The sequence below is a fragment of the Chiloscyllium plagiosum genome, unplaced genomic scaffold, assembly GCF_037043375.1.
Source record: "Chiloscyllium plagiosum isolate Xiang-an unplaced genomic scaffold, Cpla_swu_hap1 HiC_scaffold_13, whole genome shotgun sequence".
Lineage (NCBI taxonomy): Eukaryota > Metazoa > Chordata > Chondrichthyes > Orectolobiformes > Hemiscylliidae > Chiloscyllium > Chiloscyllium plagiosum.
This window is the reverse complement of record NW_028270151.1, coordinates 3093494-3226344: the sequence shown is the minus strand read 5'-3', so window position 1 is coordinate 3226344 and position 132851 is coordinate 3093494. Positions and strand designations below refer to the sequence as shown.

At 43.6% G+C, this 132851-nt stretch overlaps 1 protein-coding gene and 1 long non-coding RNA gene across 4 annotated transcripts; one reads left to right on the top strand and one right to left on the bottom strand.

Moving 5' to 3' along the window:
• Positions 1 to 11383: 11383 nt before the first annotated feature.
• Positions 11384 to 104995, bottom strand: rhbdd1 (rhomboid domain containing 1). 2 transcript variants are annotated; one of them, XM_043702861.2, is made up of 7 exons: positions 104889 to 104995; positions 87984 to 88493; positions 83585 to 83717; positions 75195 to 75283; positions 63437 to 63490; positions 48708 to 48839; positions 11384 to 13631 (listed from the first exon to the last, which is right to left on the bottom strand). In XM_043702861.2, the coding sequence occupies exons 2-7, from the start codon at positions 88414 to 88416 to the stop codon at positions 13531 to 13533; spliced, it is 942 nt and encodes a 313-aa protein (XP_043558796.2). In that variant the 5' UTR covers positions 88417 to 88493; positions 104889 to 104995; the 3' UTR covers positions 11384 to 13530. The 2 variants fall into 2 exon arrangements, with proteins under 2 accessions (XP_043558796.2, XP_043558797.2); XM_043702862.2 differs by having other exon boundaries at positions 104885 to 104987.
• A 76-nt stretch (positions 104996 to 105071) lies between these two features.
• Positions 105072 to 112976, top strand: LOC122556245 (uncharacterized). 2 transcript variants are annotated; one of them, XR_015759086.1, is made up of 2 exons: positions 105072 to 105196; positions 110604 to 112976. It is a non-coding gene; the product is annotated as an uncharacterized LOC122556245 (long non-coding RNA). The 2 variants fall into 2 exon arrangements; XR_015759085.1 differs by having other exon boundaries at positions 105084 to 105196; positions 110611 to 112976.
• Positions 112977 to 132851: the final 19875 nt, after the last annotated feature.

Genomic DNA, 132851 nt, shown 5'->3' with positions numbered 1-132851 from the left:
AGCACCTCTTTGCTTCTGTACTCAATTCCTCTTGTTATGAAGGCCAGCATGCTATTAGCCTTCTTCACTACCTGCTGTACCTGCATGCTTACCTTCATTGACTGGTGTACAAGAACACCCAGATCTCCTTGTACTGCCCCTTTACCTAAATTGATTCCATTTAGGTAGTAATCTGTCTTCCTGTTCTTGCCACCAAAGTGGATAACCATATATTTATCCACATTAAACTGCATCTGCCATGCATCTGACCACTCACCTAACCTGTCCAGGTCACCCTGTAATCTCCTAACATCCTCATCACATTTCACCCTGCCACCCAGCTTAGTATCATCAGCAAATTTGCTAATGTTATTACTAATACCATCTGCTATATCATTAACATATATTGTAAAAAGCTGCGGTCCCAGTACTGATCCCTGCGGTACCGCACTGGCCACTGCCTGCCATTCCGAAATGGAGCCGTTTATCACTAATCGTTGTTTCCTATCAGCCAACCAACTTTCAATCCAAGTTAGTACTTTGCCCCCAATACCATGCACCCTAATTTTACTCACTAACTTCCTATGTGGGACTTTATCAAAAGCTTTCTGAAAGTCCAGGTACACTACATCTACTGGATCTCTCTCGTCCATCTTCAGAGTTACATCCTCAAAATATTCCAAAAGATTAGTCAAGCATGATTTCCCCTTCATAAATCTATGCTAACTCTGACCTATCCTGTTACTACTATCCAGATGTGTCATAATTTCAACTTTATATTAGACTCCAGCATCTTTCCCACCACTGAGGTCAGACTAACTGGTCTATAATTTCCTGTTTTCTCTCTCCCACCTTTCTTAAAAAGTGGTCCAATCCACAGGAACTGATTTTGAATCTATCGAACTCTGGAAAATAATCACCAACGCATCCACGATTTCTCGAGCCACCTCCTTCAGTACCCTGGGATGCAGACCATCAGGCCCCGGGGACTTATCAACCTTCAGACCTAACAGTCTCTCCAACACCAATTCCTGGCAAATATAAATTCCCTTAAGTTCAGGTCCTTCAGCCACTGTTACCTCAGGGAGATTGCTTGTGTCTTCCCCAGTGAACACAGATCTGAAGTACCAATTCAATTCTTCTGCCACTTCTTTGTTCCCTGTAATATATTCCCCTGTTTCTGTCTTCAAGGGCCCAATTTTAGTCTTAACCATTTTTTTGCCTTTCACATACCTAAAAAAGCTTTTACTATCCTCCTTTATATTTTTGGCCAGTTTACCTTCGTACCTCATTTTTTCTCTGCGTATTTCCTTCTTAGTAATCCTCTGTTGTTCTTTAAAATCTTCCCAGTCCTCCGTTTTCCCACTTATCTTTGCTATGTTATACTTTTTCTCTTTTAACTTTATATGTTTCTTAACTTCCCTCGTCAGCCACGGCCACCCATGCCTCCTCCTGGGATCTTTCTTCCTTTTTGGAATGAACTGATCCTGCATCTTCTGCATTATACCCAGAAATATCCGCCATTGTTCCTCCACGGTCATCCCTGCTAAGGTATTGCACCATTGGACTTTGGCCAGCTCCTCCCTCATAGCTCCATAGTTCCCTTTATTCAACTGAAATATTGTCACTTCTGATTGTACCCTCTCCCTTTCAAATTGCAGATTGAAGCTTATTGTATTATGGTCACTACTTCCCAATGGCTCCTTCACTTCGAGGTCCCTGATCAATTCTGGCTCATTGCACAATACCAGATCCAGAATTGCCTTCTCCCTGGTCAGCTCCAGCACCAGCTGCTCTAAGAATCTATCTCGGAGACACTCCACAAAGTCTCTTTCTTGAAGTCCAATACCATCCTGATTCTCCCAGTCTACCTGCATGTTGAAATCCCCCATAACAACTGCAGTAACATCTTTGTGACAGGCCAATTTCAGCTCCTGATTCAATTTACATCCGACATCCAGACTACTGTTTGGGGGCCTGAAGATGACTCCCAAGAGGGTCTTTATACCCTTAGAATTTCTCAGCTCTATCCACATTGACTCTATATTCCCTGACTCTAGGTCCTCCCACTCAAGGGACTGAATATCATCCCTTACCAACATTGCCACCCCACCCCCTCTGCCCGTCAGTCTGTCCTTACGATAGCACGTGTAGCCTTGAATATTCATTTCCCAGGCCCTGTCCACTTGAAGCCACGTCTCAGTTATCCCCACAATATCATATCTGCCAATTTCCAAAAGAGCCTCAAGCTCATCCATCTTATGTCTAATGCTTCGTGCATTCATGTATAGTATTTTTAATTTGTTACTGCCCTCACCCTTCCCATAAATTCCTACCTTACAGCATAATCCCTTTCTGAGTTTTCTGCCTCATTGATACTGTTGTCTTTCTTGACTTCCCTTGTTCTAATTTTCCCTTCAATTTCCTTCTTAAATATCCAGTTTGTCCCCTCCCCCCCGCTAGGATGTGTCCAGTCTCCCCAATGTAGAGGAGACCGCATCGGGAGCAACAGATACAATAAATGATATTGGTGGATGTGCAGGTAAAACTTTGATGGATGTGGAAGGCTCCTTTAGGGCCTTGGATGGAGGTGAGGGAAGAGGTGTGGGTGCAGGTTTTGCAATTCCTGCAGTGGCAGGGGAAGGTGCCAGGATGGGAGGGTGGGTTGTAGGGGGGCGTGGACCTGACCAGGTAATCATGGAGGGAACGGTCTTTGCGGAAGGTGGAAAGGGGGTAGGGAGGGAAATATATCCCTGGTGGTGGGGTGGGTTTGGAGGTGGCAGAAATGTCGGTGGATGATTTGGTTTATGCGAAGGTTGGTAGGGTGGAAGGTGAGCACCAGGGGTGTTCTGTCCTTGTTACGGTTGGAGGGGTGGGGTCTGAGGGCGGAGGTGCGGGATGTGGACGAGATGCGTTGGAGGGCATCTTTAACCATGTGGGAAGGGAAAGTGCGGTCTCTAAAGAAGGAGGCCATCTGGTGTGTTATGAGGATAGATGAGTCCCCTGGGCCAGATGGGATAGAACACAGAACATAGAACATTACAGAACAGTACAGGCCCTTCCGCACTTGTTGTTGTGCCGACCTGTGGAATCAATCTGAAGCCCATCTAATCAACACTATTCCATTTTCATTCATGCGTCTATTCAATGACCATTTAAATGCCCTGAAAGTTGGCAAGCCTACTAATGTTGCAGGTAGGCCATTCCACACCCCTACTAGTCTGAGTAAAGAAATTACCTCTGACATCTGTCCTATATATATATATATAGGATATATTGAAGGTTACTACAGGAAGCGAGGGAAGAGATTGCTGTACCTTTGGCGATGATCTTTTCATCCTCCCTGTCCACTGGTGCAGTGCCAGATGATTGGAAGGTGGCAAACTTTATTTCCTTTTTCAAGAAAGGGAATAGAGATAATCCTGGGAATTCTCGACCAGTCAGTCTCATGTCTGTGGTGCGTAAAGTATTAGAGAGGATTCTGAGAGACAAGGATTTATGATTATTTGGAAAACCATAGTTTGATTAGAGATAGTCAGCATGGCTTTGTGAGGGGCAGGTCATGTCTCATAAACCTTATTGAACTCTTTGAGGATGTGACAAAACACATTGATGAAGGGAGAGCAGTGAATGTGGAGTACATGGTTTTAGCAAGGTGTTTGATAAGGTTCCCCATGGTAGGCTCATTCAGAAAGTAAGGAGGTATGGGATATAGGGAAAATTGGCTATCTGGATACAGAATTGGCTGGTCCATAGAAGACAGAGGGAAAGTATTCAGCCTGGAGCTCAGTGACCAGTGGTGTTCCACAGAGATCGGTTCTGGGACCTCTGCTCTTTGTGATTTTTATAAAGGACTTGGATAAGGAAGTGGAAGGGTGGGTTAGTAAGTTTGCCGATGACAGGAAGGTTGGTGGAGTTGTGAATAGTGTGGAGGGCTGTTGTAGGTTGCAACAAAACATTTACAGGACAGAGTTGGGCTGAGAAGTGGCAAGTGGAGTTCAACCTGAAAAAGTGTGAGGTGATTCATTTTGGAAGATCGAATTTGAATGCAGAATACAGGGTTAAAGTAGGAATCTCGGCAATGTGGAGGAACAGAGGGATCTTGGGATCCATGCCCATAAAGCCCTCAAAGTTGCCACCCAAATTGATGGGGTTGTTAAGAAGGCATTTAGTGAGTTGGCTTTCATTAGCAGGGAAATTGAGTTTAAGAGTCGCGAGATTATGCTGTCCCACACCCCCTAACAACCCACCCTCCCGTCCTGGCACCTTCCCCTACCACTGGAGGAATTGCAAAACCTCCCCCCTCACCTCCATCCAAGCCCCAAAGGAACCTTCCACATCCATCAAAGTTTTACCTGCACTTCCACACATCATTTACTGTATTGGTTGCTCCTGATGCAGTCTCCTCTACATTGGAGTGACTGGACAACTACTCGCAGAGCGTTTCAGAGAACATCTCCGGGACACCCGCACCAATCAATCCCACCGTCCCGTGGTTGAACATTTCAACTCCCCCTCCCACTCTGCCGAGGACTTGCAGGTCCTGGGCCTCTTCCATCGCCACTCCCTCACCACCCGACGCCTGGAGGAAGAATGCCTCATCTTCCACCTCAGAATACTTCAACCCCAGGGCATCAATGTGGACTTTACATGAGAGTGATACTGGAAAAACACAGGTCAGGCAGCATCTGAGGAGCAGGAAAATCAACATTTCGGGCAAAAGCCCTTCATCAGGAATGAACTGCTGGTTTCCAGCATCTGTAGTCCTCACTTTTGCCTATCAATGTGGACTTCACCAGTTTCCTCATTTCCCGTCCCCCACCTTACCCCAGTTCCAACCTTCCAGCTCAGCACCATCCTCATGACCTACCCTACCTGTCAACCTTCCTTCCCACCTATCTGCTCCACCTCCCCTCTGACCTATCACCTTTACCCCACCTCTGTCCACCTATTGGACTCTCAGCTACCCTCTCCCCAGCCCACCTCCCCCTCCCTTCCCATTGATCTCTCCATCCCTGAGGCTCCCAGCCTCATTCCTGATGAAAGGCTTTTTTTTAAGATTAGATTAGATTCCTTACAATGTGGAAACAGGCCCTTCGGCCCAACAAGTCCATACTGACCCTCCGAAGAGTAACCCACCCAGACCCATTCCCCATATATACCCCTGATTAATGCACCTAACACTATGGCCAATTTAGTATGGCCAATTCACCTTACCTGCACATCTTTGGACTGTGGGAGGAAACCGGAGCACCCAGAGGAAACCCACGCAGACACGGGGAGAACGTGCAAACTCCACACAGACAGTCGCCTGAGGCTGGAATCGAACCCATGTTCCTGGCGCTGTGAGGCAGCAGTGCTAACCACTGAGCCACTGTGCTGCCCCACATGGAAGATTGAAACTGAAATTCAAATGCAGTCACTTTGAGTTAAGATCTGGTTGGATTTAAACTACGACTTTAGAAATAGTTGTAATACTGTCATCCTGAAGCTGGGCCGAATGATTACCATTGCTGTGCAGAGCTGCTTCGTCTGGACATTTTATACTCATGGCAATTTCACAAAATATTCTACCAACTCAACAATTCATCTAGCACTAGTTAAACATGACATTCCAGCATATTGCTCTCATTTATAGATATAAAAACTGATGTGGCTGATCCTTTGTTTTGTGGTTTTATTTGTACATTGATCTGACTGGGTTCAAGACAGGCTGATTTAAGGAGACACACAGAAATCGCTGAATAACTCAGCAGGTCTGGCAGCATCTGTCCAGAAGATTAACATTTCAAGTCTGGTTTGACTCTTCCTCAAGTCACCAGGTCTCCTTTCCCACTTTTCCTGATCTCCATTCACGAGACACAGGATGATGCTCTATTATGTCTTTGCTCAGACAGTCATCACTCACATAGAGAGAGGGTCTTGTTTTCACTGTTAATAAAATATCAAGAAAGATGTAATACACCATCTATTTAAGACTCAGTGAATACTCAGAAAAATTTACAAGTTTTCTATGAAGTGGAAAGGGAAAACTATTTATTTTTAGTGGTCAGATCACCAGTTGGTATTGTTTGGACACTGGCCTGCTATCTTTTATCAACGGAGTTCATTTCCAAGAGAAAACAGGACCTTGGCAATGAAGACATTTGGAAAAGACCATGTGCACTATCAGAAACAATGGCAACTGTGTGGAGTTTGCACATTCTCTCTCTCTCTCTCTCTCCCCCCCCCCCCCCGTGTCTGTATGGGTTTGCTCTGGGTGCCTCCCACAGTCCAAAGATGTACAGGTTAAGTTGGATTGGCCAGGGGAAATGCAAGGTTACAGGGAGAGGGTTAGGGGATGAGAAGTTGGTGTGGACTCAATGGGCTGAATGGCCTGTTCCACACTGTAGGGATTCTATGGTTCTATGAAATAAGCACTAGGTGCAGAAACCTGGCATTTGGCCTCAGAGCTGGCTTTGCCATTCCACAAGATCCTGGTTGAATTTCTGCCTCATTCAGACATAATAAACCTTCCCCATTTCTGTTTCAAGTGGCAGGGTGCACGCTGTGAATACATTTACGCCAAAGTAAATTTTGAAACTGTAATAGCTTTTGTGACTTGCAACAGATATTTGTGGAGAAGTTTGCTGATTAATTCTAAACACTTTTAATTGGCTGGTGTTAAACATCCCCTAAAATAAACAAAGAGGTCAAGGCAATATGATTCTGTCCAATCTAGATCAAAGATTATGCATTCATATAGACAATCAAAGCTAACCCAATGAGGATATGGTTCATTCAATTTTGTTCATAGGAACCGAGTGAGTTTGCATTTAAGGCGAGAGAGGAAAGTTCAAAGAAAATCTGTGAGGTAAGTTTTTTTGCACAAAGAGTGCTCGGAGTCTGGAACATGCTGCTGAGGTGGTGGTAGAGGCAGATATGTTGGGGGCAGTTAAAGGGTTTTTAAATAAGCACATGGATATAGAAGGAATGGACCAGGGGCAGGCAGAACGGATTAGATTAGATTACTTACAGTGTGGAAACAGGCCCTTCGGCCCAACAAGTCCACACCGACCCGCCGAAGAGCAACCCACCCAGACCCATACCCCTACATTTACCCCTCCACCTAACACTACAGGCAATTTAGCATGGCCAATTCACCTGATCTGCACATCTTTGGGCTGTGGGAGGAAACCGGAGCACTCATTGGAAACCCACGCAGACATGGGGAGAATGTGCAAACTCCACACAGACAGTCGCCTGAGGCGCGAATTGAACCCGGGTCTCTGGCTAACCACTGAGCCCACTAATTAGCTGTCATGTTCAGCACAACGTTGTGGGCCGAAGGGCCCGTTCATGTGCTGTACTGTTCGATGCATGAATCAAGTTTTAACCTATTCACCCCCTTCAAATCAAAGCAGAGGCAGGCATTGGGGAAAACAGCACCACCTACCCCTGCTACCCCCACCCCCACCAACCCCTCACCTTTGGGAAGACTATTTTAGTTAATGGTTGACTTTGACACTAGCTGAAGTTAAAGCTGTCTTAGGTGATTAGACAACTGACAGTGAGGTAAAAACAACTCATTTTGAAGTAGAGACACAGGCCAGGTGGAATGTATTAAAAAAAGGACTGTTTTCAATCAGTAAAAGTGGCTTCAGTGCTGACACAACTACAAACTCCAATAAAGAACAAAAACCAAAGCTGACTGATGATTTCAGAGGAAGACATCTCTATCTCAAGAGTGTCCTGAAATAGAGCAGGCAGCTGTCGGTTTTGCCCAAGATTGTAATAGCGAAAGATGAAAATAAGCATATCAGAATTCTGAGTCACAGACTCATGTTAGAGGGGCTAATCATAGTTTGGTAATTGCTTCCTTAAAGAGAAAAGTTAGCTGGTTTGTAGAATATGCTAGAGAATACAAGAATGAGTCATTGTGGGGAAACAAGTCCATAAAAGGCAGAGTATTATGCTGTTTGAAGTAATAATTTTAGGTTGTTTTACAAGCAGAGACTTGTATACCTAGTTTTGAAGTTACATGGTTAGCATAGTTATTGTGGAATGTAATGACAACATAAGGCAGGCCTTAGTTTCACCAGATTTCTGCGCCCACTGTAACTGCCAACAAAAGACCACACAGCCCTTCAAACTGCAATGGAGAGGACATGAAGGGAGATGCCACTGTCGAAATAGAATCCTTGTTAGTTGTATATGAAATTGCAAGACAAATAGTCAAATACATTTCCAGCTGATTTAATATCTGTCTTTGTCCATTCAACTAATACTATGTTTTTCTGATCATCACAACAGTTCCAATTCTTTCAACGGCAAGACAGATTGGGCAGTGTGTACAATAGCAGCTGACCCACTGTCACCCTGTTTGAGCATCCACTCTGGGTGCCTTTTACCTCCTTTGTGTCCAATGTTGGTGCTTCACTTTATGAAGGTATTAAAATCATGGTCAAGTTGTAAATACCAGCCCAATAGAGGCAGTGCTAACGGCAGGTCGCTTGCACTAATTACTCCTTTCACAGCAACAACTTCCATTAAATTAATGAAATAGGGAAACGTGCTGAGACAGACCAATCAAAACAGAAGACAGTAGCAAGTCAAAATAATGATAGGCCTGAGCTTTGTGGTCAATAGTAAAGAGACTGTGCTGGCCTTTGTGACGATGCCACCCTTTTATGCTGTTCTTGGTTTTTTTCTAAGGGGGGGGGGGGTTGTAAAGGCAGTGGTGCTAATACGGCTAACAGTCCCTGCTGGGGGGTGGGGGGGAGGGGAGTGGGTTGTAAAGACAGTCTGCCTGAGGGGGGTTGCAAAGGCAGTGGTGCTGAAATGGCTAACAGATTGTGCCTGAGGGGGGTTGTAAAGGCAGTGGTGCTGAAATGGCTAACAGACCATGCCTGAGGGGGGTTGTAAAGGCAGTGGTGCTAAATGGCTAACAGACCATGCCTGAGGGGGGTTGCAAAGGCAGTGGTGCTGAAATGGATAACGGACTGTGCCTGAGGGGGGTTGTAAAGGCAGTGGTGCTGAAATGGCTAACAGTCACTGCCTGAGGGGTGTCATAAAGGCAGTGGTGCTAAATGGCTAACAAACCATGCCTGAGGGGGGGTTGTAAAGGCAGTGGTACTAAATGGCTTATGCCCGAAGCATCGATTTTTTTCTAGTTTTCGCCAGCAATCAGAAGCTGCTGGGACCTAGAGAAGCAGCTGCAGTGAAAAGAGGTTCTTGCTTCAACAGAGATCTTGCCTGAACCTTCTCTGTGAAATCTCTCCTGCCTGTAAGAAGCTGTGTTTGAATTTACCATTGGAGTCGGATGGGTTTTCAAACAGTTGTTCTTCTAAATTTGGTTTCCTTTTGTCTGTGTAAATAAATTGTTTTGCTTGAAGCAGAGTGGTGGTTTGACCAGCAGCATCACTGCTGCAATATCCACCTTACACCTGCCGTTTGAAAAAAATAAAAGTTAGGCTCTGGACTACCTTCTTAAAATATTTTGAGGGGGTCTGGCCTGGCCTGGTCTATAACACCTTCACCAATAATCTCTATAACTTGGATTTCCTGATATTAACCAAATCAGACTCCAAATCAAGGAGATCTCCAGGCATCCAGCAACAGTGATGTCATCAAGTAGAGTAAGCATCCAATCACATTTCTAATACCCCGAAAGAAACAAATGTATGGGTTATCTTTGCTTTTTACAAATCTTAGAGACCGAAATTAGGTTATACGTTTGAAACTGAAATATCAAACAAAAAGCATTTGAAATGTATTTTTTTTTAATGCAAGAACAGCAAAATTTGCCAGTTCGCAACTGTAAAATTTGTTTCCCTGAGCTCAAGGGTCACAGTTAGGACTCAACTTGCTATTAAAATTTCAGATGCATCTCAGTGACAGAACAATAGCTTTCTTCCTGAAGAAGGGCCTGTGCCCGAAACGTCGAATCTCCTGTTCCCTGGATGCTGCCTGACCTGCTGTGCTGTTCCAGCAATAAAGTTTCAGCTTTCTTCTTCTCTATTGCAATATTATAGATATAAAGGAGAAGGTCTTCTCAGTTCAATGATTTCTAATTAATTGCAATCTGAAGGATTTCAACAGTGCACCCTACGCCTAAGTAGACATGTGGACTCCAGAGGTTACTGCCGATTTCAGAAGAAAACTATTGGCAAATGCGAAGTTAAGCCATACTAGTGGTTAAACCTTACAACAATAAAATACTGGGTCATTGTATCGGCAGTTACCAAAGGTAGTACAATTTTGTCATTTAAGAAACATTTGGACAGGTACATATACGGGATAGGGATGGTGGATCAAATGCAGGCAAATGGGACTAGATTAATTGTGAAAACTGGGTGACATGGACAAGTTGAGCTGAAGGGTCTGTTTCCATGCTGTAAACCTGTATGACTCTAAGCTCACAGGAAAGATTAACTATCGTGTGCAGAGGAACCTCGATTACCTGAATATCAATTATCTGAAGGAGATCTCAAAGTCCCGATAGAAACATTACATCAAAGACGTGTTTCCAACACTGATCGTGTCTTTTGTTTACAATGATTAAAAATGAACTCGGCTTACTGAAATGCTGCCAAGAACAGCCCTGGACATTGATGGGAGCCCAGGCACCATCTCTAAATGACTGACTGCCCGCGCGCGCTCTCTCCCCCCACACTTTCCCTGGAGTTCTACACAGGGGTATACTTTGAACACCACCCCCCGCCCCCCCCCCCCCCCCCCCCCCCAACCCACCCTTTCCCAGACATTGTCCTATACAGGGCAAAGGTGGAACCTGTCAAAAGGTTGTGTGTGAGTGCGCATGCTATTTTGCAACTCTCCCCCCCCCCACCCCAAAGGCAGCAGCAGTCTTACTGTTGCTGTTCCCCTCCTGCAGTCTGGAGGCAGGGGTGTGGGCGGGTGGGGGCTTGCGTGCGGTGTACTGCTGCCTAGTCTCCTGAACGGGGAGTGGGCACAGCAAGTGCTCGCTGTGTCAATCCCTTTGAACTGATTGAGGGTGGGAGGCTTCAGCAATGCTGCAGGTCCCTTACACACAACTGTGTGTCTGCTCAGATACAAACCCTGAGACAGAGAGAGGGAGCAAGGCAGGCAAAGAACAAAGAAACTTCAGAAAACTCAGAGCACCAGAGGAGAAGCACTGAATCAATTAACCGAATTATCAATTATCCGAACGAAATAGTGTCCACCTATCTTATTCGGATAATCGAGGTTCCTCTGTAGTAGCAAAGAAGTGGTTCTCAAACAAACAATCACTTTGGACTCTATCAAGAATCGCATGAGTTGCAAATTTTTGTTTCATCCAGTGCATCTGGTGCTAGTTTTAAGATAAGAAATATGTTAAAAGCAAAACCTTCTTTATACACAAGTTAAAACAATTTTACCAAGGTGAAGACAGCATAGCTCTACAAAGATGAATAATTATTTATTTTTCTTTGTCCAAATAAAAAAAGAGACATAATTATCCAATGTTGGTTATATTACAAACTCATTTTAAGGCTCTGGGATCCAATTATCACAAATTGAAAAGAAAGACATTTCTAAATCAGGAAACTTGGCAGTGCCTCTGTAATTTTCCTGCTCAGATGCGGTCAGAGGAGGAAACCCTCTGACTGTAGTGTTCCAGCTCCATTGAGTTTGGATGAGTTTCATTTGAACTGTTCTCTTCCCTGACCTACATTAGCAAGTCACATTAATAAGTGCACAGTGTTTATTGAATGCAAGTGTAATAATCAAAAAGCTAGGATTCATAAGGCACACATCATGTAACACTGAAAAGATAATTAGAGAACTTTTCCTGCCCACATAAAAGGCTCTTTGAAAAATTAAAATCAATTGGTTTCTAGTGATTGTAACCAGATCTAAAAACGAATGATTCATATTTTCAAACCCAATTCTGACATGAATGGAGAGTAGCAATAGAGAAAATAAAATAATTTGTAGTGTTTGTACATAATCTATGGAGCGAAATAATCAGCAGCATACAAGTGACGAATATATTCAAAAAATGCCAAATTACTTAAAATAATACAGCAAATCACACATTCCATTTACTCAGCTGGTTACAGAATGATGAACACGAAATTCGTGATTACATTTTGATTTTGGACTTGAGTGTATTGACAAAGTCTCAAAACAGTGGTTGAATAAGATGAAATCCTTTCGTACAAACAATGTAACTAAATAGATTCACTTTTCATGTGCTCAGTTACCAGTAATTGTCAGTCACCCACACCTTAACCACCCATACATTAAACAGATTTAACAGGCAAATTATTCTTGATTAGTTTTCAAGCAACACTACAATGTTCCTCACAACCACTGCATCACCCACTATCGTGATTGTGATTTTACACACTGCAGTCTCCCTCATCATTGATGCAGTAAAGGCAAAGAAAAGGACTTTTGTTGTAATTCATGCTAAATGCCACAATTGCCATGTTAGATGGCTGACTTTAAAGTGGACTAACTACCATAGACAGAATGTTCACAAATAAAACATTCCACTGTACTCTTAGCTGAACCTTTTGGTATTTAATTTTGGGATTTGTCAAATTTACTTTTGTAAAGGGTGTGGGTCTCCACCTGTGCCTCATTCTAGATTAACCAAGAAAATAGAATCACTGCTATTGGAGGAAGTGAAGCCTGCCACTCGAGAGCAGACAGTGTGGCAGCAACACTCAATTCCAAATAAAGACAAACAAAATCATTTCATATAAGAATTAATTATTTATTTTACCATATTGAAGCCTTTATTGGCTTTTTAAATTCCTTTTCTTACCAACTTAAAAAAGTAGTTGAGCAAAATAACCACAGCACTTATATAATACTCTTCATGTGAAAGTCGAGACATTTCTGACAGAAATTGTAAAACTGCCATTAAAAAAACAAGCCTTTCTTTACTCTCCAGGTTGGGACAGCACATCGGAAATTTCATGGAGAACCTGTGTTGTCAGTGAACTGTTATGCATCAGAGAATCAGTACACTAATCAATGTCTCTCAATGCCTTGGCCTGTGCCTTCCCATCTAGCCTGGCGTGTTGGAAATAATACAATGATTCCTTCAAATACAAGTGACGTCAGAGACAAAATAATTCTGGATGAGGAAGACCATTTGGTTCATTTCAGTTCACTCATCCAATGGTTTCAGTGCAGCTAGGATGCTCACCTCCACCAGTTAGCCTAGCAACTAGTTTTAAATGCTGAACCCAGTCATGGCGCAAAGTGTTCAGCTGCTTCTCCCAGAGACAACCACTATGATGTGACTCATGCTTCACTGTAGATAAGATTTGATTTCAACTTTGCACTTCCTGGTCAACATTCTACCAGTGTCAAACCAAACTCAAAATGTTTGAAGAAATTGTAAAGTAAACTTCAGACGAGTCATATGATGATACGTAAAGCAAGTACATGGAATAACCGCGGCAGATACCTGCAATCCTGATTGCAAAATGCAGAATGGATTTTACATGAAAATGTGTAAGAACTGTGCAAACAATGACAATATGCAACCCAATAATGGGATACCAGTGACAGGTGGAAAGATGGAGCCAATAATCATCTTGCAAATCGATAAATTCTTTTCTGCCTCATTTCCTCTTCACTGAGTTGCCCTTGGTTCCCAAAGGGGTATGGTCTTCTGCCATGGCCAGGGGCTTCTGAAAACGCAACAAAGTTGAAAGTAAGCTCGCTGTTTGTCGATCATTAGGATTTCTTCAGGTTTGAAATACAGAATATTTATTCCAAGCTTTCCAGAGTGGAAAGGCCATCTACCACATAAACATTCAGTCAGAGTCATAGAGATGTACAGCATGGAAACAGACCCTTCGGTCCAACCTGTCCATGCCGACCAGATATCCCAACCCAATCTAGTCCCACCTGCCAGCACCTGGCCCATAACCCTTCAAACCCTTCCGATTCATATACCCTTCCAGATGCCTTTTAAATGTTGCAATTGTACCAGCCTCCGCCACATCCTCAGGCAGCTCATTCCCTACACGTACCACCCTCTGCGTGAAAAAGTTGCCCCTTAGGTCTCTTTTATATCTTTCCCCTCTCACCCTAAACCTATGTCCTCTAGTTCTGGACTCCCCAACCCCAGGGAAAAGACTTTGTCTATTTATCCTATCCGTGCCCCTCACAATTTTGTAAACCTCTATAAGGTTACCCCTCAGCCTCTGACACTCCAGGGAAAACAACCCCAGCCTGTTCAGCCTCTCCCTGTAGCTCAAATCCTCCAACCCTGGCAACATCCTTGTAAATCTTTTCTGAACCCTTTCAAGTTTCACAAGATCTTTCCAGATTGCACGCAATATTTTAACAGTGGCCTAACCAATGTCCTGTACAGCCGCAACATGACCTCCCAACTCCTGTACTCAATACTCTGACCAATAAAGGAAAGCATACCAAACACCTTCTTCACTATCCTATCTACCTGCGACTCCACTTTCAAGGAGCTATGAACCTGAACTCCAAGGTCTCTTTGTTCTGCAACACTCCTGAGGAACTTACCATTAAGGATATAAGTCCTGCTAAGATTTGCTTTCCCAAAATGCAGCACCTCACATTTATCTAAATTAGATTCCATCTGCCACTTCTCAGCTCATTGGCCCATCTGGTCAAGATCCTGTTGTAATCTGAGGTAACCCTCTTCGCTGTCCACTACACCTCCAATTTTGATGTCATCTGCAAACTTACTAACCTTTCCTCCTATGTTCACATCCAAATCATTTATATATATATGATGAAAAGCAGTGGACCCAGCACCGATCCTTGTGGCACACCACTGGTCACAGGCCTCCAATCTGAAAAACAACTCTCTATCACCACCTTGTCTTCTACCTTTGAGCCAGTTCTGTATCCAAACGGCTAGTTCTCCCTGTATTCCATGAGATCTAACCTTGCTAAACAGTCTCCCATGGGGAACCTTGTCCAGCACCTTACTGAAGTCCATATAGATCATATATACCGCTCTGCCCTCATCAATCCTCTTTGTTACTTCTTCAAAAGACTCAATCAAGTTTGTGAGACATGATTTCCCACGCACAAAGCCATGTTGACTATCCCGAATCAGTCCTTGCCTTTCCAAATACATGTACATCCTGTCCCTCAGGATTCCCTCCAACAACTTGCCCACCACTGAGGTCAGGCTCACCGGTCTATAGTTCCCTGGCTTGTCCTTACCATCTTTCTTATATAGTGGCACCACGTTAGCCAATCTCCAGTTTTCCGGCACCTCACCTGTGACTATCGATGATACAAATATCTCAGCAAAAGGCCCAACCACTTAGGTGAAAGTGAGGACAGATGCTGGAGATCAGTGTCAAAAGTGTGGTGCTGGATAAGCATAGCAGGTCAGGCAGCACCCAAGGAGCAGGAGAATCGACATTTTGGTCAAAAGCCCTTCATCAAGAATTGATGAAGGGTTTTTGCCCGAAACGTCGATTCTCCTGTTCCTTGGATGCTGCCTGACTTGCTGTGCTTTTCCAGCACCACACTCTCAGCCCAGCAATCACCTCCTCACCTTCCCACAGAGTTCGAGGGTACACCTCATCAGGTCCCGGGGATTTATCCACCTTTGTGCGTTTTAACTCCAGCACCTTCTCCTCTGTAATATGGACATTTTTCAAGATGTTGCTATTTATTTCCCCACATTCTTGAACTTCCATATCCTTCTCCACAATAAACACAGATGCAAAATGCTTGTTTAGTATTTCCCCCATTTCCTGCGGTTCCACACAAAGGCTGCCTTGCTGATTTTGAGGGGCCCTAATCTCTCCCTAGTTACCCTTTTGTCCCTAATGTATTCATAAAAACCCTTTGGATTCCCCTTAACCCTATTTGCCAAAGCTATCTCATGTCCCCTTTTAGCCCTCCTGATTTCTCTCAAGTGCACTCCTACTGACTCCGCTGTCTCTATCTGACAAATGCTTCCTTCTTATTCTTGACCAAACCCTCAATTTCTTTAGTCATCCAGCATTCCCTATACCTACCAGCCTTTCCTTTCACCCTAACAGGAATATACTTTCTCTGGATTCTTGTTATCTCATTTCTGAAAGCTTCCCACTTCCCAGCCATCCCTTTACCTGTGAAGATCTGCCCCCAATCAGCTTTTGAAAGTTCTTGTCTAATACCATCAAAATTAGCCTTGCTCCAATTTAAAACTTTAACTTTTAGATCCGTTCTATCCTTTTCCAACAGTATTTTAAAACTAATAGAATTATGGTCACTGGCCCCAAAGTGCTCCCCCACTGACACCTCAGTCACCTGCCCTGCCTTATTTCCCAAGCGTAGGTCAAGTTTTGCACCTTCTCTAGTAGGTACATCCACATACTGGATCAGAAAATTTTCTTGTACACATTTAAATTTCTCTCCATCCAAGCTCTTAACATATCTTTTTTAAAAGTGACAAAGCTTTGGGAAAAAGTAATATTTAGGTTCCATAAGTTACATAGTCTGTAAATGTAAGGGTGGAGAGAACAGTACATCAGAATTCTGAAATAACAAATAGTTACTAATTAAAGGCTTGAAGTCCAAGATCTATGATTCATTACCCAAAAGTCTCCTCCTGAAATAAAAGAAAATTCCATTCTCCTGAGAAGTGAGTAATCCTCCTTCAACATAGTGTTAAGTGGAATCATAGAATCCCTACAGTGTGGAAACAGGCCATTTGGCCCAAGTCCACATCAACCCTCCAAAGAGTTACCTACCCATTCCCCTACCCTACTACTTTACCTTTATGCATCCAAGGAGCAGGAGAATCGACATGACGTTTCGGGCATAAGCCCTTCTTCCTGTTCCTTGGATGCTGCCTGACTTGCTGTGCTTTACCAGCACCACACTCTCAGCCCAGCAATCACCTCCTCATCTTCCCACAGAATTCTAGGGTACACCTCATCAGGTCCGAAACATCGATTCTCCTGCTCCTTGGATGCTGCCTGACCTGCTGCGCTTTTCCAGCAACACATTTTTCAGCTCTGATCTCCAGCATCTGCAGTCCTCACTTTCTCCTACTTTACCTTTATCCCTGACTAATGCACCTAACCTACACATCCGTGAATACTATGGGCAATTTATCACAGCCAATCCATCTAACCTGCGCATCTTTGGACTGTGGGAGGAAACTGGAGTACCCGGAGGAAACCTACACAGACACAGACACAGGCTACAGGGATGGTGCAGGAGGGAGGGATTCCGGTATTTGGATAACTGGGGTTCTTTCTGGGGAAGGTGGGACCTCTATAAACAGGATGGTCTGCACCTGAACCTGAGGGGCACCAGTATCCTTGATGGGAGGTTTGCTAGTGCTCTTGGGGGGGGGGGTTTAAACTAACTCTGCAGGGGCATGGGAACGCAGACTGTAGCTTTAGGGTGCAGGACCTGGAGTGTAGGGAGGTTAGGAACATGGCATCAATTTCAAAGGAGGGTGCCTGTAAACAGGAAAGTGGCTTGAAGTGTGTATACTTCAATGCAAGAAGTATACGAAATAAGGTAGGTGAACTTGCAGCGTGGGTTGGTACCTGGGACTTCGATGTTGTGGCTATTACGGAGACATGGGTAGAAGAGGGACAGGATTGGCTGTTGCAGGTCCCAGGGTTTAAATGTTTTAGTAGGGTCAGAGGTGGGGGTAAAAGAGGGGGAGGTGTGGCATTGCTTGTCAAAGATAGTATTACAGCTGTGGAAAGGACGATGGATGAAGACTCGCCATCTGAGGTAGTTTGGGCTGAGGTTAGGAATAGGAAAGGTGAGGTCACCCTGTTAGGAGTTTTTTACAGGCCTCCTAATAGTCCGAGAAACGTAGAAGAAAGGATTGCGAGGATGATTCAAGAGAAGAGTGAAAGTAATAGGGTGGTTGTTATGGGGGACTTTAACTTTCCTGATATTGATTGGGAAAGCTATAGCTCAAGTTCGTTAGATGGGTCAGTGTTTGTCCAATGTGTGCAGGAGGGTTTCCTGACACAATATGTAGATAGGCCAACAAGAGGTGAGGCCATACTGGATTTGGTTCTGGGTAATGAACCAGGCCAGGTGTTAGAATTAGAGGTAGGTGAGCACTTTGGGGACAGTGACCACAATTCGGTGACTTTTACTCTAGTGATGGAGAGGGATAAGTGTGCACGACAGGGCAAGAGTTATAGCTGGGGTCAGGGAAATTATGATGCGGTGAGGCATGACTTAGGATGTGTGGCTTGGAAAAGTAAGCTTCAAGGCAAGGGAGTAATTGATATGTGGAGCTTGTTCAAGGAGCAACTATTGAGTGTCCTTGATAAGTATGTACCCGTCAGGCAGGGAGGAAAGGGTCGTGTGAGGGAGCCGTGGTTTAATAAGGAATTGGAATCCCTTGTTAAATGGAAGAGGGCGGCCTATGTAAAGATGAGGCGTGAAGGTTCAATTGGGGCGATTGAGAGTTATAAGGTAGCCAGGAAGGACCTGAAGAGAGAGCTAAGAGCAGCAAGGAGGGGACATGAAAGGTCCTTAGTTGGTAGGATTAGGGAAAACCCTAAGGCTTTCTATAGGTATGTCAGGAATAAAAGAATGACTAGGGTAGGAATAGGTCCAGTCAAGGATAGTAGTGGGAAGTTGCGTGTGGAGGCTGAAGAGATTGGGGAGACACTGAATGAATGAGTACTCAATCAGGAACAGGACATTGTTGTCAACGTGAATACTGAGTCATAATTAAGTAGAATGGATGGCTTTGAGGTATGTAGAGAAGAGGTGTTGGAAATTCTGGAAAGAGTGAAAATAGATAAGTCCCCTGGGCCTGATGGCATTTATCCTAGGATTCTCTGGGAAGCAAGGGAGGAGATTGCAGAGCCATTGGCCTTGATTTTTATGTCCTCGTTGTCTACAGGAGTAGTGCCAGAAGATTGGAGGCTAGCAAATGTGGTTCCCTTGTTCAAGAAGGGGAGTAGGGATAACCCTAGTAACTGTAGGCCAGTGAGTCTCACTTCTGTTGTGGGCAAAGTCTTAGAGAGAATTGTAAGGGATAGGATTTATGAACATCTGGATAGGAATAATGTGATCAAGGATAGTCAGCATGGTTTTGTGAAGGGCAGGTCGTGCCTCACAAACCTTATTGAATTCTTTGAGAAGGTGACTAAGGAGGTGGACGAGGGGAAAGCGGTAGATGTGGTGTATATGGATTTTAGTAAGGCGTTTGATAAGGTTCCCCATGGTAGACTACTGCAAAAAAATACGGAGGTATGGCATTGAGGGCGAGTTGGAGGTTTGGATTAGGAGTTGGCTGGCCGGAAGAAGACAGAAGGTAGTAGTTGATGGCAAAGGTTCATCTTGAAGTGCCGTCACTAGCGGTGTTCCGCAAGGATCTGTTTTGGGACCATTGCTGTTTGTCATTTTTATAAATGACCTGGAGGAGGGGTTAGAAGGTTGGGTGAGCAAGTTTGCGGATGATACGAAAGTCGGAGGAGTTGTAGACAGTGAGGAAGGATGTGGCAGGTTACAGCGGGATATAGATAAGCTGCAGAACTGGGCAGAAAGGTGGCAAATGGAGTTCAATGTAGCTAAGTGTGAGGTGATTCACTTTGGTAAGAGTAACAAAAAGATGGGGTACTGGGCTAATGGTCGGATACTTGGTAGTGTGGATGAGCAGAGGGATCTTGGTGTCCATGTTCACAGATCTTTGAAAGTTGCCACCCAGGTAAATAGTGCGGTGAAGAAGGCATATGGCGTACTGGCTTTTATTGGTAGAGGAATTGAGTTCCGGAGTACTGAGGTCATGTTGCAGTTGTATAAGACTCTGGAGCGGCCGCATCTGGAGTATTGTGTGCAGTTTTGGTCGCCATACTATAGGAAGGATGTGGAGGCACTCTAACGGGTGCAGAGGAGGTTTACCAGGATGTTGCCTGGTATGGTAGAAAAATCGTATGAGGAAAGGCTGAGGCACTTGGGATTGTTTTCATTGGAGAAAAGAAGGTTTAGGGGTGACTTGATAGAGGTGTACAAGATGATTAGGGGTTTAGATAGGGTCGACAGTGAGAATCTTTCTCCACGTATGGAGTCAGCTTTTACAAGGGGGCATAGCTTTAAATTAAGGGGGGTAGGTATAGGACAAATGTTAGGGGTAGGTTCTTTACTCAGCGAGTCGTGAGTTCATGGAATGCCCTGCCAGTAGCAGTGGTGGACTCTCCCTCATTATGGGCATTTAAGCGGGCATTGGATAGGCATATGGAGGATAGTGGGCTAGTGTAGGTTAGGTGGGCTTGGATCGGCGCAACATCGAGGGCCGAAGGGCCTGTACTGCGCTGTTTACTTCTATGTTCTATGTAACATGCCAACTCCACACAGACAGTTGCTTGAGGCTGGAATTGAACCGGAGTCCCTGACACTAATTTGCGATAGTGTTAACACTGAGCCACCATGCTGCCCTAAGGAAGAGGTGATCTCCCCAACACAATCTCCACACTATGAGATGAACAGATGGGCAATTTCCTACAGAAAGCAGGAAGATGAATAACAGTGGGGAGAACTGAAAGAGACAGAAGAAATGTACAAAAAATCCACGGTGACCATTTTAGGTTGCCTAAAGTCTGTTGGGAGATTTGAAACATTCCATGATTTAAAACATGTTCTATTTGGAGAATTCTTCCACCGTCGTAGTTATAGCAAACAAATCGGCATTTAGTACATCCTGTGTAGAATTGAATGCTTATGGTACAAAGCTGGGTCACAGGCTTGAGAGAAGCTCACACCCCGCGGAGGCCAATCCGCTTCCTGACTGATGTTAGTGCCAATGAAGCAGTTACCTGGTTGCATGGAGTCCTTATTGTGTTCTGGGCAGATACCTCTGCCCTGAAGAGAAGCTTGCCAATCAGGCGCTGGCAACACAATTAGGAGCAATGGCCACTGCTGATACGACAGGAAGCCCCGGGTGATGGATCATTGCTGAAGTCTACAGTGAAAGCTAGAAAAGCAAACTCACTGGAATCATTTGGGCTAACCATGGCAAAGCTGGTTTTCTCTTTGAGATGGAGAGATTGAGGGGTGGTTAGTATTGGCTAGTATTGTGTGCAGCTCAATTCAAGCCTGGCGTGACTCTCATCCCCTCAAGGTTGAATACAAAGTAACCAGTTATGGTCCTTCGTTGTCTTCTTGGCTCCCAGTACATCATGTCCTACTGAAATATTTGTATGTGCATCTTCCTACACCATATAAACTTGTCTTCATTCACAAAGATCACAGCAAGAAATCATCTGCTTTCCACACAACAGAATGTAATTCTGATAGTGATCCATGGATAACATTGCCAGAAGCTCAACAGGAAACAAACCATGTTATTTTACTTGTTTTTTACTTCATTCATGGTATGAGGGTGTCACTGGCTAGGCTAGCATTTATCCCAGAGGGCAGGTAAGAGCTAACCACATTGCTGTGGGTCTGGAGTCATGTGTAGGCCAGCAGTTTCTTTTCCAAAAGGACTACATCTATTTTGCTATTTAGCCAGATTTTTGACTACAAGTCAATTGTGCACAAAAAAAGTCCTCATTGCCAACTGAAGCCAATAAATGTCATTGGTGAAGTGAAATGTTGTTATTCTAGTCACAAGCACGAATGTTAATGAAAAGTGTCTTAGCGCACATAAAATATAGATAAAGTGCATGTATACTCTTACTTAACATGTTCAAACATAGGGTAAACATGGAAATGATGCAGATACTAATCAAGAACACATGCACATACTGCTTTTCATCTTGTTATTTTACCAATAAATACATAACTTTAAAACGCACATGCATGCACTGTACAAATCAGTATTGTGATGATATGATTGACCAGCATGCCTTTGATTCATATTTTATTTACAGATCAGAAGTAGAATTACATTTGGATATCGAATTGGCTACGTGTCTATTGATGTGTATTGGATGATACTGGGTCTATTACATGCAGTGATGTTTGTGACAAATTGGACACTTAAGAACTCAAGGCTTTGTGGAAACAACATAAAATAGAGTACATTCATGAACCAATGCATAATTCAGCTTTTCTTCCAAAGTTCTACATTTGGAATATTGTTCTTTCTCAGTTAAATTAACTCCACACACTGTCACCACATCAGGACCATGCACATAATTAGTCAGCTCCTATCAGTATCAATTGAAGTTATAGTTATATCTCAAATTCTTTAATTTGTGGTCATCATTGTCAAATGGAAACTATAGCTGGCTGGAAGCACACTAGTGCAGGTATTCGTGTGTGAACTGGCTCTGCGTGGGCATCTCTCAAACTCTTGTGTAACTTTGTGTCTTAATCTGTATTGCCTTTTGACCCCTTACACCCAATTAGAAAGTGCTAGTAAGTAAAATGCTCATACACGTGGTGAAAATTAAGGCTGATTACTAATATGAATATAGCCTGGCATGGGGAGAGGTTTGATTGTTTTGTGCGTATGTGAACACAACATTGGGGCAGAGAACAGACCATTCCAGCACAGCACAGGCCCTACGGCCCTCAATGCTGCACCGACCTGTGAAACCAAAGGGCAATAAAAATAGAATTGCTTTCTATGCTGTGATCTACGGTAGTCTGGTTTACTTCCATAATAAAGGATCAGTTTTCAGTCTAGGATCTTGCACAGCAAAGCCTTCACAATTGTAGTAAAAAAAGATTTCTAATACCTACATATTCCAATATAGAGAAACCTCGATTATCCGAACACCGATTATCCGAAGGAGATCACGAAGTCCCGATAGAAACATTACATCAGAGACAAGTTTCCAACAGTGATCACGATTTTTGTTTGCAGTGATTAAACAGGCAACATCTCCAAATGACTGACCTCCCGCCCTATATCTCTCCCCCGATATTTTCCGTGGAGTTCCACAGAAGGGTGTACCCTTAAACCCCCCTTCCCCAGATAATCTGACCAACATTGTCCTGTACAAGGCAGAAGTGGAACCTGTCAAAAAAAGCTGTGTGTGTGTGTGTGTGTGTGTGTGTGTGTACGTACACGTGTGTGTGTGCGCGCGTGTGTGTGCGCATGCATACTATTTGGAGACTTACCCTACAAAGGCGGCAGCAGCAGCAGTCTTCTTGGTGTCCAGTCCGGCTGCCACGGAGAGGGGGCGGGGGATGGATAGAAATGGGGGGGGGGGGGGGGGGGGCAAGGGGGCAGTGTTGGACGGGGTTGGGGGCGGGAGGCGGTGTTGGACGGGGTTAGGGATGGGGGGATTGGGGTGATGGGACATGGTGTTGGATGGGGTTGGGGCAGGAGGCGTTGGGGGTGGAAGGCGGTGTTGGATGGGGTTGGGGGCAGGAGGTGGTGTCGGACGGGGTTGGGGGTGCGGTGTCGGACGGGGTTGGGGGTGCGGTGTCGGACGGGGTTGGGGGGGCGATGTCGGACGGGGTTGGGGGGGGCGATGTCGGACGGGGTTGGGGGCGGGCGGGCGGTGTTGGACGGGGTTGTGAGGGGTGGGGGCGGGGGGCAGTGTTAGATGGGGTTGGGGGCGGGTTCGGTGTAGGCTGGAGTTGGCGGCGTTTTTGGATGGGGTTGGTGGGGCGGGTGCGGTGTTGAATAGGGTTGGGGGCGGGGGCATTGTCGGACAGGGTTGGGGTGTGGGCGGGGTTGGGGGCAGGATGGTGATGGACAGGGGCGGAGGGCAGTGTTGGACGGGGTTGGGGGGGCAGTGCAGGATGGGGCTGGGGGCACGGGGGCATTTTTGGATGGGGCTGGGGGGGTGAGTGTGGTGTTGGATGGGGCTGGGGGCAGGAGGCAGTGATGGACGGGGTTCGGGGCGGGGGGCGGGGTTGGGGGCTGTGTTGGACGGGGTTCGGGATGGGCACGGGGTTGGGGGCTGTGTTGGACGGGGTTCGGGATGGGCACGGGGTTGGGGGCTGTGTTGGACGGGGCTGGGGGCTGTGTTGGACGGGGCTGGGGGCTGTGTTGGACGGGGTTCGGGGCTGTGTTGGACGGGGTTCGGGGCTGTGTTGGACGGGGCTGGGGGCTGTGTTGGACGGGGCTGGGGGCTGTGTTGGACGGGGCTGGGGGCTGTGTTGGACGGGGCTGGGGGCTGTGTTGGACGGGGCTGGGGGCTGTTTTGGACGGGGCTGGGGGCTGTGTTGGACGGGGCTGGGGGCTGTGTTGGACGGGGCTGGGGGCTGTGTTGGACGGGGCTGGGGGCTGTGTTGGACGGGGCTCGGGGCTGTGTTGGACGGGGCTCGGGGCTGTGTTGGACGGGGCTCGGGGCTGTGTTGGACGGGGCTCGGGGCTGTGTTGGACGGGGCTCGGGGCTGTGTTGGACGGGGCTCGGGGCTGTGTTGGACGGGGCTCGGGGTGGGTGTAGTGTTGTATGGGGTTGGGGGTGCGGAGGCCGCTGTTGGACCGGGCGAGGGGAGCGGGGGACGGTGTTGGATGGGGTTAGGGGGGTGGGGGACGGGGACGGTGTTGGGGAGGGTGAGGTGTTGGACAGGGTAGGGGGGGCGGGGAGGTGCCGAGGTGGTGGTGTAGGACAGGGGAGGGGGGCAGTATTGGCCGGGGGAGGGGTGCGGTGTTGGGGGCGGGTGGCAGTGTTGGGTGGGGGGTGTGGGCTCTCATGCTGTAAATTGCTGCTCGTCTCCTGAACGGGGAGCAGACTTTAAAACTCTAAGCCCCAGAGGAAAGGCATTGAATCGATTCACCGAATAATCGATTATCCAAACGAAATAGTGCCCGCCCATCTCGTTCGGATAATCGAGGATCCCCTGGGGTATTTGTATCACTCTTTTCGTGCAGGAGAATCCCCAGCAGCACACAGATTTCCTCCACACACTAAAGCTGGAAACTATTACAGTAACTAAAGTCCACTTGATTGGCATCACATCTACGTACACACACACACCCTTTCCCACTGAACAGTCAGTAGTAGCAGTGTGTAATATCTACAAGATGCACTGCAGAAACTCACCAAAACTCCTGAGACAGCACCTTCCAAACCCCTGACCACTTCCATCTAAAGGTCAAGGGCAGCAGATACATGGGAACACCACCCCCTGCAAGTTCCCTTCCAAACCACTCACTATCCTGACTTAGAGAGTCGTAGAGATGTACAAAACGGAAACAAACTCTTCAATCCAACCCGTCCATGTCAACCAGATATCCCAACCCAAACTAGTCCCATTTGCCAACACCGGGCCCATATCCCTCAAAATCCTTCCTATTCATATACCTACCCAGATATCGTTTACATGTTGCAATTATACTAGCCTCCGCCGCTTCCTCTGGCAGTTCATTCCATACACGTACCACCCTCTGTGTGAAAAAGTTGCCTCTTCGGTCTCTTTTATATCTTTGTCCTCCAGTTATGGACTCCCCAACACAAGGGAAAAGACTTTGTCTACTTACCCTATTCATGCCCCTAATGATTTTATAAATCTTTACAAGGTCATCCCTCAGCCTCTGATAGTCCAGAGAAAACAGCCCCAGCCTATTCAACCTCTCCCTATAACTCAAATCCTCCAACCCTGGCAACATCCTTGTAAATCTTTTCTGAACCCTTTCAAGTTTCACAACACCTTTCTGATAGGCAGGAGACCCGAATTGCACGCAGTATTTCAAAAATGGCCTCACCAATGTCCTGTACAACCGCAACATGACCTCCCCATTCCTGTACTCAATACTCTGACCAATAAAGGAAAGCATACCAAACACCTTCTTCACGATCCTATCTACCTGCAACTCCACTTTCAAGGAGCTATGAACCTGCACTCCAAGATCTCTTTGCTCAGCAACACTCCCTAGGACCTTACCATTAAGTGTATAAGTCCTGCTAAGATTTGCTTTCCCAAAATGCAGCACCTCGCATTTATCTAAATTAAACTCCATCTGCCACTTCTCAGCCCATCTGATCAAGATCCCGTTGTAATCTGAGATAACCTTCTTTGCTGTCCACTACACCTCCAATGTTGGTGTCATCTCCAAACTTATTAACTACACCTCTTATGCTCACATCCAAATCATTTATGTAAATGACAAAATGCAGAGGACCCAGCACCAATCCTGTGGCACTCCTCTGGTCACAGGCCTCCAGGCTGAAAAACAACCCTCACCACCACCCTCTGTCTTCTACCTTTGAGCCAGTTCTGTATCCAAATGGCTAGTTTTCCCTGTATTCCATGAGATTTAACCTGGCCAGCCAGTGTCCCATGTTCCACAACACCTTACTGATGTCCATATAGATCACATCTACCGCTCTACCCTCATCAGTCCTCTTTGTTACTTCTTCAAAAAAACTCAATCAAGGTCATGAGACATGATTTCCTACGCACAAAGCCATGTTGACTATCCCTAATCAGTCATTGCCTTTCCAAATACATGTACATCCTGTCCCTCAGGATTCCCTCCAACTACTTGCCCAACACCGATGTTAGACTCAGTGGTCTATAGTTCCCTGGCTTGTCCTTAGCACCTTTCTTGTTGAAAAAAGTGAGATGAGATAGAATTTATAATCATTTGGAAAAGAATAATTTGATTTGGGATAGTCAACCTGGGTAGCAACTTTCAGGGATCTATGTATATGGACTCTAAGATCCCTCTCTGCACATGCACACTGCCAAGAATCTTTCCATTGATCCAGTATTTTGCCTTCCTGTTATTCTTCCCAAAGTGCATCACATCACATTTAGCTGCACTGAACGCCATTTGCCACCTCCCAGCCCAATTCTGCAGTTTATCCAAGTCCCCCTGCAATCTGCAACATTCTTTCACACTGTCCACTACTCCACCGACTTGAGTGTCATCTGCAAATTTACTAATCCATCCACCTATGCATGCGTCTAAGTCATTTGTAAAAATGACAAACAGCAGTGGTCTCAAAACAGATCCTTATGGCACACCACAAGTGACCAGACTCCAGGCTGAATATTTTCCATCAACCATCACTCGCTGCCTTCTTACAGAAGACCAGTTTCTAATCCAAACTGCTAAACCACCCTCAATCCCATGTCTCTGCATTTTCTCCAATAGCCTACCCTGTGGAACCTTATCAAAGGCTTTACTGGAGTCTATGTACACCACGTCAACTGTCCTACCCTCATCTACATGCTTGGTCACCTTCTCAAAAAACTCAATCAGGTTTGTGAGACACGACTTGCCCTTGACGAAACCATGTTGACTATCTGCAATCAAATTGTTGCTTGCTGGATGACTATAAATCCTATCTCTTGAGATCCTTTTCAAAACCTTTCCTACAATATATGTAAGGCTCACTGGTCTATAATTACTTGGATCATCTCTACTGCCCTTCTTGAACAAAAGCACAATATTTGCAATCCCCCAGTCCTCTGGTACTAAACCTGTAGACAATGATGACTCAAAGATCAAGGCCAAAGGCTCTGCCATCTCCTCCCTAGCTTCCCAAAGAATCCTCGGATAAATCCCACCCGGCTCAGGGGACTTATCTACTTTCACTCCTTCTAGAATTGATAACACTTCCTCCTTACTAACCTCGATCCTTTCTCGTCTAATAACCCATATCTCAGTCTTCTCCTCTACAATATTCTCTTTTTCTTGAGTGAAAACAGATGAAAAATATTCATTTAGCATCTCTCCGATCTGCACAAGGTCTACACAAAACTTCCCGCTTCTGCCTTTGACTGGCCCTATTCTTACCCTAGTCATCCTTTTATTTCTCACATACCCATAGAAAGCTTCTAACTGTTAAAGACTGCTCATGTCCCCTCCTTACTCTTCTTAACTCTCTCTTTAAATCCTTCCTAGCTAATCTGCAACTCTCCATCACCTCATCTGAAATATCGCGTTTCATCGTCACATAAGCTTCCTTCTTCCGCTTAACAAGAGATGCAATTTCCTGCAGTAAACCACGGTTCCCTTACCTTATCACTTCTTCCCTGCCTGACAGGGACATACCTATTAAGGACACGCAATATCTGTTCCTTAAACCAGCTCCACATTTCCATTGTCTGCATCCCCTGCATTTTACTACCCCGTTCTATGCCTCCTAAGTCTTGCCTCATCGCATTACAATTGCCCTTCACCCATCGATAACTCTTGCCCTGTGGCATGTACCTATCCCTCTCCATTGCTAAACTAAACGTAACTGAATTATGGTCACTCTCTCCAAAGTGCTCACCTACAACTAAGAAAACACCTGGCCTAGTTCATTACCAAGCACCAGATCCAGTGTGGCCTCCCCTCTTGTCGGCCCTTCGACATACTGTGTCAGGAAACCCTCCTGTAGACATTGGACAAAAACTGATCCATCCGATGTACTAGAGTTATAGCATTTCCAGTCAATGTTGGGGAAGTTAAAGTCCCCCATAATGACCACCCTGTTCCTTTCACTCCTACCCAGAATAATTTTGCTAATCCTCTCTCCCACCTCCCTGGAACTTTGTGGAGGCCTATAAAAAACTCTAAGCAGTGTGACCTCTCCTCTCCTGTTTCTAACCTCAGCCCATACCACCTCAGTAGATGAGTCCCTATGAAAAGTTCTCAGCCACTGTTATACTGTCCTTGACAACAAAACCACACCTCCCCCTCTTTTACTGTCTTTCCTGATCCTAATGAAAGATCTAAACCCTGGAACCTGCAACATCCGTTCCCCACCCTGCTCTATCCATGTCTCCGAAATAGCCACAACATCGAAGTCCCAGGTACCTATCCATGCTGCAAGCTCATCTACCTTATTTCGGATACTTCTGGTGTTGAAGTAAACACACTTCAAACCAGTTTGCTGTCTGCCAGCACACTCCTGTGACCATGAAATTCTGTCCATGCTCTCCCTACTCTCATCCTCCTGTGTACTGGAACTACATCTCAGCTTCCCATCCCCCTGCTGAGCTAGTTTAAACCCACCCGAATAGCACCAGCAAATTTCTCATCCAGAATATTATACCTCTCTGGTTCAAGTAAAGACAATCCTGTTTGTAAAGTCCCACCTTCCCCAGAATGAGCCCCAATTATCCATATACCTGAAACCCTCCCTCCTGCACCATCCCTGCAGCCACATGTTCAGCTGATATCTCACCCTATTCTTTGCCTCGCTATCACGTGACACGGGTAACAAACCAGAGATAACAACTCGGTTTGTTTTAGCTCTCAGTTTCCACCCTGGCTCCCTGAAATCCTGCCTTACATCCCTATCCCTCTTTCGATCTATGTCATTGGTACCTACATGGACCGCGACTTAGGGCTGATCACACTCTCCCTTTAGGGCCCCAAAGACACGATCCGAGACATCACGGATCCTGGCAGCTGGGAGGCAACACACAACTGAGAGTCTGTTTCGTCCCATCAATCTTCTATCTGACCCTCTAATATTGAGTTCCAATGACTAACTCTCTCCTCCTTTCCCCCCCCCTTCCCTTCTGTGCTACAGGAAAGGCTCTGAGCCAGAGACCTTGGACCCACTGCGTGGCCCTGGTAATTTCCCCTCTTTGCAACAGTATCCAAAATGCTGCACTTGTTTTTCAAGGGAACAACCACAGGGGATCCCTACAGATTACTTTCCCCCTTCTAACAGTTACCCAGCTTTCTTTGTGCCTAGGAGTTACTACTTCCCTGTAACTCTTATCTATCACAGCCTCTGCCTCCCGAATGATCCCAAGTTCATCCAGCTCCTGCTCCAGTTCCCTAACACTGTCTTGGAGGAGCGAGAGTTGGGTGCACTTCCTGCAGATGTACTTGGATGGGACACTAATGGCGTCCCTCACCTCAAACATCATACAGGAGGAACATTCCTCTCTCTTCATTGCCATCCCTGCTGGTCCCCTTATCAGAACGTAAATAAAGAGAAGCTTATTTGATGTGTCCCTGGTGTATGAAGTTAGAGGAGGTGGTTGTGTGGGATGCCCTATAAAGATAGGGTCTTGGGTTTAGAAAACACTCACTTACATAGCTGAGGGGAAAAAAAAAAGACCCTTTTCCCAGAAACCTCTGCTTTAGATTTTAGATTCCTTACAGTGTGGAAACAGGCCCTTCGGCCCAACAAGTCCACACCGACCCGCCGAAGCGCAACCCACCCATACCCCTACATTTACCCCTTACCTAACACTACGGGCAATTTAGCATGGCCAATTCACCTGACCTGCACATCTTTGGACTGTGGGAGGAAACCGGAGCACCCGGAGGAAACCCACGCAGACACGGGGAGAACATGCAAACTCCACACAGTCAGTCGCCTGAGGCGGGAATTGAACCCGGGTCTCTGGCGCTGTGAAGCAGCAGTGCTAACCACTGTGCCACCTGCTTTCTGAGGTAAGGTTTCAAATATTTAACTTAGGTGACTCACCTTCCCCGATAGGCCCCTGGTCCAAGCTCCCGCTCTTCCTGCGGCTGAAAACAGAAATGTTGAGGCAGGCCATCGGCAGACTCACTGACATTAAGGGCATTTAAATGGGCATTGGACATACATATGGATAATAATGGAACGGTTAAGTCAGATGGGCACAGATTAATTTCACAGGTCGGTGCAACATTGAGGGCCGAAGGGCCTGTATTGTGCCGTTACGTACTATGTTCTACCTTCTTAAATACTGACACCACGTTAGCCAACCTCCAGTCTTCTAGCACCTCACTTGTGACCAGCGTTGATACAAATACAGAGAAACATCGATTATCCGAGTATCGGATTATCTGATGGAAATCTTGAGGTCCCGATAGAAACATTACAACATTGATCGCGTCTTTTGTTTAGAATGATTAAAAACGAACTCGGCTTACTGAAATGCTGTCGAGAAAACAGTCCTGGACATCGATGGGAGCCCAGGCACATGTCCAAATGACTGATCTCTCTCTCTCTCTCTCTCTTGTGTATCCTGAATCCTCCTTCCCCAGATAATCTCTACATAATTGCCCTGTACAGGGCAAAGGTGGAACTTGTCACAAAGTTGCTGCAAAAATGTGCGCGCGTGATTTGGGACTCACACCCCCAAAGGCAGAAAGTCTGGTGTCCAGTCTGGCTGCCCCGGGGTGTGTGTGGGGGTGTGCTGGGGAGGACCAGGGAGCGGATGAATCGGACTGGAGTTTGCAGCGCAGACGGGTGGGATGGAATGTGGGTGGAGGCAGAGTTGGACAGTGTTGGGGGGCAGAGGTGGGAGGTGGCACGGACGGGACATGGATGGTGGGTGGGGGTGGGGGTAGAGGTGGACGGTGCAGCGTGGTTGGACGGGGTTGGGAGCAGACAGAGTGGGGGTGGGGATGGACTGGGGCAGGGTAGGGTCAGACAGGAGGTGAGATTGGATGGGTTAGGGATGCGCATGGGGGGGGGGGGTGCAGAGGTGGGGGCCGGAGGTGGGTGGGGTTGGGCATGGGCTTGCGCACAGTGTGCTGCTGCCTAGTCTCCTGAATGGGGAGCGGACTTAGCAAGTGTTTGCTGTGTCAACCCCATTGAACTGATGCTTTAGGGGGGCTTCAGCAAAGCTGCAGGTCCCTTCAACACAAGGGTGTGTCTGCTCAGAAACTCAGTAATACATCAAACTATTCTTCAGGACGATTCTGGATTTCTGACTTCATAGCTCTATCTTGCAGTACTTTTCTGATAAAGAGTCATTTGATCCGAAATGTTAACTCCTTTCTCTCCACAGATGTTGCCAGACCTGCTGAGTTTTTCTCGCAACTTCTGCTTTTGTTTCTGTAGCATCTGCAGTTCTTGTGTTTATTTTATTTAGTGTATTTCACGTGTTGGTTATCAAGGCCTTCTTGATACCAACACTAAACATACCTCCTCCTGAACCTATGTCCTAAACATACCTCCTCCTGAACCTATGTCCTATTGCTCTACTCTCTTTCATTTGTTGTAACTTTCTGAATTTTGTTTCCATTTTCTTAACTATGTCAAACATAGCTTTGGTGGATCCAAGATGGTGGTGGAGTAGGGCTCCTGAGCAGGAGCTCATCTGCTCTGACTGCTTTTCTTTTCTCACCTTTTTTTTCTTTCAGTTTTTTCCCTCTACTTACCTCCTGGAGGGAGTTCGGTTGTGAAGATGGCAGCAGCAGCTGGGGACCCAGAGTGGGGTCTTTTCCGGTTAGACACAAGGTGGTGGTTGCTGGTGATCGACAGCATCGTGGAAGTGGCTGCAGGCCCAGAGCAGCACCAGGGCGGTCTGTGGTGAGCCTGGATAGCCGTCAATGGTGAGACAGAGGCATGGGGATGAGAGTTTGAGCCCAGCACAGGAGACAGACTGAGCCCTCGTGAGAAAAGTCCAGCATGGAGCAACTGTAGGCACATAGCTGAAGGAGGACTATAATTTGGAAATTTTTACTTTATTTCATATTTACTACTTTATACAGAGAAGATTTATAATGTTGAACTGAAGATTTTGTCCTTAGGTACCCTTGTACCTGAGTCAGTGCCATGAATGGCAACACTGCAAACCTTTCACTATGCTCCTGTATCCCTGCACTTCAGCACGTGACAATAAAACTTAATTCTAGTTTTAAAAATTCTGTTATATGCCATATACAGGTCATCTTTCAGGCACTTCCTGTCCAGGCTGAAAACAACTTTGAAACCTCACTTCACAACTCAAACACTTTCTATCAAGGGTCACCCTCAGTACAAAGTTTCAAAAATTTGACCTGAAGGTTACAGATACCAACCCCCCCCCAACAAGATATTTTAAACAATAAATTTCCTGCATGTAAATCAATATGTTCTGAGTTTAGACTAAGCAGCATTAAAAGTAACTTCACAGACCATTCACCAAGACACAGAAATGCATATTTACCAATATATAAATATAATTTTCTGCTGTTTATAATAGACCACCCTTGAAATTTGTGATGGCCTCTTGTTTTTCCTCAGTGACACAACTGCATTTGACTGTGGTTCCCATTACTCTCGCACTCCCAGAGAAGACCGGAAACATCCTAAACAGGATGTGGTTGCCCCATTATCCTGAACCAAAGTTTATGCAGATTCACTCTCATCTTCCACCCCAATGGGTTCAATGGCTCCTGCACACTTTCTGACAACTGGATTCCAGATTTACAGCTAAAATCTGCAGACATTTGTGAAAACCAAATGGCAACCAACTGCTTCCAGATTAACCAACAACCAAGCAGAGGAGAGGCTAATCTCAAAGAAGAAACCCAAAATCAACTACTTCCCTCCATCTCCCACCTACTCACTACTTAGACTTGTTCAGTTTCTGCAAATGAATTGCAATGCGACAATAAATTATCCAACCTCCAGCAGACACTAACTGTTAAAGTGATTTAAGATTTGGAGACTGATTTCCACATGACTCAAGCTTATAGACATCTAGCACGTTCCAGCCACCTAGCTAGAGATGTAAACGTTAATCAACATTAAGACTACTCAAATGGTCTGCTCCTCTATTCTGCAATTCAACAGTCTGTGAATGATAGACTACAAATTCAGCTTGCACCATTTTGAATTCCAATGTGAAAACAAGTGTTGGATAGTAATCCATTTCATTTCTTTGTCTCTAATGGCAACGTAATGGCAGTCTATAACCTCAGGCTAATGTTCGAGGGACTTGGATCCAAATCCCCACCATGGCAGATGGTGAGTTTTGAATTCAATAAAAGTCTGGAATTAAAAGGCTATGCTAAGTATTGATCATTGTAAAAACCCATCTCGTTTATTAATGGCCTCTGGAAAAGAAATCTACCACTCGTACCTGGACTGGCCGACATGTGACTCTAGCCTCTCAGAAATGTGGCTGACTCTTACCTGCCCCACATCCAATTATTACTGGGCAATAAATACTGGCCTAGCCAGAGCTGCTTAAATCCCATGAACCAACAAAGCAAATCATTGGGGAAGAATGTATCACACTGATCCGTGTCCAAATGAATCCACATTCTGTTTATTTCAACTGGAATTCACCATCTGCAGAAACTAATCCGCCCATCAGCACAAGGATGCTTCCTCATTAATTAAGTTCCTTCATGCCAATAGACTTCACTACAAATAACTCCATTGTAATCTGGTTTTACAAAACCTAAGAAGTTGAGAAACAGCGTATGTCTTTAGCGCATCCCTGCCACGTCTTGGATCACAGTTAGAAGAGGAGTAGGTGATTTACTCTCAAGCTTCTACTGGAACCTGGAACTGTCACGGACAGAAGAAGATGCTTTTACTCTGCACTGAGATTGTACCTCCACTCCTTACTGCCCAGAACAACACAGCTGGTTGGAACAGGTCACAAAAGGGTCCTGCAAGTTCATTATTTCATAAAACTTTACCTGATTTGACCTACTTTTTAAAATCAGAATCAATTCTATCTTATTCCCCTGAATTAAAATGGATCCTGATTATGAATAACTCCTGGGGCCAGAACATTATAATATCTCTCGGTTAAGTGAACAAGTGTTAGACCCAAATTAATCTGTAATGGAAGAGTTAACATGTCTAACTATTACACACTGCTTGGTTAGAATAATCTGGATTTCATCTGAATGGATATGGAATTCCTAAAGCATTGCGAGTGACTGAAAAGCATGCATTGCTGAGTCTCCAGTGGAGGCCCTGGGTTTGGAGTGCGCAGTGATTAGATCCAGATGTTTTCTAACTTCTTAATTAATGGGGAATATATTCGTATCTGCCAAGACAGAAAAAAAATCCCATGACCAATCACTGGTCACACTAAAATTACATTCCTCTTTACAGTACTGCAGGAGAAGCCATGCAATAAAGAAATAAAGAAAAAATAGCATGCACTCCATGACAAAGTACAAGCATGTTGTGTACATAATAGCGGAGTCCTCCAAAAGGCCATAAACTAAATCATATATTGTTATCATTCAAATGATCTGACACATCTATCCACAATCCTGTCCAGTTTGTTCTGTGAACCTAATCCTGACTCAGGACCCATCTATTTCAATCTTTCTTCTCCATCCACTTCCCCTGCCCCCACCCCCATCATATTCCATTCTTGTATTGCTTTCTGAATCAGAAACTCTCAAAGTTCTGAAGACTTCTAAATAAAGCAGCTGCTATTGGTGCAGTATAAAATCCAGCACCATCCATGTAGTGTCCTCCAAATATGGTTGTGCACCATTTAACTCAGTCACTATACAGCTGGTTATACTGCACTCCAAACTACAGTTACAATATCAATTCCAAAGGTCTAGCCAGAACACTGCATTCATATGTACTGCACCACCATAAAAACTACTGGTCAGAGGAGCACAGCCTATTCAGTGCAACACTATTTAAAAACATTAGAAATAGAGCAGAAGGAATCTAAACAGCCCCGAGGTTGCTATACCATTCAATCAGATCTTGGCTCATTTTCTTCCCAATATCAATATCCACAGCATCTAACATCTAAGATCATCTAATCATCCACAAATCTCTGGAATAGAGCATACCAAAAACTCAGAACCCTTTAGGAACATAGGAGTAGGCCATTCAGTCCTTGAGTTCACTCAGCTACTCTAGACCATGGCTGATCACCTATCGGAACACCATTTTGTTTGCACTATTCCCATCTCCCTTCGAGTGAAGAGATTTCTCCACATCTCCATCGTCTGTGTGTGATTGCCTATATGAGATTACAAACCCCAGTTCTAGGCACTTCCACCAGCCAACTGCGTTGTAGCAGTTCAGGTGCCATAGTCAGTGACTTAGCATTTACTCTTCAAAGTTCCTGAAAAATTCTAAAATGTTTCAATGAGATCACATCTCATTCTTTGAACTGCAGAGTACGTAAGCTGATTATACTCAATTTCTCCTGTAGTACTAGAAAGAGGAATGTAATTTAGTTAGCCCTCTCAATCCAGGAAATAACCTAGTGAATCTTTGTTGCACCAAACATACTCTTTAATTATTTATCCTGCTGCACAGACCTCCAGAGTCTGAACGCAACAGTTGCTTCCAAAACCAGAAGTCAACACTTGGAATGACCTCAGCACAGGGATCTCCTGAGCAGCAAGCTTACAGTAAATTTTGATCACACCTCTTTTAATACAAAGTTCATTCTTACTTAGCAATGGAAACCAAAATTGCAGACCCATACTAAGCGTGGTCTTACCGAAGCCCTATATAATAGCAACAAGGCTTTACTCTTATACTTATATTCCCATGCAATAAAGGAATACACATCATTTGTTTTCACAATTGCTCGGGGCACCCACATGTTAATTGTGGAATTATTACACAAGACATAAAAACCTCTCTGCATGCCAATATTTACTAGTCTCTCACCTTTTAAAAACACATTTTAATTCGTTCTGCCGATTGACAAATGCTGAATGCAAGATAGAACATGATCTCCAATAGCTTGAACCCCAGTCTTGTGCAACAATGTCCCAATGTAACACTTACAGATGCCTTAATGAATCCAAATATACGCATTGCATCACCCTCATTTATCCTGGCAATTACAACTTCAAAATGCAATTTTGTCAAATATAATTTATCTTTCATAAAACAGTATTAACTTATCTAATTGCATGACTTTCTAGGTGTCCTGTTACCATGTCTCCAGCATTTTCCCTTCCATTGACATCTGGCTAACTGGGCAATAGATCTCAATTTTCACTCCCAATCCTTTTGTTGTACTTGTTCTTTTCCAATTGATGGGGAACATTCAATAATTCTGGAAGATCAAAACCAACACATTGTCTGCAACTCTTTTAAAAGCCCAGGATGTAGGCTATTTGGTCCAGGGGATTAGTTGGTTCTTCATGTCATTATTTTGAGAGGCATTTTTCCTTGTTAATGTTATTTACTTTAGTTTGTCACTCTTATTAGAATGTTGGTCCCCGCATTTGCATGGGAACCAACATTTATATATTCTACTATGAAGATACACATAGAATTGTTAGGTCTTTAGTCCCGCTGGTTGGGGAGAAGAGAGCTCAGTGATGAAAATGCTATCACCAGTTAGTCATTGGTTTCCGGACTCTGTTTCCACCGCCAACTAGTTTTGTCAGGCCAGCGGTTAGAGGTGCTGGAAACTTAAAATTCACTTGATCCATTATTAACTGGAGTTAAATTGTTAGAGCACTTTAAGGAATACATTGAGATTTTGGTAGGGGCACTGGGGCTGCACAGTGGGAAGATCAGGTGTATGCAAACAAAATTCAGCACAGAGTCAGCCTTCGCTACCCCGGAGAATTAAGTGGACAAAAGGCAAAAGGCGAAGAGGAAGACTCTGCTTTGGGCATCCAGGTGCCATCAAGTCTGTGCAGATTATGGGAACAGTGTCTGTGCTCACCAGAACAATGTAGTTCCTGACAACACAATTGGACAGCGCAGTGAGCACAAGGAAGGCAGCAGCTGGCAACAGCTTCTCGGCTTAATGTCAGGTCCAGTGGCAAAGAGGAACAGAAACATCCACATGAAAGGCAAAGCCCCAAGAATCAGGAAGGCAGAGGAAGGTTTCAAGGGGCAAGATGAACACAGGTACCACACTCTAGTGGAGACTCTGGTAATGTTCTGAGGACCCAGGTTTGAATCCTGCCATTTCAAATAATAGAATCTGGATTCAATTAAAAGTCTGGAATTATGAGTCTATTGATGACCATGAGACTGGTATCGATTGTAGAAAAAAGAAACCCATTTGGCTCACCAATGCCCTTTAGGGAAGGAAGCTGCCATCCTTACCTGGTCTGGTCTACATGTGTCTCCAGACCCACAGCAATGGGGTTGACTCTTAACTGCCCTCTGAGCAGTTAGGTAAGGATGGGTAATATATGCTTTTCTAGCCAGAAACATCCAAATCCTGTGAATTAATAAAAGAGGACGGACCTGCCAGTGAAGATTGAGCTATTGGGCTACGTCAGAGAAGCAGTGCATTGGAGATGGAGACACTCCAGGCAGGTGGCCCCAGATTTGCCTCCTTGTCAAGGAGGACAGCACATCTTGCAGCAGTATTCACCCTGGCCTGTTCACTACAGTCAAAGTCACTGTGGCTTTGAAATTCTTTACCTCTAGATCTTTCCAAGGAACAACTGTGGATCTTCAGAGTAATTTGCAAATAAGCATTTGATGCTGCATATAAGTCCAAATTTAAATCCCTCCTTCAGTACAGATTCCCTCACACCCAACATGAAATTCCATCATCTTGTGATCCCTTCTTCAAAGGATAATTTACAAGATTTCTAATTAATTCTGTCTCATGATAGCACATTAAATCTAAAGACTGCTGGCACTTTCTAATGCCGTGCCTTCATTAAAAGGACATTTGAGTTCAGAAGTAGGTCTTTTATTGCAGCTTTGCAGGACTTTGGTGGCAGCACACCGAGTGCAGTTTTGATCTCCTTACTAAGAAAGGATATACTTCCCAAAGGGAGTGCAATGAAGGCTCACAAAGCTGATAGATGGTAGGTCTGAGCAGAGATTAGTGAATAAAGTCCCAGCCAAACCACAGTTTAGAAGGGTGAGAGGAATCTGATAGAAATGTTTAGGACAGGGTTGAACAGACTAGACACAGGGGGAAGTTTTCCCTGGCTGGGGAGTCTAGATACGGGGTGCTGAGTCTTAGAATATGGTAGGCCATTTAGGAATGAGATGAACAATGCTTTCACATAAAGGGTAGTGAACCTGAGGAATATATATCAGGGTTACAGGAGAAATCAGGAATATGGCATTATGATAGACAATGATCAAGCCCCGATAATACTGATTGGTGAAGTAGGCTGAAAGAATTGAACCGTCTATTCCTGCTCCTAGTTTCCATGTTAATGCAATTTGCTGTAATGTCGAATAGACCCCTTTTCATCTCTGGATTGATGTCCAAGGCAAAAACACTGGATGTCTGTTTGGAACTGAAATAAATGCGATCAGCTGACCAAAGGGAATGGAAAAGGTAGGGGTGACTACGTAATTTATATCCATTTGTACCATACTTCATAAAATTAGTTTCCAGCCTTTAATTTTCCAATATCACTGACCCTCACCTTGACCAGAAGTATGAGTAGAGAAACTATAAAATCTGCTAATGTGCTCACAACAAGATCATGTGTAAAAATCACAAAAGACTCATCCCTTGTTTGTAATACAGCTATCCATTCCAAGATTAGAGTGATGCTGCAAAAGCACAGCATCCAAGGAGCAGGAAAATTGACGGGCAAAGGCCGGCCCGCAACGTCGATTTTCCTGCTCCTCAGATGCTGCCTGACCTGCTGTGTTTTTCCAGCACCACTCTAATCTAGACACTGATTTCCAGCATCTGCAGTCCTCACTTTCTCCTACCCATTCCAAGACCACAGGTTTGAAACAGGTAAATTCAAATTTGGCCACTGAGGAAGTGTCCATTTGCCATAAGGTGGCAGTACAGACACACTTTAGGAAACTTAGTTAAAATTTCAGACAGTATGAGTCAACAAAGCCTTCTGCATAACAAGCAGATTTTTGTTATTGTTTAAGAAACGTATTTAAAAAAACACTAGACAGCAAATAAGGCAAAGTACAGCAGCAATCATTGCATTGTTGAGCTGGATTACTAAATAGGACAAGGATTGACAGCTTCTTTGGTCATTTGTCCATCACAGTTTTGTGGAATGAATGCCCACGAGAATTTCACACAATCCTGAATGAATTGAGGACTCAAACTTGACGGCACCGAATTGTAAAATATAAAATAAAAAGTAGTACATTGTCATCAATCCCAGAATGTGACAAAGAGTAATCCATATTGAAACACTCTCCAAACAATATGTACTTAGCATAAACACTTTTGGAATTTATTTAGATGCATTTAACAGGAATTTCTTTTCCCTATTACCTTTGAGAAAAAAACCTGCAACACTGCTATATTTTCTGGAGAGGCAAGATGGTAGAGAGACTGATTCTGCCACAGTCAAAAACATAGAAGAGATTACGTGTGCCTTTAAATTATAGCTGTCATAGAGTCATCGAGATGGACAGCACAGAAACAGACTCTTCAGTCCAACTCATCTATGCTGACCAGATATCCCAACCCAATCTAGTAGCACCTGCCAGCACTTGGCCCATATCCCTCCAAACCCTTCCTATTCCTATACCCATCCAAATGCCTCTTAAATGTTGCAATTGTACCAGCCTCCACCACTTCCTCTGGCAGCTCATTCCCTACACGTACCACCCTCTGCGTGAAAAAGTTGCCCCTTAGGTCTCTTTTATATCTTTCCCCTCTCACCCTAAACCTATGCCCTTTAGTTCTGGACTCCCCCACCCCAGGGAAAAGACTTTGTCTATTTATCCTATCCATACCCCTCTTAATTCTATAAACCTCTATAAGGTCACCCTTCAGCCTCCAATGCTCCAGGGAAAACAGCCCCAGCCTATTCAACCTTCCTCTATAGCTCAAATCCGCCAACCCTGTTGCCCTTCAGAAAAGGGTTCAATCTTTTCTGAACCCTTTCAAGTTTCACAACATCTTTCCGACAGGGAGGAGACCAGAATTGCACACAATATTCCAACAGTGGCCTAACCAATGTCCTGTACAGCCGCAACATGACCTCCCAACTCCTGTACTCAATACTCTGACCAATAAAGGAAAGCATACCAAATGCCTTCTTCACTATCCTATCTAGTGAAGAATCCACTTTCAAGGAGCTATGAACCTGCACTCCAAGGTCTCTTTGTTCAGCAACACTCCCTAGGACCTTACCATTAAGTGGAAAAGTCCTGCTAAGATTTGCTTTCCCAAAATGCAGCATCTCACATTTATCTGAATTAAACTCCAACGGCCACTTCTCAGCCCATTGGCCCATTTGATCAAGATCCCATTGTATTCTAAGGTGACCTTCTTCGCTGTCCACTACACCTCCAATTTTGGTGTGATCTGCAAACTTACTAACTATACCTCTTATGCTCACATCCAAATCATATATACAAAATGATGAAAAGTAGTGGACCCATCACCGATCCTTGTGGCACTCCACTGGTCACAGGCCTCCAGGCTGAAAAACAACCCTCCACCACCACCCTCTGTCTTCTACCTTTGAGCCAGTTCTGTATCCAAATGGCTAGTTCTCCCTGTATTCCGTGAGATCTAACCTTGCTCATCAGTCTCCCACAGGGAACCTTGTTGAATGCCTTACTGAAGTCCATATAGATCACATCTACCGCTCTGCCCTCATCAATCCTCTTTGTTTCTTCTTCAAAAAGCTCAGTCAAGTTTGTGAGACATGATTTCCCATGCACAAAGCCATGTTGACTATCCCTAATCAGTCATTGCCTTTCCAAATACATGTACATCCTGTCCCTCAGGATTCCCTCCAACAACTTGTCCAACACTGACGTCAGGCTCACTGATCTACAGTTCCCTGGCTTATCTTTACCACCTTTCTTAAATAGTGGTACCATGTTAGCCAACCTCCAGTCTTCCATCACCTCACCTGTGACTATCGATGATACAAATATCTCAGTAAGAGGTCCAGCAATCACTTCTCTAGCTTCCCACAGATTTCTAGGATACACCTGATCAGGCCCTGGGGATTTATCCACTTTTATGAGTTTCAAGACATCCAGCACTTCCTCCTCTGTAATATGGACATTTTTCAAGATGTCACCATCTATTTCCCTACATTCAATACCTTCCATGTCCTTTTCCACAGTAAATACTGATGCAAAATACTCGTTTAGTATCCCCCCCATCTCCTGCGGCTCCATAGAAAGACCGCCTTGCTGATCTTTGAGGTGCCCTATTTTTTCCCCTAGTTATCCTTTTGTCCTTAATATATTTGTAAAAACCCTTTGGATTCTCCTTAATTCTACTTGCCAAAGCTATCTCATGTTCCTGTTTTGCCCTCCTGATTTCCCTCTTAAGTATACTCCTACTTTCTTTATACTCTTCTAAGGATTCACTCGATCTATCCTGTCTATACCTGACATATGCTTCCTTCTTTTTCTTAACCAAACCCTCAATTTCTTTAGTCATTCAGCATTCCCTACACCTACCAGCCTTCCCTTTCACCCTGACAGGAATATACTTTCTCTGGACTCTCGTTATCTCATTTCTGAAGGCTTCCCATTTTCCACCTGTCCCTTTACCTGCAAACATCTGCCTCCAATCAGCTTTTGAAAGTTCTTGCCTAATACCATCAAAATTAGCCTTTCTCCAATTTCGAACTTAAACTTTTAGATCTGGTCTATCCATTTCCATCACTGTCTTAAAACTAACAGAATTACGGTTGCTGGCCCAAAGTGCTCCCCCACTGACACCTCAGTCACCTGCCCTGCCTTATTTCCCAAGAGTAGGTCAGGTTTTGCACCTTCTCTAGTAGGTACATCCACATACTGAATCAGAAAATGTTCTTGTACACACTTAACAAATTCCTCTCCATCTAAACCTTTAACACTATGGCAGTCCCAGTCTGTGTTTGGAAAGTTAAAATCCCCTACCATAACCACCCTATTATTCTTAAAGATAACTGAGATCTCCTTACATATTTGTTTCTCAATTTCCCACTGACTATTTGGGGGTCTATATTACAATCCCAATAAGGTGATCATCCCTTTCTTATTTCTCAATTCTACCCAAATAACGTCCCTGCATGTATTTCCTGGAATACCCTCCCTAAGTACGGCTGTAATGCTATACCTTATCAAAAACGTCACTCCCCCTCCTCTCTTGCCTCCCTTTCTGCCCTTTCATCTTTTTCATTCCTACTGTCATGTAGGATGAGTAGGCTAGAGAGAAGGATAGGGACACATGTAACAATCAGGTGGAACTCCATCAGTTCCTGTCAATATGGTTTTTGCTCATGTTCTTCTTCCCACCCCACATTATGTAATAAAAGTGGCAGTGACAAGTTTCAGTATGTTACAGCATTCCCTTCACTGGCACAGTTGGAAAACAATAACATAAATACAGAGTGTCCTTGGAGTCATTTGTCACTTCCATTGGACAATCTCATCAGTTTACATATCAGATAATGTATAATTTCCAATTCAAAAACAGAAATTGCTGAAGAAACTCAGCAGGACTGTTCAGAAGTTTCTGAAGGGTGACTCGACCTTATGTTAACTCTGCTTTCTCTCCACAGATGCTGCCAGATCTGCTGAGTTTCTCCAGCAATTTCAGTTTTTGTTTCTGATTTCCAGCATTAGTGATTCATTGTTTTTTTGGTTACAATTTCCAATTGACTGTTCAGTGCCTAGAAAAGACTAGTAGGAAAGATTAATTCAAGACATGATCAGAGAAGTATTCATCCATTACATGCAGAGAATATGTAAATCAGTGTCTGAATTTTTCATTCAGATAAATTGCTTACAATCTTCATGTGGCTATGTTTAAAACTATCTTCCATGACTAAAATGCCTAGGCAAGAGCAAATAAAGGTTACTTGGAACTGGAAGCAGAGCTGAAAATGTGTTGCTGGAAAAGCGCAGCAGGTCAGGCAGCATCCAGGGAACAGGAGAATCGACGTTTCGGGCATTAGCCCTTCTTCAGGAATGAGGAAAGAACTAGAAGCAGCCCATCTTACACCTGAACTAAAATACAAAATTGGGTAACAATGTTATTACTTGCTTGTGTGTCATCACCTTAACAGTGATAGTCTACATGCTTGAAACACCCTTTAATTGGCATCTTTCTTAATGATGTTTAGGAGCTGATTTCACAGAGATCTTGCATCTCTTCCCCCAACATCTCCCAGTCCAATAGTGGGCGCCATGGTGACCAACTGATGACCCACAAACTACATGACTTGAACAGATGCAATGTTACTTTATCATACTGAATGTTGCAACAACTACAATTTTTCATGCTGGTTAAAATAATTACTGTTATACAGGCAGATACCATATGGGTGGCATTGCCATATACAATATTTACTGTTATACAGGCAGATAGCATATGGAAGGGGTATTGTCATATACAATATTTACTTTTATACTGGCAGGTATTATATGGGGGGGGTATTGTCATATACAATGAGAAAATATGCTGAGCTAAATAATTGGATTTTCAAAGAGTGACACATATTCAGAAAGTGCCCACTAAAAGCAATACATTCAACATATTTTACATTCATCGGCTATTTGAGTGAAAAAAAAAATCACTGTTGACTGTTAAGTATGGAATCTGCCATGGCCAACAGCCCAGTGTGATTTTCAGTTGTGGTATTTGGCTTCAAACATAAGCCAGGGGAGTTGGGACTGAGTGGGTGGAAAGGGAAAGGTATAGTGGAAAGGTGAAGGAATACCCTTGTGGGTGCAAGGAAGTAAAGGGTGAGTGTCAGTGTAAAGGACAGGAACAGCATTCAGAAGACTGCATTTTCTTCATGACCAGCTGCAGGAAGTGCATTCTAGTTTCTTGTGAGAATATGCCATTCCACCCATGACCCCCTGCATTCTTGGAAAGAAAGAAGAAAAGTCAGGTGATTGGATTGATACCTTTAAGGTTACGAAAAAGTTTGAAAGCTGGACATAGACATTTCCTCTTGCAGTTAAAACCAGAATTAGGAATTGTTGGTGTAAAATAGCCACGATAAATATAAGACAGATCTAGTTTAGAATACAGATATCGCAAAGTGTGAATGAGGGGAATGGCATTGATGGATTTGAGGGGAATGGCATTGATGGATTTAAGGGGAAGCGAGAGAAGTTGACATAGCCAAGACCAGCTTTGTCAGAATGAAGGCTATCTGAATATCAAGAAAGTGCAAGTTGATGCTTTTTCAGAGGTTTAATAAGGGAAGGACAAACACAATCAATGGTAGATTCCCAGGGAATACTGAGGAACAAAGAAATCTTGGTGTCGAAGTCCATAGATTCCAGAACGTGCCAGCACAGATAGACGGGGTGTTGAAGGAAGCTTACAGGATTCTTGTCTTCATTAGATGGGTGACATATGTAGGAGTAGGGGAGTCTTGTTACAACTTTATAAAACATTACTTCGGCCACAGGTGGAGTACTGTGTACAGTTCCGGTCGCTACACTATCAGAAGAATATGACTGCATTGGAGAGGGTGCAGAGAAATTCACCAGGATGTTGCCCGAGATAGAAAGCCTCAGTTACAAGGAGAGACTGGATAGGCTGGGTTTGTTTTCCGTGGAGCAGAGGAAGCTAATAGAAATATATAAAATGATGAGAAGCATAGACACATTAGATCGTGAGAGTTCTTTTCTCCATGGCGAACATGTCCAAGACCAGAGGGCATAAGGTCAAAGGGAAGAGTGAGTGGTTTAGAGGGGATCTGTACAAAACATGTTTCACCCAGAGGGTGGTGGAGGCAGGTACTCTTAACTTTTCAGAAATACCTGGTTGGGCACTTACCATGCCAGGGCATACTAAGCTATGGACCAGAGCTGGTAAATGGGTTTAGTAAAGGGGAGGTGATGCCCAGTGGTATAATTGTTGGATAGTTGATCCAGAAATCCAAGCAATGATCTGGAAAGCCAAGTTTGAATCTCGCCATGGCAGATGGTGGCATTCGAATTCAATTTTTAAAAATCTGGAATTAAGAGTCTAATGATGACCATGAATCCATTGTCAATGGTTGGAAAGACCCAGCTGTTCACTAATGTCCTTTAGGGATGTAAACTGCCCTCCTTACCTGAACTGGCCTACACGTGACTCCAGACCTACAGCAACATGGTTCATTCTTAAGTGTCCACTTGGCATTTAGGGATGGGCAATAAATGTTGGTCTAATCAGTGATGCCAACATCCTGTGAATGAATAAAAAATAAGTGCAGCTTGATGTTTGTTGTTTTGCTTTAACATGGTGGGTGAAAGGGCCTGTTTCTGTGCCGTATGAACCTGCTAACTGAACTTCAATATTGGGAAAAGAATAGTGACGTGCTTTTCTCATCCTATCGAGACATAGACAAAAACAAAAAGTGTCGATAAACTGAAGTGACATTGCTGCTGGACTCATGATCCAGTGAGTCAGGCAGCATCCAAGGAACAGGAGAATCGACGTTTCGGGCATAAGCCCTTCCTGAAGAAGGGCTTATGCCCGAAACGTCGATTCTCCTGTTCCCTGGATGCTGCCTGACCTGCTGCGCTTTTCCAGCAACACATTTTCAGCTCTGATCTCCAGCATCTGCAGCCCTCACTTTCTCTCATGATCCAGTGACCCGGGTTCAGGTCCCACCACAGGGATATGAAATTGTAAAAATCAGAAATTATAAATCTAATGATAACCATGAAACCATTGTTAATTGTCATAAAAACCATCTTGGTTTGCAAAAGCTCTTAGAGGTAGGGTTAGGTACATCAAGAAATTTGGAAGGCAAATAGTATATTGGCCTTCATTGCAACATAATGGGAGTTGAGAAGTAGAGATATCTTATTGCATTTATACAGAGTCTTCGTGAGATCACATCTGGAGTGATCTCACTGTATTCCATGCAGTGTTAGTCTCCCAGATTGAGAAGGGATATACTTGCCATTAAGTAAGTGCAGTGAATAACAGGGCTGATATCAGGGTTGGCAGTACTGTCTTATGTTGAGAAATGGGCATGCATTCACTTGAGTTTAGGAGGAGGGTGAATCTGATTGAAACGTATAAAATTCTAACAGAGCTGGGCAGACTAGATGCAAGGAAGATGTTTTCCCTGGTTGTGGAGGCCAGAACCAGGGGACAGTATCTCAGGATATGGTGTCGACCATTTAGGACTGAGATGAGGATTGGTTCCTTCACTCAAAGAGTCAGGAACCTGTGGAATTGTTGAACACAGAAAGCTGAGAAGGTTAAATCATTGCACATATCCAAGAAAGATGTAGATAATCTTTTTTTCGATTTTATAGTCATTGGGAGAAAGCAGATATATGCTATTGAGATAGAGGATCAGCCATGGACCTTCTGTGTTGCTGGGTTTAAATCCTGGAATTCCCTCCCTAAGAGCATTGTGGGTCAACCTACAGTGCATGGACTGCAGTGGCTCAAGGGGGCAGTTCACCCCCACCTTCTCACAGGCAACTTGGAATGGCAATGAAATACTGGCCAGCCAGCAATGTCCACATTGCAGGGGTAAATTTAAAATAAAAATTATTGAATAGTGGAACAGGCTTGAAAAGCCGAATACCCTACACTTGCTCCTGGTTTCTATGAGAGTCCAAAAAGAGAGAAAACAAAGAGATAGACAAAATTAATGATATTTTATAAACTTAAGAATAACTACCTGGAAGAGAAAGACTCCCCAGTTTTGATCATGGGTTTGTGAGTTGGACAGGTTGAAGGGCATTCCAACAACAAAAAATTCAATGCCATTAACAAGGGTCTATGAGCTCTTAAGTACGTCTGTGCTGGGCTTAAGTTACATTTACTGTGTAAAAGCCACAATTTCTTGAAACTCATAGGATGGCTAACAGTGATGTTTTCACTAGGTCAACAGTAGATTGCCATAATCAACAACTAATGGGTATCACCTTTGCCACAACCTGCCTGCGCATTAATATCCAGCATTTTTCCAGGAAAGTTTGGCCATATTAAGACATTTCCATTGATGTCATAGTGCTCGTACTTTGTGTACTATTGTGTGTAGATAAAATGTCATGAGACTGCTTGTAGGACACAACAGTAAATATTTAAAAAAAGTTCAAATTGACTTAAAATTCTCCTCACAAATGGTTCTATGAATTGAATTCACAATAACACATGGGAAAGAGCTAATGTAGTCCACATCTAAAGATTTCTTCACACAAATGGACATTCAGACTTCCCCAACTGTCAATGATGGGGTTCTCCAAAACTCCTCTTCACTGTCCTTCACCATCCTTCCAGCGACAGACAGCACAGAGCAAGTAAGAGTTGAAAAATACTTGAGGGAGAAAAAGTAAATTGCTAACATTACCCAATTAAACAGAGCTCCAGGAGGCATTGTATTTTCTTTAAATATTTCAGATATTTTTGTTTCAAGTTTTTTTTTAAGTTCATTTTTCTAGGATTTGGGCAGATTTCCTGAACCACTGCACCTGCTGTGGGTAGACCCACAACGCCCTTAGGGAGGGAATTCCAGGATTTTGACTCAGTGACACTAAAGGAATGGCGATATATCTCCAAGTCAGGATGACGAGTGGTTTGGAGGGGAACTTGGAGGTGGTGGTGTTCCCATGTACCTGCTGCCCTTGTCCTTCTAGATGCATTGCTGCAGGTTTGGAAGTTGCTGTTTAAGGATCCTTGGTAAATTTCTCTGCAACAATCCTGCATATTTTATCCACTGCTACTACTGCGTGTTCAGTGGTGAAGAGAGTGGATGTGGTGCCAATCAAGTGGGCTGCTTTGTTTTGGATATAGTCAAGTTTCTTGAGCTGCACTGATTCAGACAAGTGGGGAGTATTCCATCATGCTCCTGATTTGTATCCAGTTGATGGTGGACAGCCTTTGGGCAGTCAGCAGGTGATTTACTCATTGCAGGATTCCTAGCTTTTTGCAGCCATTTTATTTATGTGCCTAGTCTAGCACAGTTTGTGGTCAATGGTAAACTCTGGGTATGCATAATGTCACCATATTTCATATACTCATTAAAGTTATAGGGCGGTTTCAGTATTCATGTCTTCTCAAACAATAAACTTAACATTAAATCCCATTTAAATATTGTACACTTGAGGTCTAGAACGCATTAAATTATCTTAGCATGCACAGAATACCACTGATCATTATGGAGAAATATATTTTTGAAAGCAGTCTCACCATCAATTACAAAGAGAAGAGAATATTTCTCCCTTTGGCCCAAAGGGAAATTGCTTTATAGTTGGGAATTTAAAAGCCTGTTGTCCATCTTCCAATTGGTTTTCCATGCTGGATATACTGGACCCAAATGAATATATTTTCTCATAAATTACATATACAAATCCAGACAAGTGCAAAATTAGTACTTGGATTTCAGAAAGATAAAGAGTAAAATAGCCAAAGAAACAACATACCACAGTCATTTAGACTTGCCCGAATTGCTGTTTCTAATTGTTCCTCCTCAGTCATTCCTCCTGTATAGTTTGTCCTGTAGTTTGAGGCATCATTGTAACCAAAGTAACTAAAATCGTAGTAACCAGAGTACCCTAGGGTTTACAAAAATAGAAAAGCTCCGATTAGGACAATATATAGTGGGGGGAAATAGGGCAAGCATAATAAGCAAAAAACATTGGCAATGCCAGATAAAGGGCATATTGGAGTACAGTAATTATATAAATTAAAGGGGATAAGAAAGTTACTGAACAATCAACTATTTTGATATTATTTGAGGCCAGGACAGAGTAGAAATTCCCCTTTCCTTCTTGACAGGAATTGATCATGCCCAACTGTGAAGGTAAATGGAGCCTTGGTTTAAGGTCTCTCTAAAAGCCAGGCCCTCTGATGATGCAGCACTCATTTGTGACAATCTCGCGTTTGTCCTCAATTGACTGGGAATGGGGCTTGAATTCACACTGTTCTGACTCGAACAACAGTATTATCACAGAGTTATGGCTGACACCCTTTGTAAGAAATTGGAAACTTGTTGTAAAGATATTCATGAAGGACAGGCTAATTGAGTAGGAATTTCCTTTCAGTAAGTTGTCAGCTACAGGGAAAACACTCCATTAATCCATTTGCTAATTCTACATTCTAGTTATGTCTTTGGGACAATAATGGATCACATTGTTTTGGGTAGGACATAAAAAAGGAACAAAAGGAAGCAAGGAACGCAGTTATATCATGAGGGGATTTTGACTACGTGGTGAGATCTCTGACCGAACTCCATACATATGGCTTTGGGCCCATACACTAATAGCCTTGGAGAACAAATGTAGGATTTTCACCTTTAATTTTGTACCGTTCTCAAAATTTAGTGTAAGTCTTTACTTTAAAAAAAATGTTCATCAGGAAGATTGAACAGAATAAATTCTTATTATTGTTATGAAGTTGAAGGTATGCACTGTACCTTTAAGACAGTGAATGCTGTTCAGCACTGAGAACTTACAAGAGCAGTCTCAGTGTGTATTGGAATAATGAAAATATGTAACATTTGGCTGTGAAATACATACCTGAGTTGGTTGCTGTTTTGACAACAATTTGAATTTAACCAGTTTAAATTACACCCCAGGATACGAAAACACAACTGAGTTTGAATTTATTGTTTTGCCAACATTGAACCAATGAGATGATCCTATGTTGGGATATAAAAAAATGCAGGCACTTTAAAAATCAGATAGAGCAACTGCCATCAAGAGAGACCTAAGACATTGAAACCCTCTCTATCAAAGGGACCTTTTCACATGAAACATCTTCACGGTAAAAGAAAGAGGACAACACATGCAGATCTTCAGCTGGAAGAAGAAAGACACCGAAGATGACCGCTGCTGTCCGGTTTTGAAATTAAGTTGATGTAATTTTAATAAGTGTTTTATTGGAACAGTATATTGTTGTCGGGTTGGAGGCAGGTAATAAGCAATTAAGAGAAAAGGGGGGCTTAGAGTTCTGAAAGGTTATTGTTTAATGTTCACTTTTAGAGTTAAAGAATAAATTGGTATCATTTTCTTTAAATCGCGGAATTTGGGAGTTCTCTGCCACTCACATTTTAACAGATTACAAGGCAAGGTGAGCTTTACTGAGTGTTTGGTTTAATTAATAGAAAGGTTCACCGCTGTGTCATAACAGCTTGGGGGCTCATCCAGGATTTGCAGAGGTTTAGTCTGAGATTTGGACAGATTTGGGGTACGAGAGATCCTAGCAGATTTAAACACTTGCTGATTAGTGTCCTGGATCTTCAAATAAAACATAGATGAGACAATTTGTTTAATTTTGGTTACTTGTGGTTGGTTAATTTAAAAGTGAGGGAAATGGCTCTTAACATAGCTAAAGAGGTTCTGGGGTTTGAAGATGCTTCCCAAATTTGCCAAGAACGTTTAGAAAGAGAGGAAAGACATACTTTTAGAATTAGCAAATACATTAGAGTTGGCTTTAACCAGGAACAAAAGAAAAGCTGAAATGGTAATGGAGTTGGTCAAGAACTTAGGTGTATCAGAGAAACAGACAAGTGCAGTAGTTAGAAAAAAGATAAATCACAATTGAGGAAAATTATGTTAGAAGATAAAAAAAAAGGAATGAAGAGCTATGTTAGAGGAAAAAGATAGAGAGAGAGAGAGAGAGAGAGAGAGAGAGAGAGAGAGAGAGAGAGAGAGAGAGACAGAGAGAGAGAGACAGAGAGAGAGAGACAGAGAGAGAGAGACAGAGAGAGAGAGACAGAGAGAGAGAGACAGAGAGAGAGAGACAGAGAGAGAGAGACAGAGAGAGAGAGACAGAGAGAAGAGGAGAGACGGAGACGGAGACGAAAAAGAGAATTTGAACTTCAGAAGAAGTGAATTTGTCAGGAAAGTCAAGTTAACAGAATGGAGATGAAGAGAGAAGGTAGTGATGCATATAAATATGTTAAAACATTGACGTCTTTATTTCATTTGAAACATTGGCCAGGCAGATGGAGTGGTCAGAGAATTTGTGGGTAATGCTAATTCAGACTAAGCTGCTAGGCAGATCCAGGTGAATGGTCAAGAGATTATGCAGATGTCAAAAAGGCTGTTTTAGTGCTTATGAATTGGTACCACAAATGGATAGACAGTGGTTCAGAAAAATATAGAAGGAACCAGGTCAGAATTAAGTTGAGTTCAAAAGAATTAAACAAAGTAATTTTGATAGATGGGTGCAGGCCTTAAAAGTAGAGGAGACCTACGAGGCTCTGAGAAACGTTATTCTGCTGCAGGAGTTTAGAAACTCACTTCTAAAGATAAGAATTCATGTGGATGAACAGGAAGTTCAAGAAGTGAGAAGAGTAGCAGACATGGCAGATGAATATGTATTGGTGCATAAGGCAAAGTTTAGCTTCCAGCAAAAATTGCATCCTGTAAGGGATAGAAATTGGGAGAAGGGGAGGATCTTACACTGCAAAACAAAGATTAGAGCACACTGGTAATTGTTTACCACAGATTAAAAAAGAAGCCCAAGAGGGTGGAAAGGAGGTGAAAGGCCTCTGGTGTTTTCACTGTAATAGAGTGGGACACAGACAATTCCAGTGCCGGTGGTTTCAGAAGGGCACTGGGAAAAGGTGTTTTCACTGCCAGAAGGTGGGACACGTAAAGACAAAAACATTCCTATTGTCCTGGAATGCACAAGGATGTGGTTAACCTTTCCCATACATGTCATACATGCCAAATGCTAGGTATGCCCTAGGCAGTAATAAAACTAGCACTTTTGTTGCCAATTCCTGCATTTGAAGAACCTTTCATGCAGCTATGATTGTGTAGGTCCCCGTCCCAAAACTAAAAGTGGGAACCACCAGTACTTGCTAACCATAATGGATGTGTCTGCAAGATTTCCGGAGGTAATTCCATTATTGAGTATTAAAGGTGATGGAGGAGTCCGTAGCTTTCTTCCAGCAGTATGGGGTTACCCAGAGAGATTCAGTCAGACCATGGGTCCAGTTTTACTGCTAGTTTGTTTAAGGAAGTCATGGATAGCTTAGGTATACAGTACTTTAAATCAACTGCATATCATCCTGAATCTCGGAGTTTTGGAAAGTTGGCATCAGACTCTGAAGACCATGTTAAGAGCATACTGTCAGGATTACCCCAATGATTGGGATAAAGGTATTCCATTCATATTGTTGGCCATTAAACATGCTCCAAATGAATCTACTCAATTTACTCCCTTTGAGTTAATATTTGGGCATGAAATGAGAGGACCTTTGAAATTAATTAAAGAAAAATTAAAGCAAAGACTTAAGTCGAATCAAAGTCGGAGACCTCATACTTGGGTTATGTATCTGAGGTAAGGGAGAGATTAATTTGATAGGTGAGTTAGCTAAACAGCACCTGAAGAGGGCACAGCATAGAATGAAGCAAGTGGCAGATAAAAACTAGAAATTCGGACACTTTCCCGTGGGGATGACACCAGTGGTAGGAGATTGCTTCAAAGACAGGTTTGGTGGTCCCGATTAAATTGAGAAAAAGTCGAGTCAAATAAACTATCTGGTAAAGATGCTGGACAGAAAAAAAAACTATTGGGTATGTCATATGAATATGTTGAAACTTTATCATAATAGACAGAGAACTGAAGAAACAGGTGTGAGGTTACTGCCCCGCTGTGTGAGGAATCAAATCCAGATGTCATGAAGTTTGATGTACATCAAAATGCATTAAATAAAGAGGAAGTCCTTGAGGAGTGGGATAGGTTAGTGAACTCTGTCTCAGGAGCAAAGGACCCAGTTGAAAGGTTTGTAGCAGGAATTAGATAGGGAGGCCTAATACTAATGTGCATGAGGTGGAAGTAGGGAATGCTGATCCGAATTGTTTTGACAACAATTCAAATTTAATCAGTTTGAATTATGCCCCTGGATACTAAAACCCAATTGAGTTCGAATTTATTGTTTTTGAAACTTTATTGCTGGAACAGCACAGCAGGTCAGGCAGCATCCAGGGAACAGGAGATTCGACGTTTCGGGCACAGGCCCTTCTTCAGGAATCAAGGGCCTGTGCCCGAAACGTCGAATCTCCTGTTCCCTGGATGCTGCCTGACCTGCTGTGCTGTTCCAGCAATAAAGTTTCAACTTTGATCTCCAGCATCTGCAGACCTCACTTTCTCCTCGAATTTATTGTTTTGCCAACATTGAATCAATGAGACAGTCCGAAGTTGGGAGAGAAAAAGGCAGGTACTTTGAAAATCAGATAGAGCAATTGCCATCGAGAGAGACCCAAGACATTGAAACCCTATCTATCAAAGAGACCTTTTCATTTGAAACATCTTCACAGTAAAAAGATGACGACACAGGGAGACCTTCAGTTGGAAGAAGAAAGACACCAAAGATGACAGCTGCTGTCTGGTTTTGAAATTAAGTTAATGTAATTTTAAGAAGTGTTTTAATCGAACAGTATATTGTTGTGGAGTTGGAGGTAGGTAATATGAGGTGAGGTGAGCTTATCTGGGTGTTTGGGTTAATTAACAAAGGTTCAATATCTGGCTTGCAAAAACAATTTGTGCGTATTCTCTGCGGGACTTTTTGCAGGACTGCTTTCAGTGGATTCATTTAAATGACAACAGCCAGTAACGCACTTTAGAAAGTAGGTTCTTGTCATACACTGGTAGTGTCCTTCCTTCTATTCCAGAAGGGTCAAGTTTAAGTTCCACCTGCAATGTGTCAATTTCACACATTTTAATAGGTTGATTAATAATATCTTAAAAATGTGCTGAGAATAAGTTCTACAAAGGGTCACCAGACTTGAAACATTAACTCTGCTTCCTCTCTGCCAGTGGTGCCAGACTTGAATTTCTCCAGCAATTTCTGTTTGTGTTTCAGATTTTTAACATCCACTAATTTTTTTTAAATTATAACTGAAAACAAATTGCTTGGCTGCTGATGAACAGTTTTGCAAACTGAGCGAGTAGTGTCTGGAGAGAGATAGAATACTTACTCTTTGTGGTTGGAATCTGCTAGGAAGAGAGAGCAGGAGTGAGACACCGGAGTTTGGGGAGGAGAGGGATATATTGTGTAATCAGCCTCTGGATTGTTGTCTGTAGTGGGTAAGGTTCACAAAGACGGGAGAACTGGGCACCATGGAATGCTCCTCCTGCAATTTGTGAGAAATCAGGGACACTTCCAGTTACCATGGCGACAGTGTACGCAGGTAGTGTGTTCAGCAATGAAGCCCCTGAAACTGCGGATGGACTCACTATGGAGCATTCCTAAGGCTGAGAATGTCATGAAATGTCAGTGAGGTGGTCACACTGTCATTAGGGGCTACACAGACAGAAGAGAAAGTGTGGGCAGGCAGTGCCCATCCCCCTCTCAAACAGGGATACTGGCTTGGATACTGTGGGGGAATGGCCACTCAGGGAAAAGCAGCAGCAGCCAGATCAGTGGCACGGTGAGTCAGGGTCAAAGTGTAGGCGAGTATTCGTGATAGGGAACTCTACAGTCAGGGCACAGGTGGGCATTTCTGCAGTTGTGAGCAGGACCTCTATGGTTGTAATCTTGGGATTACCCCATGTGCCACATGGCAGTGAGGCTGGGAATAGGACGATAGTACAGTTAAATACATGGCTAAAGAGTTGGTGTAGGAGGGAGGGCTTCAGGAATGGGGACCATTGGGATGTCTCCTGGGCTAGGGTGGGATCTGTACAAGGAGGACAGGCTGGACCTAAACTGGAGGGGCACCAATATCCTGGCAGGGAGGTTTGCTGGTGCCACTTGGGAGGGTTTAAATTAGAGTGGCAGGGATGGGGTTGTGGGGAACCAGAGCAGTAGGTCATCAAGGAAAATGACCGATGAGGAGTCACAGTCTAAGGACAGTAAGGATAAGAGAAAGAACAGACAGGGAGAGGTTACTGAGCACAGCCAGACAGACAGTCTGAGGTGTGTGTTTTAATGTGAGGAGTTTGACAGGAAAGGCAGATGAACATCGAGCTCGGATTAATATGTATAACTATGATGTTGTCGCTATTACAGAGAGTTGGTTGAGAAAGGGACAAGTCTGCAGCTTAACATTCTGGGATTGAGATGTTTCAGGGGAGTTACATAGGGATGTAAATGAGGTGGGGAGTGGTGTTACTGATTGGGGGAATATCACAGCTGTACTGAGGGAGACACCTTGGGGAGCTCATCCAGTGAGGGCATATGAACAAAGAGCCTTACAGCACAGAAACAGGCTCTTCGGCCCTCCAAGCCTCTAGTCTTTCTTTCCTAACTTAATGCAAGCACAAATATGCATTTAGTCAAATATTTTCCCCAAATACTTTGTGAAAAAGTTAAAAACTCCTGAAACACAGTAAACAAAGAACTAAACCCGAATATTAGTGAGAGCTTGTATGATAGGAGGGGAAAGTATTTTCTGTGATTAGAATGCAACAGAACGTGCTAGATTTCTCCAGAATGCAGCTTATTACATTTGAGATTACTTGTTAGGCAAGGCTTAGAAATTCACATATTGAGAAATGAAAAGACAGACACAGGTTGGATCTCTGGAAATTTCTACTAGAGATGGTTGTGTGTTCTCTATCATTGTGTATATTCAAGCCTGAGATAGATAAAATGTTAGTCTCTCAAGGAATCATGTTTGCGTGTCCTGAGGCAGAAGATCAGGCCTAATCATAAAAACGAAGGAGTAGTCTCAAGGGGTAGAGTGTTCTGCTCTTACTTCCTTTCCATGTTCACCTAAAATAAAAGTGGTTTTCTCAAGGAAAACATAAAGCCAATCACAAGAGAAAAATGTTGCGTGTAAAACCCGAAGTATAGATAAATACATTGAGATCACAAGACTAGTTCTGAATTATGAAACAGAATGGAATTGATATCTTTATTTGGAGGGGGATGGGATTGACTTTCCACACTTGCCCTTAGCAGGGATCAAAGAAATAAGCAGAAGAGATACAGTCCTAACGAGATTCTATGAACCAACAGTCTCAAAAGCAAAATATAAGTTTGTGAAGACTGGATTAAATTTCAAAGGGATTGACAGCATTATAAATCTTTACTTTTGTAAAATTAAACTGAAGGATGGTTTAGAAATAAAATCAAGAGATAGCAGGCTGGATTGTGGCTGCTGCTTTATAAGCCTGTTCGGATTCATGTCATATGAAAATACCAGGCACATTAGTATCAGAAAGATTACACTTCTTTTGGAGAAGTATATTTGATTTAGTGAAGCTAATTCAGTTGAATGTGCAGGTAAAAACTTTCGCTTTATCCAAAGTGTATAAAATGATATGGAGATTGCAAATTTTTCTTGAGATGGATGAACTCAAGGTGACCTCCCCATTCACTATTTATCTCATCACTCTGAGCCACCTATGTACAAAAGTAGCTAAAAAAACCTCATAAGTGATGGGACTGTTTTCACCAAGCAATGGGCAGGTTAGCAAATTATCTCAACTGTTTGTAAAATAAAGTGCCTGTAAAGGGATATATTTCCAAAGTAGTAGCTACTAATGTGGATCTATGTGCACAGATGGTGTATATACGCACACATACAAACTAGACCATTGCTGGACAAGTAGGACAGGCATGCTGCCACTGGCCAGAGCTGATTAAATTCAATGCCAAAGTTTGCAGTTGTCACATTCCTTGAAAGGCAGCCTCATTGGGTTCATGATCCTTTGGCATATAAACATGAAACCAGCCTTTGTATGGGAGGGATAAGTGACTGTGCTAGAGATTCGTTTATGGTCAGAATGGTGCCAAAGGGAGACATAGAGGCACAGCACGGAGAGCAAAATCCGATCTCCTTTCAACATTCGACTGGATAATGAGGAAGCAGGAAGATTCTTAACTTTAACACATTAAAAAAAATCATATAACATTGAGAGAAACCAAACAAAAAAGGCGAAAAGAAAAAACTTAATTGAAAATACGGCTGCTGAAAATTTAAAAACCCAAATGTTTGTGCCTGATTTCAAAAAATTCCTGAGACAGCTTCCGGATGATGTTCATTGATCAGGAATAAATTAAATCAGCTGGCAGATGTCAATTATAGCACAATACGTTTACATAGGAAATGATGGAAATTGACAAACTGTGTAATAAAAATGGAACAGTAAGTCATGTGTATATAGTATTAAGATTTTTGGGCTGTTAAAAATCATGCAGTTTCAATAAAGGGCAGTCAATCAGCAACTATTTTGTGTGAACAGTTGGTTGAAAATCTATCCTATAAAGCCTGCTTATTCAACGAGAGGGAAGGCAATGGCATAGTCACTGCACCAGTCACACAGAACCACAGGATAATATCACTGGGGACACTGGTTCAGAGGCTGCCATAGCAGCAGGGGAAATCTGAATTCAACGCCATCTGGAACTAAAAGCTTTAGATTTGGCCATCCATATTCTCTATTTGCGGAAAGATTTTTATTCTGAACCCTTTGAATAATCGTTTAAATGCCTCCCATTTACTTACTTGCAAGCAGCTACTTTTGCTAAATCACTCAACATAGTAAAGTGGCCTTGGCCTAACCGAGGACTCCTGTTCTAAATTTGTCCTTTTTTGTAATTATGGCAAAAATAACAGAATTATAGAACATTACAGCGCAGTAATGGGCCCTTCAGCCCTCGATGTTGCGCCGAGTTATGATCTCTACAAACAAAGTTCTTTACTATCGCAACTTCTTGCGCCTGTCCAGCTTCACGTTCTAAAACAATACCCAGAACTGCACCTTCTACTGTTATACTTGCTACGTGTGGGCCAAAAATGTTCACCTGAATGCACCTCAAAAGGTCTGCTCAACAAAAACTATCTCAACTACCAAACGTTGAAGTCACTCAGACCACAAAAAGCAAATTAAAGATGGGGTGATCATTTGTAAACAGTAGAAAGAGAGAAGTTATAGCAATGAATAGAGAAAGAGATATTCAGTGGTCTTGAAGGGAGTTGTGAAGAAGTTGAGGAAAGTACCTACATAGGAATAGGGGAAGGCCATTCAGCCCCTCAAACCTATTTAATTCAAACATAGTTGATTTGCATGTTAGCTCCATGGATTCTGATGATACCTATTTGACAATAAAACAAAAAGGAATGGCCATGAATACAGGTGATTAAGTTTGATCATGGAAATCAGGGAGGAAATCATATGGGCCGATCTGGAGTGTTAGGGTAGAGACAGTTCAGATAGAAGTACAAAGAACAAAGAATAAAGAACAATGCAGCACAGGAACAGGCATTTGGCCCCTCCAAACCCGCTTCTATGCATTTCACCCTTCCATACTAAAACTGTCTTCACTTACAGGATCCTATCCCTCCATTCCCTTCCAATTCATGTATCTGTCCAGGTGCTTCTTGAATGCTGCTATTGTGTCTGCTTCCACCAACAACTCTGGCAGCACGTTCCAGACACTCACCACCCTTTGTAGGAAAAACCTATCTTGCACATCTCCTTTAAACTCCCCCACCCCACACCATGAACATGTGTCTCCTAGTAACTGACCCATCCACCCTGGAAAAAAGCCTCATACCTTCCATTCTATCCATGCCATTTATAATCTTAAACGTCCATCAGGTTTTCCCTCAACTCCTGCGTTCCAGTGAAAACAAGCCCAGTCTATCCAACCTTTCTTCATCATTAAAATCCCCCAAAACCAGGCAACATCCTGGTAAAACTTTTCTGTACCCTCTCCAAAGCATCTACATCCTTCTAGTAGTGTGGTGATCAGAACTGTACACAATATTCCAATGTGGCCTAACTAAAGTTCTGTAAAGCTGCATCATAACTTGTCTATCCTTACACTCATTGCCCCTTCCAATAAAGGCAAGCATGGCATAGACTGGTTTCATTACCTTACCTACCTGCACTGCCACCTTCAGTGACTTTTATTATTAGATTCCCCACAGTGTGGAAGCAGGCCCTTTGGCCCAACCAGTCCACACCGACCCTCCGAACAGTAACCCACCCAGACCCATTTCTCTCTGACTAATGCACCTAACACTATGGGCAATTTAGAATGGCCAATTCACCTGACCTGCACATCTTTGGACTGTGGGAGGAAACCGGAGCACCCGGAGGAAACTCACGGGAAGAACATGCAAATTCTACACAGACAGTCGCCCAAGGCTGGAATCGAACCTGGGAACCTGGTGCCACTGTGCTGCCCCTGATCTGTGGACCTGCACACCCAGATCCCTCTGCATATCGATACTCCTAAAGGTTCTGCCATTCACCATATAATTTCCACCTGTACTTGATGTTCCAAAATGTATCACATCACGTTTGTCAGGATTAAACTCCATCTGCCATTTTTCTGCCATGACTCCAATTGATCTATATCCTGCTGTATCTTCTAACAATCCTCCTCACAATCCACAGCTCCACCAATCTTTGTATCATCCACAAACTTACTAATTCGACCAGCTCCAATTTCCTCCAAATCATTTATGTAGATCATGAACAGCAGAGGTCCCAGCACTGATCCCTGTGGAACACTGCTAGTCACAGCCCTCCATTCTGAAAACCATCCTTCCACCACTACCCTCTGTCTTCTGTGACTAAGCCAGTTCTGTATCCATCTTGCCAGCTCACTCCTGATACCATGCGACTTCACCTTATGTACCAGTCTGCCATGGGGGAGTCCTTGTCAAAGGCTTTATTAAAGTCCATGTAGACAACATCAACTGCTTTTCCCTCAATCATCTTTGTCTCCTCCTCAAAAAACTCGATCAAGTTAGTGAGGCACAACCTCCCCCGCACAAAACCATGCTGTCTATTGTTAATGAGTCCATTTGCTTCTAAGTGCATATAGATCTTGTCCCCGAGAGTCTTTTCTCATAATTTCCATACCACTTTCATTAGGGTCACAGGCCTGTAATTTCCTGGATTATCTCTATTACCCCTTTTAAACGTTGGGACAACACTGGCTATTCTCCAGTCCTCTGAGACCACACCTTGGGTAAAGAGGATAGAAATTATCTGTCAACGCTCCAGCAATTGGTTCTCTGGCTTCCCTCAATATTCTGACACAAGTCTTTGGGTCATGATGGGATCTATCTATTTGAATACTTTTTAATAAGCACGACACCTCTTCCTTTTTAATGGCAACTTGACTTAGAAATTCGACATTCCCTTCCCTGACATCATACTCCACCAATTCCTTCTCTTTAATGAATATCGATACTGTACAAAGTATTTGTTCAAGACCTCACCTACCTCTTCTGACTCTACACATACATTCCCTCTTTAGTCTCTGAGTGGGTCAACCCTTTCCCTGGCTACCCTCTTGCTTTTTATTTATGTATAAGTAACCTTGGGATTCTCCTTAATCCTGTTTGCTAATGACTTTTCATGATCCCTTTTAGGTCTTCTAATACCTTGAAGTTCTTTCCTATTTTCCTTATTTACTTCCATGGTTTTGTCAGTTCCCATTCTCCTCGACCTTACGCATGTTTCCTTTCTTTTTCTGACCAAGGTCATAACATCCCTGGTCATCCAAGGTTCATGGAACTTGCCACACCTATCTTTCATTCTCACAGGATCACTGCTCCTGAACTCCTATCAACTGCTGTTTGAAATACTCCCACATGTCCAGTGCAGATTGACCCTCCAATAGCTGCCTCCAATCAACACTCTCCAGTTCCTGCCTAATATTGTTGTAGTTTACCTTCCCCCAATTTAACACCATCACCCAAGGACTGGTGTTATCCCTATCCATGAGTATCTTAAAATCAAGATATTGTGGTCACTACTCCCGACTGAAACACCCTCCTACTGAAACTTCACTCACCTGGCCGGGCTCATTTCCCAAAACTAGGTCCAGTATCGCCCTTCCCTGGTTAGACTGATTACATATTGTTTCAAGAACACTTCCTGAATGGTCCTTACAAATTCTGCTCCATCCAAGTCCCTAACATGAAGTGAGTACCAGTCAATATAGAGGAAGTTAACATCAACCACAACAACCCTGCTGTTTTCACATCTTTCCAAAATCTGTCTACGTATTTTCCCCTCTATCCCAGTTGGCTGTTGGGAGGCCTGTAATACACCTCCATCATTGTGATTTCCCCTTTCCTATTCCCAAGGTCTACCCATACTGCCTCACTGCATGAGTCCCCTGATGTATCCTCCCTCAGTACAGCAGTGAGATACTACTTTACCAGGAATGTAACTCCACAACCCCTTTGACATCCCTTTCTATCATACCTAAAACATCTAAATTCTGGGACATTCAGCTGACAGTCCTGTCCCTCTTTCAGCTAATTCTCTAATCTCAATAATGTCACAGTTCCAAGCACTAACCAATGCTCAGAGTTCATCTCCCTTGCCAATTATACTTTGTGCATTGAAACACATCCATTTCAGACCACCTCACGCACAAGCGGAGTTGACAGGGTGACTGTCTCCTTTGTGGGAGTGACTAGAACTTGGTAATATTTTTAAAACCAGAAAAGGTCTCTCATCTGAGTCCGAGATGTGAATGCCTTTTTTTTCCTTGCAGAGGGCGGTGAGTATTTGTAATGCTCCTCCTTAAAGAGCAGAGGAGGCAGGATCATTTATCACTGTTAAGGCAGAGGTAGATAGATTGTTGCTAACAAGGAAGCTAATAGTTATGGAGGGTAGCTAGGATTGTGGCGTTGAGGCAAAAAACAACTCAGTTATCTTACTGACTGGTGGAGCACATTTGAAGGGCCAAATAGCATATTTTGCCTCTAATTCAGAGTTATTCATAAGTTAAAGATATGGAAGAGGAGCCGCTGTACAATGTAAAGACAAAAGACATTTGGCAATAATTTCAGCAAGGAACCGGTGTAGAGAGCCTTCATAGATCTGCTGTTAGTTGGTAATCATAGAGTCAGATGTACAGCATGTAAACAGACCCTTCAGCCAACTTGTCCATGCTGACCAGATATCCTCAACTAATCTCATCCCATTTGCAGCATATGGCCCATACCCCCCTAAACCTTCTGTTATGGACCAGGCCTATTTTGAGACCACCTCAAAACACGTCAAGCAGGAAGCCCGGACTCTAATTTTTCTAGTTGTTTTAAGCAGGTATAAAGTGAATGTTCCGCGAGTGATGCAGCTGGTCAAAACCCCTTGGTTTTATACAAAACTGAATTTATTTACAGAGTACCGAATGAAACACAAGGACAAGAGAATAGAATAACTTAACCTATCTGAAAGCCCAGCAAACTATCCCAATTTAACGATGCCTGCAACAGTCCCCATAAACACCCCCTTGGCAAAAAGGTAAAATCAGGCATAGGTTCTTACAGAAGAGAGAGACATGGCAGAGAGAGTTAACATGCAACCTCCTTCCACTGTAGCTGCTTCTTTGGATTCCCCAGCAGTTCTGAACAGCCAGACTGCTAGAACCAAACCAAACCAGAGAAAAGCTGAGCCAGGAGAGTTGGCCTCTCCCCTTTCAATATACAAATGTTTCGACGTAGGCTTGCTCACTGAGCTGGAAGGTTCATTTTCAGGTGTTTCGTCACCATACATGGCTTGGAGGCTCACTCTAGTATGGTGACGAAATGTCTCAAAATGAACCTTCCAGCTCAGCGAACAAACCTACATCTGGAACCTCAACCTGAGCTACAAATCTTCTCAAAACCCGCTAATTCAAGTGTTTTTTTGAAACTTGATAGCCTTTTTACTGAGGCAGTATCTGTTGGCTATAATCAAACTGGCCCTAACACCCATACAAACCAGAATCTATGCGTTTACAACCCCTCTGGAAAAAAATACCAAGGGCAACCTAACCTTGTTAAAGGAGCAGCATTGACACACTACCTATTCATAAACCCATCCGGATGCCTATAAATGTTGTAACTGTACCAGCTTCCACCACTTCCCTCTGGCAGCTCATTCCATACATGCACCACCCATGTGAGAAAGGAATTGTCCTTAGATCATTTTAAATCTTTCCTCTCTCACCCTAAACCTATGCCCTCTAGTTCTGGACTCTCCCACCCCAGGGAAAAGGCTTTGTGTATTTACCCTATCCATGTCCCTCAGGATTTTATAAACCTCTATAAGGTCACCCCTCAGCCTCTGCACTCCAGGGAAAATAGCCCCAGCCTACTCAGCATCTCCCAACAGCTCAAAAACCTCCAACCTTGGCAACATCCTTGTAAATCACCAAGACATTTTCCCCCTTTACCTCTTGTTAGGGAATGGAACGTGAATTAGATGAGGAAAATAAGTTTGAACTAACCTCGGTTATTGAATCTGACTTGTCGTCTCGAAGAGGCACTCGATGAAACAGCATCTGTCAAATAATAGAAAGATATTACAATAACTCCAAAGGGTTTAGGATATTGGGTCATATCAATAAATTGAGCATCACATGGACAATAAAATCTGTGAACCATGTAGCTGTCTACCATAATTTGGCCAAAGATTACCTTATGTTAGTGTTGTCTGTATCATTGGATTTTTAATTTTTTGCCCTCCAGTAGAGTTTAGGGGTAATTCATAACCAACAAGGACTAAAATTATTCATTCCTAAGTTTTACTAGTGTTATTTTAAAATACTGCAGATGTTGACATACAAGACAACTTGTGAAGCTTCAAACCAAAACTGCCACACCTGTGTTGAGTGAGAGAGTATAAAGTGATAGAGTTCACTTCCCTTGTGAACGTGGTGGTCAAAAACTTTCGTCATTTGCCACGTGGAGATGCCTTAAACATCCACTTTTGTTTTTTGCTCTTGGGATGTGTGTATCACCAACTGGTTGACACAGTGGCGATAATCCATCACCGGCCCTTGTAGCCACTGCAAGTTCAGCTGAGTTTCAGATCAATGCCATCCCCAAGGATATTCATAGTGATGGTGGTTGGGGAGGTGGGGGGGTTGTGGTCAGTGATAGCAACACCATTGAACGCCAAGGGGCAGTGGCTAGATTGGCTCTTATTAGAACATAGAACATAGAAGAATACAGCGCAGAATTAGAATTAGAGTAAGATTTTATTGTTGCAACGCAGTGACTGCCAGTCTTTTCTCCCCACATACAGGATGCTGACATCAGCTCAAAAGGACTTGCCACCAATTGAGCAATGTCATGTACAAATTGAGCCAGAGTGATGCCAAGTGCATAAGCTATATATCCCGATGACTGGCTGATCAAATCAAGCAGCATATTCTTTCAGCTGTTCATACTAGGCAGGATGCAGACCATATTCATAGAACATAGCACATAGAAGAATACAGCGCAGTACAGGCCCTTTGGCCCTCGATGTTGCGCCGATCCAAGCCCACCGAACCTATACTAACCCACTATCCTCCATATACCTATCCAATGCCCGCTTAAATGCCCATAAAGAGGGAGAGTCCACCACTGCTACTGGCAGGGCATTCCATGAACTCACGACTCGCTGAGTCAAGAACCTACCCCTAATATCTGTCCTATACCTACCATCCCTTAATTTAAAGCTATGCCCCCTCGTAATAGCTGACTCCATACGTGGAAAAAGGTTCACGCTGTCAACCCTATCTAAACCCCTAATCATCTTGTACACCTCTATCAAGTCACCCCTAAACCTTCTTTTCTCCAATGAAAACAACCCCAAGTGCCTCAGCCTTTCCTCATACGATCTTCCTACCATACCAGGCAACATCCTGGTAAACCTCCTCTGCACCCGTTCCAGTGCCTCCACATCCTTCCTATAATATGGTGACCAAAACTGCACACAATACTCCAGATGCGGCTGCACCAGAGTCTTATACAACTGCGAGGAGAAAGTGAGGTCTGCAGATGCTGGAGATCAAAGTTGAAACTTTATTGCTGGAACAGCACAGCAGGTCAGGCAGCATCCAGGGAACAGGAGATTCGACGTTTCGGGCACAGGCCCTTCTTCAGGAATGAGCAGAGAGTGTTCAGCAGGAGAAGATAAAAGGTAGGGAGGAGGGACTTGGAGGAGGGGCGTTGGAAATGTGATAGGTCGGAGTAGGATGGAGGCGGAGAGGTCAAGAATAAAGTTTCAACTCTTATACAACTGCAACATGATCTCAGGACTCCGGAACTCAATTCCTCTACCAATAAAAGCCAGTACGCCTTATGCCTTCTTCACCGCACTATTTACCTGGGTGGCAACTTTCAAAGATCTGTGTACATGGACACCAAGATCCCTCTGCTCATCCACACTACCAAGTATCCGACCATTAGCCCAGTACCCCATCTTTTTGTTACTCTTACCAAAGTGAATCACCTCACACTTAGCTACATTGAACTCCATTTGCCATCTTTCTGCCCAGTTCTGCAACTTATCTACATCCCGCTGTAACCTGCCACATCCTTCCTCACTGTCAACAACTCCTCCGACTTTCGTATCATCCGCAAACTTGCTCACCCAACCTTCTAGCCCCTCCTCCAGGTCATTTATAAAAATGACAAACAGCAATGGTCCCAAAACAGATCCCTGCGGAACACCGCTAGTAACGGCACTCCAAGATGAACCTTTACCATCAACTACTACCCTCTGTCTTCTTCCAGCCAGCCAATTCCTAATCCAAACCTCCAACTCACCCTCAATGCCATACCTCCATATTTTTTGAAGTAGCCTACCATGGGGAACCTTATCAAACGCCTTACTAAAATCTATATACACCACATCTACCGCTTTCCCCTCGTCCACCTCCTTAGTCACCTTCTCAAAGAATTCAATAAGGTTTGTGAGGCACGACCTGCCCTTCACAAAACCATGCTGACTATCCTTGATCACATTATTCCTATCCAGATGTTCATAAATCCTATCCCTTACAATTCTCTCTAAGACTTTGCCCACAACAGAAGTGAGACTCACCGGTCTATAGTTACTAGGGTTATCCCTACTCCCCTTCTTGAACAAGGGAACCACATTTGCTAGCCTCCAGTCTTCTGGCACTACTCCTGTAGACAACGAGGACATAAAAATCAAGGCCAATGGCTCTGCAATCTCCTCCCTTGCTTCCCAGAGAATCCTAGGATAAATGCCATCAGGCCCAGGGGACTTATCTATTTTCACCCTTTCCAGAATTTCCAACACCTCTTCCCTACAAACCTCAAAGCCATTCATTCTACTTAATTGTGACTCAGTATTCACATCGGCACCAATGTCCTGTTCCTGAGTGAATACTGACGAAAAGTATTCATTCAGTGTCTCCCCAATCTCTTCAGCCTCCACACGCAACTTCCCACTACTATCCTCGACTGGACCTATTCCTACCCTAGTCATTCTTTTATTCCTGACATACCTATAGAAAGCCTTAGGGTTTTCCCTAATCCTACCAACTAAGGACCTTTCATGTCCCCTCCTTGCTGCTCTTAGCTCTCTCTTCAGATCCTTCCTGGCTACCTTATAACTCTCAATCGCCCCAATTGAACCTTCACGCCTCATCTTTACATAGGCCGCCCTCTTCCATTTAACAAGGGATTCCAATTCCTTATTAAACCACTGCTCCCTCACACAACCCTTTCCTCCCTGCCTGACAGGTGCATACTTATCAAGGACACTCAATAGTTGCTCCTTGAACAAGCTCCACATATCAATTACGCCCTTGCCTTGAAGCCTACTTTTCCAAGCCACGCATCCTAAGTCATGCCTCACCGCATCATAATTTCCCTGACCCCAGCTATAACTCTTGCCCTGCAGTGCACACTTATCCTTCTCCATCACTAGAGTAAAAGTCACCGAATTGTGGTCACTGTCCCCAAAGTGCTCACCTACCTCTAATTCTAACACCTGGCCTGGTTCGTTACCCAGAACCAAATCCAGTATGGCCTCACCTCTTGTTGGCCTATCTACATATTGTGTCAGGAAACCCTCCTGCACACATTGGACAAACACCGACCCATCTAACAAACTAGAGCTATAGCTTTCCCAATCAATATCAGGAAAGTTAAAGTCCCCCATAACAACCACCCTATTACTTTCACTCTTCTCTTGAATCATCCTCGCAATCCTTTCTTCTCCGTTTCTCGGACTCTTTGGAGGCCTGTAAAAAACTCCTAACAGGGTGACCTCACCTTTCCTATTCCTAACCTCAGCCCAAACTACCATGAAGATGGTGAGTCTTCATCCATCGTCTTTTCCACCGCTGTAATACGATCTTTGACAAGCAATGCTACACCTCCCCCTCTTTTACCCCACCTCTGACCCTACTTAAACATTTAAACCCTGGAACCTGCAACAGCCAATCCTGTCCCTGTTCTACCCATGTCTCCGTAATAGCCACAACATTAGATAGGTTATTGTCTGGCATTTGTATGGTGCCAATGTTACTTGGCCTCCACAGCAATAAGTTCCACAGATTCACCACCTTCTGACTGAAGAAATGCTTCCACACCTCAGTTCTAAAGTGTCACCCTTTCACCCCAAGGCTGTACCCTCAAGTCAGTCTCTCCTACTACTGGAAACATCCTCTCCACGGTCACTCTATGCAGGCCTCAGTATTCTGTAAGTTTCAATGAGATCCCCCCTATCCTTCTAAACTCCAACAAGCACAGATCCAGAGACCCCAACCACTCCTCATATGACAAGCCCTTCATTCCTGGGATCATTCCTGTAACCACCTATGGACCCGTCCCCAATGCCACCTTTCTTAGAAACTGCTCACAATATTCCAAATGCGGTCTGACTAGAGCCTCATACAGGCTCAGCTATACGTCCCTATTCTTGTATTCAAGCCCACCTGAAATGAATGCTGACATTGCATTTACCTTCCAAATTACCAAGTGAACCTACATGTTCCCACATTGTATTCCATCTGCCACTTCTTTGCCCAATTTCCCAGTCCGCCCAAGTCATTCTGTAGCCTCTACATCTCCTCAACATGACCTGTCCCTCCACTTAAGTTTGTGCCATCTGCAAACCTAGCAAGAATGCCTTCAGTTCCTTCATCTGATCATTAAAATATAACAGTTATGGCCCCAAGACTGACCATTCTGGAATTCCACTGGTCATCCACAGTCATCCTGAAAAAGACCCCTTTATCCCCATTCTCTGCCTTCTGCCAGTCAGCCAATCCTCTCTCCATGCCAGTACTTTGCCCCTAACACCATGGGAGCTTTTCTTGTTTAGAAGCCTCCTACATGCCACCTTATCAAGCCCTTCTGGAAATGGTCTGGAACCTGCAATTCTGGAGCTACACATGATACAGGAAAATCTTTATATGACCCCAACCATCACCGATTGGACCCTTGTATTCAAATTAAGTGGTTTGGTTTTTAAACTTTATCGATGTGTACTTGCGAGAAATAATGATGGTTCATTTAAAAAACCTTTAAAATGTTATTTAAATTAGTCTTTCCATTATTGTTAGTGCAGACATATACTCAAGAAGATGGCAGCTCTCAAGTGAATATGATTGGACTAAATTTATGGCTTTATTTTTGACTAAATGACTTGTTATCAACATTATTAACTCCTGCCAAAGGTGAAAATCCATGAAACAACAAAGGCATATTTCTCTTGTCTCCATGTTTTGATCCCTCAAACTTCAATTATATAGCATGTTAAATCTGTAATTGAACTCAACACGAAACTTGGAAAATTCAATTCACAACAGATAACTTTTGTCAAAAAAGTTCCTTATTGTAATACTGCAAAATCTAGGGATTTACATGTGGGCATCTGCCTCTGTGGAATTTAGCTAGTTTCAGCATTACCTCCTGTAAAGATGTTCGATTTGTGTTTGTTAGCAGATGATCATTGAACAATCTACAGCCATAAATACCACTGAGAGACCACAACCTTCATTTGGAAAATTCTGTTCAAAGCAACAATCATGTTTGAAGAGTCAAGATGACACTCATGCTCATAAGCCACAGGCCTATGGGATTCAGAGAGCTGTGCTGGAAAAGCACAGGTCAGGCAACATCCGAGAAGCAGGAGAGACGACGTTTCGGCAAAAGTCCTTCATCAGGATGAAGGGGCTAGTGCCTTCCTGATGAAGAGCTTTTTCCCGAAAACTCGACTCTCCTGCTCCGCGGATGCTGCCTGACCTGCTGTGCTTTTCCAGCACCGCACTCTGGACTCTAATCTCCAGTATTTGCATTCCTCACTTTTGCCTATGGGATTCGTACTCTTACACCACTCAGGGCAAATGGTATCTTACCAGACATTTGGGATAAAAACCTAAAAAACTGCCAAGTAACATAGAAGAGTGAAGTGCTTTCTTCCCAGCTAAATTAAAGGTGTGAAGTACCAAGGGCAATTTCAGTAATGCACTTGAAAGTGCTGAAACAATGATATCTTCCCAAAATGTATGAAACTGTCCAGACCAGTCATTCTCAAACATGAAATCATGAAATCATAGAATCACAACATCCTTACAGTGTGGAAGCAGGTCATTGGTCCAGCAAGTCCACACTGAATAGCTGAAGAGAGCCACACCCAGACCCACACCACTAATGTATCCCTGTAACCCCGCAATTCCCATGGCTAATCCATCTAACCTGCACATCCCTGAACACTATGGGCAATTCAGCATGGCTAATCCACCCTAACTTGCACATCCCTGAACACTATGGGCAATTCAGCATGGCTAATCCACCCTAACTTGCACATCCCTGGGCACTATGGGCAATTCAGCATGGGTCTGGATTAGTGGTGCTGGAAGAGCACAGCAGTTCAGGCAGCATCCAAGGAGATTCCTGATTAAGGGCAATTCAGCATGGCCAATCCACTCTAACCTGCACATCTTTGGACTGTGGGATGAAATCAGAGAACCTGAAAGAAAACTTCGCAGACAGGGGGAGAATGTGCAAACTCCACGGTCAGTCAGTCAGTCACCAGAGGGTGGAATCGAACCCGGGTTCCTGACACGGAGAGGCAGTGGCACTAACCACTCAGCACCATGCTGCCATCCCCACTCTCTGCCAGTCAGCCAATCTTGTATCCCTGCTAGTGCCTTGCTCTTAACATCATGGGCTCTTTTCTTGCATAACAGCCTCTTGTATGGCACCTTCTCAAAGCCTTTCTAGAAATGGTCTGTAACCTGCAACCCTAGAGCTACACATGGTTCAACAAAAACGTGCGTGCACTCTAAACCATTGCCAACTGAAATAATCTCTCTAGCAGGTGGGAAACAGAGAAAAAAAAAACAAGGGGATCAAAAAAAAATAAAAAGAGGAAGACAAGAAAAGCAAACTTGCCTCTTTACATAAAGAAATGGTTGCACTCATCTCACTACACAGCTTCTGGATTTCAAAGCTCCTTGGATGCTGCCTGAACTGCTGTGCTCTTCCAGCACCAATAATCTAGAATCTGGTTTCCAGCATCTGCAGTCATTGTTTTTACCTCACTACACAGCTGTCAATTGTCATGACCAGCCATGATTTTTGGGCTAAGTCTTGCATTTATTTGTTTGTTTGAGGGGAGAGCAGTGAAGAAATTAGCTGGTGCAATGAGACTGAGGTGTCTGAATTTGGACTTGCGCAGTGTACAAATGCTATTATAATGTTGCCTGGCTTTCTGTGTACTTCTGTCATTTTCTTCCTGTGTAATGGTGCGTCAGACGGAGGTGAACTACCTCAGATGCGATGGTTTTGAGCTGATTCAGACCTCAAACATGGATAGACTTCTCTTTAAACTATTCCCATTTTTCTCTTGCTTTTAAACTATTAAAATGATGCTGTTTTGTGGCAATGAATGAAAGCTTTACACTGTATTTGTTGTATCTCTCAGTAAAATATACGTGATAACAAAAATCATTTGTTCATTGATTCTTTGAATTGAGGAAAGATAGTCAGTTTGACTTACACAAATGTTTCAATAATCCAAGTTCCCGGCAAGACTAATAACACTGAAAAACTAGGCTGAATTTGCACAGGTCTAAAATATTCCCAAGATTGTCAGTTCATGAGGGAAGGAGAGCTGTGTGTTTTGAGGAAGTTAGTTTACAGAACACCTGGAGGTTAGTGAAACAAACAAAACGTTGGGGTAGCATTTATGGTGAGAGAAACAGAAAAGCTAGTTAAATGTCAAGTTCTGAAGGACAGTCATACCAGTCAAAACGTTCACTCTTCCTCTCTGTCTATTGATCTGCTGAGTTTCTCCAGCATTGCATGTTTGTTTCAGATTCCCAGTATCTGCAAAATTTTGCATGTACCTGGAAGTTACTTTACCCAATAAAACAGCTATAAATACTGATTTAGCCAACAGTGGGTTATATTGGATTTGTGAACTTGATTGCCTCAAAAGGCAAACACATCCAATCTTAAACCACACTAAAAGTCGTTCAGTTGGAATATGCTAGAATCATTGAATCCCTAAAGTGTGGAAACAAGCCCTTGGGCCCAACAAGTCCACACCGACCGCCTGAAGAGTATCCCACCCAAACCCATTCCTGTATTCTATTACGCTACATTTACCCCTGCCTAATGCACCTATCTTACACATTACTGAACACAATGGGCAATTCAGCATGGCCAATTCACCCAATCTGCATATCTTTGAATTGTGGGAGGAAACCGGAGCACCCGAAGAAACCTACACAGACACGGGTAGAATGTGCAAACTCCACACAGACAGTTGTCCAAGGATGGAATCGAACCTGGGTCCCTGGCACCGTGAGGCAGCAGTGCGAACAACTGAGCCACATGGAGTCACATTTAGTCTGCAGCTCTGGTTTGGTCTTAAATTGCTACTGTAAGTAATTACCTGCTTACCTGAAAGCAGTATTAAAACACTCTTTACAGGCACAACTTGTATATAATGAGTCTTTAAAAAATGGATTAAGAACTGTGGACACAGATTTATAAAGTCATATTTCAAATAAAAAAAGTTAGGGAACTAAGGTTCTAGACATTTTCCTCACATGGAGCTGATGTCAAAACCAGTGCTGATAGAGAGCAGAGATGCATTAAGAAATAAACCTGCTCTATAATCAGGATTAGCTTTTGGTAGAATTTTCTATTTGAATGCGCTGGTTTCCCTTCTTGGTAATCAATCTAGATCAGTTCATTATTACTATTTTAAAATACCCACTGACAAATGTTCCTTAAAGTTTCAGACTTTTTCAGCAAAGGTCTTTTGGAAAAATAGAGACCAACTTTATGGCGCTTGAAAGGGAGTGTTTCAAAGAAAAGCAATGATAACATTTTGAAAATGTTTAACAACAGGATATTTAAAGCTCGAAGTTTTGTATCATCGTTTGTACATCACAATTCAAAACGGAGGCACTATGTTTTTTACAAAGACAGATTTAAGTATGAAGTAGGTTGTTGAATCTTCTTCTGTTATAGTTGAGACAAAGGTCTTTACAACTGATGTTAATTCAGAACAGAGCAAAAAGCGCTCTTTATTTCACGGAATGCAGGAACATTAAATAGAGAAAATGATTTAGACCTTACTTAAGAACTAACAGCTATGAAAGCTGGATTGACCATGACAATGATACTCTTCTCTAAGTTTCATTGTGTAAAGTTAAGAGCAAACAATGTGTTAGAAATTAGGGTGTATATGTGGTATTCAGCTTGGAATAGACAGTTGGATTAATGCTGTAAATTGGTTAAGTTTATTTTAGGAGTAAGGGATGAGATAAGAAAAGAAGTCTTATGACAATAGACAATAGGTGCAGGAGTAGGCCATTCGGCCCTTCGAGCCAGCACCACCATTCATTATGATCATGGCTTTTCTCTAATATGTTTAAAGGCATAGCTGTACCTTGAAAGGTGGAAGAGAACGGTGGCAGGAAGAACACAAACGCCCCTTGTACTGGAGATAAACCTTTGCTTTTGACACTTTACCTCCTATAAGAAAACCTAAATCCAACCTTGAAAGCAATAAAGAAAAGATTTGGAATTGCTTCAGAGAAGATGAGAAAAAGAGCTCACATGAATGGATCTATGCCTATCTTAGTTTGTATTATAAAGAAGAATCGGTGGGCAGCACGGTGGCACCACGGTTAGCACTATTGCCTCACAGCGCCAGAGACCCGGGTTCAATTCCCACCTTAGGCGACTGTCTGTGTGGAGTTTGCACATTCTCCCAGTGTCTGCGTGGGTTTCCTCTGGGTGCTCCGGTTTCCTCCCACAGTCCAAAGATGTGCAGGTTAGGTGAATTGGCCATGCTAAATTGCCCAGAGTGTTAGGTGAAGGGGGAAATGTAGGGGAATGGGTCTGGGTGGGTTGTTCTTGGAGGGTCGTTGTGGAGTTGTTGGGCCGAAGGGCCTGTTTCCACACTAAGTAATCTAATAAACACAATGTATGAACTCCAGATTCACCACTGAACAGTTGGCCTATCTTGTCTTCTGCAGTGAGTAAAGAAAATGGAATTAGATTGGAATCATCTTCTGAGAATAAATATAAACAATTTAGAGCATGCCAAGAGTTAGTTTGGCAGCACCTCACACAAGGCAACAACAGTTCTAATGACAGACATGAACAAATGGCACCAATAGTGAGTAACCTGCTTAAATCACTGACCAAGGCGAAGGAAATGTTCCCAGGACAGCACAGAAGTCACATTGGAATATTATTCAAATTCAGCCCTCTTAGTCAATATTAATGCTCTAATATTTCACTCACTGGGTTAAGTCATCAAATATAAGTTGGGGGTGGAAATGGGGGGGGGGGTGGGGGGGCGTCAGTGGAGACCAGAAAGGGGTTGGAAAATATGCAAGGTTGGATAGGTCGTGCAGTTGTTAATAGTATTTCGAACTTCCATTTGATGTCAACAAAAAGAAATTGAGATTTACATAAATTTTCTGATTACTCAAAAGTTTTTAAATAAGAAAATTATAATTTGAATAAGAAATTCAGAAAAGCAGCTATGGTTACTACATTTGACAGAAAAGTAAATTCCTCCTCCTTGTTTTTGTATTGGTCTCCATCACATTCTATGGCAGTCTATAAGACCATTAGACACAGAGGAGTGGAACTAAGGTATATGGCCCATCAAGTCCACTCTGCCATTCAATCATGGCCCCCTCTAATTCTAAGGCTGTGCCCACGAGTCCTAGTATCCCCGCCTGACAGAAACAATTTCCCAACATCCACTCTTTCTAAGCCATGCAATATCTTGTAAGTTTCTATTAGATCTCCCCTCAACCTTCTAAACGCTAATGAGTACATTAGAGAACAAGTCAACATTTAGAGAATCCTGGACTAGCACTCCCAGATCCCTTTGCATGTATTTTCTCACCGTTTAGAAAATAGTCCATGCCTGAATTCTTTTTTCCAATGTGCAAAACCTCACATTTGCCCATGTTGAATTTCATAAAACATTTCCTAATCCACTCTCCTAAACTGTCTCAACCTTTCTGCAGCCTCCCCACTTCGTCAGAACTACCTGCCTGTTCGCTTAACTTCATATCATCGGCGAACATCGCCAGAATGCCCCCAGTCCCTTCATCCAGATCATTAATAAAGTGAACAGCTGCAGCCCAACACTGAACCCTGCGGGACACCACTTGTCACAAGCTGCCATTCTGAAGAACCTTTTCTCCCACCTCTCTGCCTTCTGTCAGACAGCCAATCCCCAATCCATGCTAGTAGTTCACCTCAAACACCATGGGCCCTCACCTTACTCAGCAGCCTCCTGTGAGGCACCTTATCAAAGGCCTTTTGGAAGTCTCAGTAGATAACATCGACTGGGTTTCCCTGGTCTAACCTACTTGTTACCTCTTCAACAAATTCTAACAGGTTTGTCAGGCGTGACCTCCCCTTAGTAGATCCATGCTGACTTGTTCTAATCTGGCCCTGCACTTCCAACAATTTAGAAGTCTCATCCTTAATGATGGCTTATAATTTTCCATCTTTTGCCTTGATCCTTTCTTGAACAAGGGGGTTACAACAGCAATCTTCCAATCGTCTAGGACTTTCCCAGACTCCAGGAATTTTTAAAAGATCAATCGAAGATTACCATAATTTGAATAATTAATTAGATACAGGGCTTTATGACACATAATAAAGTGCAAAGTGTATTCAAATGTCAAAATGAAAAAAGGTTAGAGAGTCAAAAGTAATGTGACTGAGGATTGTTGCACCTACCAGCACACACTTCCATCAAATTCTTCAAGGGCCCTTTGGTGTATAGTAACCCAACAAGAATACCAGAAAGATGGCCAACAAAAGATGACCTAGAAGACAATAAAATTCTTAACAAGTACCTGCTTAAAAGTGATACTGATTGAACACAGAATACACAATTAATATTCTGGCAATTTCAAATAAGAGCTTGGTTTTCTGAAATTGTGTTTTTGGTGAAATTTAGGAAAGTATAGCTAAATCAATAATTGTTTAAAATGAATAGAAAAGTATTCCTAAAAATTCTGATTTAAATCAAAACAAAATATTTACTTTCTCTGACAGCAACTCCTTAAATGAACTGCAACTAGACTGGCCTGTCAGTAATACAGACAGACAGCGGCCACAAAACCGCCTAACACATACCATTTTGAAACTAAAATCCAGGAATCTTTGATATCACAATTTATTCCATTACAGATCATGACTGGATACAAATACAGGGTAAATGTGGGCTAATGTAATTACACCAGGATTGGACAGAAGACTTTGCCTGAAATTGTGTTTTTTTGCTAAATTCAGAACACAATATCAATAATGCTGAGAAAAGACATATTTTCGAAGCTTTACACCTTGCACTCATCAGGACATTTGCAACAATACCAATATAAAGCTGAACAAAATTTTTATATGAAATGGGAAGAGCATACTGATTGCATGTGTATGGATTGGTCGGGGCATTGCCATAGAAAATGCACCATTTGAATAACAACTGACAGTTAACTAAGTGCCAAGTTTTGTTTTAATTAAACCAGACAGGTCGACTCTGATTAGTTGAGGCATTGCCATGAAGTATGAATCAAAGAATGACTGTCACCTATTTTGTTATATTTAAACAGGAGCAATGCAAATAATCTTAAATTGTTAGTTTGCATAATTCTCTGCATACTCAGGAATTTTTAACATCTGCTGTTCAAGCACCAAAATCACATCTCATGCTGTCCATGGCATTGAGTTTTTCAAACAGTTATTGTCCGTTACTGTCAGTTCCTTATTCTGAACAGATGAAGGGATGTTCTATGTCAATCTCCTGTGTTTGCACCATATATGCATTATTTTACCCAACTAATTACCCCATGTCGTCTTGAATGCCTCATTTTTTAAGTGGGTCCCTGAAGGCAATACCTTGACTACAGTCAACTTGGAGAAAGTGAGGACTGCAGATGCTGGAGATCAGAGCTGAAAAGCGCAGCAGGTCAGGCAGCATCCAAGGAGCAGGAGAATCGACATTTCGGGCATAAGCCCTTCTTCAGGAATGAGGGCTAGAGTCAACTTGCCCAATATAGAAACAAATTGAAATGAAATTTGTAAATGGCCAGTTATCACCTAACTGGTGCGTTCTACATGACTGCCTCAGTCAATAAGAGTTCACTTGCCAACAAATCAACACATTTTTCTCATATGTATACACATGTTGTTCGCTTTCATATTGCTATTCTTGAAAATATCCTGAAGAGTAAAAACTGACAAATGTGCCTCTTTTTCAGCAACTCTCATGTTCCATGCTACTGAATGACAACATTAATAGCTTCTTGACTCTCCTGTTACGGATCAGACATTAATCAGATTACTTGAGCAAAGTACCAGAGACAAAAACAACACCTATGCAGCTTTCCCAGCATAAGAATGGCTTGCAAACAACAATAAGCAGAAAGAGATCATAGAGATGTAGGAGCAGAAGTAGGCCATTCAGCACACTGAGTCTGCTCTGCTATTCAATGAGATTATAGCTGATTGAATGATTCTCCCAACATTGCTTTCCTGCCTTTTCCCTAAAGCCCTCGATTGTCTTACTGATCATTGATCTGTCTATGTCAGTCTTGGATATACTTAATGACCCAGTCTCAACAGTCCTCAAAGATGAAAGAATTCCACAGATTCACAAGATGCTGCTCTGTTACTCTGACACCATTTTTTAAGACTGCCTCGTTGTACGTTAATAGATCCAAAATAGTCTGATCCTGGGTTGAAACACAACATAGATTCCCAAAACTGTCTCAAATTCAGTCTGTGAACTCCTCCTTATGGTTGGCTGTGCCAATTTTGCCTAACCCAATTGACATGAAGATTATGAAGTCACCCAGAATTAATGTACAAAAGAAGAACAAACGAACCTTACAGCACAGGAACAGGCCCTTCGGCCCTCCAAACCTGCATCGATCCAGATCCGCTATCTAAACCTGCTACCTATTTTCTAAAGGGTCTGTATCCTTCTGCTTCTTGCCCATTCATATATCTGTCTAGGTACATCTTAAATGACGCTATCGTGTTCACCTCTACCACCTCCGCTGGCAATGCATTTCAGACACCCACCACCCTCTGCATAAAGAGCTTTCCACACATATCTTCCCGAAACCTTCCCCCTCTGACCTTGAACGCACGACCGCGAGGGATGGAGTCCACCACTCTGGGAAAAAGCTTCTTGCTATCCACCCTGTCTATACCTCAATCAGGTCTCCCCTCAACCTCCGTCATTCTAATGAAAATAATCCTAATCTACTCAACCTCTCTTCATAGCTCGTGCCCTTCATACCTGGCAACATCCTGGTGAACCTCCTCTGCACCCTTTCCAAAGCATCCACATCCTTTCGGTAATGTGGCGACGAGAACTGTATGTAGTATTCCAAATGTGGCTGAACCAAAATCCTATACAACTATAACACGACCTGCCAACTCTTGTACTCAATACCCTGTCCAATGAAAGAAAGCATGCCATATGCCTCTTAACCACTGTCCTGACCTGTGTTGCTACCTTCAGGGAACAATGGACCTGAACATCCAGATCTCTCTCTACATCAATTTTCCCCAGGACTTTTCCATTTACTGCTATGTTTGCTCTTGAATTGGATCATCCAAAATGCATCACCTCACATTTGCTCAGATTGAACTCCATCTGCCATTTCTCCACCCAATTCTCCAATCTATCTATATTCTGCTGTGTTCTCTGACAGTCCCCTTCACTATCACAATGTGACACTCTTAGTGTCACCTGCAAACTTGCTAATCCGACCACCTATACCTTCCTCCAGATCATTTATATATATCACAAACAAGGGTGGTCCCAGCACAGTTCACAGGTCACAGAAACTCCCTTCCACTACTATTCTGTCTCCTGTTGCCCAGCCAGTTCTGTATCCATCTAGCGAGCACACCCTGGACCCCATGCAACTTCACCTTCTCTATCAGCCTACCATGGGGAACCTTATCAAACACCTTACTGAAGTCCGTGTATATGACATCTACAGACTTTCTCTCAATCGACTTTGTCACAGCACAGAAACAGACCCTTTGGTCCAACCCGTCCATGCCGACCAGATATCCCAACCCAATATAGTCCCACCTGTGAGCGCCCGGCCCATATCCCTCCAAACCCTTCCTATTCATATACCCATCCAGATGCCTTTCAAATGTTGCAGTCGTACTAGCCTCCACCGCTTCCTCTGATAGCTCATTCCATACACGTACCACCCTCTGAAAAAGTTAGCCCTTAGGTCTCTCTTATATTTTTCCCCTCTCACAGTAAAACTATGCCCTCTAGTTCTGGACTCCCCCACTCCAAGGAAGAGACTTTATCTATTTATCCTATCCATGTCCCTCATGATTTTATAAGCCTCTATAAGATCACCCCTCAGCCTCCGACACTCCAGGGAAAACAGTCCCAACCGATTCAAGCTCTCCCTATATCTCAAACCCTCCAACCCTAGCAACATCCTTGTAAATCTTTTCAGAACCCTTCCAAGTTTCACGATATCAGAATTGCATGCAATATTCCAAAAGTGGCCTTACCAATGTCCTGTACAGCCGCAACATGCCCCCCCCCCACCCCCAACTCCTGTATGCAATGCTCTCACCAATAAAGGAAGGCATACCAAACGTCTTCTTCACTATCCTATGTACCTGCGACTCCACTTTCAAGGAGCTCTTTGTTCAGCAACATTCCCTAGGACCTTACCATTAAGTGTATAAGTCCTGATAAGATATGCTTAACCAAAATGCAGCACCTCACATTTATTGGAATTAAACTCCATCTGCCACTTCTCAGCCCATTGGCCCATCTGATCAAGATCATGCTCAGGATCACTGGGCCGACAGCTCCCTGGCTTGTCCTTACCACCTTTCTGAAACAGTGGCACCACATTAGCCAACCTCCAGTCTTCCGGCACCTCACCTGTGACTATCAATGATACAAATATCTCAGCAAGGGGCCCATCAATCACTTCCCTAGCTTCCCACAGAGTTCTAGGGTCCACTTGATCAGGTCCTGGGGATTTATCCACTTTTATGCGTTTCAAGACATCCAGCACTTCCGCCTCTGTAATCTGGACATTTTTCAAGATGTCACCATCTATTTCCCCACATTCTATACCTCTATTTCCTTTCCCACAGTAAACATGGATGCAAAATATTTATTCAGTATCTCCCCCATCTCCTGCAGTTCCACACAAAGGCCACCTTGCTCATCTTTGAGGGGCCCTACTCTCACCCTAGTTACCCTTTTGCCCTTAATGTATTTGTAAAAACCCTTTAGATTCTCCTTAATCCAATTTGCCAAAGCTATCTCATGTCCCCTTTTTGCCCTCCTGGTTTCCCTCTTTAGTATACTCCTACTGCCTTTATACTGTAAGGATACACTCGATCTATCCTGTCTATACCTGACATATGCTTCCTTCTTTCTCTTAACCAAACCCTCAATTTCTTTAGTCATCCAGCATTCCCAAGACCTACCAGCCTTTCCTTTCACCCTAACAGAAATATACTTTCTCTGGATTCTCATTATCTCATTTCTGAAGGCTTCCCATTTTCCAGCCACCCCTTTATCTGTGAACATCTGCCTCCATCAGCTTTTGAAAGTTCTTGCTTAATACAGTCAAAATTTGCCATCCCAGAACTTCAACTTTTAGATCTGATCTATCCTGTTCCATCACTATTTTAAATCTAATAGAATTATGGTCGCTGGCCCCAAAGTGCTCCCCCACTGACACCTCAGACACCTGCCCTGCCTTTATTTCCCAAGAATGGGTCACGTTTTGCACCTTCTCTCGTGGATACATCGACATACTGAATCAGAAAATTTTCTTGTACATACTTAACAAATTCTTCTCCATCTAAACACCATGGCAGTCCCAGTCAATATTTGGAAAGTTAAAATCCCTGACCATAACCACCCTATTATTCTTACAGATAACTGAGATCTACGTATTCAAAGAATTCTATTAAGTTGGTAAGACAAAACCATGCTGCCGATCACTGATAAGTCCATTTTCTTGCAAATGGGAATAGATTCTATCCTTCAGTATGTTTTCCGTCAGGCTCACCGGTCTATAATTACCTGGATTATCTCTGCTACCTTTCTTAAACAAGGGGACAACATTAGCAATTCTTCAGTGCCCTGGGACCTCACCCGTGTTCAAGGGTGCTGCAAAGATATCTGTTAAAGCTCCAGCTATTTCCTCTCTTGCTTCCCTCAGTAACCTGGGATAGATCCCATCCGGACCTGGGGACTTGTCCACCTCAATGCCTTTTAGACTACCCAACACCTCCTCTCTCCATACACCAACTTGACCGAGAATAATCAAACATCTATCCATAACCTCAACGGCCCATGTCCCTCTCCTCTGTGAATACCGATACAAAGTACTCATTAAGAATCTCGCCCATTTTCTGACGGATAACTTTCCTCCTTTGCCCTCGAAAGTCAAGATGTACAGCACAGAAACAGACCCTTCTGTCCAACCCGTCCATGCCAACCAGATATCCCAACCCAATCTAGTCCCACCTGCCAGCACTTGGCCCATTTCCCTCCAAACCCTTCCTATTCATATACCCATCCAAATGCCTTCTACATGTTGCAATTGTACCAGTTTCCACCACATCCTCTGGCAGCTCATTCCATACACATACCGCCCTCTGTGAAATAGTTGCCCCTTAGGTCTCTTTTATATATTTCCCTTCTCACCCTAAGGCCAACCTTTTCTCTAGTAACCCTCTTTCTCCACATAGATGGAGAAAAGTCTTTGGGATTTTCCTTAATCCTATTCGATAAAGATATTTCATGACCCTTTGAACCCTCTTAACTGCTCATTTCTGATTGGTCCTACTTTCCCAATATTCTTCCAAAGCTTCGTCTGTTTTCAGTTGCCTAGACCTTATGTATGCATCCTTTTTCCTCTTAGTTTGTCTCACAATTTCACCTGTCATACATGGTTCCCTAATTTTGCCATTTCTATCCCTCTTTTCCACAGGGATATGTCTGTCCTGCACTCTAGTGAGCCTCTCTTTAAAAGCTTCCCACATACCGAATGTGAATTACCCTTCAAACAGCTGCTCCCAATCCACATTCCCCAGCTCCTGCTGGATTTTCCTATAGTTGGCCTTCCCCCAACTTAGCGCTCTCCCTTTAGGACCACTCTCATCTTTGTCCACGAGTATTCTAAAACTTATGGAATTGTGATCGCTATTCCCAAAGTAATCCCCCCCACTGAAACTTAAACCACCTGGCAGGGCTCATTTCCCAACACAGGTCCAGTCTGGCCCCTTCCTGAGTTGGACTATTTATATACTTTTCACTAAGACCCTCCTTACAAATTCTGCTCCATCTAAACATCTAGCACTAAGTGAATCCCAATCAATGTTGGGAAAATTAAAATGTCCCATCACCACCACCCTGTTGCTCCTACATGCCTCATCCAGAGGCTCACTGATGATGTTACCTAGTATGGTGATGAAACGTCTGAAAACGAACCTTACAGCTCAGCAAGCAAACCTACATCCAGAACCTCAACCTGAGCTACAAATCTTCTCAAAACATGCTAACATCTTTCCATAATCTGTTTACATATTTGTACCTCTATCTCACACTCGCTGTTGGGCAGCCTGTAGTACAGCCCCAACATTGTTAATGCACCCTTCCTATTTGAGCTCTGCCCATATTGCCTCACTGCTCGAATCCTCCACAGTGCCCTCCTTCAGTCCAGCTGTAATATCCTCTGACCAGCAATGCAACTCCTCCACCCCTTTACCTCCCTCTCTGTCCCTCCTGAAGCATGTATATCTTGGGATATTTAGTTGCCAACCATGCCCTTCCCTCAACCAAGTTTCGGTAATAGCAATACCATCATACTCCCAGCCCTAAGTACATCTGCCTTACCTACTACACTTCTCACATTAAAACAAATGCACTTCAGACCACCAGTTCCCTTTGCATTCATCATCTGCTCCCAGCCTACCCTTCTCCTTAGTCATGCTGACTTCATTATCTATTTCCTTACATGCTTTAGTTACTACCTCCTCACTGTCCACTAACTTCCTCATTTGGTTCCCATCCTCCTGCCACATGCCTTTATTATCTCCTGATTTATTCTGGCCTACCTTATAGCTACTGTTAGGGGCCTATAGACTTTAGCAATAAAAGGTCAAAATTTCATTTGGCCTCATTACCTGTTGCACTTGCATAGTAGCTTTCTGCAATTTGTGTAGAAAACAATGATCTCTCTGCACAAAAACAGTTTGAAGTTTTGCTCCATTTCAATAATAATATCTTTCTGACTAAAATGGATAATCTCACTTATCCACTTTAAAACTCAACCTGCCAAAGTTTGGTCTTTTCACCTAACCTCCCGATATCACCTTGGTAAATTTTTTACTACTTCACTGCAATTTACTTGCCTGCCTATTTTACTAACATCCACAAATTTGGCTTCTGTATATTTTATCCCCCATCCAAGTCATTAATATAGATTCTAAATAGTTGGGATCTCAGCACCAAACCCTGTAGCAGCCCACTAGTCACAGCTTGCCAACCCAAAAAAGACAAATTCAGCCCAACTTTCTGCTTTCTTTTGGTTAGCCAATCCTCTATTCAAGCTAATAGGTTACCCTAACCTCAGTGTCACTGATGGATTGTACTACAACCAGACCAATCCACCTGCCATTGCAGGCTGCGCTTCATTAGAATCCAAAAACATCAAACAGATCAGCATTAATTTCACACAATGTATTTTTCTTCAGCTTCCAGAAAAAAGCAGCATTTGTGTATCCTCTGCTTCCCAAGACCCTCTATTATATTTTTTTTCAAAGCACCATTATTTAAAGTTTTATAAACACTGTTAATGTTTCTTTTCTATTGTACTATTAACAATCGCTGCAAAAATACCATTTATTGCATTATTGCAACAATAGTTACACTAAATTGTTGGTACTTCACTATAATTACAGAAAAATATTTTTAAAATTCTGGTTCCTGACATTTTAAAGTCATTGAACAGCTATCAGTTTTCCGAGAAGAATCGTTTTGGGAGTCAAAACAAGATTTGTTTTAGGTGAATTACTGTGTCGTAGATTGCGTGCTCACTTACCCAGGAGCAATCAAATGAATTGCTATCAACTCAGCCCAGCATGCATACTGTCCCTGCACTGGGAAGCCCAACACGTAACTGATGCTTCCAGGGTTGTAATGGTTGTTCACAACTTTCAGAGCAAATAAAACACCTGAAATACAAAATAAACGAACACATTTCACATAAATCCCCATACTTCCTATCAAGACCATACACACGCAATGCAATTATTCCATGGATGTTGCAAGTACATGGGTCTAACTGCTAGATGCTTTGCCAGAAAGAGTCTTCAGGAAGACAATCTGGATCAGTCTTGCTCTGCTTATATCTTGCCAAAATCATGTGAACAACCCAAGGTAACCCATTCCTTGAATTACCTCCTCTCCATTGACAGGCCCCACGAAGTGCAACTGACCAGACGACTTCAAACGGAGAAGTGATTGCATTATAATGTTGTAGGCAAAGCTCTGAAATCTGAAAGATTCTATTTCCATTAAATTCATTTAACAAAATGTGCAAAACAAAGCAGTTTTCTTGCAGGAATTTTAAAATAGCACATCTGATTAGATTCTCTACAGTATGGAAACAGGCCCTTCATCCCAACAAGTCAACACCGATTCTCCGAAGAATAACCCACCCACCATCCTACACTTACCCCTGACTAATGTATCGAGCACTATGGGCAATTTAGCATGGCGAATTCACTTGACCTGCACATCTTTGGATTGCAGGAGGAAACCGGAGCACCTGAAGGAAACCCACGCAGACACGGGGAGAATGTGCAAACTCCACACAGACAGTTGCCTGAGGCAGGAATCGAACCTGGGTCCCTGGCACTGTGAGGCAGCACTGAGCCACCGTGCTGTCCCCATTCAGTCTCATACGTGATTGAATAACAACTAGTTCACAGAACAGTACCGTATAGGCCCTTCAGTCCTCGATATTGTGCTAACCTTTTATTTGACTCTAAGATCAAGCTAACCTATATACCCTTCATTGTATTATCATCCATGTACCTATCCAAAAGTTGCTTAAACGTCCCTTATGCATCTGACTCTACCACCACCACTGGCAATGCACTCCACACACCCACCTCTCTCTGTGTAAAGAGCCTATCTCCCCTAAACCTTCCTCTAATTACCCTAAAATTATACCCCCTTGTGATAGACATTTCTGTCCTGGAAAAATGTCTCTGGTTATCAACTCTATTTATGGCTCTCATCATCTTGTGCACTTCTATCAAGTCACCTCTCACCCTTCTTCACTCCAATGAGAAAAGCCCTAGCTCCCTTAACCTTCCTTCATAGGAAATACCCTCCAGTCCAGGCAACATCCCGATAAATCTCCTCTGCACCCTCTCCACATCTTTCCTATAATAAGGTGACCAGAATTGAACCAATATATAGAGCTGCAACATAACTTCGCAGCCCTTAAACTCAACCCCCCTGCTAATGAAAGCCAACACACCATACACCTTCTTAACAATCCCATCAACTTGGGTGGCAACTTTGAGGGATCTATGGACGTGGATCCCAAGATCCCTTGGTTCCTCCACACTGCCAAGAATCATACCTTGAACGCTGTATTTTGCATTCAAATTTCACCTTCACACTTTTCCAGGTTGAATTCCATCTGCCACTTTTTCGCCCAGCTCTGCATCCTGTCAATGTCTATTGTAACCTTCAACTGCCCTCTACACTATCCATAACTCCACCAACCTTCATGCCAGCAAATTTACTAACCACCCTTCCATTTCCTTATCCATATCATTTATAAAAATCACAAAGAGCAGAGGCTCAAGAACAGATCCCTGCGGAATACCACTGGTCACCGAGCTCCAGGCTGAATACTTTCCATCAACTACTGCCCTCTGTCTTCTATGGGCCAAACAATTCTGTATCCGGACAGCCAAATTTCCAGTATCCCTTATCTCCTTATTTTCTGAATGAGACGACCATGGGGAACCTTATCAATCACCTTGCCAAAATCCACATACGCCACATCCACTGCCTTTCCCTGTGTACACAAGGTGGGCTGCCATGATCAGACAGGTCTTTCATTGCTCTTCTAGCAGCAATGGAATTATTCTACCGGGGAGTAGGCTTCTCACTAGTGACCTGCCATTTCAGTGCATGAAGAGCACGCTGTTTTGGTTCATCAGTTGTATCACTGCAAATGTAAACTTTTGAAAGAAATCAAATCTTAAAAACTTCAGGGGAGATTGAGACACACAATTATAAACACTCTCCTCTTGGAACTGGGTTTAAATTCAACATAATGTAGTGTGAAAGGATGAAAGCCTTCTGTGTTGGCCAAGGTCCGATCTGGAATTAGTGCCATCAATTCTAATTCCACCGTTGATACAAAAACTGCCAAAAACCGACCCAATTTTCACTAATGGGTTGATATTTTTAAAAACTTCCAACCTACTATCCATTCTTTAATAGAAATGTTTGCAAAGTTACAATGAAGACATTTACAATTTCTTCATATATTTCTTTTATTAACCTGGGGTGGGAATTATCATGTTTAGATATTGTCTGCCAGGAGTCTCATTATTTCCTCCTTGTTTTAAAAACTTTTAACATTAAAACTTAAGTTCATCTATTTGATTTACTTTTTTACTTTCCATTCTATCACTTTAATTTTTAATCATGATGAAGATGGATACAAAGTCACCGCTGACAATCACTTGCTCACAAGTATGAAAGTCCATCTAGGAAATCTTGAGCCACTGGTCACATATTCAGTGGAGTTGAAAATGTGTTGCTGGAAAAACGCAGCAGGTCAGGCAGCATCCAGGGAACAGGAGAATCGACGTTTCGGGCATAAGCCCTTCTTCAGGAAGATAATTCAGGAAACAGAATTGTTTCCTGAAGAAGGGCTTATGCACAAAACGTCGATTCTCCTGTTCCCTGGATGCTGCCTGACCTGCTGCGCTTTTCCAGCAACACATTTTCAGCTCTGATCTCCAGCATCTGCAGACCTCACTTTCTCCTCACATATTCAGTGGATCCTTGCGTGGCTGATCAGCCCAACCCGAGAGCAGCATATCCAACCACACAGCTGGCAAGAGTTTGCACGAGGTGATCTTGAGATCACTGGCATTCCTTTCTTCAGGTCCTTTTCTGTATATTCAGTTGGTCCCAAAAAATGGTGTCCCGACATACAGGAGCTTCCTCAAGTGGTTTCATCTGAACAAGGGTTTCTCATACATTGAGGTCTATGTTGCATTCAGGGAGTCTTTGAAACACTTCAGTTGTTCTCTTTGTGTTGAGCAAAGCTGATTTGCTTTGACAATTGGAACTCACTTCCAATACCCATTGAATAAATCCGGTATTCCCTATTTCTGTAATATCTGCTTAAATGGGTCTAAACTTTTTTTACCATTTTCTGAATATGTTAATAGAATATTTTATTGACAGCCGTGATATCTATGGCAAGTTTCAACCCTACAATAATACTTTGTAGCCCTTAACACTTGTATTGTTTCCCTTTCTTGTTTTGAAGAGCTGTTGGCCAGAATTCCACAGTTCTTTCAATTTATACATATTTATGCTAACTTTAAACTGCATATTATCTCAATCATTGATCTGTACTGCTGAGCTACACAAATGGAACTATTCGTTTTCAGGAGTATGTGCTGTTATTGAATTGTACCACATACTTCGTTGTCTGTGGGCGGCAAGGTGGCACAGTGGTTAGCACTGCTGCCTCACAGCGCCAGAGACCCGGGTTCAATTCCCGCCTCAGGCGACTGACTGTGTGGAGTTTGCACGTTCTCCCCGTGTCTGCGTGGGTTTCCTCCGGGTGCTCCGGTTTCCTCCCACAATCCAAAGATGTGCAGGTCAGGTGAATTGGCCATACTAAATTGCCCGTAGTGTTAGGTAAGGGGTAAATGTAGGGGTATGGGTGGGTTGCGCTTCGGCGGGGCGGTGTGGACTTGTTGGGCTGAAGGGCCTGTTTCCACACTGTAAGTAATCTAATCTAAAAGTAATCTAATCTAATCTAATCTGTACATTTGCTGGTTAAAAATTTAACTCAATTTTGCCTCATTCTTTCAAAGTCAGCCTTATGTTTGAGGGAGAGGAGAGACGTGTTCCAAACTTAAATGTCAAATTCAACCACATCGAACTTACTGGGTTTCTGTTCTGTTTTTTGGGCTCGTTTTGAATTTCCAGGAGCCACAGTGTTTTGCTTTTATCCAACCATTCTTTATTTCAGAAGATATTCGTCTTTCAAGTTTGGTAAAGCGATTTTAATTTGTCAGTACTTAATGTAGTCGACTAAATTCAGGGTTTTGTTAGACACAGGAGAGGTTTAAGGCTGCACACAAATGTGAATGGTGAATGTGTTGTGAAATGACAGCTCACATTAAAGAAGATAGATTTCGACAAGTAGTAGTGAATGCTCTTACCTGAGAAACCAACTGCACATTGCATTTTATATGAATGGTCTTCCATCAGTTCTTCAAGGAGTTTTTCCAGGACCAAGTAAACGACTCCAATCACAATAGAAAACACCGACAACATGTAGGCAAACCACCTGGTGCCAATCCTTGGCTCCAATTTAATCCCTTTGTACAACATAGACACCATGTTGAAATACAAATGCCAGTCATCGGCATGGTGAAACGGTGAATAAAAGAGACGTTTCCAATCTTTTCTGTTCCAGGTTTCATGCACACTGATGCAAACATCCAATAATGGCTTAATTGGTGACAAGAAAAGATAGACATTCAGCGCCATTGTTATCAGCGTAATGGGTGGAATATTACCAAATCCAACTTGGATTATCTGGCTAAGTAACAGAAGCAATCCCAGGTTCCCTCCTCGTTGTCTGAAACGCATGACTTCCACAATTAGGGATGAAATCAGAGTGGCAAAAGGTCCTTTTGGTTAATTAATATCTTATTGCGGACCAAAGTCTAAAACAACAAAAAAAACTTGCAGTTACACAGCACACACATATTACTAAAATATTTATTTTTGTTGAACAGATTAATTAACACAATAAATTTCACTTTTACGATATTTTGATTAAAAAGAAACAAATGTTGCGCTGCTCAAACGTTATGTGTCAATCTCTACCTAGTTTAACTTTACTACTGTGTTAAATGACAACAAAATTTCCTTACTGTTGGCTAACCACATCTACCTTTGTTACATTATACCATCTCCATGAAAATGGTCTTAATTGCAGGGGGATGTTCATTATTTTAAATCAAAAACTGCACTGAGACTTCAGATGTATCGGCAAGGCTCAAAACAGTTCATACTATAACACTGTTTACATTGTAACCATTAGCTGGCACGTCACAACACGTCACAACTACACGTCACAAATTACCCTCCTCCTAGTTGGACATCAGGAAAATATTACCGTTATCCTAACGTCAGCTAAAAGGAATAATCTATCATAATGGTAAATAAATACTTCCACTGGCCAGACTTATTTGGAGGCAGGAAAAAGGTTCCTTTACACATTAACAGAAAATGTTTCAACACTTTGCAGATGGGCAAAGATTCAGTGGGCTACTATATTTGCTTTTCAATATCTGAAAGAGTGAACTAATAGTATTCAAGGTATTACTTCATATTAAGAGCCAGATATAAAATTTGTCATGCAAGATACTATTCGTTTTAGTTCATGCAAGATAAATCAATGACACGTGACCATTTTGTGACCCATCTCGAACTATGGAAGACATCTTAAGGGATGTCATGGAAATAAGTTACATAAACCCTGGGATCCTACTGTGTAACATTTCTGCCACATCCAAGCAGATATCTGCAAATATTAAGTGCAGAGTATTCTATAATCAAAACTGAATGAAGATTTTCAACAAAATTAAGAGCTTCTATTGATTCTTCGGTTTGTCATATTTACTGCGGAATTTCAGTCAGAATCAGACAGTAATACCAAAGCAAAGTCTGTGAGAAGATTTGTAGCTCGGGTGCTCGTTGTTGTGGTTCTGTTCGCCGAGCTGGGAGTTTGTGTTGCAGACGTTTCGTCCCCTGTCTAGGTGACATCCTCAGTGCTTGGGAGCCTCCTGTGAAGTGCTTCTGTGATGTTTCCTCCGGCATTTATAGTGGCCTGTCCCTGCCGCTTCCGGTTGTCAGTTCCAGCTGTCCGCTGCAGTGGCCGGTATATTGGGTCCAGGTCGATGTGCTTATTGATTGAATCTGTGGATGAGTGCCATGCCTCTAGGAATTCCCTGTTGTGGTTCTGTTCGCCGAGCTGGGAATTTGTGTTGCAGACATTTCGTCCTCTGTCTAGGTGACATCCTCAGTGCTTGGGAGCCTAGAGACATCGCACTCATCCACAGATTCAATCAATAAGCACATTGATCTGGATCCAATATACCGGCCACTGCAGCAGACAGCTGGAACTGACAACCGGAAGCGGCAGATTCAAACCACTACAAATGCCGGAGGAAACATCACAGAAGCGCTTCACAGGAGGCTCCCAAGCACTGAGGATGTCACCTAGACAGGGGACGAAACGTCTGCAACACAAATTCCCAGCTCGGCGAACAGAACCACAACAATACCAAAGCAAAGTTGTTGGACACATCTACTTTTAATTTTGCTTCTTGATACAAATTCATGATACTCTGCATATAACTAGATATTTGAGGAAATAAAACTGGGAAATCAGAGATCATCAGAACGACAGCTCTGAAGATTGAAGAGGAATGCCAGTTAAAATCACAGTGCGAATGCTGGACAGCTGAAAATGCGAGAGAAACTCAGCGGTTCTTGAAGCATCTATAACAGGAAAACCATAGTTAATGCTTCAGACACAACGTGACTCCCCCTTGGAACCAAATATCATTTGCCTTTGGTGCAGTCGTACTTTTCTTTTAAAGAAAAAAAAAAATCAAGTACTTAATGAACATGAACAATGCCCGAGGGAATGCTACAACCACGACAGATGTGGAGCATTTTGTGTTTCCACCCACTCTTGGCATCATGAATCAAAACACAAAAGCAGAAGGGAAGTCTGCCACTCAATGTTTTCAAAAACAAAACTCTAAAGAAACACTTTCAGATTAAGCCACAGAGTGAGGTACAAGTCTTAAAACATGTTGTATCAAATAATGGAAATAAATCCTGGGAAATTTGCTTCTCCTCAATCCTCAGTTGATCAGAGGTCCTGACAGAGAGCTTGTAATAAACTGCTCACTCCAAAGTTTCCCTTTGGATCCCCTAGGCTCCCAACACACATTTCAACCCAACATCAGAACTGGGAACATAAATTAAGCCCATAGAGTCTCACTGTACTGGAGTAAAAATCTTCAGACATACACTGAATGCTACCTTGCCTGAGAAATTTCTTTCAGAATGGAAAGCAGAGCAGTTTTAAGACTACATTTATGAAGGACTAAGAAAATCTTCCATTAATTCATACACTCCGTTTCACATTAGACATCTAAACAACTGGAAATGATATTTTGAAATGCTACAGATAAAAGGAGGGGTAAAATTGTGATCTTTATAAGATGAGAGAATTGTCAACTGCCTGCTCAAGTCCCAGTCTGAACATCTGGAAATGGTTGAGATTTAAGGGTATCTCAGACATAGAAGTAAGATTAACTACGAAAGCAGAGACTGTTGTTGATTCAGGACCTAAAATTATATTATGAAAAACTAACAATTAATTAGTTAGTCTGAAATTTCCTCTTCTGCTATTTCAGTAGATGCATCAACCCATCTGAAATAAATAGGTTAACATCTGTGTAAATAGCAGAAATGAGTGTTTCAGATTCCCTTCAGTATCCTATGATGTAATTTCAAGACAAAAAAAAGTGTATAAAATGCTTTCTTTTTATGAAAAATTAATCCTAAAAAGCACTGTTTTTTCCTCATTACTGTCAAGGTTGCTTATTCAATTATTTATTAGTCTCTAGTCTATGGATTTACATTCTAGCCTATAAATCATTTCAATGTATTCAATATTCCATACTTCAGTTAATGCCTTTGAGATCTGTAACACTGAAGTACTGCTAACATATAATCCTGCTTCCATTCACAAATAAGACAGAATAAAATTGCTCCATGATCCAAACAAAGCTTCAAGATAATGCAGCAATAACTTCTTCAGGATTCCAGCCATGAATTGATAGAAGTTCTTTTGTTTAAAAACCCCATTAGCAAAGATCAGGATTATGACAAGAATCCATTTGGATATTGTTACAGCAAAGGATAAACAGATGTTTTAAAATGAGGAATAGTTTGATCATTATTCGAACAAAGCTCCCTTTTGAGGAAAAAAAAATGATGGACAACCTGCTTGCTGCTCATGGAATGCAATTCCTCCTTAAAATGGGTGTTTTGGGAAGCTGTCTGAAGTTATCCGTGTTTTGGTCAGCATGCTTTGATTAAATAACAGACCAAAGACACTGGGTGAATTGTTCGTTTTCTGCAAGAGATTTCTCAATCCTGGCTGCCACCCCCAAATGTACAAATATTAAGAATACCCTTTGGGCAAACTAGCTGCATTGACCCAGCCTACCACGTGCCTGCATATTTTTTCACCAACTCAGAAATAAATTGGAGTTGGAAAAGGGAGTTCCATGAATAAGCAATATATTTGTTTAGAGTGCTGTACATAAGTGATGTGTGTTAACATTTAAAGCATTTCAGAAATGTGCTTTCTCCATACTCACTCCAGCCTTGGGTATCTGGAATAGTTCTCTAGTACAAAGTCAACTCAGTTTCACTGTTATTGCCTGCAACATATTGTATGTTTTTCACAAAATGCCACTCTTCCTTTGGTCAGAGTTAGTGGGGAGGTGACCATCTAGTGTTATTGTCGATGGACAAGTAAAGCAGAGACCTGGCTTGAATCTTATCATGGTAGATAGTGGATTAAATACAATCCTGTAATCATATACCATGAAACTCTTGGCTTTTTTTTTAAAAAGCTATCTGGTACACTTTTAGGAAAGGCAAACTTCTGGCCTTATCCAGTGTGGTCAACATGTGACTCCAATCTCACAGCAATGCAGTTGAGTTTTAACTGAAATGGCCTCGCAATCAATTGCTAGAAAGTTTCAAACAAAAAAGGGAGGGAACCTGACAGACCACCTGGCATTGACTGAGACACCAGAAATAATAATGCCACAAACAAATTGCTCCAACCCTGCAATTCCTCCTCAAAAATATCTGGGGGCCAATGACCAAATTGGGAGAGCTCTCATAATCTAATCAAGCAACAGTCTGACACAGACATACTTATAGACTCACATCTTGTCAACAGTGTCCCAGAAACAGCATCAACATTCCTGTACCATGAGATGTGGAGGCACAGTGGGACAATGAGGAGGCAGCATACACTCACAATAAACCAAAGAAACAGACCCCAGGAACCCCATCCAGGACAAAGATATAAATAGAAAGCAGGAGACAACAGCTTCGCTTCACTTGGAGGTCGCCACTGATGATGTTACCTAGCCAGGTAATGAAACGTCTGGATATCAAACCTACAGCTCAGCGAGCAAACCTACACCCTAAACCTCAATCTGAGCTACAAACCTTGCGTAAAAAAACAGAGATGGCATACAACAAATCAAACCATCTTCTTAGAATACAAATTCAAGCCATTTAAACAGAGTAAAAGTATTACCCCCTTAATGTCAAAACACCATAAGGATATTATTAAATTGCAAAGGATGCAGAAGAGATTTATCAGGATGTTACTTGGACTGGAGGGTTTGAGTTGTGAGAAGAGGCTGGGAATATTTTCCCTGGAGTCAAATAGCTGGAGAAGCACAGCTGGTCAGGCAGCATCCGAGGAGCAGGAGAGGAGATGTTTCAAGCATAAGCCCTTTATCAGGAATGTGGGGGTACCCAAGGGCGCTGAGAGATAAATGGGAGGGTGGTGGGACTGGAGATGGGGGAGGTAGCTGGGAATGCAATAGGTAAATGGAGGTGGGGGGTGATGGTGATAGGTCGGAGCGGAGGGCAGAGCGGATAGCTGGGAAGGGAGATGGACAGGTAGGACAGTTCAAGAGGGTGGTGCTGAGTTGGAGGGTTGGATCTGGCATAAGGTGGGGAGGAGATGACGAAACTGGTGAAATCGACATTGACCCAGTATGGTTGGAGGGTGCCAGGGCAGCAGTTGAGGTGTTCTTCCTCAAGGCTTCGGGTGGTTAGAATATGGCAGTGGAGGCGGCCCAGGACTTGCATGTCCTTGGTGGAGTGGGAAGGGGCATTGAAATGTTTGGCCACAGGGCGGTAGGGATGCTTCCCTGGAGCATAGGAGGAAGAGGGGTGACCTAATAAAATCATGAGGGGCACCGATCCAAAACTAGAGGGCATAAATGTTAAGATGGGAACGGAAAGATTCAAAAGGGACATGAAGGGCGACTTTTTCATAGAGAGGGTGGTTTATATGTGGAATGACCTACCAGAGGAAACTGTAGAGGAGAGTGTAATTACAACAATTACTTGCGTAACACTCACACCAGAGACTCTGTATCCAACACCTTCATAGTTGCAAGAGACTTGAACCTTCAACTTTTACACTGCTTCTTTCTGGAGGTATCATACACCCACCATCAATATCCCAAATTTAAGCTGGCTCTTCAGGGTTTTAATCACACCACTCTGGTCTGAGACAAACACTAAATTGTCACTGTCCTTCGCTACTCAGGAGCATGGATCTATACAACCATCCTAATCCACACGTCACAGGACTTCCACAAGGTCAAGTGAAAGTTAGAAGTTTCCATCTCTTAGCTCTGGGTGCTTCCCTCAAGTTGTTAAGAAAAAAGTTTCAGAAATCTCTAACAGTCTTTGAGGTCCCATTATTTACCTTGCTAGCTCGCAAAACAATCTAAAATAAAAATTCACATGCTCACGAGGTGAGGAATAGGGAGAGAGAGCAGTTGAACATGTAACTACAGGGATGGTGCAGGAGGGAGGGTTTCGGATACCTGGATAATAGGGGCACATTCTGGAGTAGGGATGGTCTACACCTGAACCAGAGGGATACCAATATCCTTTTGGGGTTGGGGGGGGGGGGGGGAGTGATTTGCTCATGCTCTTCGGGAGGATTTAAACTAATTCAGCAGGGGGGGGCGGGGGGGGGGGGGGGGGGGGGGGGTGAGAACCTGAATTGTTGCTCCAGTGTACCGGAGGTTGAGAATAGCGAGGTCATGAATAAGGTCACAGGAGTGAACTGGCAAGCAGGAAGATGGTTTGAAGTGTGTCTACGTCAAGGCCAGGAGTATCCAGAATAAAACCTGCAGCATGGGTCAGTACCTGGGATTTTGATGTTGTGGCCATTTCGGAGACATAGATAGAGCAGAGGCAGGAATGGTTGTTGCAGGTTCCGGAGTTTAGGTGTTTCAGCAAGATCAGGGTTCGTGATAAAAGAGGGGGAGGTGGCATTGTTAGTCAAGAATAGTATAACTGTGGCAGAAAGGATGTTCGATGAGGACTTATCTATGGAGGTAATATGGGCTGAGGTTGGAAACAGATGGAGAGGTCACCCTGTTGGGAGTTTTCTATAGGCTTCCGAATAGTTCCAGAGATGTAGAAAGGAGAGCAAAGATGAATCTGGACAGGAGCGAGAGTAACAGGGTAGTTTTTATGGGGTCCTTTAACTTTTCAAATATTGACTGGAAACACTACAGCTCGAGTAGTTTAGAGAGATCAGTTTTTGTCCAATGTGTGCAGGAGTGTGTAGACAGGCCAACAAGAGGCAAGGCCACATTGAATTTGGTACTGGGTAATAAACCAGGTCAGGTGTTAGATTTGGAGGTAGGTAAGCACTTTGGTGATAGTGACCACAATTCAGTTATGTTTATTTCAGTGATGGAAAGGAGTAGATACATACCACATGGCAGGTGTTATAGCTGGGGGAAAGGCAATTATGACACGATTAGGCAAGATTTAGGATGCGTAGGATGGGGAAGGAAACTATAGGGAATGGGCACAAGAGAAATGTGGAGCTTGTTCAAGGAACAGCTACTGCGCGTCCTTGATAAGTATGTACCTGTCAGGCAGGGAGGAAGTGGTCGAGTGAGGGATCCTTGGTTTACTAAAAGAAGTTGAATCTCTTGTCAAGATGAAAGAGGCTTATGTTAGAATGAAGGCTCAGTTAGAGCACTTGAGAGTTACAAGTTAGCCAGAACAGACCTAAGGAGAGAACTAAGAAGAGCCAGGAGGGAACATGGGAAGTTTTTGGCAGGTAGGATCATGGAAAACCCTAAGCTTTCTAAGAGAAAATCAAGAATAAAAGAATGAGTAGGATAAGATGAGGGCCAGTAAAGGACAGTAGTTGCAGTTGTGCATTGAGTTCGAAGAGATAGGAGAGGCGCTAAATGAATATTTTTGTCAGTATTCACACAGGAAAAAGACAAAGACAATGTTGTTGAGGAGAATACTGAGATACAGGCTACTGGACTAGATGGGACTGAGGTTCCTAGGGAGATGATGTTAGCAATTCTGGAGAGTGTGAAAATAGATAAGTCCCCTGGGCTGGATAGGATTTATCTTGGGATTCTCTGGGAGGAGATTGCAGAGCCTTTGGCTATGATCTTTATGTTGTCACTGTCAACAGGAATAGTGCCAGAAGACTAGAGAATAGCAAATGTTGTCCCCTTGTTCAGGAAGGGGAGCAGAAACAACCCTGGTAATTGTAGACCAGTGAGCCGTACTTTGGTTGTGGGTAAAGTGTTGGAAAGGATAAGAGGATTTATAATCATCTAGAAAGGAATAAATTGAATAGGGATAATCAACGCAGTTTTGTGAAGGGTAGGTTATTCCTCACAGATCTTATTGAGTTACTTGAGAAGGTGAGCAAACAGGTGGATGAGGGTAAAGTGGTTGATGTGACGTATATGGATTTCAGTAAAGCGTTTGATAAGATTCCTCACGGTAGGCTATTGCAGAAAATACGGAGGCATGGAATTGAGGGTGAATTAGTAGTTTGGATCACAAATTGGAAAGATGTCAGAAAACAGAGGGTGGTAATTGATGGGAAATGTTCGTCCTAGAGCTCCGTAACTAGTGGTGTACTGCAAGGATCTGTTTTGGGTCCACTGCTATTTGTCATTTTTATAAATGACCTCAATGAGGACATAGAAGGATGGGTTAGTAAATTTATGGATGACACGAAGGTTGGTGGAGTTGTGGAAAGGGTTGAAGGATGTTGTAAGTTACAAAGAAATGTAGCCAAACTGCAAAGCTGGGTTGAGAGGTGGCAAATGAAATTTAATGCGGAAAAGTATGAGGTGAATCACTTTGGAAGGAGCAAGAGGAATACAGCGTACTGGGCTAATGGTAAGAGTCTTGGTAATGTGGATGAGCAGAGAGATCTGTGTCCATGTGCATAGATCCCTGAAAATTGCTCCCAGGTTGATACTGTTGTTAAGAAGGCATACGGTAAGTTAGCGTTTTTTGGTAGAGGGATTGAGTTTTGGAATCGAGGTCATGTTGCAGCTGTACAACATCGGCACAACATCGTGGGCTTGATTAGAGACAGCCAGCACGGATTTGTGAAGAGTAGGTCTTGCCTTACAAGTCTTATTGAATTCTTTGAGGAGGTGACCAAGCATGTGGATGAGGGTAGAGCAGTGGATGTAGTGTACATGGATTTTAGTAAGGCATTTGATAAAGTTCCCCATCGTAGGCTTATGCAGAAAGTCAGGAGGCATGGATAGAGGGAAATTTGGCCAGTTGGATAGAAAACTGGCTAACCGGTCGAAGTCAGAGAGTGGTGGTAGATGGTAAATATTCAGCCTGGAGCCCAGTTACAAGTGAAGTTCCGCAGGGATCAGTTCTGGGTCCTCTGCTGTTTGTAATTTTTATTAATGACTTGGAAGAGGGAGTCGAAGGGTGGGTCAGTAAATTTGCAGATGATACGAAGATTGGTGGAGTTGTGGATAGTGAGGAGGGCTGTTGTCGGCTGCAAAGAGACTTAGATATGATGCAGAGCTGGGCTGAGGAGTGGCAGATGGAGTTCAACCCTGTCAAGTGTGAGGTTGTCCATTTTGGAAGGACAAATAAGAATGTGGAATACAGGGTTAACGGTAGGGTTCTTAGTAAGGTGGAGGAGCAGAGGGATCTTGGGGTCTATGTTCATAGATCTTTGAAAGTTGCCACTCAGGTGGATAGAGCTTGTAAGAAGCCCAAGGTGTATTAGCGTTCATTAGCAGAGGGATAGAATTCAAGAGTCATGAAGTGATGTTGCAGCTGTACAGGACTTTGGTTAGGCCACATTTGGAGTACTGCGTGCAGTTCTGGTCGCCTCACTTTAGGAAAGATGTGGAAGCTTTGGAGAGGGTGCAGAGAAGATTTACCAGGATGTTGCCTGGAATGGAGAATAAGTCATACGAGGATAGGTTGAGAGTGCTCGGCCTTTTCTCATTGGAACGGCATAGGATGAGGGGTGACTTGATAGAGGTTTATAAGATGATCAGAGGAATAGATAGAGTAGACAGTCAGAAACTTTTTCCCCGGGTACAACAGAGTGTTACAAGGGAACATAAATTTAAGGTGAAGGGTGGAAGTATAGGAGGGATGTCAGGGGTAGGTTCTTCACCCAGAGAGTGGTGGGAGCATGGAATGCGCTGCCTGTGGGAGTGGCAGAGTTAGAATCATTGGCGACCTTTAAGCGGCAATTGGATAGGTACATGGATAGGTGCTTAAGCTAGGACAAATGTTCGGCAGAACATCGTGGGCCGAAGGGCCTGTTCTGTGCTGTATTGTTCTATGTTCTACAAAACTCTGGTGCAGCCGCACTTGGAGTACTGTGTATAGTTCTGGCCACCACATTATAGGAAGGATGTGGAAGCTTTGGAAAGGGTGCAGAATTCATTTACCAAGATGTTGCCTCGTACGGAGGGAAAGTCTTATGAGGAAAGGCTGAGGGACCGGAGGCTGTTTTCATTAGAGAGAAGGTTAAGAGGTGACTTAATAGAGACATTACTAGATGATCAGAGGATGAGATAGGGTGGACAGCGAGACCCTTTTTCCTCGGATAGTGATGGCTACCATGAGGGGACATAGCTTTAAATTGAGGGGTGTTAGATATAAGATAGATGTCAGAGGTAGATTCTGCACATAGAACATTATAGCGCAGTACAGGCCCTTCGGCCCTCGATGTTGCGCCGACCACTCAGAGAGTAGTAGGGGTATGGAATGCACTGCCTGCAACAGTAGTGGCCTCACCAACGTTAAGTGCATTTAAATGGTCATTGGATAAACATATGGATGATAATGGAATACTGTCGATTAGATGGGCTTTAGATTGTTTCCACAGGTCAGTGCAACACTGACACAAAGGGCCTGTACTGTGCTGTAGTGTCCAAGGCAGCAACACTCATATCTGATGAAGCAATTGAAAAAATGTTTGCTTGAAACATTTCCCCACAAATGCAATGCGAGAATTAATTGTACCTAATTGTTTTAAAAGTATTTAAATCGAATTGCTTGAAAATATTGGTCCAAATATTCATGATTCATTCCAAAACCCAAAAGTGCAGCACTGCAGAACTCAATTACCAATCTGCTTTACAAGTTCTCCAGTATTTATGTCCTTCCTCTAATGTGCTGAATAGAACTGTACATAAACACCAGCCTGGGCCTAACCAGCAACTCTTTTGGTTCCAGCAGTACATCCCTGCTTTTGTAATTGATAAAGGAAAGCATTCCACAAGTTACTGTCCTGACACCTTCAGCGACCTGTACAGATACTCTGAAGGTCTCTGACTTCCTCATCCCTGATCTGCTCTCAGTCACAGTATTTAAGAGTCAGATTATGTGATGAGATACGGAGTCATTGGCAATTTTAGAGGGAAACAATTGTTTTGCTTGCATCTTTGTAGAGTGAACACCTAAATAAAATCTTCTGGTTCCAATGAAGAGTCACTGGACTTGAAATGTCAACTCTGCTTTCTTCACAAAGATGTTGCCAGACCTGCTGAGTTTTTCCAGCAAATTGTGTTTTTATTCCAGCACCTGCAGTTCTTTGTTTTAATAAAAGCTTATTGTTGTAAATGCTGCAGCCCCGAGTATACCCTTGAAATGTAACAATTATAAAGTAAAATGCCTTTTTTTCTGCTTAACCTATTTTTCTAATCGACCTGTTCAGAGATGTCATGTCACATCTCTGGAGCTGGTGGGGCTTGAACCAGTGGGGAAGACATTACCACCGCACGGATGATTTGGTTTATGCGAAAGTTGGTAGGGTGGAAGGTGAGCACCAGGGGCGTTCTGTCCTTGTTACGGTTGGAGGGTTGGGGTCTGAGGGCGGAGGTGCGGGATGTGGACGAGATGCATTGGAGGGCATCTTTAACCACGAGGGAAGGGAAATTGCAGTCTCTAAAGAAGGAGGCCATCTGGTGTGTTCTGTGGTAGAACTGGTCCTCCTCGGAGCAGATACAGCGGAGGTGGAGGAATTGGGAATATGGGATGGCATTTTTTCAGGAGGTAGGGTGGGAAGGGGTGTAATTCAGGTAGCTGAGGGAGTCAGTGGGTTTGTAAAAAATATTGGTGTCAAGTCGGTCGTCATTAATGGACATGGAGGGGTCCAGGAAGGGGAGGGAGGTGTCAGAGATGGTCCAGGTAAATTTAAGGTCAGGGTGGAATGTATTGGTGAAGTTGATGAATTGCTCAACCTCCTCGCGGGAGCATGAGTTGGCGCCAATGCAGTCATCAATGTAGCGGAGGAAGAGGTGGCGAGTGGTGCCGGTGTAATTACGGAAGATGGACTATTCTACGTAGCCAACAAAGAGACAGGCATAGCTGGGGCCCATGTGGGTGCCCATGGCTACCCCTTTGGTCTGGAGGAAGTGGGAGGATTCGAAGGAGAGATTGTTCAGGGTGAGGACCTGTTTGGCCAAACGAATGAGTGTGTCGGTGGAAGGGTACCGTTGGGGATGTCGGGAAAGGAAAAAACGGAGGGCTTGGAGCCCCTGGTCATGGCAGATGGAGGTGAAGAGGGATTGGATATCCATAGTGAAGATGAGGCGTTGGAGGAAAGTCTTGGAGGAGGTGGAGGGCGTGGGTGGTGTCTCGAACGTATATGGGGAGTTCCTAGACTAGGGGGGATAGGACAGTGTCGAGGTAGATAGAAATGAGTTCAGTGGGGCAGGAGCATGCTGAGACAATGGGTCGGCCAGGGTGGTCAGGCTTGTGGATCTTGGGAAGGAGGCAGTGCGGGGTTCCCGGACTGAGGTTGGAAGCTGTGGGTGGGAGATCTCCTGAGGTGATGAGGTTCTTATGGTCTGGGAGGTGATGGGGGGGTGGGGTCATGGTCGAGGGGGCGGTAGGAAGAGGTGTCCTCGAGTTGGCATTTGGCGTCAGCGGTGTAGAGGTCAGTGCGCCAGACTACCACTGCGCCTTTATCTGGTGGCTTGATGGTGAGGTCAGGATTGGAGCAGAGGGATTGGAGGGCTGCACGTCGTCAGACCCCACCCCTCCAACCGTAACAAGGACAGAACGCCCCTGGTGCTCACCTTCCACCCTACAAACCTCCGCATAAACCAAATCATCCACCGACATTTCCGCCACCTCCAAAAAGACCCCACCACCAGGGATATATTTCCCTCCCCACCCCTTTCCGCCTTCCGCAAAGACCGTTCCCTCCGTGACTACCTGGTCAGGTCCACGCCGCCCTACGACCCACCCTTCCATCCTGTCACTTTCCCCTGCCACCGCAGGAACTGTAAAACCTGTGCCCACACCTCCTCCCTCACCTCTATCCAAGGCCCTAAAGGAGCCTTCCATATCCATCAAAATTTTACCTGCACATCCACTAATATCATTTATTGTATCCCAGTCTCCTACATTGGGGAGACTGGGCGCCTCCTAGCAGAGCACTTTAGGGAACATCTCCGAGACACCCGCACCAATCAACCAAACCGCCCCGTGGCCCAACATTTCAACTCCCCCTCCCACTCTGCCGAGGACATGGAGGTCCTGGGCCTCCTTCACCGCCACTCCCTCACCATCAGACGCCTGGAAGAAGAACGCCTCATCCTCCGCCTCGGAACACTTCAACCCCAGGGCATCAATGTGGACTTCAACAGCTTCCTCATTTCCCCTTACCCCATCTCATCCTAGTTTCAAACTTCCAGTCCCCTTGACTTGTCCGACCTGCCTTAGCTCCTTTTCCACCTATCCACTCCACCCTCTCCTCCCTGACCTATCACCTTCATTCCTCCCCCACTCACCAATCGTACTCTATGCTACTCTCTCCCCACCCACACCCTCCCCTAGCTTATCTCTCCACGCTTCAGGCTCTCTGCCTTTATTCCTGATGAAGGGCTTTTGCCCGAAACGTCGATTTTGCTGAAGCTCCTTGGATGCTGCCTGAACTGCTGTGCTCTTCCAGCACCATTGATCCAGAAAGATTTCATTGACCCAATCAAACATAGATACACAGGGGGGCTCAAGAATTTAGTACAATCTCAGAGTAATGGGTTGATAATTCTTCAAAAAGTTGTTTGATTCTTTGAAATTCTTCATCTCATATTATTGCAGATGACCTTTTACTGAAATAGTTAGATATTTGATCACTCGGTCAGGGTAATCAAGAGATATGGGGAGGAGGTAGGGAAAATGGAGTGGAGACAGAAAACTGGCTCGAGTCTACTGTCTACTCCTGCTCCTAATACTTATTAAAATTAACTGAACCTGGGTATCAATACATACTGAGATAGGCATATGCCTATCTATGCTGTAGTTTTAAGTAGCAAACTCTAGGTTACGTTCAAACCAGGAACAGTTTAAATCCAGAGGAATATTCATGAAGGTAGAGGCAAGTTTCACCCTTTCAAAGTGCCAGGTTTAATGACATGTGGCATTTTGAAAGAGAAAAAATAATTCTGATTAATACACAGAAAGAATCAAACTATAGCAATAATATAATTGCAAAATACATCCTGGAATTGCGAAATAAAAAGAGAACATGCTGGAGAACTAATGCTGAGTTAGGTTTAGGACTGGGGTTCTGGGTCAATTCTGAACGTGAGTTATTCTGGGCATAAAAAAAGTTAACTGTCCCTTTCTCCACAGATGCTGCCAGATCTGCTGAGTTTCTCCAGCATCTAGTTTTTATTTCAGAAGCTGGCAACTTGAGTTCTACTGGCCCGATAATCCAATATGATTGCCTTGGCTTATATCTGAAATGTATTACTTGATCAATACCAATCATCTATAGAACAGAACAAGACCTACTGTCCACCAAATACAGGCTGTCTGTGGAGCAATGAAAGCAGACAGGTCTGGGCAGCATCTGTGGACAGGCAATTACAGTTAATATGGGGGGGGGGGGGAAAGAGGCGGGGGGGGGGGGAAAGAGGCGGGGGGGGGGAGATGGGGGAGGTGTGGGGAGGTGTGGGGAGGTGTGGGGAGGTGGGGGGAGGTGGGGGGAAATGGGGGGAGATGGGGGGAGATGGGGGGGATGTGGGGATGGGGGGGGAGATGTGGGGGGAGATGTGGGGGGGGATGTGGGGGGGGATGTGGGGGGGGATGTGGGGGGGATGTGGGGGGGGATGGGGGGAGATGGGGGGGGGATGGGGGGGGAGATGGGGGGGGGATGGGGGGGGAGATGGGGGGGGGGATGGGGGGGGAGATGGGGGGGGGGATGGGGGGGGAGATGGGGGGGGGGATGGGGGGGGAGATGGGGGGGGGGGATGGGGGGGGAGATGGGGGGGGAGATGGGGGGGGAGATGGGGGGGAGATGGGGGGGGGATGGGGGGGGGATGGGGGGGGGATGGGGGGGGGATGGGGGGGGAGATGGGGGGAGATGGGGGGAGATGGGGGGAGATTGGGGGGAGATTGGGGGGAGATTGGGGGGAGATTGGGGGAGATGGGGGGAGATGGGGGGGTGGGGAGATGGGGGGAGATGGGGGGAGATGGGGGGAGATGGGGGGAGGTGTGGGGGGATGGGGGGAGATGGGGGGATGGGGGGTGGGGAGATGGGGGGAGATGGGGGGAGATGGGGGGATGTGTGGGGGGATGGGGGGAGATGGGGGGAGATGGGGGGAGATGGGGGGATGTGTGGGGGGATGTGGGGAGATGGGGGGATGTGGGGAGAATGTGGGGGGATGTGGGGGGAATGTGGGGAGATGGGGGGAGATGGGGGGAGATGGGGGGGGATGGGGGGAGATGGGGGGATGGGGGGTGGGGAGATGGGGGGAGATGGGGGGATGTGTGGGGGGATGGGGGGAGATGGGGGGAGATGGGGGGATGTGTGGGGGGATGTGGGGAGATGGGGGGATGTGGGGAGAATGTGGGGGAATGAGGGGGGAATGTGGGGAGATGGGGGGAGATGGGGGGATGGGGGGATGTGGGGAGATGGGGGGATGTGGGGAGATGGGGGGATGTGGGGAGATGGGGGGATGTGGGGAGATGGGGGGATGTGGGGAGATGGGGGGATGTGGGGAGATGGGGGGATGTGGGGAGATGGGGGGATGTGGGGAGATGGGGGGATGTGGGGAGATGGGGGGATGTGGGGAGATGGGGGGATGTGGGGATGTGGGGGGATGTGGGGAGATGGGGGGATGTGGGGAGATGGGGGGATGTGGGGAGATGGGGGGATGTGGGGAGATGGGGAGATGGGGGGAGATGGGGGAATGTGGGGAGATGGGGAGATGGGGAGATGGGGGGATGTGGGGAGATGGGGGGATGTGGGGAGATGGGGGGATGTGGGGAGATGGGGAGATGTGGGGAGATGGGGAGATGTGGGGAGATGGGGAGATGGGGGGAGATGGGGAGATGGGGGGATGTGGGGGGATGTGGGGAGATGGGGGGAGATGGGGGGAGATGGGGGGATGTGGGGGGATGTGGGGGGATGTGGGGGGATGTGGGGAGATGGGGGGAGATGGGGGGAGATGGGGGGATGTGGGGAGATGGGGGGATGTGGGGAGATGGGAGGATGTGGGGAGATGGGAGGATGTGGGGAGATGGGGGGAGATGGGGGGAGATGGGGGGGGATGTGGGGAGATGGGGGGATGTGGGGAGATGGGGGGATGTGGGGAGATGGGGGGATGTGGGGAGATGGGAGGATGTGGGGAGATGGGAGGATGTGGGGAGATGGGAGGATGTGGGGAGATGGGGGGAGATGGGGGGATGTGGGGAGATGGGGGGATGGGGGAGATGGGATGTGGGGGAGATATGTGGGGAATGGGGGAGATGGGCGGGTGGAGGGATGTGGGGGGGGGATGTGAGGGAGGTAGGGAGATGTGGGGGTGGGGAGATTGGGGGGGTGGGGAGGGTGGAGGGATGTGGGGGGGGTGGGGGGGGGGCGGGATTGGAGGGTCGCGCGCTTGGCCGTTACTATTTGAAAATGCCGTACTCACTGTGACGTCAGGCGGTCCCGGCAACTAACGTTCCCCCCGCCCACCGCGGCCGCGGATAAAGGTTCGACTCTCGGGAAGGGTCACCTGACGCGCTTGCGCAGTCTCTCTACCAACCCCTCAGGTGCCGGCATCCTTCACAACTACGCCTGCGCACGCGGCCCGTCGACATCACGCAGGCGCAGTGATGACCTCATTCCCAAGCCTGTCAGGGAAGGCCACACCTGATGTAACTGAGAGATTTCTTCAGAGAGAGAAATGGCTGGCAGCTGGACTGAGGAGCTGCATCACTCCCTATCAAAGATAACAAGGTGCACTATTGTTTTCGTAATATCCACTGACACGACGTAGGCACGGGAGAAAATACTGCCCTGACCCAGCTAGGGAAGAATTAGGCGCTATGTCAATACATGGTGAGAGTCTCCACACTGTATAGTGGATGTTGGTACTAAAAAGTAAGTGTTTTACTGTGAAACACAATTCCACAGCACGTGTCATGAAGGGAGTGAGCTTGGACTGAAGCCCAGAAATAGTAACAGAGTCATGAAGCACAGCAAAGGGCCCACTGAGTCTGCACTGGTCAAAGTTAAAGATCACACAGCAACAGGTTGTAATCCAACAGGTTTAGTTGGAAGCACTAGCTTTCAGAGCGCTACTCCTTCAGGTGGTTGTGGAGCAGAATCATAAGACGCAGGATTTATAGCAACAGGATTGCAGTGTCATGGAATGTAATATTAAACAAAATCAGCTTGAGTGTTTGACCTACCCTCCACAAAATCATGTTGACTATCCCTAATCAAATCATTCCTTTCAGGATGATTATAAATCCTGTCTCTTTTCCAACACTTTACCCACAACCGAAGTAAGGCTCGCTGGTCTATAATTACCAGGATTGTCCCTATTCCCCTTCTTGAAGAAGGAGTCAACATTTGCTATCTTCCAGTCTTCTGGCACTATTCCTGTTGACAATGATGACAGAAAGATCAAAGCCAAAAGCTCTGCAATCTCCTCACTGGATTCCCAGAGAATCCTAGGATAAATCCCATTCAACTCAGGGGACTTATCTATTTTCACACTTTCCAGAATTACTAACACCATTATGTTCTTATGATTCTGCTCCCCTCTCTGCAACTGAATCCTCAACTTCCTCACTCAGACTGCAATCTGAAAGGATAGGGAGCAATATGTCCTCCACCATAATTCTCAACATCTGTGCCCTGCAAGGCTGCACACTCAGCCCCTTACTGTACTCTTATTTACTTGTGACAGTGTAGCCAAATTCAGCCTCAACTCCATTTACAAATTTGTTGATAATATTACTTTGGAGGGTCAGATCTCAATCGAGGCTGAGCACAGGAAAGACATAGACAGCTTACTGACAGGATGTAAAGATAACAATATCTGCCTCAATGTCAGCAAAATGAAGAAGCTAGTCATCGACTTCAGGAAGTGGAGTGGAGGACACGCCCGTGTCCGTATCAGTGATGCTGAGGTGAAGGTGGTCAAGAGCTTCAAGTTCCTCAAAGTAAATGTCACCAACAATCTGGCCTGATCCATCACGTCAACACCATAGTCAAGAAAGCACAGCAACAACTCCCTTCCTCAGAAAGCTAAGGAAATTCAGCATGTCCACAATGACTCATTCCAATTTTTAAGAGAAAGCATGCATCCAGATGCATCCCAGCTTGGTTCGGCAACTGCTCTGCCCACGGCAACAACAAATTACAGAGTCCATCACGAAAACCAGCCTTCCTTCCATTGACTCCTACACTTCCCACTGCCTCAGGAAAGCAGCCAACATTATCATAGACCCCTCCCACCTCGGTTATACTCTCTTCCATCAGGCGGAAGATACAAAGGTTTGGAAACATGAACCAACAGATTCAAGAGTAGCTTCTTTCCCACTATTATCAGACCTATGAAGGGACCCCTCATACATTAGAGTTCATCTTTCTCTGCACCTTCTCTGTAGCTGTAACACTATATTCTGTCTTCTGTTATCTTGATGTACTTATGTAAGGTATGATTTGTCTGGTTAGCATGTGAAACAATACACTGTATATCAGTTAATGTGACAATAAATCAACTCAAATCAAGTATGAAATGTTTGGGATATTTGATTTGATTTGATTTTGGATTTTATTGCCACATGTACTCAGTAGAAAAGTACAGGAATATGGTGAAAAATGTATAATGTCACCACACAAGGCACCATCTTAGGTACAATACCTTAGCGCAGAATCTTAACAGCAAGGTAGAAAGAAAATTAAACATCACGGTATTTAAACTAATACAGCAGGGGAATGGGAACCAAAATTGTAGGACAGATACAGAAGAGGATGAGAGTAGGGAGTTCCAAAATCAAGTATCTGACACTGGCAAGCGAGAACCTGGATTGAAGTGTGTGCATTTCAACACAAAGAGCATCCGAAATAAAGTGGGTGAACTGGCAGCGTGGGTTGATACCTGGGACTTCGATGTTGTGGCCATTACGGAGACATGGATAGAGCAGGGACAGGAATAGCTGTTGCAGGTTCCGGGATTCAGATGTTTCAGTAAGAACAGAGAAGATGGTAAAAGAGGGGGAGTTGTGGCATTATTGATCAGGGACAGTATTACAGTTGTAGAAAGGATGTTTGGGGACTTGTTTATTGAGGTAGTGTGGGCTGAGGTTAGAAACAGGAAAGGAGAAGTCACCATGCTGGGAGTTTTCTATAGGCCTCCGAATAGTCCCAGAGATGTAGAGGAAAGGATAGCAAAGATGATTCTCGATAGGAGTGAGAGAGACAGGGTAGTTGTCATGGGGGACTTCAACTATCCAAATATTGACTGGGATCACTACAGTACGAGTACTATAGGGTCAGTTTTTGTCCAGTGTGTGCAGGAGGGCTTCCTGACACAGTGTGTAGACAGGCCAACAAGGGGCGAAGCCACTTTAGATTTAGTACTGGGTAAGGAGCCTGGCCAGGTGTTAGATTTGGAAGTGGGTGAGCACTTTGGAGACAGCGATCACAATTCTGTCAGGTTTACTTTAGTGATGGAAAGGGATAGGTGTACTCCACCGAGCAAGAGTTACAGCTGGGGGAAGGGAAATTACGATGCAATTAGGAAAAATTTAGGAAGCGTAGAATGGGGAAGGAAACTGCAGGGGATGAGCACATTAAAAATGTGGAGCTTATTCAAGGAAAAGCTTCTGTGTGTCCTAGATAAGTATGTACCTGTCAGGCAGGGAGGAAGATATAGAACGCGTGAGCTGTGGTTTACTAAGGAAGTGGAATCCCTGGTCAAGAAGAAGAAGAAGGCTTGTATTAGGACAAAATGTGAAAACTCAGTTAGGGCGCTTGAGGGTTACAAGGAAGTCAGGAAAGACCTAAAAGCTCAGAAGAGCCAGGAGGGGACATGAGAAGTTGTTGGCGGATAGGATCGGATTAATCCTAAGGCTTTCCATAGGTATATCAGGAATAAAAGAATGACAAGAGTTAAATTAGGTCCAATCAAGGGATGAATACAGATTTCTCCAGCTTCCTCATTTTCCCTCCCTCCACCTTTTCTCAGTCCCAACCCTCAGACTCAGCACCGCCTTCTTGACCTGCAATCTTCTTCCCGATCTCTCCGCCCCCACCCCCACTCTGGCCTATCACCCTCACCTTGACCTCCTTCCACCTATCGCATTCCCAACACCCCCAAGTCCCTCCTCCCTACCTTTTATCTTAGCCCGCTTGGCACACCTTCCTCATTCCTGAAGAAGGGCTTATGCCCGAAACGTCGATTTTCCTTCTCCTTTGATGCTGCTTGACCTGCGCTTTTCCAGCAACACATTTTTAAGCTCTGATCCCCAGCATCTGCAATCCTCACTTTGTCCAATCAAGGATAGTAGTGGGAAGTTGTGTGTGGAGTCAGAGTAGATGGGGAAGCACTAAATAAATATTTTTCGACAGTGTTCACTATAGAAAATGAAAATGTTGGCGAGGAAGATACAGAGATACTTGCATCTAGACTAGAAGAGATTGAGGATCACAAGGAAGAGGTATTAGAAATACTGCAGAGTGTGAAAATAGACGTGTCCCCTGGTCCGGATGAGATCTATCCTCGGATCCTCTGGGAAGCAAGGGAAGAGATTGCCGAGCCTTTGGCATTGATCTTTAAATCATCATTGTCTACAGGAATAGTGCCTGAGGACTGGAGGGTAGCAAATGTGGTTCCCCTGTTCAAAAAGGGTAGTAGAGACAACCCTGGTAACTACAGACCAGTGAGTCTCACTTCAGTTGTTGGTAAAGTGTTGGAAAAGGTTATAAGAAATAGGATTTATAACCATCTAGAAAAGAATAATCTGATCAGGGACAGTCAGCACGGTTTTGTGAAGGGTAGGTCATGCCTAACAAATCTCATTGAGTTTTTTGACAAAGTGACCAAACAGGTAGATGAGAGTAAACCGGTTGATGTAGTGTATATGGATTTCAACAAGGCGTTCGATAAGGTTTCCCACAATAGGCTATTATACAAAATGCGGAGGAATGGGATTGTGGGAGACATAGCAGTTTGGATCAGTAATTGGCTTGCTGAAAGAAAACAGAGGATTGTAGTTTATGGAACATGTTCATCTTGGTGTTCAGTTACTCGCGGCGTACCGCAAGGGTCAGTGTTGGGTCCACTGCTGTTTGTCATTTTTATAAATGACCTGGATGAGGGCTTAGAAGGGTGGGTTAGTAAATTTGCGGATGACACTAAGGTCGGTGGAGTTGTGGATAGTGACGAAGGATGTAGTAGATTGCAGAGAGACATAGATAGGATGCTGAGCTGGGCTGAGAGGTGGCAAGTGGAGTTTAATGTAGACAAGTGTGAGGTGATATACTTTGGAAAGAGTAATCGGAATGCAAAGTACTGGGCTAATGGTAAGATTCTTGGGAGTGCAGATGAGCAGAGAGATCTCTGTGTCCATGTACACAGATCCCTGAACGTTGCCACCCAGATTGACAGGGTTGTTAAGAAGGCATATACAGTGTTTTGGCCTTTATTAATAGAGGGATTGAGTTCCGGAACCAGGAGGTTATGCTGCAGCTGTACAAAGCTCTGGTACGGCCACACTTGGAGTATTGTGTACAGTTCTGGTCACCGCATTATAAGAAGGATGTGGAAGCTTTGGAAAGGGTGCAGAGGAGGTTTCCTAGGATGTTGCCTGGTATGGAAGGAATGTCTTACGAGGAAAGGCTGAGGGCCTTGAGGCTGTTCTCGTTAGAGAGAAGAAGGTTGAGAGGTGACTTAATAGAAACATACAAGATAATCAGAGGGTTAGATAGGGTGGACAGGGACAGCCTTTTTCCAAGTATGGGAACGGCAAACACGAGGGGACACAACTTTAAAGTGAGGGGAGATAGGTATAAGACAGATGTCAGAGGTAGTTTCTTTACTCAGAGAGTAGTAAGGGTATGGAATGCTTTACCTGCAACGGTAGTAGATTCACCAACTTTAAGTACATTTAAGTCGTCATTGGACAGGCATATGGACGTACATGGAATAGTGTAGGTGGGATGGGCTTCAGATTAGTAAGACAGGGTGGCGCAACATTGAGGGCCGAAGGACCTGTACTGCGCTGTAATGTTCTGTGTTCTATATAGTGTAGTGTAAAACATATGAAATAAGGTTAAAAGTTACAAGTTGCAGATCTTCTTAGTTTTAAGTAGAAAATAAATAAATTAAGCTGAAAGTTCAATCATTAAGTGTTTAGCTGCAGTGGGACCATACTTTGAAGAATCACCTCAAGACTGGAAGTCCCTGCTAAGGCCACGCTGAACCAAGAGACTACCACATACGGCTGAAAGAGCACCACGCTGGACCAAGCAACCTCCACACTGGGGCACTGAGAGATCACTACATCGGGCTGAGGGTCCAGCAGCCAGGCCGAGAGACAGCAATTTGATTTTGACTTGTTTTGATTTATTGTTGTCACATACCAAGATACAGTGAAAAATGTTATTATTTGGCAATTGTTTTGGTGTATCATTTGCAAACTCGGAGCCTTTACTAACCATAGAAAAAAAGAGGAATGTGCCTTCATATAGCACCATTCATGTTTCACGAGAATCCCTACAGTGTGGAAACAGGCTCTTTGGCCCAACAAAGTCCACGCCAACCCTCTGAAGAGTAACCCACCCAGACCATTCCCCTACATTATGCACGTAACCTACACATTCCTAAACACTATGACACTATGGACAATTTGGCATGGTCAGTTCACCTAACCTGCACATCTTTGGACTGTGAGAGGAAACCAGAGCACCCAGAGGAAACCCACACACACGAGGAAAATGTGCAAACTCCACACAGACAGTCGCTGGAGGCTGGAATTGAACATGGGTTCCTGGCGATGTGAGGCAGCAAGGCTAACCACTGAGCCACCATGCTCCCCAAACATCTTGAAGCACTTTGTGGTTAATGAAATACTTTTGAAATGCAAAGGGGCATTGCTGAACACAAAACAGTCCATTTGCACACAACAAGGACTAAAAAACAATGTTGACAGAAATGCCTAGGTAATAAGTTTTTTGATGGTGTTGATCGAGAGATAACTGGCCATGAGAACTCTATAGCTCTACAAATGGCCTTGGACTCTGTGTGTCCATCATCGTATTAGTTCTTCAATGACTCTCAGCCCATGTTATGTGTTTACGTGGGACATTAATCCACAACTTTCTGGGCATTGATTCCAGAGTCTACTATTGAGCCAAAGCTGACACTTTTTAAAAAATCAATGATATAAAATGGAAATGAAATTACCAAAACTAAGTATTTGGGTTTCCAGCTTATACCTCTTTTCAGATGGAAAAATTGCCCTCTGTTTCTAACTTTTGGATTTCTGATCAAATCCTATAGATGTGACCTGCAATTTTGACTCCTCTTAGCTCTTAAACACTAATGTGGAAACTTCAACAATAGCCACATGGGATAGTAATGGACAGCTACTGTCCTGTGTGCAGTCAGATATATTAATAGTAATAATAATAACTTTTTGTTATATATATTCATTAAAATACAGTAAACTGTGTATAAGTCAGCATAAGCTGCTGCCCATTTTCATTATGAAAAGTATAAAAAGAAATGTATCATACAAAGTTAGGACAAATTTCATTTTTGGTCCGTACACAGCTTCTTGACTTCTTAAGTGGTTTTGTGACGCGCCTTACTCCATGGCGCCAAAGTTGAACTTGAGGATGCAACATCAAGGAGGAAAAACTCTGTAGCAGCCCTCACCGCCACTGACCAGACACAGAACATCACCTCTGCCAAAGCCACCTTATTACTGCCAATAGCCAGGAGACTGTCCCAATTCTTGAGAACTGGGGCCCAACTCAACTTCCGAGAACTGGGTGACTGTCGAAGCTAACTCCCGAAGGCCAGGGATCATTCACTCCACTGCAGCCAAAACATCAGAGAGAAAGAACAGACCCCCAAGCATTGATGCTGGAACAGTTGCTCAAGCTGTGACCACCATGGTCACTGGATCCACCGCTCAACAGCTCCCCGCAACCTCCCTCCACCACCGCAGCAGCAGAAAGAAGAAGAAATGAATTTGATTCAAAAGTTAAATGAAGAAAAATAAAATTTTTAAAATGGAGAATTCAGTTGGTCATGCGAGAGGGAGTGGTTGGGTTAGGAGCCCGAACACCTCCTTTCTTCCACCATCTTGAAACAGAATGAAAACTGGATGTGAATGAAAGGAAATTAAAATATTTTACTGGCTTAAGAACTTGGCACAAGTTCATTATTAAAATAAATTTTTGTTAATCATAGAAAGAGTAAAAGTGGTATACCATTTCTATGCTGAAAACATTGATGTTTCACAGTAGTCAAACTCAGACTATAGAAGGACTGTAATATTTATCCTTCAACTTTATTTCCTTTATTTTCCTAATTTTGCTATTAAGAACTGTAATGTAGAACTTTTAACATTTTTTATTTCTCTATTTTAGTACCTAAGATTTGTAACTAGGTGTTTGTACCTGAGATGGTGCTGTGTGTGGAAACATTGGACACTTTTTCACTGTACAGCTGTGCTTGAGTACATATGACAATAAAGCTTAGTTTTAATTCTGATTCTAATTCACTATTTTATTCCGTGGAAATCTGTCACCTTTGAATTTTATGCAATGGGCGCAATACGCAGGACAGAGATATATACCATTATAGCCTCCTTTTAAACTCTGTAGTGAGATATTCTGAGACCTTGTATAGTTGCATCTGTCCCATAAATTATGAGTTTCAAGACAAATTTAGCACAGTGATCAAGTTACTGGAGACTGCCAACACTCATTAAATCTATGACCTGGTGAAAATGGATCATGAGAATTAAAATATTTTGAAATTTAACTTCTTTGGTTTCAAAGAATAAATCTAAGGATTGAATTGATTCAATTTCTAAATTTCAATGAGCTAAATATCAATGTGTGGCTTACATTATCCTTCCCTTAGCTATGACGCTAAAATACCCTTCTGTGGGTCAGGGATGTTCAACAATTAAAAAAAAATACAAAACTGGTTTAATGGTTACTTAATATATAGATAATTAATTTTATACTGCATAATTCTACCTCATATTTCAAGCTTGTCTTTCCTTCCTTCCTGAACACATACCACAGAAGCAGTGAAGTCCAAGAGATGAACTGATTCAAAAGACAAATCTTAAGGACTGGAACAATGAAGCCCTTACAAGGGGAAAACAACAATCTGAAACTCTCATTATCTTCTCTTTCTGTTTATCCTTTGCACTCTGAGAAAAAATAAATCACTTGCTTACAAAATGGAGCAGTTTCAGCTCCCATGAAGAATTTCACAGCTGTATCAATCTCTGCTACTGTGAGGATTGAAAAACTATTCAACACCCATCTATGAACAAATTTATTTGACAAAGGAAAGAACAAAAATTATTTCAAAGACTATTCTAATAATGAAGAAATTATCATTTCCCTACTACTTTTAGGGTAAGGGTAGTACTTTCACCCACTGTTCAGCTTGAAGTTGTGTTTCTGCAGACAATGACATCTCATGAACTCTAGCAGAAAGTAAGATTTCACCGTGGGTGGCATGGTGGCACAGTGATTAGCACTGCTGCCTCACAGCGCCAGAGACCCGGGTTCAATTCCCGCGTCAGGCGACTGACTGTGTGGAGTTTGCACGTTCTCCCCGTGTCTGCGTGGGTTTCCTCCGGGTGCTCCGGTTTCCTCCCATAGTCCAAAGATGTGCAGGTCAGGTGAACTGGCCATACTAAATTGCCCGTAGTGTTAGGTAAGGCGTAAATGTAGGGGTATGGGTGGGTTACGCTTCGGCGGGTCGGTGTGGACTTGTTGGGCTGAAGGGCCTGTCTTCACACTGTAACGTATTCTAATTCTAATTCACCATTATCGACAATAGAATAAACGTGGTGATTTGTGGGAGTTCTCCTTTCTTTGACACCTATCTTGGGATTATTAGGAGACTCCTGCATTGTATTCTGAGCTCCAGAGAAAGGTTTAAGGCATAAGGTGTTGCCACTACAACAGCTGCACTGCCAATATGAAATACTTCTTCAGATTTCTTTTTCAAATCATTGCTATATGTTCAACAAATTCCATTTATACTCCTTTAATCACACTCCTCCACTGCAATATGGTCATTTTCCTCCATTGCACCATTTCAAATGTGTGACTCCTTCTCTGTTGTTTGATCGTGCCATTTGTTGTGAAGCCAGGGCCCCCGTGTACATGCTCCAGACAATCTTTCAATGCAGAGCACTGATTTTCTGAAGTTAAAAATCACACAGTACTAGGTATAGTCCCAACAGGTTTATGTGGAAGCACTGCTCCTTCAGGTGGCTGTGGAGTATAAGACCTTGAGTCTGACTCAAGATTGGGATACAGACAGACTCTACCCTCACACCTTTAATGCATTGTCTGAGCTGAGATGTCACCTTTTGTTATAAAACCTTGTTATCTCAAGAAGGTGACTTCAAAGAAGTTCTGGGATTTACATATTAATGAATTGAAACCTGCATTCTAAAAGGTGAAAGACTGAACAATCTAGGTTTGTTCAATATATCATTGTATGATACTGTTATCCTTTGCTATAAATTCTGTGTCTTATGATCTTATACTCCATAACCACCTGATGAAGGAGCAGAGCTCTGAAAAACGAGTGCTTCCAAATAAACCTGTTGGCCTATAACCTGGTGTTGTGTGATTTTTAACTTTGTCCATCCCAGTCTAGCATCAGCGCCTCCAAATCATAATTTTCTGAAGAAATTCATTTGCTTCCTCTTCAACCTCTAGCTGCGTAAGCAGTTCCTCAGTGATTTCATGAAAACCCAACCAGTTTAATTGAGAAAACTTGATTCAGAATATCTTTGAATTGTCCAGCTGAGCTATCAGATGGCACTGTGCCACACAGTGGTGTGGGAAAGTTATTTGTAGCAAGGTCCTTTTCTGCAGAATTTCTTTTATGTTTGGTTGCACTGAGAGTTCTGGAATGTTTACAGGAGCAAAGGCTATTTGTAATTCTATACATTGCTGATCACAGGTTATTGTCATATGTTCAGATGTGAGGTGATGCAGCAATGATCCCAACTCATGGTAATACAGGGGAAGTCAGATCCCAAAGTAAAACCTGGTTTGATAGACTTATTTTTGTTTATCATGGTGATCAACCATTGAATATACTTACAAGAGATTTTAACAGAACAATGTCAAAGTTCATTACACATAAAAAAAAAGCTTATTGAGTTCTTTGAAGATATGGCAAGACAAGTTGACGAAGGTCAAGCGTGGATGTGGTTTATGTGGATTTCTGAAAGGCATTTGATAAGGTTCCCCACAGAGGCTTATTCAGAAAGTTAGGAGGTATGGGATACAAGGAAATTGGCTGTCTGGACACAGAATTGGCTGGCCGAAAGAAGACAGCGAGTGATAGTTGATATAAAGTATTCCACCTGAAGGTCGGTGACCAGTGGTGTCCCGCAGGGATCTGTTTTGGGTCTCTGTTCTTTTTAGTATTTATAAATGACTTGGATGAAGAAGTGAAAAGGTGGGTCAGTAAGTTTGCTGATGACACAAAGGTCAGTGGTGTTGTAGATAGGATTGAGGGCTGTTGCAGGCTACAACATGGCATTGACACGATGCAGAGCTGGGCTGAGAAGTGGCAGATGGAGTTCAACCTGGATAAATGTGAAGCAATTCATTTTGGAAGGTCAAATTTGAATGCTGAATATAGGGTTAAAGTCAGGATTCTTGGCATTGTGGAGGAACAGCGGGATTTTGAAGTCCATATGTATAGATTCCTCAAAGTTTCCACCCAAGATGAAAGGGTTGTCAAGAAGGTGTAGGTGTTTTGGCTTTCATTAAGAAGGGGATTGAGTTTAAGAGCCGCAAGGTTTTGCTGCAGTTCTATAAAACCCTAGTTAAACTACACTTGGAATATAGTGTCCAGTTCTGGTCACCTCATTATAGGAAGGATGTAGATGCTTTAGAGAGAGTGCAGAGGAGATTTACCAGAATGTGGCCTGGATTGGAGGGATTGTCTAATGAAGAGAGGTTGAGAGAGCTCGGGCTTTTCACACTGGAGAAAAGGAGGAAGAGAGGTGACTTGATAGCGGTGTACAACGTAATGAGAGGCATAGATAGAGATAGCCAGAGACTTTTCCCCAGGACAGAAATGGCTGTCATGAGGGGTCATAATTTTAAGGTGATTGAGGAAGGTTTAGGGGAGATATCAGAGTTAGGTTCTTTACTAGTCTATATTCTATGTTTTATATAACAATTCAAAAATATTTCATTCCCGAAACAAAAAGAAAGATTCAAACCTTTTCTCCCAGCAATATCCTTTACGGACACTCTTCACCAATAAAGTATTATTCCTATCATTACTTTGAAATGTCTTACTTTACTGATGGTGTCACTAATGTTCCCTTCCATCAGAGTTTTGCTCATTCAGCAGAAAAGTTTCTTTTCACTACTGTCTGTCCCAGAAATACACCAGCCAACTCATTAGCTGTTCCTAAAGGCCAAGGGAAAAAACAAAAGACTGATAAACAGCTTAAAACTTATTTCCAAATCTGATGGCCTGGAGACTGCTAAAGATTACAGCACATTTCTGTTGGTATGGATCTTTCTCTTAGAACGTAGAACATAACCGCGCATTACAGGCCCTTCGGCCCTCGATGTTGCGCCGACCTGTGGAACCAATTTGAAGCCCATCTATCTCACACTATTCCATTTTCATCCATATGTTTATCTAATGACCATTTAAATGCCCTTAAAGTTGCAGGAAGTGTGTTTCACACCCCTACTACTCTCTGAGTAAAGAAACAACCTCTGACATCTGTCCTATATCTATCACCCCTCAATTTAAAGCTACGTCCCCTCGTGTTAACCATCACCATCCAAGGAAAAAATGTCCACTGTCCACCCAATCTAACCCTCTGATTATCTTATAGGTCTCAATTAAGTCACCTCTCAACCTCCTTCTCTCTAATGAAAACAGCCTCAGGTCCCTAAGCCTTTCCTCGTAAGACCTTCCCTCCATACCAGACAACATCATAGTAAATCTCCTCTGAACACTTTCCAAAGCTTCCACATCCTTCCTATAATGCAGCGACCAGAATTGTATGCAATACTCCAAGTGCAGCTGCACCAGAGTTTTGTGCAGCTGCAACATGACCTCATGGCTCCAAAATTCAATCTTCTATCAATAAAAGCTAACACACTGTATGCCTTTTTAACAACCCGATCAACCTGGGAGCAACTTTCAGGGATCTACGTACATGGATACTGAGATCTCTCTGTCCATCTACACTGCCAAGAGTCTTACCATTAGCCCAGTACTCTTTATTACTGTTGCTCCTTCCAAAGTGAATAACCTCACACTTTTCCACATTAAACTCAACTTGCCACCTCTCAGCCTAATGCTGCAGCTTATCTATGTGCCTCTGTAACCCACAACATCCTTTGGCACTGTTCACAACACTACCGTCCTTAGTGTCATCCGCAAATTTACAAATCCATCCTCTATGCCCTCTTCCAAATCATTTATGAAAATGACAAAACAGCAGTGGCCCCAAAACAGATCCTTGTGGTACCCCACTAGTAACTGAGCTCCAGGATGAACATTTCTCATCAACTACCATCCTCTGTCTTCTGTCAGCTAGCCAATTTCTGATCCAAACCGCTAAATCACCCTCAATCCCATGCCTCTGTATTTTGTGCAATAGCCTACCGTGGAGAACCTTATCAAATGCCTTACTGAAATCTATATACACCACATCAACCGCTTTACCCTCATCTTCCTGTTTGGTCACCTTCTCGAAGAATTCAATAAGGTTTGTGAGACACAACCTGTCCTTCACAAAACCATGTTGACTGTCCCTGATCAACCTATTCCTTTCTAGATGAAAGGAAAAAGTCGATTAGGGATAGTCAACATGAACAACTCTTCTGATCTGCAACCTGCTTCTAGCCACTGGCCACGCCTTCTGTTCATCATTGAGAAATGCTCCACTTTGTAAATATTTCAGCAATTATCACAATCAATAGCTTCTCTAGTCATAAAGCTTTTGTCTTTAAGGTTAAGCTTTAAGCTTTTCTAGTCACATGATTTCTTGTGAAAATTTTCTTCAGCTTACTATTTAAGTTGACTTTCTGACCCTTTTTTAAGAAATCGTAAAATCAAAACTCCATTTATCTCTATTTTAAAACTAAGTTAGCGAGTTTTGAGAAGATCTCAGGTTGAGATTCTGGGTGTAGGTTTGCTTGCTGAGCTGGAAGTTTCATTTTCAGATATTTCATCACCAGACTAGGTAATATCTTCAGTGAGCCTCCAAATGTTGGTGTAGCCAGCTTTCTGTTTATATATTTACGTTTCCTATGGTTGATAATGTCATTTCCTGTGGTGACATCATTTCCTATGGTGATGTCATTTCCTGTTCTTTTTCTCAGGGAGTGGTAAATGGGATACAAGTCAATATGTTTGTTGATAGAATTCTGGTTGGAATGCCATGCTTCCAGGAATTTTTGTGTGTGTCTCTGTTTGGTTTGTCCTAGAACAGGAAATTACATCATCATAGGAAATGATGTCACCACAGGAAATTACATCACCAACCTTAGGCACCTCAAACATATAAATAGAAACAAACGAACCTTCCAGCTCAGTGAGCAAATCTATATTTAGAACCAAGTTCTCAAATAATACTATGTTATAAAACTTCATCAAAATACTGTCATTAATTATTCAATCCTTAAATCCCTGCCATTCCTTTTTAGTTGCTTGTCCTGCAACATTTTCCATAGAGAAACTTGACAATTCCTACACAAACACTTTTACGTCGTCCTTTCATCAAACATTTTCTAACAAAATGTGGTTCTATGAGTTTATTTTTTTCAGAATGTCTGCTTCCTTAAGTACCTTTTCTGCAGTGTCAGGCCTTCTTCAAGGCTATGTTGATCCTCCTCAACAGAGATGTAAGGATTATCATGGAGATCATCTATACAGTCTTCAGAGATTCAGGATCTTCCCCTCCAATAAATCATCAGCATGTGTGGCATCTGCATTGTCTTCCAATCTTTCCTGAAAGAGCAACTAAAGATCTAGCATGTCATCTTGTAGCCGATTATCCTCATCCTTGGTGAAACTTTCTTCTACTTAATCTTGTCTCTCCTCGAAGATCAATCAGTGATCCACAATATTCTCCTGTGGTCCGAGGCATGGAATGTTTTCTAAAAGACTGATTCACATCATATTGAATCAACTGGATTTTTTTCTGCAGCGAGAAAACAGATTCAAAGCCACACAAGCTTTTCTGCTCAATAAAAAGCCGTGCTGATTTGGAATGACATAGAAAATATTGGTGATCTGTCTCCCATTATATCAAAATGTAGCGGAATCTACCTTAACATCTCATTTTAAAAGTGCAAGTAAGCAAAATTAACTTGCTCTCTTGCTTTTGCAGAGATTGTTAAACTAGTTTCAGAATCACATGGTTAAGACCTTGATTGTCTTGCTTGAATGTTGCTCACAGTTAATACTCCTTATTTATAAATTGTCAGTTTCCATGTTTGAATGAGATGTGTTTTGCCCTTCGGCGTATCATCCATATCATTGTGGTTTCGATGATTATATATCAGCCTGTATTAGAGAAGAGAAATCCGATATAAGCCTTTGATTAATAAGATGTTGCAATAACTTTAATGTAGCAGAGTTATGAGCCAAAAGGATTAGTCAGATCTGAACTTTCCCAGGTATTCTAATATTTAGGTACATTTTTCAAAAAGCCATTGACTGTTAGTGTTGAAATCTCAATGTTAAAAACATGATTGAGAAATAACTAAAAGGATTTGGAAAATATATTTCTCATAAGTCATGTATTGTCGTGATTAAAATGGAAATGAACTTAAGGAATAAATATTGAGTGCCCCTTTGCCAGTGTTCAAGTCTACTTCCAATTGAAAAAAAAGGGGAGAAGATGGGATTAATTTTCCCGAACGTTTGGGCAAAATGTTTTCATGGAGGTTCATGGAAAATAGTCCGCTAAAGCCCATGTCAACCTTTCTCTGCAACTGCCCACTCTTCAGCTCATTAATTATGTAAGCAGTGTCTCCAGCACCCGGCTCGAGCAATCACATCGCAGGAGGAGCAGAAAGCAGCCTCTGCTCGCACCTTTGAACATATTTTAAACCCAGTTCCTCCATGGCACATCAGATGCTGCAACCCATAAACTGGCCTTCTCAATCTGTACTGCTCCCATGTTGGAATTGAAGAAATGGTCCAGAAAGGGGCGCTGACACCACATTTCTCCAGCAGACACCTTGAGGTTCTGTTGGAAGAACTGTTTGAGAGACGGGGAGTGTTATTTTCTCCGGGCAAGGAGGGCCATGACACAGGCACAGACGGGCTTGACAGAAACACCGCCTGGGTCTGTGTTGTCTCGAGGATGAAAAGAAACACCCAACAGTGAGTACGATGGTTAATGACCTTCTGCGCTGTGCAAAGGTAAGTGCCACCATTTTCTCTCTGCAACTTCATACTCACAGGAGCACCATTACCCACTCTCAGTCTACCATTCCATACACATCTCATCAAGGCACATGGATTTACCTCTCGTGATTGCATGCAGCATATCGACTTAACATGCTTCACTTACATCATACTTCTAAACAACTAACACTTCCTGACTCTGCAGTGCGACTGACTGCATGCCATCCACCTCTATCATACTCAACCCCTCGGTTTTGTGTGGGAAAAGTTGGTGCACCACTGGATTAAGAGGGCTAAGACCAGTGGCAAGGTTGCAGACATTAGGTTCCTCACCCTTTATGAGGAAAGGTGCCGGAACTGGATAGAGAACGGGGTTTTCACTCGTGCAGACACTGCACCCTCCTTGTCCAGATAACCCTGTGAGCTTCATTATGCTGCACTGTGCTGATCTTCCACTATTGCTAGTGATAACTCATTCGTTCCTTAAAATATGTTTAGCCCTTTATCTCTAATGCAGGCACCAGTGGGACCCAGCTTGGAACAACATGGAAGCCAATTCAGGAGGCCCTCAGGTCCATCTCCACCTCTGAGAAAAAAGCCATTCAACCCTCAGAGGGTGTACAGGCAAGACTTTCACCTTCATCCTCCACTTTGATGGGATCTCTTTCTGGATAAGACTCGGGACCACAATGTGGGACTAACAACATAGGCAAAGCTAGGGTGGAGGACCTGTTTGGGGATTATCAAGCACTAGGAAGGAAATTGAAGTACAGGTCCTCAAGGGTCATAATCTCCGGATTACTGCCCGAGCCACGTGCCAATTGGCATAGGGATAAGAAAATTAGTGAAGTAAACATGTGGCTAAGGGATTGGTGTGGGAAAGAGGGATTCCACTTCATGGGGCATTGGCATCAGTTTTGGAACCGGGGGGATCTGTACCGTTGGGACGGTCTCCACCTGAACCGATCAGGTACCAATGTTCTAGCGAAGAGGATAAATAGGGTGGTCAGTAGGACTTTAAACTTCTGAGTTGAGGGGAAGAGAAAGTGAAAGCGACAGGGAGTATGGAGTTAAATGGAAAGATAAGCATATGTGCAGGCGGATTTAAACTTGAGGCTGATTAGGAATGTAACAAAAAGGAAGGAAAACTTAGGACATCTTATGACTTCCAATATCTCTGATGATGAGAATGTTAGCATTAAGGCACTTTACCCGAATGCTTGTAGCATTCGTAACAAAGCAGATGAACTAATAGCACAGATCATCGTGAATGATTATGATGTGGTAGGCATCACAGAGACGTGGTTACAGGGGGGTCAGGACTGGCAGTTAAACATCCAAGGATTTACAACTTATCAAAAAGACAGGGAGGTGGGCAGAGGGGGTGGGGTGGCCTTGTTAGTTAAGAACAAAATTAAATCTATGGCACTGAATGACAAAGGGTCGGATGATGTGGAGTCTGTGTGGGTGGAATTGAGGAACCACAAAGGCAAAAAAACCATAATGGGAGTTATGTACAGACCTCCTAACAGTGGTCAGGACCAGGGGTGCAATATGTACCGGGAAATAGAGAAGGCATATCAGACAAGGTCACGGGGATCATGGGAGATTTCAATATGTAGGTGGACTGGGTAAATAATGTTGCCAGTGGATCTAAAGAAAGGGAATTCTTGGAATGCTTACCGGATGGCTTTTTGGAACAGCTTGTCATGGAGCCCACAAGGGAGCAGGCTATTTTGGACCTAGTGCTATGTAATGAACCAGACTTTATAAAAGATCTTAAAGTAAGGGAACACTTAGGAAGCAGCGATCATAATATGGTAGAGTTCAATCTGCAGTTTGAAAGAGAGAAGGCAAAATTGGATGTAATGGTGTTACAGTTAAACAAAGGTAATTATGAGGGCATGAGAGAGGAACTGACGAAAATTGACTGGAAGCAGAGCCTAGCGGGGAAGACAGTAGAGCAAAAATGGCAGGAGTTTGTGGGTATAATTGAGGACACTGTACAGAGGTTCATCCCCAAGAAAAGAAAGATTAACCGGGGAGGGATTAGACAGCCATGGCTGACAAAGGAAGTCAGGAAATGTATCAAAGAAAAAGAGAGATCCTTTAAGGTGGCCAAGAGCACTGGGAAATCAGAAGATTGGGAAGGCTACAAAAACAAACAGAGGATAACAAAGAGAGAAATAAGGAAGGAGAGGATCAAATATGAAGGTAGGCTAGCCAGTAATATTAGAAATGGTAGTAAAAGTTTCTTTCCATAAATAAAAAACAAACTACAGGCAAAAGTAGACATTGGGCCACTTCAAACTGATGCTGGAAGGCTAGTGATGGGAGATAAGGAAATAGCTGGAGAACTTAATAAGTACTTTGCGTCAGTCTTCACGGTGGAAGACATGAGTAATATCCCAACAATTAAAGGGAGTCAGGGGCTGAGTTGAGTATGGTTGCCATTACAAAAAAGATTGTGCTAGAAAAGCTAAAAGGTCTTAAAATTGACAAATCTCCTGGCCCCGATGGACTACATCCTAGAGTTCTGAGGGAGGTGGCTAAGGAAATAGCTGAGGCATTGGTTGAGATCTTTCAAAAGTCACTGGAGTCAGGGAAAGTCCCGGATGATTGGAAGATCGCTGTTGTAACCCCATTGTTCAAGAAAGGATCAAGACAAAAGATGGAAAATTATAGGCCAATTAGCCTAACCTCGGTTGTTGGTAAAATTCTAGAATCCATCGTTAAGGATGAGGTTTCTAAATTCTTGGAAGAGCAGGGTCGGATTAGAACAAGTCAACATGGATTTAGTAAGGGGAGGTTGTGCCTGAAATACCTGTTAGAATTCTTTGAAGCGGTGACAAGTAGGTTCGACCAGGGAAACCCAGTGGATGTGGTCTATCTAGACTTCCAAAAGGCCTTTGATAAGGTGTCACATGGGGGGCTGCTGAGTAAGGTGAGGGCCCATGGTGTTCGAGGTGAGCTACTGGCATGGATTGAGGATTGGCTGTCTGACAGAAAGCAGAGAGTTGGGATAAGAGGTTCTTTTTCGGAATGGCAGCCGGTGACAAGCGGTGTCCCACAGGGTTCAGTGTTGGGCTTAATATATAAGCTGTTCACGTTATATATTAATGATCTGGATGAAGAGACTGGGGGCATTCTAGCGAAGTTTGCCGATGATACGAAGATAGGTGGACAGGCAGGTAGTACTGAGGAAGTGGGGAGGCTGCAGAAGGATCTAGACAGTTTGGGAGAGTGGTCCAGGAAATGGCTGATGGAATTCAATGTGAGCAAATGTGAGGTCTTGCACTTTGGAAAAAAGAATACAAGCATGGACTACTTTCTAAACGGTGAGAAAATTCATAAAGCCAAAGTACAAAGGGATCTGGGAGTGCTAGTTGAGGATTCTCTAAAGGCAAACATGCAGGTTGAATCCGTGATTAAGAAAGCGAATGCAATGTTGTCATTTATCTCAAGAGGGTTGGAATATAAAAGCAGCGATGTGCTACTGAGACTTTATAAAGCTCTGGTTAGGCCCCATTTGGAGTACTGTGTCCAGTTTTGGGCCCCACACCTCAGGAGGGACATACTGGCACTGGAGCATGTCCAGCGGAGATTCACACGGATGATCCCTGGAATGGTAAGTCTAACATACGAGGAATGACTGAGGATCCTGGGATTGTACTCATTGGAGTTTAGAAGGTTAAGGGGAGATCTAATAGAAACTTACAAGATAATACATGGCTTGGAAAGGGTGGACGCTAAAAAATTGTTTCCGTTTGGCGGGGACACTAGGACCCGTGGGCACAGCCTTAAAATTAGAGGGGGTAAATTCAGAACAGAAATGCGGAGACATTTCTTCAGCCAGAGAGTGGTGGGCCTGTGGAATTCATTGCCACGGAGTGCAGTGGAGGCCGGGACACTAAATGTCTTCAAGGCAGAGATTGATAAATTCTTGATGTCACAAGGAATTAAGGGCTATGGGGAGAATGCGGGTAAGTGAAGTTGAAATGCCCATCAGCCATGATTGAACGGCGGAGTGGACTTGATGGGCCGAATGGCCTTACTTCCACTCCTATGTCTTATGGTCTTATGGTCTTAGCACATCATTGGCATGTCGACTCAGCTGGTTAAGGAAGAAATGTTCAGGTTGCTGGCATTCAGAAGACTGTCAGAGACCACACCCTTGCTCAGGCCAGGCTCAAGATAATTAGTGACTTCATCAAATGCAGAGGGAGGCACAGAAACAGCAGGCAGGTTTGTCAGAGCCATTCAGTAAATTGAAGATTGAAGGAGTGAACCAACATGAAGAGTTCCATATTGTCTCTGGCTGCCTCCATGGACTGGTTAGCCCTCACCATAGAGATCTATATCCAGTATATCCAATGTCTTGGCTTCACTATCAACGTGAGAAGGGGAATGTGGGACATTGACTTCATTGCAGAATCTCCTTCCTCTCAGGAAGATAGATTGGTGCAACTAGGCACAGAGACAGATGAGGAGACATGTAGATGACCTCCAAAAGATTCCTCTCAGGACACTCCAGAGGTGCCTGGCTCTTCTACTTTCTTCCTTCCTGTGATGCCAATGCCTGCAGAGGTCCAAGTCAAGGAGGGTGACCCTCCATTTGGGCAAGATACTGTCACCAAGCCTGAGCCCACTGGTCTCACATGCTGGCGGGAGGGTGACCAGCCACATATTCTAGCACAACATGGCCAAGAACAGAGCAAGCTTCCTCCAGCCTAGCTCTGAACCCCAGGATTGTCCTTACACATAGTGGAAGAGAAAGGAAGAAAATCACTATCTGAGTGCAATGTTAGTGGCAAGTGACAGCACTGTAAATAATCCTGCATGGTTGTAATTGGAATTTCATTGACATTATTACTTTAGTCTCCTTACAGCAATCATACCTGGTGAAGTCACATTCATTTTTGGGGCAGCACGATGGCTCAGTGGTTAGCACTGCTGCCTCACAGCACCAGGGTCCCAGGTTCAATTCCTGCCTTGGGCAACTGTCTGTGTGCACATTCTCCCCGTATCTGCGTGGGTTTTCCCTGGGTGCTCTGGTTTCCTCCCACAGTCACAAAGATGTGCAGGTTAGGTGAATTGGCCATGATAAATTGCCCATATTGTTAGGTGTAGGGGAATGGATCTGGGTAGGTTACTCTTTGGAGGGGCGGTGTTGGGCTGAAGGGCCTGTTTCCACACTGTAAGTAATCTAATCTAATCTAATCCTATGAAAATATTTATTGTAGACAAGCAGCACAACTCTGACAAGCATCCAACTCCTAGCTTACAGAAAGCACCAGACAGTATCATCCACTTTGATAAAAATTACACAATACCAGGTTTTAGTCCAACAAGTTTATTTGGAACTACAAGATTTTGGACAGGTGTTCTTTTGTCAGGTAGCTCGTGAGCATGGTCATAAGACATGTCCTCTGTCCTATGTGCTATGATCCTATCCCACTAGCTACCTGATGAAGGAGCAGCGCTCCAAAAGCTAGTGCTTCCAAATAAACCTGTTGGACTGTAACCTGGTGTTGTGTGATTTTTAACTTTGTACACCCCAGTCCAACACCGGCTCCTCCACATCATCACTTTGATGACTGCAGCAGAAAGAAAAATGAGGACTGCAGATGCTAGAGAGTCAGAATCGAAAAGTGTGGTGCTGGAAAAGCACAGCAGGTCATGCAGCGTCTGAGGAGCAGGAGAGTCGATATTTTGAGCATAAGCCCTTCATCAGGACTGCAGCAAAGGCATGCACTGTAACGTAGACAATGGAGATTCTACAAGCACAGTGCAGGGAATCCAGTCAGGCTTGTCCTGCATAACTCATTCACACTTCGACCTATTGTATGAGTGAGTAAAAGGAATCAGTGATGATTCCACATATACCTGCAGGCAGTGTTACATTCTATCTTTCATCTTAACGGAAAGTGCAATACCATTCAAGAAGAGAATGTGTAACCATAAACCCATCAGGTATAGCAGAAAAAGATGGTCATTTGACCCACAATATGCTCCGCCATCTAATCTATCCCAATTGTTATCTCTTCAAACAATTCTAAATCATTTCTCAGCCATGATTTCTCCCTTTGTGAGGACATGGTGACTCTGCTGGATTCTCAAGGCTCCATAGTTACATTCTTTGTAATAGACTGTAATATTTTCCCAATGATAGATGTTAAGCTAACTAGCAGATTCTTAATTGTTTTGTTTGTTCCTCCCTTTTCATATAGGGGTGTTGCATGAGCAATTTTCCAATGCTCTGGGACTTCTCCAGAATCTAAGGATTCTTGGATGATAACTACCTAAGCATTCACTATCTCTGTAGCTACTTCTTTAATATCCTAAGATGCGCCCTTCATGTCTAGGGGATTTATCAGCTCTTGGTCCAACTAGTTTTTCTTTTATGTTTTCTCTTGTGACAGTTACTGGATTTATTTTGTCCCTGCCTTTTTCCCTCTAGTTTGTATTTTTGGAATGCTATTTGTGTTTGATCTCATGAAGCCTAATGCAATCCATGTATTTTATTCAACTCTTCCACAATTTCCTGGTTCCCAATTATTATTTCCCCAGCCTCGTTCCCTAACAGTGCCACATTCACTTTGGCTTCTCTCCTCACGCTAATATATTTAAAGAACCATTTGCTGTCCGTTTTTATATTACTTGTTAGTTTACCCTCACAGTTCATTTTCTCCCTCTATTACATGATTTCTGCTAAATTTCGTTCCCAGTCCGATTACAATGTGAATGTGTACAATGGGAAGTTCACTTTGTTATAGTCTAAAAGATAACTGTATTTAAACACAATTCAAGTCCACACGTTTATGTTCCTGATGAATGGTTTATGCCCAAAATGTCGATTCTCCTGCTCCTCAGACGCCAGCTGACCTGCTGTGTTTTTACAGTGCCACACTTTTTGACTCTCCCATTTTTGTGTGACAGTTTTATTTCAATTAACCACACTCCACAAAACGCAAACCTCACTGACTACCAGCTGTCCACATTTATACAACTGCGTCAAACTCAGTTAACTCTTCATTAACATATCCATCACCTGTTTCTTTATTCTATTAGGTCTTGGGCATTCCTTCAGACCATGTTAGATAATAACAAATTCACTATTTCTTTTTAGACAATCCATAGATAATAAGAAAAACTATATATATATATAATGACAACACAGATCTCAACTTTCTCTGCTAGTTCAGTGGCCTGCTGAGACAAACGATGCAAAGCGATAAATTCTGCGCCTGTATGCTCTTCGTTACTTCATCTGATGAAGGGGCAGCGCTTCCAAAGCTTGTGATTTCAAATAAACCCATTGAACATCTGGTGTTTTGTGGCTTCTGATCTTGAAGTTCAGTGGGCATTTCAATGCAGCCCACTTCATTCGCATCTTATCCGTAAACATCCACTCCCTCCACCACCGATGTTTAGTAGCAGAAGTTGTATAGTCTGCCAGATGCACTGCAGAAATTCACCAATCACATGGGAGGCGAAATTATGGTCTTTAAAGAAGGAGGCCATTTGATGTGTACTGTGGTGGAACTGGCCCTCCTGGAAGCGGATGCTGCAGAGGTGGAGGAATTGGGAATAGGGGGTAGCATTTTTACAGGAGACAGGGTGGGAGAAGGTGTAGTCCAGGTAGCTGTGGGAATCGGTGGGTTTGTAGTAGATGTCCGTGTTGTGCCGGTCACCATTGATGGAGATGGAGAGGTCCAGGAAGGGGAGAGAGGTGTCTGAGATGGTCCAGTTGAATTTAAGGTCAGGGTGGAATGTGTGGGTGAAGTTGATGAACTATTCAACCTCCTCTTGGGAGCATGAAGTGGTGCCAATACAGTCATCGATAAAGCGGAGGAACAGGTGGAGGGTGATGCCGGTGTAACTCCGGAAGATGGACTGTTCCACATTACCAACAAAGAGACAGGCATAGCTGGGACTCATGCGGTTCCCATGGCTACCCTTTTCATCTGGAGGAAGTGGGAATATTTGAAGGAGAGGCTATTGAGGATGAGGACCAGTTCAGCCAAATGAATGAGAGTGTCAGTGGAAGGGTACTCGTGGGGCCATTGGGAGAGGAAGAGATGGAGGGCTTGGAGGCCCTGGTCATGGCGGATGGAGGTGTAAAGCAACTGGATGTCCATGGTGAAGATGAGGCATTGGGGGCCGGGGAAACAAAAGTCTTGGAAAAGTTGCAGGGCGTGGGTGGTGACCCGAACATATGTGTCCTGAACATATAGTTTATGAAGTGCAGAGTGAGGAGGTGAAAAATGTGTTTCTGGAAAAGCGCAGCAGGTCAGGCAGCATCAAAGGAGCAGGAGAATCCTGAAGAAGGGCTTATGCCCGAAACGTCGATTCTCCTGCTCCTTTGATGCTGCCTGACCTGCTGCACTTTTACAGCAATGCATTTTTCAGCTCTGATCTCCAGCATCTGTAGTCCTCACTTTCTCCTAGTAGAGTGAGGAGGCTCAGGAAGAGCAGATGAAGAGGCAACAATGGATACTGAGAAGTTGATAATCCAAAGGAACAGTGAAAGAGTGTAATGCAGTGAATAGCTGAATGAAAATCTCAGGAGCCAAAACAATTTCCCCCTCTCAGCTGAGAAGACTTGATTGAGTTTTTTGAAGAAGTAACAAAGAGGATTGATGAGGGCATAGCAGTAGATGTGATCTATATGGACTTCAGTAAGGCATTCGACAAGATTCCTCATGGGAGACTGATTAATAAAGTTAGATCTCATGGAATACAGGGAGAACTAGCCATTTGGATACAGAACTGGCTCAAAGGTAGAAGACAGAGGGTGGTGGTGGAGGGTTCTTTCTCAGACTGGAGGCCTGTGACCAGTGGAGTGCCACAAGGATCGGTGCTGGGTCCACTACTTTTCATCATTTATATAAATGATTTGGATGTGAATGTAAGAGGTACAGTTAGTAAGTTTGTTGATGACATCAAAATTGGAGGTGTAGTGGACAACAAAGAAGGTTACCTCAGATTACAACAGGATCTTGATCAGATGGGCCAATGGGCTGAGGAGTGACAGATGGAGTTTCATTTAGATAAATGTGAGGTGCTGCATTTTGGGAAAGCAAATCTTAGCAGGACTTATACACTTAATGGTAAGGTCCTGGGGTGTGTTGCTGAACAAAGAGACCTTGGAGTGCAGGTTCATAGCTCCTTGAAAGTGGAATCGCAGGTAGATAGGATAGTGAAGGAGGCGTATGCTTTCCTTTATTGGTCAGAGGATTGAGTACAGGAGTTGGGAGGTCATGTTGCGGCTGTACAGGACATTGGTTAGGCCACTGTTGGAATATTGCATGCAGTTCTGGTCTCCTTCCTATCGGAAAGATGTTGTGAAACTTGAAAGGGTTCAGAAAAGATTTACAAGGATGTTGCCAGGGTTGGAGAATTTGAGCTACAGGGAGAGGCTGAACAGGCTGGGGCTGTTTTCCCTGGAGTGTCAGAGGCTGAGGGGTGACCTTATAGAGTTTTACAAAATCATGAGGGGCATGGATAGGATAAATAGACAAAGTCTTTTCCCTGGGGTCAGGGAGTCCAGAACTAGAGGGCATAGGTTTAGGGTGAGAGGGGAAAGATATAAAAGAGACCTAGGGGGCAACTTTTTCACACAGAGGGTGGTACAAGTGTGGAATGAGCTGCCAGAGGATGTGGTGGAGGCTGGTACAATTACAACATTATGAATAGGAAGGGTTTGGAGGGTATATAAATAGGAAGGGTTTGGAGGGTTATGGTCCAAGTGCTGGCAGGTGGGACGAGATTGGGTTGGGATATCTGGTCTGCATGGACGGGTTGGACTGAAGGGTCGGTTTCCATGCTGTACATCTCTAAGGGGGGTCCTAAGAGCCCAGGAAGTACTGAGTGGGACAGAGAACAATGAACTGATGCAGAGTTGGAGCACTGTCAATAACATGAGACTAGCAGGGCAATGGGAAACAGACAACAATAAAAGAATTATTATGCTGGAAAATGGAACAGTAGAATCAGGATATGAAAACTGAAATTGTCCTGGTACATCAGCAAATATTTCTGAATTGATAAGCTTAAGTCCTTGAAGTGGTCATTGAAAATTTGAAAGGTATAATGAGTATTAAGAAGGTTATCTAATTATAAACTATATCATGGTCAACAGGATTAACCTGACCAAGAAACAAATTCCAGTATTTCTAAAGTTGTCTATTAACAATGATATTTACAAGCTTATGGGTGGCACGGTGACACAGTGGTTAGCACTGCTGCCTCACAGCGCCAGAGACCCGGGTTCAATTCCCGCCTCAGGCGACTGACTGTGTGGAGTTTGCATGTTCTCCCCGTGTCTGCGTGGGTTTCCTCCGGGTACTCCGGTTTCCTCCCACAATCCAAAGATGTGCAGGTTAGGTGAATTGGCCTTGCTAAATTGCCCATAGTGTTAGGTGAAGGGGTAGGTGTAGGGGAATGGGTCTGGGTGGGTTGCTCTTCGGCAGGTCGGTGTGGACTTGTTGGACCGAAGGGCCTGTTTCTACACTGTACGTAATCTAATAAAAAATACAAGTACGCTTCATTTGCATATTGAATGAGTTGCCAGAGGAGGTGGTTGAGGCAGGTGCATTAACAACATTTCAAAGGCATTTGGACAAATACATGGATAGGAAAGGTTTAGAAGGATATGGGCCAAGTGCAGGGAAATGGGGTTAGCGTGGACGGTCATTTTGGTCAGCACGGACCAGTTTGAGCAGAAGGGCCTGTCTCGTGCTGTAGGAGTCTATGACTCTAAGTCCAAATCTGGATTTTGACCTGTTTTTCAAGTCTTATAAATATGAGCTTTGATTTTTTTTTGTCAGTTTTGTGCAGATCAGCTGCTTTGTTCTTTCTGACATTTCGCACCTTGTGGTTGGAACCTTGAATGGACCAGCAGCTGCCAGCATCATCAAGTTCTGTCGAGTGTCTGCTGGATTTATTGAGTTAGACAAGAATTAATCAGCCCTTGCCCAGCCAGGTGGTTGAATTCAAAGTTTTGAAAACTATCAGCTCTCAGCTTTGATTAGACATTTGTTTCCTGTGGAAGTTTTCATCCAAGATTCTTTTTAATTAAAATTCTCAGACATAATTAGTGCCAGACTTAGGAGTCTTCAACTGTGCTCATCCGTAAACAGCTCTTGCATGCTAATAAACAGACAGCACAGACTTTGAAATCTAGTTAGTGCTTGGGAGTTGTTTCATTTGTTACTATCACTTAAATGACATTGCTTCTGAAACAGGTGCAATATGATACTTCCAGCAGCATGTTTAGTGTTTTGTTTTCTCACCTAATGATGACAAGAGATGATTAATTAGATTTCTGAGGTTATACATTTTTCAATTTGGTATCGAGGGAGGTGGCTTTATTTTCCTTTCTCCAGCATTCAGACCAAAATGTGGACTGGGATTTCTTTCTGTAATTTTTAGGGTGAAAGTTTGAAAATCACGCAGCATATATTTCACCTTGAATGTTTTATTCTTGCTTATGGTTTTGTATACTATACTATAAATTAAACATCAGCCATCAAAGTGAAATGAGAATATGGGAATTGATGTCAAATGTGTTTTTGTGCACCGTGCTGTTGCACCATTTCCACATTGTAAAGAGATGTGTTCTCCAATTTCAAAAATTAACCTCAATTCCAGATTGAGCTAGGCCCTCAAAATATCAAAGCAAATGCAACTGTAGCATTTACTCAGTGATTCATGAAGGAGACCCTTTTAGCTCAGTCATGAACAATAACTTATATACATTTATCTGCACCTAATGTTTGCATAAGGTTAATATATTCACCTTTAAGTTACTCAAGCAATGTTTAATGCATTGGTATCAAAACAGAAGTGCTTCCTTTAAATAGGTTAATGTCTGTTATAACAGTAGAAAACAAAACTTATATCAATGTATTGTGCCTTTATATTCAAAATATACTTCTTTATATCTTTGTTGAACAAGGATCTTGATTCCAA

Coding starts and splice junctions, on each gene's coding strand:
- rhbdd1 (XM_043702861.2), bottom strand. CDS start 88,416: ATGCGTTTCAGACAACGAGGAGGGAACCTGGGATTGCTTCTGTTACTT. Junction 75,284..83,584: donor ATTCATTTGATTGCTCCTGG/GTAAGTGAGCAC, acceptor ATTGTCTTCTAG/GTCATCTTTTGTTGGCCATC. Junction 63,491..75,194: donor TTTGATGGAAGTGTGTGCTG/GTAGGTGCAACA, acceptor ATTATTTGACAG/ATGCTGTTTCATCGAGTGCC.